We start from the raw sequence: 144,179 nt of genomic DNA, 5'->3' as shown, positions 1-144,179 counted from the left end.
AGTGAGCGCGGTCAGGAGGGTGGTCTTCAATGAGACGGCCTTTAACTCAACTGACTCTAGGGGCTTGAATGGGGCTCTCCGTGGGCCTAAAAGGACCATGGAGAGGTCCCATGAGGGAAAGAGGCGCGGCCTAGGAGGGTTCAACCACCTGGCGCCTCTCAGGAACCTGATGATCAGGTCGTGCTTATCGAGAGACTTACCTTCAGCAGTGTCGTGGTGAGCTGCTATAGCAGCTACATAGACCTTGAGAGTGGAGGGAGACAGCCGCCCGTCCAACTTCTCTTGCAGGAAGGAAAGCACTGACCCGACTGCGCACCTCTGGGGGTCTTTGCTATGGGAAGAACACCACTTAGCGAAGATACGCCATTTCAGGGAATACAGCTGCCTTGTAGGAGTTCTGGCCTGAGTGATCATGTTAACCACTGCGGGCGGTAGACCAGTTAGGTCTTCTGCGTCCCGTCCAGGGACCAGACATGGAGATTCCAGAGGTCTGGGCATGGGTGCCAGAAGCTGCCCCGTCCATGAGAAAGAAGGTCCTTCCTAAGGGGAATTTGCCAGGGAGGTGCTGTCACGAGGGGCGTGAGATCCGAGAACCAGGTCTTGGTGGGCCAATACGGAGCCATGAGAATGACCTGCTCCTCGTCCTCCCTGACCTTGCACAGAACCTGTGCAAGTAGGCTCACTGGGGGGAACGCATATTTGCGCAGCCCCAGGGGCCAGCTGTGTGCCAGTGCGTCTGTACCGAGGGAGCTCCCGTCAGGGCATACCAGAGTGGGCAGTGGGAGGATTCCCGGGAAGCGAACAGGTCTACCTGTGCCTTGGCGAATCGACTCCAAATCAGCTGGACCAACTGGAGGTGGAGTCTCCACTCCTCACTCAGTGCGACCATGAGCACTGGCGGTGTGACCCGAGGAGAGAGGAAACTGCTCTTTATTTTTTTGTCAACGTGGGTACCGGCGAACAGAAAAGAAAAAGGGAACAAAAGATTTTCCTCCCGGTCCTCCACCGGTGGATGGAGTGGTCTGGCTACCAGCTCCGGAGTTCCCGCAGACGTCTCGATCCTCGGGTGTCCCGTCTCAGGGGCGCTTGGGAGCCCTCTTGTGGGTCTTCGCAGCTGGCCGAGAAGCGGGGGGTGTCTCTCTCCTGCGGGGGGCTCTACACCGGGGCCGAGGGCTGGGCTCGGGCTGGGGCGGAGCTGGTTGAGTTTGTGTCGCCGCAGGGGGACGCCCTCGGTGAACAGACGGGTGCGCACTCTTTAACCGCGTCGGGGCAAGATGTGCTGAATGGCCTCCGTCTGTTGCTTCACCGCCAAGAACTGCTGGGCGAAGTCCACGACAGTGTCGCCGAAGAGGCCGACCTGGGAGATGGGTGCGTTAAGGAACCGCGCCTTGTTCGCGTCCCTCATCTCGACCAGGTTCAGCCACAGGTGGCGCTCCTGGACCACAAGCGTGGACATCGTCTGCCCGAGTGCACGCGCTGTGACCTTAGCCACACGGAGGGTGAGATCGGTCGCCGAGCGCAGCTCTTGTAGCACACCGGGATCAGAAATACCCTCGCGTAGCTCCTTCAAAGCCTTGGCCTGATGGACCTGTAAGAGGGCCATGGCGTGCAGGGCGGAGGCAGCCTGACCGGCAGCGATGTAGGCTTGAGTCGCCAGAGACTATGTCGTCCTACAGGCTCGGGAAGGGAGTGCCAGGCGACTCCGCCAGGTGTCAGTGGACACAGGTGTGTGGCTATCGCCTTATCCACCTGGGGTATCGTGACATAAACCTCGGCTGCCCCACTGTCAAGGGTAGTGAGAGCGGACGAACTGAAGGATCGGGTTCAGGCAGCGAAAGGTGCCCTCTGTGTTAAGACACTTAAGTGTTCAGGATGAAAGCCCCGACAGGCCTACAGACTGGGGACTCGATTTGGATGGCGCGGCGGGAGAGGTGATCCAGTGTCAGTTGTCCAACATTTCAGTGATGTTGATGAAGGTTCTTGCTGACTTGGAGGATCTCGCTGTAATACGTCGATCGATTACGGCAATGGAAATAAAATTCTCTGAGCTAGTTACAAGAGTGACTGATGTTGAGAGACGAATCGATTGTCTGGAATCTTCGGAGAGGGAATTAACAGCTAATCTGCCACGACCAAAGTTGATTTGGAACATCTCCTTGAAAAGCTTGAAGATCTTGAGAATAGAAGCCGCAGGAATAACGTTCGAATTGTTGGAATTCCTGAGCATGAGGAAGGCAGAGATATGGTGAAATTCCTATGGTGAAGAGAGTCCGCTCGACATAACAGGCCACAAGCTGGAAATCGAGCGAGCTCGCAGAGTCCCAGCTCACAGATTTGCTGAGGGAGATAGGCCCCGATCGATTCTGGCCAGATTTCTGAGATCATCCGATAAAGATCTTGTGTTGCGCCAGGCGAGGAGAAAAGGGAAACTTTCTTTGAAGAACCATAATATTTTCTTGTTCCCAGACTTTGCGAGTTCGACGAGAGAAACGCGATCGGTTCAAGGAATGTAGGAAACTCTAACATCAGCGAAAGATCACTTTTGCTCTGCGACCGGCCTTCGTTTCTATTCTCAGTTTGGCTGGAAACATCAAAGTATTTACATGTCCCAATCAGGCAATGTCTTTTATTGAATCAATGGTTGAGTAAACCATTGGGTGTTTCTCATGTGAGTGGGTCGATTCGCTGTACTTACTCTGGCTTTTGAGGAAGCTGGGCATCATTTTGGTTTCTTTTTGTGTTGACTCCACCGAGCGGCTGGAGTTTGTTTTGTGAATAACATTCTTCCTTAAAGAAACTTTTGCATTGAAGAAAGATTACTTTTGCACTGAAGTTCCCAGCCAGTTTGAGAGTGGACATTACGGATGACCGCAAAATATCTACATGCTCACACAAAGAATGTCTTTTATAAAGTTGACTTTTACGCGGCCTCCGTGTGAATTGACTCGACCATCCGGGGAACCGGGATGCCGGTTTTGTTTCTTTTTGTATGGGTTCTGCTTAGCGGCTGGAGCTTGTTCTATTGAATAAAACTCCTTTTGGAACAGCTGTGGATTAATCTGTTCGTTCTTCGTGCTTATCCCTCCTTCTGGCTGGAGTTTGTTTTGTTGAATTTTTACGGGACATTGGAATGATTACGTTATCCGCTGAACTCATAACAGCCGGCTCACTGAACATTCGTTTGTCTGTCTGAGGAATCTGAACGGTTTTATATCAGTTGGAATTTGTTTTGTGGAAGATCACACCTTTGAGACAGTTCTGTGTGTTCATTCTTCCTATTGGCTGGGGTTTATTTTACAAAGTATTTTCTGTTATTTAATTTCGCCTCACAAATTTGTGAGGCAAAATTGAGCAGTCCGATGGCAAAGTTGTCGTGGGGGCTTGTGGGCGTTCATGGACCTTTTGAGTTTAGAGGGATTGTCGCCGGTTGGCGCTTTCGTGTGCGGGGTTAATGCGCACGTTTTTCTTTTTTCTGTTTGTTTTGTTCGGGGGAGGTTCGGGGTTTGATTGTTTCACTAATGGGGAATGTGGTCTGTATAATTTTGTTTTTGACTCACAATTTATTTTTTCTACTATATCAAAATGTAAAATGTTAATATGAGTGTACTATCTCTCTCCACATGGAATGTAAATGAGTTGGGGCACCCCATAAAAAGAAGGAAGGTTATTACTTTTCTTAAACGTAAGAAATAATGATATTGTGTTTCTTCAAGAAACACATCTCTCTCCGCAGGAAGCTGAAAAATTTGGGAAGATATGGGGTGGACATGTTTTTTTTTAGTGCTGGCTCAAGTAAGAGCAAGGGAGTCATTATATTGGTAAATAAACATCTACAATTCAAATGTCTCAAACAGACTAAAGATAAACTAGGGAGAGTCATTATTGTTTTAGCTGAAATTCAAGGGCAAAGGTTGATTTTGACTAATATTTACGCACCTAACACTGATGATCAGGGCTTTTTTATAGATCTTGAAGGGATGTTGCAAACCGCTGGCACCCCTCATGATATAATATTGGGAGGAGACTTTAATCTTTAGATGGACTCAGTCCTTGATCACAGTGAAGCAAAAGTGTATAAACCCCCTAGAGCAACATTGACGCTTCACAGGATGTGTAAAAAATCTTGGTCTTACGGATATTTGGAGACTTTTGAACCCATCTGGTAGGGACTATACATTTTTTTTCATCAGTCCATAAGATTTATTCTGGAATAGATTTTTTTTTTTTTTTTTTTATATCCAAATCCCTAATTTCATCTGTTGTTGATTGCTTAATTGGAAATATCTTAATCTCAGATCATGCCCTGGTGAGTTTAGAGGTGTTGCCATATACAGAGAAAAAGAAATCATATAGTTGGCGCCTTAATGCCTTAACGCCTTTTGCAAAATCCTGATTTCCAACAAATGTTAAAGACCGAAATCAATGTTTATATGGAGAGCAACTGGTCCTCAGTATCCTCTGTGGGCGTAGCTTGGGAGGCACTTAAGGTGGTTCTTGGGGGTCGGATCATACAGTATGCCTCATTCATCAAAAAATCCAAAGCACAAGAACTCGTGGAGTTGGAAGAGAATATTAAAAGTGCAGACTCTATCCACAGTCTGGCCATTCTCCGTTGACCTCTCTCATCAACAAGGCGTTTCCCTTCACGGAACTGCCACTCACTGGATGTTTTTTGTTTTTGGTACCATTCTGAGTAAACTAGAGACTGTTGTGCGTGAAAATCCCAGTAGATCAGCAGTTACAAAAATGTTCAAACCAGCCCATCTGTCACCAACAATCATGCCATGGTTGAAATCACTGAGATTACATTTTTTCCCCATTCTGATGGTTGATGTGAACATTAACTGAAGCTCCTGACCAGTATCTGCATGATTTTATGCAATGCACTGCTGCCACATGATTGGCTGATTAGATAATCACATGAATAAGTAAGTGTACAGGTGTTCCTAATAAAGTTCTCAGTGAGTGTATGTACAGCTGATGTTCTCATGGAGATACTATATAGAGAATCATAGAACTATGAAATATCTTGCTTTCTATGTTTATTAACTGCTGTCTTATCCATCTTTCCACTAGATTGCACAGAAGTATGACTCCCAGAAAGAGGACGAATTACGAATTTGGATTGAAGACATTACAGGGCGGTCAATCGGAGATGACTTCCAGAAGGGTTTAAAAAATGGTGTCATACTCTGCGAGTAAGTTTAGTGTTGTGTTTGCATTCATTTATGTTTTTCAGTGCTGGATGATGATTTGTACCTATCATGTCTCTTCAAAGGCAGTTTTACAATAGACGTTATGTCTTTTCTTAAAGGCTCATCAACAAACTTCAGCCAGGGTCTGTGAAAAAAATCAACCAATCATCCCAAAATTGGCATCAGGTAAGCAGACATTTTCCATACCTAAAAACACACAAACAAAAGTACCAAATTGATGTTCTCATTTAGCTGTTGCATTTCTGTTGCAGCTGGAGAACCTGACTAACTTCATCAAAGCAATCACCACATATGGTCTCAAACCTCATGATATTTTTGAGGCCAATGATCTATTTGAGAATGGAAATATGACACAAGTTCAGACCACCCTTCTGGCTCTTGCCAGCATGGTTAGCATTTCCGCTCTGAATTATATAATTTCAAAGAACAATCACCTAAACTTTAATATTTTGCTTTACAACAGTTCCTCTAAAGTCTTGACTTTTCATATGACTCTGAAACTGAAAGATTCTCATGCATGCATTTACCGTGTTTATAGGCTAAAACCAAGGGTAGTCACTCAAGTGTTGACATTGGAGTGAAGTATGCAGAGAAACAGGAGAGGGCATTTGATGAGGAGAAAATGAAAGCTGGGCAATGTGTTATTGGACTACAGGTATGATCTAAATTAAATGGTGGAGTGACTATGTACAACCATGTTTCTCTCATTACTAAAGAAATAAAAAATCTGGAAGCCAGAAAAGAAACATCAACTCTACAAGCTCATTTGTAACTTATGTATGTCTTTCTATAGATGGGAACAAATAAATGTGCTAGTCAAGCTGGAATGAATGCCTATGGCACCAGAAGGCATCTCTATGATCCCAAGGCACACATTCTCCCACCAATGGACCATTCGACCATCAGCCTTCAAATGGGAACAAACAAGGGTGCGAGCCAAGTAAGTACCTCCATGATGTCTGAAATTTCTTATTTTCCCTTAATTATTGGTATCTTATTTTGATCTCTTCCTTTCAGGCTGGCATGACAGCACCTGGGACCCGTCGTGCAATCTACGACCAGAAAAGTGGCACTGACAAGTGTGACAACTCCACCATGTCCCTGCAAATGGGCTACACTCAAGGGGCCAACCAGAGCGGGCAAAATTTCGGGCTAGGCCGCCAAATCTACGATGCCAAATACTGCCCCAAAGGTGTGCCAAGCGCAACTGGAGAAGGGGCTGATGGTGCTGGCTACGTGGATTGCCATGATGAGGGGTACCAGGGTTACCAGGATGATGGTCAAGATTATTGAATTGACCAATCACAGGCTCTAAGGCCAAATAAGAATCTAAAGGGAAGTTAGCACTTCCTTGCAAACAAGACCCAAAACATGCCCTTACACCACAGTAAATGTGGTGTCTGTGGAAAATGGATGCTCTATGAAAGTGCCCAATATAGAACATATCACTTTTGTTTTAAGTATATTGATGTTCTTTTTATAAACAGTTTTTGTCAATTTTGAGCTTGAGCCCTACAAAACATATCACTTAAGTGTTATATCTGTTGATACTAATTGCATTTTATATGGTTTGAATTGCACAACCACTATAATAATATTTAGTATTTGCTTTATTGTCAGTTTTTATTTTTTTTAAATGATAATCTCTACTTGGATGTTAAACACAATAATGAAAGGGGATTACTGTAAAGTTATATTCACAATCTCAAAACGCAGAATTATTTTCTTTGTTCAAGCTGTCATAATCAAGCTGTTGTAAAAAAATTTGATATTAAGTGTGGACAAGTTAGAGTGTCATAGGAGCCTGATTCATTCATTGAATATTAAAGCATGCTCAGGGCTTTAAAATCTCTTTTCAAAATGCTTCTTTGCTCAGTTGAACATTTGAAGGTGAATACTAGCTGTTAAAGGTTTTAAAATGGGGTAGATTTAGTTATAGTGAACTTTTACTGGAGTTATACGGTCCATTGTCTTATTTTAAAAGCCTATTTCCCCAGTTCTATTTAATATTATGTTTTTAGGCTGAAAAGTGTGAACACATTCCTGAGATGCACAAAAAAGGATGTTTTTACCTATCATTTCAGCAGCATTTCTGAGTCATGATTTTGATACTTGTGATTTTGTTCCAAATATTATTTGTTCCAAATATTATACTTCCTCAGTTGATGTGAGGAGATGTGAATGTGGTTTATTTTTTGTAATACACTTATTGTCTTAGACGGTAAAGTATCACATGCAATATGATATTTGTAAAATGTGTCATTTTATCCTCACTTTTATTTGTTTCTTTTAGATGTGACTAAATGAAATATTTCTCTCTTTATAGAGCCTTGTTTTCTTTGGATTATAGTGTTGTGAAAGGAAATTGAAGTAGAACATTGTGAGCCTTGAACATTCCAAATTAGGAACTGGATTCACTACTTTCTCATTCCACAGTATTTGACTATTTTTAATAAATTCCTGAAGTGACACTTCTCATTCCAAAAAAACAGTCAATAAAAGTCAAAAACGTTTTGCTTTTGTATTAGACATGGGAAAGATAACATATATGCAATATCTGTTGTTCTTATTTGGAATATTGTGGCTGTAGTAAAGATGGGGCTTTTAATAAAATATGTGTTATGAATGATCCTGTTAGTCTTTATTCACTCAATATGACAAGGAGACATCCCTTTTCACCACTGACTTTCTGAAGCATCTTGTATTGAAGAAAGATAGTATGTGTTCTGCACAAGGGGAAGACCTAATTTTATAACATCATTGAATTCACTTCTAGCTTTCCCAGTGTAAATCCTGCATCATTTAATCAAACAATTCTGTGTTCTAGGTACTCGTATACTAGAGATTGGAGCATAGCAGCTGTGCAGTTATTGAAAAAGTTACCCAATACTGCCACCTTCTGGGAAACGAAAGCATGGATAATTACACAACAAAATCAAAACCTTTTTTTTTTTTTTTTAAGTAACTAGCACAGAAAACTGTCAGACTAGATTACATTTTGGTTATTAATATCAGTATGTCTTACAGTGTGGTTCATCAGTCAGTCAATCAAAGTGTTCACCTACTAAAAGTAGAATGGTAATATGTTTTTAATGTATTTGTTTGGATATGGCAGCTACTATGGTCATTTATTTTTTGGACATGTACCATAGTAGCACCATGTACATGGGTAGACATGAAATACAATTTATTTGTCATACCACAGGACCATTTAAAAATGAACTAGTGAAGGCAAAAGCGTTAGGTGGTTCTTTGCCTCCATGTTGTGCATTATAATCATTTAAAGGGATAGTTCACCCAAAAAGGAAAATTCTCTCATAATTTAATCACCTTCATGCCATTCCAGATGTGTATGACTTTGTTTCTTCTGCAGAACACAAATGAAGATTTTTAGAAGAATATTTCAGCTTTGTAGGGCCATACAATGCAAGTGAATGGTGACCGGTCATTTGAAGGTTAAAAAAGCACAAAGGCAGCATATAAATGTAATCTATAAGACTCCAGTGGTTATATCCATATCTTTAGAAGTGATATGATAGGTTTGGGTGAGAAATAGATCAATATTTAAGTCCTTTTTTTATACCATTTTTCCTTTTTAAGTCCTATTAATCCCCCTTCCTGTCCAGTAGGTGGCGATGTGCATAAATAATGCAAATCGCCAAAAGCACACAAAAAATAAAGTGAAAGTGGAGATTTATAGCAAAAAGGGCTTAAATATTGATTGTTTCTCCCCCACAGTTATCATATCGCTTCTGAAGATTTTGATTTAACCACTGGAGTTGTGTGGATTACTTAAATGCTGCCTTCATGTGCTTTTCTGGTCACCATTAACTTTTATTGTATGGACCTACAAAGCTGAAATATTCTTCTAAAAATCTTCATTTGTGTTCCGCAGAAGAAACAAAGTCATACACATCTGCAATGGTATGAGGGTGATTAAATTATGAGAGAATTTTCATTTTTGGGTGAACGATCCCTTAAACGCACACCAAGCTGTGGATTATCTCTTACATATTATTACATCTGATTACCATTATAAATTCAATGTTACTTAAGGCTTGAACCTAGACAGATAGTTAAGACCAACATTATAACTTCATATTATACAACATGCTCTTAAAACACTCTGAACTACACATACCTTGTTTGACTGTAAACATCAGCATCACAGGAAACTTCAAGAAGGCTGTAAATGACCCGAGAGACAAGGCACGAAGAGCTTTTTATGCTATAAAGAAAAATATCAAAATTGACAGATGTCCCAATCAGAATTATCTATAAATAACTAAAAATATCATACGAGTGGAATGAAAAACCATAAATAATGCATGCAGAGCAGAATTAGAACTGTACCCAATGATAATTTATTTTAATATAAAAAAATCTTTCAATTCCATGCCAACCTAAAAATAGTGATCCACTATACACTATACCTTCCATCACAAAGCCATAACCTACCAAGAGCTGAACCATTTGGTCTTAGAGCTGACTTTACATCCAAAACATGTCCAGCTAAACCCCAGAACAAAACCCTGGCTAGATCAAATAAAATTATTAAAACACAAAAATAAAAAATATCTAAACCATTGGACAGAAGCAACAGTCCAGCAAGGTAAACTGGAATGCTATCTACCCATAAACATATAACTTGGGAAAATACCTGAGCACACAGCACAGTGACCGATCCTAAACTAAGAAAAATCCTGACCATGTAAAACCATAGAGACAGGCAGACACAGACGGGCCTGGCTACCAGAAGAAGACCCCCTCCCACCCCCCAACACACACACTTCACAACCCATCACAAACTTTCAAACCTACTTGGATAAACCCAAGCAAGCTCAAACCTGGCTGCCAGGTATGTCAAATCCTGCCACTACAAAAGGACAACCAGGAACAGGACCACGACTGGACAATAACTGAAACACTGTGCAATATGCATAAAATGGTAAACATACCTTCCACTTTTTAGTATTACTCTATTTTATTGTATTTTTACATATTTTTCTTTAACAGAGTGTAAATGTGTGTAAATGTATATGTTTGTATATTTAATGTTACCATGCTTTGGCAATGCAAGCTTCTTTTTTTACCATGCAAATAAAGCTATTTGAATCATCTAGTTAGGCTTGAGCTGTTTTTTGTAGATTGCACCAGGTGGCGCTGTTTTACCAGTTCTCAGGTTTATTTTTGCTGCCCGAGGTTGTGATATTAGTTATGTTGTTGGTGGCCAAGGCTTTGTCATCATCACAGGTGCAAATTTGTAATTTTAGGGCTTACTTCTGCCCCTCTCAAACAGGCGTGCAGCGAGCTTGTCAAAATTACTTTCTCAAAACGATAATATCTCTCCATGCAACTCAAATCCTGCATTCCATGTTGACGTGCTGCTTGCTTCTCCCTCATTTCTCGGACTGATTTATCTTCCAGACTCCTGCTGAAGCACGTAGCCTTCAGATCAACATGTGAAACAGATAATAGTGTAACACATATCATCTGTTCAGGGTTCTCTTTAAATAGCTAAACTATCTACACTGTCTGGCCAAAATAAAAATAAAAAATCGCTGTTTGGATTTAAATAAGCAGACACTTAAGAGCCTATGATTGGATCATCATTGCAGTGATTAGTATGTTTCAGCTGGCAACAATTCGTTGAACCCTAACTGATGCAGTGTGTAGATTCTCATTTCTTAATTAACCATGTCAGAAGACATATCCAGTGATGTTAAGATGTTACTGTGTTTCAGAAGGGGCAAATTATTGGCCTGCATCAAGCTCAGAAAACAACTAAGGAGATTGCTGAAATGACTGGAATTGGGTTCAGATTTGTCCAACGCATTAAAACCTGGAATGATAGTGGTGAACTGTCAGCCTCACGGAAGAAATGAGGTCAGAAAAAAATCTTGAATGATCATGATTGGCGATCACTCAAATGCTTGGTGAAGTCACATCGTAAAAAATCGACAGTAGAACTCATGGCTATGTTTAGTAGTGAAAGTGAGCATTTCCACACGCACAATGTGACTAAACAGCTGTGTGACCACAAGAAAGCCAATTGTTAGTGACACACACACACACAAACTACTTCAATTTGCTAGGGAGCCGAAAGATTGGACTGTGGAGCAATGGAAAAAGGTCATGTGGTCTGATGAGTCCAGATTTACCCTATTTCAAAGCGATGGGCGCGTCAGGGTAAGAAGGGAAGCGCATGAAGCGATGCACCCGTCATGCATAGTGCCCACTGTACAAGCCTCTGGAGGCAGTGTTATGATCTGGGGTTGCTTCAGTTGGTCAGGTCTAAGCTTAACAACGTTATGCAGCAATAAAATGAAGTCAGCAGACTACCTGAATGTTCTGAAATGTCAGGTTATCCCATCAATGGATTTTTTTCTTCCCTGATGGCACGGGCATATTCCAGGATGACAATGCCAAGGTTCATCAGGCGTCGAATTGTGAAAGAGTGGTTCAGGGACCATGAGGAATCATTTTCACACATTAATTGGTCACCACAGAGTCCTGACCTTAACCCCATTGAATGTCTTTGGGATGTGCTGTAGAACTCTTTACAGAGGAGTTCGACTCTCCGTCATCAACACAAGATCTCGGCCAAAAATTAATGCAACTCTGGACGGAAATAAATGCTGTGACGTTGCATAAATTTGTCGAAACAATGCCACAACAAATGTGCGCCGCCGTAATCAATGCTAAAGGCGGTCCAAAGAAATATTACAGTATGCAACTTTTTTTGGGGGAGCAGACAGTGTATAATGTCAGAAGTTGTGATCATTATATCAGTGTATATACAATTTTTAATGACCAAAAAGTGGAATCCCTGCAGAAAAAAAAATTAAAAAATAAAAAAAAACTGCTGGTTGGCTGGTTTTTAGCTGGTCACTCAGCCTGATCACAGTAGCTCATGCTGGTCAGGCTGGTTTTAAAGGGGGTTTGGAATTTTTTTTTTTTTTTTTTTTTTTTTTTTTTAGCTGGACAGGCTGGTCTTCGCTTGTCAAGGTGGTCTTAGCTGGTCAGGCAGTCTCCGTATTTTACAAAAAATGTTTTTTTGATTTTTTGAGTAGAAAGTTTTTGCCTTCAGAGATTGAAAGCAAATTGCTGAGTGGCTTTTAGTGAAATGCAAAACAAACATGGAAACCCAATCCAAAAAAAACCAAGGGTGGAACGATTAATGTCTTCGGAGTTGTTATATAACTGCATGAACTGAATGATACTTGTTTGTTCATCGTTGCTTCTGCCCCGGTGGCTCTTTACAGAGTAACAATACATTAATGGTACTAATAGAAAGGATCACTATTGAAGGACGCTTTAAGAAACATAATGGATGTTATGTCACAAAACACAAGTCTTTATGCTTGTGCAATGGCCTGATTTTCTGTTAGTTATTTAATGGTAATCTTAATAACTCCATATAGGCTTGTATACTGTGCATACAGAAACTATATGCAGTGACCTTGCTCCATAACATAGTTCAGCTTTGCTAAATGACATGTGGCGATTTATATGCTTTGGCAGTATAATGTGCATAATCTTTTTGCCTTTAAACCTGTGAAGGTAATTAGCATCTGTATTTTATTATAAAGACGTGTAGACCCTGAACACACCAGAATTATTTTCCGATATATCTGTATAATTGGTGAAATTATACAGATATACAGAATTATTATTATTATTTTTTTTTTAATGCTGTACACTTGTTTCTCTCTTAAACCATGCAAACACTTGCCCGTTAATACACTAAACTCATCTGCAAGTAAGTTACCGAAAGCATATTAGTGACGATTTGGCACATTAAGAAATTCCCTTAGGTGTGAAACATTGAGTGTGACACTCGGAAGCCAATGCATCTTAGTTATTTAAAGTGGAGACAGCAGAATAAGCCGATTTTCGTTAAGTAAGGTTCACGTGTAGTTTGGACCACATTACACTACACCTTTAGGAACATTTAAGGACATGGTCATCGTTATTTCAGTTCAAACAAAAGAGTCAAATAATAATATCTTTCCTGTGATTTTAAAAGTTTGTTTTATGAATGCTTGTTGACTGTCTACAAGATCTCTACCTTCTATATGGGCAATGTAAATAGAGATCCAATGGAGCTTATTTTATATAATATCCACCCTTGCAATTATAAGTAAAGGAAATGTTCTTATATCATTTGGAATCAAACAAACTTTACACTTCCATGGCTTTTTTTCCCCTCACCACTTCATCTCACCATGGTGAGGATGAGTTATGGGTATATTTTTGCAGCCATCTGCTAAATTATTTTTGTTACTGTAATTCTTGGCTCTGGGGCACTGTGCAAGCTTGAGCACTGTCAAGACATTCCTCTGTTACCTGCCATCTTAACAGTGTTTAAAATGCACTTAACCCTTAGGTCTGATTAGAGCTATATACATCTGCTTAATCTTTGTCTTTACACCTGAGACTGAACTGATCGAGCCTATTCTGTTATAATTGGTAGACCATTTTTAAAATGCAAGATGTGAACTTCAATGACAATGACAGGCTTTTTAAATAAAACAAATCTTTATTGGTCACTTTATTAAGACCAAACACTTTTATAAAAACAATAACAAAATGTTTGACTTCTTTGAGAAACATATAAATTATAAGTAAAAGAAAAAGAAATACATAATGATTTGAACAACATTTAAATAATATGAGAATCAGAGCACAACCTTTCGAAGTTGGCAAAAATACAGCTGTAATGCTACTAAGAAAATGTATGTTTCAGTTATTTACAGAGAAGTGACAGCTATAGACAGTCAATGTGACTGAGAAAATTAATCTCCACAGGAACTCCTCTTTTAGATATGATTTCAAGACAGGAAAAGACAGTAGTCTTAGATCATTTAAGCTTTTGAAAGATAGCATGTGTTCCAGAAAATAACTTGCATACTTGTATACTTAAAATGACGGACAGGCAGCAAATCTCTCAATGTTCTGCAGATCTACTAATGCATGTCTTTGTCTGTGGATAATGCCTTAAGATAAACAGTGCCTTTACAATAAGCATTTTCAAAAGTACTGGCTCAAGCTTCTTTAGCTTATTTGGTCCACATTTTAGAGGCAAGAGATTATTTTAGTGAGTTCTGTCTAATTTTTTCTCCAAGCCCTTGTAGCTGTTGGTAGTGCTCACAATGGTGCTAAACCATCAGCTCTTTTTACGCCTCCAAACAGATATGTCTAAACATGTAGCAGATCCTCACAGTGGCCTGCACCATACAATACATGCTGCTTCTTGCAGAGCTCCAGTCATATTTAGTTCACCCCAATCTCATTAGATAACAGTCTGTTTTTTTGCTCAGTCTGGGTTTTGAGTGTCCACCCATCTCACATCTTCATAGACGTTCATAACTCAGACTTCAACTGTCTGTTCTAACAAACAATCTGAAGATTGGAAGGCACTCCTAATTGAGCATTAAACCTTTTCAGCACCAGTCAGTTATTTTGGCAGTTTATGAATGGCAGTTTCCTTCACCCATATCATTGGTTAAGGTCTCTTGCATGATTGGTTCAGAGATTAACCTATGACTTGTTCTCAATCTCAGCTGGTGCAATCATCATGGTGGTAGTTTTCAGTGGGTAGTAACGACCATGCCAAGTTTTCCAGAACACTCCTTGTTTTCTCTGGTGCCTTTGCTTTGGTGCAGGGGTTACAAAATACCTGCCGTTGAGGTTAGCGCGACCGCAGTTGCTAAACCACCAACCACCTGAAAAGCAAAAAGGAAACCTATTATAATGATGAAGACACACATTTTATGGCCCATGGCAATATAAATATTCCTCAACAAAAACCAAACAAACGTCTTACCTGAAAGTTGTTTGGCACAGTTGAGATCGTTCTTCAGGTCGTTGTCTTTGTCGCGGGTGGAAAAGGGAACTCCGGATGCTTCAGTAGACAGAGAGCTCTCCAGGTTTCCAGCAGGCCTCTCCAGAATATGCAAAGAATAGTTCCTCTCCTCACCATTCAGATGGAAAGGATATGTGATGCTTTGACTCTCATCCCTCCAGTCAGAAAACTGAACCTTGAGGATGTAGTTGCCACTTTTGGACACAGAGTGGATCTTCTCCAGACCGAGCCAGAACTCACCTGAAAGTAACAAGGAACATTTTAGAACGGTTATATAAACTCAAACTTGTAGTCTAGGACTAGGACAGGAGATTTAGTCACTCTGTAATTAAACAATTTAAGGGCATTAAGGGTCTGGGATTTGACAGTGTTTTCCTCTCCAATCAGGATTGATCTCATCCTCTATTCTTAATCTGGCTACATCCCTACATAAGTGGGTAAATCACTTCTTAATCAAAGCGTACTGTGCTGAGACGAAGATTCTCTGTGTTACATGCAAAGTTGGGGCAGTTTCTTGTGACCTAAAATTAACACAAATAACACTGGATTCTTACCACTCAGGCTCCCGAAGCCAGTCTGATAGGCCTGCCATAGTTTATCAAAGTCTACAGATCCATCCTGCCGTCTCTGGATGACTGTCCATCCACCCTCTGTAGACAAGAGCACAAAGCAAGAGGATTACAGAGTGTCATATGTTGGGGGGTTGGGGAGGCAATAGGGAATGGCTAGCCCATGCTTTACCAACAAAGAAGCCTTTAGACATAATTGTAAATTATCATGCCTAAGGTCTTCCTTTAATGATCATCTAAGTTGATGAGTGAAATGGTAGTGAAATGTCCCACTTACCAGGTGTCATTTCACAGAAGACCTCAAAAGGCTGCGAATCAGATGGTTGGATGGTGTACAACCCGCTTGAGGTCTCACCCCTCAGGAACAACTCATGGCAGTCACAGGCCATTGCTGAAAGACACAAAAACAACACAAACACGTTCACTCATCTAGAAATCACTTGTATCCAAGCCCGTATTCAAATAGTTGGTATGGACTGAAAGCAACTCTCATGACCAGGATAAGTGTTTATCTCATTGTTTAATAGCAAACAAAATTCTTCTCAAAATCAGAACCTTGAACGTCCATGTACCCAGAAACCAACTTGGAGTTTGTTTTAAATTCCAGGGCAATAGTCCAAATCTTTTGACATGTTGTTCTTAAACAAATACCTCTCCAAAACAAATGATTTATCCCTGCTTGGTCAGACGCTGGTATGTAGCTTACTCAGTTACACAGTGCCATATGGGCGCTATGCTGTTTACCTCTTTCGGCCAAGTTATCCCCTTGTAAACATTTGCCCAACAAAAACAGTTTAATATCTGAGTATTAACCTGGCTGGAACAATTGAGGGTGTAAACATGACCTTTCCCCCAGTTCCCAAACAGAGACTTCCCTCAGAGCAATATATTACACAGAGCTCTGTAAGCATTCCTCGCTCCCTGCCCCCTCTAGTCCAGCCCTCCACACGTCCTTCACGTGCACAGCACCCCTCTGCTGACATCACAATGCATGGACAGCGAGTGATCCAGGAATGCCTAAGCTGCTGCTACTGCTATCTGAGACCCTACTGCATGGCCCTTAAGGGGCTGTATCTGATGCAATGCAGATGCCAAAAAACAAATGTGTTTGGCTCATGTGCTGTTTATCCTGATAAAGTAGGACAACCTACATTCAAGGACAATAATGATCCTCTGCGTATATACGATATCTATGTTCAGATTTATATGTTTATTAATGTCAATTAATGTAGTGAGATAGGCTAGGTTTTATTTGTTTTCCAAAAAATACTAAACTAATTAATGGCACAGATTTAATTCAAACAGGCGCTCAAATCAAACCATATGGCATTAAGTGGTCTTCTCAAGTCTGGCACACTTCTCACATACTACAAAGGGGGTGTCTGTGTGGATGAGTAGAAGAAGGTGGGGCAGAAGGGGGATAGTCTGACTCTGACAGATCTAGGGTAAAGGTTACATGTTTTCTAAGGGAATGACGTGTTTTTGGTAGTGGCCTCCACATGTCAGGGAAAGTCTGTACAAAGTTTACAGTACAAAAATATGCACTCCCTACTTTATGGTTTTCACTGGGCTAGAGCCAAGAAATCTAATCTAAGGTACAGGATATAGTATATCTGAAAAAAAAAAAAAAAAGAAAAAACTCCCCCACCTCTTGGTCAGATTTGCAACAAATCTGCAACAAGCCTTTTTGTGACCCTGAGTTAACACAGTCCGAGACTGATGAACTCTCACACAGTTGGAAGCCGTTCAGGGAAACTGTTTCTTTTAAAGGATTCTTTGGATCCCACTGATGTCAGAACTCACCATGAGAGGCTTTGTGTTCTTTTGGATGACTGCTCTGTTCCCTCATTTAATGTGTTTCAGCCAGGTTCACCTTTCACCTACTTAGAGACAACTGTATTTCTCTAAAACAGGGGAGTTTCTTTTAAATCTAAAATTTTCATCCTTTTAAATCTACACTAAGTGGGTTACATTTTTAAACATTATTTATACTTTCAATCAGGCACTTTATAGATATTTTCTGTGTATTTTGAAGAAACGTTGAGTATGATCTTCCCCCTAATTGTCAATGTTCCACCTTAATTACGTCTCTATAACAGTCATAATAATGTAAAAGGTGCAAAACAAGTGGCACAGGTTCCAGCATGCTTTTGACTCTAATAAAGAAAATCACCTTGCCCTGTATATTTTTGACAGTACAGCTAGAAGGCCAATCATTAATGCATCCCTTATCACTCATATATATATATATATATATATATATATATATATATATATATATATATATATATATATATATATATATAAGCCTGTTTAAGATTTACACATTTCAATTTCATAACAAAATTCCATTAAATTGATTTATGTAATGTTTAACAAAATTAAAGGAATAAAACTTAAAATAGTTACTTTTTTTTTTTTTAAGTTGACAATTTCATTTGATGGAATTTTGCTATGAAATTTAAATGCGTAAATCTAAATAATAATAATAATAATAATAATAATAATAATAATAATAATAATAATAATAGTTTTAGTGCAAGATCATACTTGCATAAATTGTAAAGGTGTCGTGTAATAATAGACAGATTGACTTACCAACAGGTGAGTCTCGCTGTTCAGAGCTCGTGTTCAGTTGGATGTCATCCTCCTTCCGTTTCAGAGAAGATCGTTCATTTTTCATGTGAATCTAGTGCACATAACATAAAATATTATGGATATGCAGCAATAGACTTCATATGAATATCATTAATATATGTATATTCATATTTTTACCTGGTTTTGGAGGGTTCGAATGCGAATATTTTGCTTGTCCAGTTTTTCTTGCTGTTGCTTGATACGTTCGACCAGGTCATCAATGCGCTTATTTTGCGCCTCTAGCATCCACTGAAATATATATAGTTTACAGTTAGTCTTTTAAGTCTTACAAAGTGGCTTTTTTCAAACTCAAATCGTCTGATACGATAAGTCTAGGCTCGGCCATTAAAATAGCGTATTTTCCGGTTTAACGGGTCATGCATCATCTTTTCAATCGACAGGGTCTTCTGTACAGTGTTAGGTAACAGTAGCGTGAACTCGCGAAATTTGAGCAGATTAACAAGAAATAGAAACGTTTTGCATGTATATGAAATGCATTATGGTCAGTTCAGTTTGTTTCATCCTGAATCGTCTCAACAGATTTCAAAACAGACTTTCCATGTGGTCACTACGTGATATTTTTTTTTTGTCTGGACTCTGTACACAAATAGCTGCTACCTTGCACGTACATCACGATTTTGAGTCCAAGCTATAAAGCGGCGCTCACGCCCACACGCGTGTCTGCAGTCTCCTCGTGCCTTGTTCTGTCTTTTAGAACTCTAAGCTTTTTTGAAAATATTTAAATATTCAAATCGTTCATATTTAGTTCATTTTAGAATTTAGAATTGGTATTTAACAAATACACAACTAACAAACATCAGTATGCATACTGAGGTCTAAGTTAGAGCTGTTTGTATGAGTCAAATTAAGATAAACTGATTCTTACCATTGCAGCCTTCCCCTTATTTGTCTATTATCATTGAAATGAGGTTGTGCACATACCTGAATAATCCGGGCATCACTGTTGTTGCCTTTGCCAACTTCCAGACCCTCTCCTTGCATCATGCCATCTACTTTTTCTTCCAGCTTATTCATCCTCTCATGGTCCTTCTGTCTGTCTCTGAGCAGTTCCTCCGTTTTCTCCTGCAGATCCGTGGACTTGTTTAGGACCAGACTCTCACTTTCTTCCAGGTTCTGGGCTTTGGCTTTCAGTGCTTCGCTGTCTTCCTGCAGGCGCTGAGTCAGCTTTCCAAGCTCAGATACAGTGACGTTTAAGACCTTCATCTTGATGGTGATGTCTCTCATCTGGCCTTTGGTCTTGTCCACATGCTCCTTAAGACCCTGACCGAGCTGCAGCAATCCATGTGCAAGCACATTGACATCATCCCATGGTGCATACTGAACTCTCTTCTCTTTACCGGCAGCAGTTCCCCTCCTCTCCATTGGGAAGCTTGTCCCAGAGCTAGCCAAGACGGTGATGCATAGCAGATTTGCCAGTGGTACCTTCATCTTGCTTGTTTTGTGTCTGTGGTTGTCTTGTTGTGGATACCAGTCAGCTGTCGCAGTTTTCTCAAGATCTTAAGCTCATGCTGTTGAAGAACTAACTCAGTTTTATACCCTGGTTGAGCAGTCTAGGGCGTTCTAATTGGCTGGCCATCTGGAGGGAGTGTGTCTGTATCTGCTCAAGTTTCAGCTGCCCCTCCCCTTTTACCATATTTGCTTCTATCGACCATGATGTAAAAATGGACCCAGTTACAACCAGAAAGCCTGTTGATTTCAGATTATTTTCACGATTTAATACGATTGTAGGATTAGCTACCAAACAGCACTAATGAAAATCAAGCAAATTAATTGATCTGTATTTAATTGCCATTTCTGTGCTTAAACAATTTAAGTTTTGATAGTTGATAGCCTGATTGTCCTTAACTAGCAGTTTCACTTTTTGTCATTTAATTAGAGTCAAACAGTCCGACTATTAAGGTGTGGGTGTAAATACTTGCTAAATATCTTACGAATAGGTTTTCATTTCATTTCAGTTTGTTCCATCATTCTCCTTGTATATTTTCAAATAGATGAGATTAAGAGAAAATATGTCTCATCTATAGGAAAATATGTTGTTTATTTGCTCTGAATTAACTTCTGGGTTTTCCCGGAATGAAGTCATTTTGGTGCAGAGGCTTTTGTGTTGAGAGACGAGGAGAACGTGCTGTGGCTGAGAGCACGGTCTAAGGTGGTCTGTTCCACTGTGAGCAAAGAACAGTGTGAGAATTAGGGGAAAGTTCATGCTTACAGAAAGGCAGCATTTAATGGAGGTTTCTGAAGACTAGACTCACACAGGTGATGCCTGAGAATTTGCCTCGCCCTTAGAAAAGCAATACTCCTCGGTTTTTGGTTGTTTTGTCTTCTGATACAAAGTTGTATGTGTTTGTTTCAGTAAATAAAGTGGTGAAATAAAGGTACAGGTGTTACAGAGTTTATAATTCAGCATTCGGAAGCTTTGGTTTTCAGAGAAAGATTTGCATGTTTTTACAGTGAGTGTACTTTGCAGACATGGTCAAAACAGGATTTGAAGGATTATTTGTATATGTGGAACAGGAGCCAAGACTTTATTGTTGGTGAACTTGAAGTCAGTCTCGTATTATATATCTAATCGAACTGACCTCAGACATGTGTGTCTTAACTGACCTATATGTTGACTATTTTACAAACAATCCCTAAATGCACTTAATAACTCAAAACTATGTAGAAAATGTCATTAATCCACACAAAATGAAATAGCTTCGTGCCTGTATAATCTACATACTGGTGAAACACACTTCAAATTTCAGGCCTACAGATGGGTCAAAAATGTTCAAAAACGGCCCTGCAATCACCATACTAATCACATTACCTGTTATTGTTTTAACAACGCTCTTGATATTTTAGCTGGCTGTTTGTTTAGTGCCTGCATATGAACCAAGGATGACAAAGCTTGCTTGCATAATCATGATGGTAGCTCCAGTAAGAAAGGCAGTGAAGGATATCCTAAATCAGTTAGTGATTATTAAATGACCCACATCTCTTCTTAATGAAGGGTCAGATCATTTGGTCATCAGTAATGGATTTTAATGTACGCATCATAGGCAAGGCACAATGTATGCAGTTCTCCTCGCTCAAGTCTTTTGAGATACTGAATAGCCCCAAAGAGAGCCATTAGCATATGAATGTAAAAGATATTCAGTATCTGGCCTTTCTACGAGTTTCCCAGAAACACTGATGACAGCAGTTAGTCATACACCACAATCTTGCTGCCGGAACCACAAGAACAGCTGCATCTTCAGCTCTAAGATGTGTCGATCCCAGCAGCAATATGACCTTTTACCCAAATTCTAAATGCGCAACATCTGCATCACAGAAGAAAACCCAGATTTATGTGAAAGAGGCACTATAGGTGCAAAAGCCATGATGTCTTGAGGAAATGTTAACACAATCATAGTCATGTTGAAATAAATGTAAAATAAAACTGTTTTCAAACTGAATTTCTTTCTCTTGAGGAATTTAGTTCAATCCAGTGGTTTCTAGAAACTTTAATGGACAACACACAAATCCTGCCCTTGTTAGTTGTCACATGAACAGATGAATCCTTTCTCTTCTTTGGATCTTCCTTATTCTGTTAAATATGAGGGTAGTTGACATGAAATACATTTAGGAAGTTAACATGTCCTGTGGTGTTATACTCCATTGCTATACACATGCTATACTCAATCTAAAACTAATTTAGGCAGCATTTTGCAAATGTTTTTCTCATTATTATCAGAATTCCCAAACTTTTGACTAATACATTTCCATGAGTTTTTAAGTTTCAATGTTTAGCCAATAATTTGTTTTAGAGCTGGGCTCTAAACTAGAAAAATATATTCACTATAGGAATGACTATGACTTTTTAAGATTTTATTACTTTCCACTACTTTTCTAGGCCTGGATATCTCAATTTTATTGTGGGAACCCTGTATTATCCATGCAGTTTTGATAACCTCATTAACTGAGAAACCACATGGAATATTTGTACTTTTAAAAAGTAAGTTGACACTGAATCGCCATTCAAAATGAACTAGTAAAGGCAAAAAGGTGATGAAAAATTTTGAATAACAAAAAAATAGTGACCAAGTTATTATTTAAGTTATAGAACTTAAAATCTAAATTTTCCCCTTGTACATTCATATACACTCACTACAATTGTACAGAGTGGTTATCTGAGTTACCATAGCCTTTCTGTCAACTCGAACAAGTCTGACCATTCTCCGTTGACCTCTCTCATCAACAAGGCATTTCCATCCACAGAACTTCAGCTCACTGGACTTTAGCTTGTTTTTTGTTTTTGGCACCATTCTGAGTAAACTCTAGAGACTGATGTGCGTGAAAATCCCAGGAGATCAGCAGTTACAGAAATACTCAAACCAGCCCACCTGTCACCAACAATCATGTCACGGTCGAAATCACTGAGATCAAATTTTTTCCCCATTCTGATGGTTGATGATTTTATGCATTGCACTGCTGCCACACGATTGGCTGATTAGATAATCACATGAATAAGTAGGTGTACAGGTGGAATTATAAAGTACTATAATTAAATCTTGCTGTTGACGAAAGAAAAATATAATTGACATGTAATACATCGACTACCTTTAAATAAGATGTTTGATGCTCCTGAAGGCCAAGTTCATAATCACTTTGATTTACCATGTGTAATACTAAACAGTATATTTGCAGGAAGAAATGTAAATACACTCTTTCTGCATCCGAAATTGCATACTGTCAAAGTATGTACTGTATTTGATGAAGGACACACTTCTCAGCCGATAAAACAGCACATTCTTAAAATATGTATGCAAGTGTAGGGGCCTGGGTAGCTCAGCGAGTATTGATGCTGACTACCACCCCTGGAGTCACGAGTTCGAATCCAGGGTGCTGAGTGACTCCAGCCAGGTCTCCTAAGCAACCAAATTGGCCTGGATGCTAGGGAGGGTAGTCACATGGGGTAATCTCCTTGTGGTCATGATTAGTGGTTCTCGCTCTCAGTGGGGCACGTGGTAAATTGTGCATGGATCGCGGAGAGTAGCATGAGCCTCCCATGCTATGAGTCTCCACGGCGTCATGCACAGTGAGCCACGTGATAAAATGCGCGGATTAACTGTCTCAGAAGTGGAGGCAACTAAGACTTGTCCTCTGCCACCCGGATTGAGGTGAGTAACTGTGCCACCATGAGGACCTACTAAGCAGTGGGAATTGAGCATTCCAAATTGGGAGAAAAGGGGATAAAAAATTATACAAATAAATTATGTATGCGAGTAGCGTGAATAAATTCCAGACATACTTCATCCGGGAACATGAGTATTGACCTGTGACCCGAATATATGACATAATAACAACAACCGTGAAAAAAATCTACTCTGGTTATGTTAAACAAGAAACATTTAAGCACAAGGAACAACTTTCTTGGTATACACTCACCAACCACTTTAAATACACCTGTACACCGACTTATTCAAGTGATTATCTAATCAGCCAATCGTGTGGCAGCAGTAAAGTGCATAAAATCATGCAGATACGGGTCAGGAGCTCCAGTTAATGTTCACATCAACCATCAGAATGGGGTAAATATGTGTTTTGATCGTGGCATGATTGTTGGTGCCAGACGGGCAGGTTTGAGTATTTCTGTAACTGCTGATCTCCTGGGATTTTCACACACAACAGTCTCTAGAGTTTACTCAGAATGGTGCCAAAACAAAAAACAACCAGTGAGTGGCAGTTCTGCGGATAGAAACGCCTTGTTGATGAGAGAGATCAATGGAGAATGGCCAGACTGGTTCGAGCTGACAGAAAGGCTACGGTAACTCAGATAACCACTCTGTACAATTGTAGTGAGCAGAATAGCATCTCAGAATGCACAACATGTCGAACCTTGAGGCGGATGGTCTACAACAGCAGAAGACCACGTCGGGTTCCACTTCTGTCAGCCAAAAACAGAAAGCGGAGGCTGCAGTGGGCACTGTTAAAGACTGGAAAACATAGCCTGGTCTGATGAATCTTGATTTCTGCTGAGGTACACAGATGATAGGCCCAGTGCAGCCTCAGCTTAACTGAAGCTCCTGACCTGTATCTGCATGATTTTATGCATTGCAATGCTGCCACATGACTGGCTGATTAGCTAATCGCATGAATAATTTATCCCATCATCGTGCGCTCCCTGGACCACATTCACAGTTGCACGCTGTCTCCATGTTTATATCTGCATCTCCCTCGGAACGTGTTTAGATGCGCTCTACAATATGGAATATTCTGTGGACCACCCCCTCTACTCCGGGCCCCCCTCAAGCCTGGGACAACAGGTCCAGTTGTACTACCTCATCAGCAGCCCTGTGCACAGGTGTAACTAATAAAGTGGTCGGTGAGTATATCACTTACAGTTGAAAAGAGCCGTCTGATTCACAGTTCACTGCTGCTCTTTTAAATTCAGCATTTTGAACGTGATGTTTCCTCTGCTCCTGTGGGATTATGGGATCCAGTCGATCTCCACTTCAGAATCTCATTCAGGAAATTGAAGGTCATCCGGGTATTTCTTGCTTACTATTTTATTCGGACATACTACTCCATTGGCATATTGTTTTTGGCATACTATATAGTAGGGAAGTATGTATATTCGGAAGCAGTGTCATTCTTTTTTCTTTTGTTTTAAAGTAAACTCTTCAACTAGAGTAGGCGACTTTATCATAACCGTGGCCGTCCATACATACTGTACATATGACTCAGTTTTAATAGGACCTGTCTCTTCCCAGGCTACATAAAACAGGAAATTCTTTTGTTTATTGTTCATAGCACATATCCATACCAAGATGAACAATGGCATATCAGCATGTATGCTGAAACCATGCAGTTGGATATGTGACTGTAAATATACCGAGCATTCAGTCATAAGATTTTCAGCGTCACAGTGTGGTTATCTTCTTCTGCATGTAGGGATTTTGGTATTTCTGTTAACATGATGCCAGAGGCTATGTGCGAAAACACATCCAATTTGAGCAATAGCAGTGTGACTATGACACACTGCTAATACTTAAAGATAAAATGCTATTCAGACTTCTCCAGAAGTTACTTTTTATATAGTTACTACACTTAAGCTTGCTACCAATTCATTATAATGACAGATAAATGTTATTGAGTATGAAAAGTTTTTAGCTCAGAACAGAACTCGACAACTCCAGAACATTTTGTTCTGGCTGTCTTGCACATTTAACTGCATCTGGGCATGTGTTCAGCCATGTACGTTCTTGAAAGGAGAGAGTTTCTGGCCGGGTTGTCCAGAGAGAATGTTCTCCTGCCTCCTTGTGGTTAAATATGAGGGTTATCTTCTCACAGCCCAAAACTTACAGAGACTCATCAATGCCTGGCCTTTATGAAATGCATACTACTCATCTTCAGTGTTCTTACTTCAACAGTTTGACACACATGGTCTTAATATCAAAATGGTTTTGCTGGGACATATTTTTAGCAACCTTATCTCTGCCTGTATGCTGCAACAAAATTAATACCATTAACATGACCAATTAACAACTGCGTTATCAAAGTAAATTCAAAGTAGATTTATTGTAATTTCTCTCCTATGTGATGTGAAAGGAAACAAAATACAGTGACTCATACAACAGAACATGTATCAGCAATAAATGAACATAATAAATATGAAGTTTGGTATGTACACGGTGAGTTCTTTGGGTGGGTTTGAGTAGTGCAGTAGCAAGGTAACAAAATACACTATAGACAACAACATGGTCAATATACACTATGAATGATACACCCAAAATACACAATAGATGGTATACATCATCTAATGTCAGTAAGTTTTACTTGATTTATTACATCTTACATATATAGTTTATTTTGTAAAAGTACTCATTCTTACATGAGTAATCTTGTTTTGATTGTATTGTACATCCTTCAGTGCCAATCCTTGACCACTCTAGGGCCATACATTTATATTTCCCCCACACATGTGTAGCCTTTATTCCCTTTGTAAAAGGATAATGATTTATCTTTTACAACACAACAAATATACAACCATCCAGGAAACATCAGCATGAAAATATGAAAAGAATATGCTGCTTAACATTTTATAAAGCATTTAATTAAATAAACTATGTCAGAAATCCTGATAAATTAGGTTTCACATCGCCATTTTACAGTACATTGAAATTATGAGTCAAATACATAAATTAGGTCCTGTTTTTGTATAACTCTGAAAGCTCTGTTTCCAGTTTACTTTGAGAGAAGTCATAATCATTGTGTGGTATATGAGCAGTCTGTGTTTGTCCATTGATATAAGAGAAGATCAGATTATATTTTATGACAAATTTATGCAGAAATCAAGGTAAATTCAAAGGGTTCACTTTCTTCCAGACTAACAGATTCAGCTATGCAGCTTGCTTACTTCAGTATGAACAAGCAGGCATGCTGAAGACTATTTGATACTGCATTTTCAGTCAGTTGTATTGTACAGTATGTGCACTCAAACACATATTTGCTGAATTATACTATACTGATATATTATATTACTATTTTATAATACATATTATTGATATACTATTTTATAATATAATACAATGAATACACACTCAACATAACACCACACAGAACATAACTGAAAGGGCATTGGAAATATCTGATGCCTGTATGAGTTCAGAACGTGAATAAGCAATGAAACAGCTGTTGCATTATGTACTATTGGAGAGCCACATTGGATGAACTGGATACTGTGCACTGGTGCCATACTTATGTCCTCTGCTGATTAAGCTTTAGTCTTTAGCTGTTGATTGAGACACAACAAGCACAGTCAGTCCAGTAGCACCTAACTGGTGTGAGGGGTCACTCTCAAACAAATGATTTTAGCAGGTTGTTCAGTTTACTTAATTAAAATGGACTAAAGCAACACAATTCTAGAACATTTTGTCACAACTTGATTTCATTGCGTTCTATCCAATTACATTTGTAAAACTGAAGTTTACTTAATCCACATGAGTACTTTTGGTAGCATTGATGAAACTAGGCAGTGGATTCCCATTTGCCAGCATGCTTTGCATGAGACTGGATGGGGTGAACAAATGTTGAAATTAAGTGTTATTTTATGCATTTTTGAGAAAAATGAGAATAGGAGGAAATTTGTTGATGTCACGTTTTCGTGTGTTTTTGTTCGTCTTTTATTTTGTATACTAAGTTCCTTGTTCCTGCCATGTTTTCATGTGTTTTATTCTCATTGGTTCCTTGTTATGTTACTGTCATGTGACCCTCTTGTTCCACTATGTTTATTAGTCCTGTTATCAGTTCTGTTTTATCATTGGTTCTTGTTTCATTGCCTTGTTTTCATGTTCATTAGTTAAGTCTTGTCAATACATGCCATGTTCATGTATTTAAGCCCTCATGTTTGCCATTGTCATTTGTCAAGTATTGTGTTTGTAACGTTATGTCAAGTCAAGTCAAGTCGTTTATGTTTGTTTTGTTTTGGATTCACGTTTTTGGAAATCACTTATGTAAATAAACTGCACTTGGGTTCTCACACTTCATCATCTTCATCTGCTGCTGTGTCTTCAGCCTGCCTACACGTTACAGTTGATGTTTAATGTTCTGTTATATTGGTATTTAAAAAGAGTGTCTATTTAGGCTGGAGTTTTGGGTGTTACCATTGGCACTTGTGCTTAAGTTGATTATGGACTTTCACTTTCAAATTATCTTTGATTCAAGTTCTGCTTAGCTCTATAAACAGTTGCTATCAAATTGACACTGCAACAGTTTCACTGTCCTTACATTTGCTCACCTGGCATATCGTACTAATGATTAATAAAATAAATTCAGTTGGACCAACATAAGAAAATTGATTAAATGAAATTATAGTAAATTTAGTTTGACAAACATAATAAAGTTGAGTTAAACCTACTATAGTACATTGATTTTACCTAATCCAACTAAATTATGCTGGCTGAATGAAACTGACTTAATCTGAAAGATAGAAATTAAATTGCTTGTAAAAACAAATATCAAATTCAATTAATTAGGGTAATGGCTTCATTTTTCTGAGTGTTCAATCAGTGAAACGAGACTGGAGGTGTTGGTCAGAGTCGCCCTGTGTTACTTGTATAAGCATACTATGTTTGTCTATTGTTGTGACGCAATAACGCAATAATTTCACTAAATTTATGGCTCTCATCCACACTGAAAACGCAGACTTTCGAAAACGCTCTCCATAACAACATACTTTTGAAAGCAATGACGTTAAAAAACTGTAAACTGTGTTTTCAAACTTGAACGAATTAGTAAGGATGTGGCCTTATTTAAAAATCTTTTTATGACCAATATGAAATTCAGGTCAATCAAAAAGGTTCACATTCTTTTTTCATGCAACTGTAATGTCTTAACAGTGTAAACTGTATTTCACTGTTGGTGAAAAGCTGATTTTGTTGTTCACTCCTCTTAATTGAACCAGACATATTGAATTTTCAAGATACTTTTTATATGCAAGCTTCACTCCTTTCTTTAAGAATAAACCATATTTTATTTCCTGAGATTCATACAGGATGAGCTGTGCACCAGTCATTTGTAAAGATATGGCTAGTGCATAACATAAACGTCTTCAGAGTAAACGTAAAGACAAGTAAGCATACCAGCACAGAAAAAAGTATACTTTTCAATGCTGTAAAGGGAAGAATTACTTTGTTAAAATTAGTGGGGTTGGAGGACTCTTCTTCTCTCATATTAATTTTTCTAAAACATTCAGAAAGGTTTTGCTTTGAAACTGACAGCTTGTGTTGTCAAAGGCAATCACATAAATGATTTGTTTTTTAGTTGGTAATTAGCTAATGTTTGACAGTGGTGTTCAGTCTGGTAGTTTAATGAATAGATGCTTTGAGTTTCTGTAAACATGCCTTTTCCCCTGATGCTCTGTCAGCTCAAGAAGCAGGTTGCAGCTCATCATCATCACCAACCTTCCCATCAGTGAAGTTTGAAAGTTTTTCAATATGTTTTAAAACATTTGTTTGGACCTGTTTAATTTTTCGAACATCTGCTATACTTAACCCCCAATGACTTTAAAAAAATATATACAACATAAGGGAATTGTTAACCTTTATCCCCTAAAAAGACAAGAGGCAAAACAAATGGAAAGCTGGGACTGTGCAAGCAGTGCATTTTTCTATGATATGCCACATGTCTATACATATTCCAGAGGCACATGTCTAACTTTGTAGGAACTGGAATCTTGGAATTTTTGAGAAGGTAATGACATAGGATGTCCAGAAAATGTTTCTGTTATTTGTTCCTGACATATACAAAATATGGGGTACTTTTCAGATAGCGTTTCAGATAACCTTTTCTAAAATAATCATAGTCAACATACAGCCTACTGTTATGTAAAAATGTAGGTCAAGAACAAGAATGCAAATGAGTCATGCATTCATCATGCAGATCATGCTGTCTGCCTTCCTGTATATGGCCTTCTGCTTCCATTCAGAGGTTCTTTATTCTGTCTAACCTTTTCTGGTAAACACTGCAATATGAGCTCAAGCAAGCTCATGTTTTTTAAGATCTTGTGTTTGACATACAGAAGATATATCTTTATTTATGTGACATGATTATATTCTTATACATGTGCAGACACTTTTAAACAACTGAATTACAACTACACTTAATTAGCATATTTTTACATCCACAGGAAGTGTTGTGCATAAAGTTATGAACTCTCTGTGACCTAAGGCAATAACAGTACAATAAAAGTGATGTTTAGATAACAGATTTATTTGTCACTTGTGCTTTTTCTTTTTTGTAAGGCCACGTGTTGTCTAATCAGGCTTGTTTGTGGCCCGCAATTCAAAACCTTAGCAGGCGCACCATAACATTAGAATTGCCCATGAACCTTGCCTTATTTCCCATGTTCTTGAAAACACACAGAAAAGCTTACTTAAAAACATATTGCTGTTGTCTTCAGACAAAACAAGAACTTCAATTTAAGAGCAGAGTATTATGTTCCTCTGATTGAAACCTGCGCACATATTAATGTAGCTGCCACTTAAAAATAGCTCTTAGGCTGAACTTGATTCACTCGTGGACAGTGGCTCCACATTTTGAAGTGACTTTTCTTAACTTAAAATTAATATGTAATCTTTTATGTAGAAAGAACCTATCTGAATAAGGTAAAGCCAACAAAATTAGACATGTCAAAACTCAAATAAATCTCTTATATTTCTTTATGTATTAACTAGTGATAGTGAATGTTAGCATGCTAACTACATGCTAGTTGGAAACTCATCGTTAGCTCAAGCACCACTCTTCACCGTAATGGCAACCCCAAAACTCCAGCATAACAGAAACTCTTCTAAATCTCAACATAATAAAAAATTGAACACTAACAAGAATCGACCGTTATATTCATCTTTCACAAAAACACATAAAATAACACTTAATTTTAATTTATTCTCCCTATCAAGTCCCCCTGCAAAGCAAGCTGGAAAATGGAAATTCCCCTTGCCCAGTTTCATCAATGCTACATTAACACCACAAAAAGTAGTCATGTAGTCCCAACTCAAATGGATTAAGTAAATTTCCATTTAAAAAATGTAAAAGGATAGAACACAATTAAATCAAACTGTTCTAGAATTGTGTAGCTTTAGTTCATTTTAATTAAGCAAATTGAACAAGAAACATTATTATTATTTTTCTTTTTTTGAGTGCATGAGACTTCAATGATCAAGGTCCAGTAGATATAAAGGTCACGTTATTCACAACCAAACCGATTAATTGTGGAAAATTTTGATACAGCTGGGACCAGAATGCTATGTTTCAGTGACCTTAAAAGGTCCTTTTGGGCACATTACTGAGGTCAAAGGGTGCTCCACACATCCTACAGTAACCTCTGTGCTCTGTAAAAATGATTAAAACTGTCCTTGGGGCCTCCACTGTTAAAAATGAACATCATAAAAAGGGTCAGTCACAGAGCCAGCAGCAGTAAATCACTGTGGTTTCCTGTAGTACTGCACCACTACAATGTGCTCCCTACCAGCACAAAGGAAACAGGGAAGGGTCAGGCCTCTCTGCTCATTGACCCAAGTGAAACTCAATGCTCCAGTGGCACAGTGCTGTTATTCAACGGATGTAGACTTTGAGGCACAGCTGCCCTACTAGACTGCACAAAGGTTGTGGGTCTGTGATGTAACAGGTTGATTCTAACATTGATATTTTAAGTGGTTCTTTTAAAAAGAAGTACTTAAAAAGAAATTAAAACTTGGAGTACAGTTGGGGATTACATTTATATCATGGATGGAAAACCCCACTGCATTTGGCATATATTACATAAGCCTATTTAATAATTCAATGACAGTTTACAGTCAGTCATCTTTATGGTAAAATAAATCCTGATCCTAGATGATCCTAACACAAAACTATGCTGACTATACTATATAAATTCACTGCACACTGCAGAATGCTGACTGACCAATCAGAAGAATCAGTTATTTAGAGAACTGTGTTTTAATAGAAAATATATAACATTCTGCAAAAAATGTCTGTCAATAAAACCGTTCTACATCCATGTTTGTCCCTTTTCTCTTGTATTCATTCGCCACCATGATGTTTACTGCAGATGTCAAACCCTGGTGAGTTTTGCCGACAGTCACCCCTGTTATTTTTCCCTGAGAGGAAGATGAGAGCTCAGCAACATCAAGACAGGGAGGGGGGATTTATATCTGGGCAAACATGCTTTCTATGCCATGCACTTATCTGCTATGAAGAGACATGCCCTCATGCCAAATCACAAATAGGACACAGAATTTCGTGCAAAAAGTTTCTCAACTTTATTCCTTCTTTTCAAATATTGCTGGAGGCAGTTCAACAGGAATTTAAATATGCGTAACACACAATTCAAAGGCACTTTGCTTTACGTAAGAAGAACAGTTTTTAATGTATTATGATCTTGTAAGAGTAACAATTGGGTAAACAGACCTCATTCTTAGATGTGGAATTTAAAATGCAATGGGTCAACAGTTTCAGCAAACACGGCTGTGTGAAAAGAAACTTATGTTTTCTTAACTGAGCAAAGCAATTTGAAATGACCTAGTACTTTGGCCCAGTTCAAACAGCTATTTGCATTTGTGTAAACACACACAAAGGCTTGTATTTGATTTACCCTTAGTTTGTACATGAATAAACCCAATATTTGCGATAGAAAGAAAAGTGCTATCAATTAAAATAATACATTGCACATTCAATGTTCCATTTACAAAATAATATCAATTTTTTAATTGTTTTAACACTTTTGTAATGTGGTTCTAGCTGTAAACGAACATATTTCCCCAATTAATGATAGTACATGAGCTGTTGATATTGACATAAAATGTAAAGTGCAGCCTTCAAAGTAAATGTTAAAGAAATATGTGTTGCTACTCTTGAGAATACATCTGCCTGAAGTGCAGCTCAAAAAAAAAAAAAAAAAAAAAAAAAAAAAAAATATATATATATATATATATATATATATATATATATATATATATATATATATTGTGACAGAACACCAGGAGGGTAGCAAGAAGACTGTAATCAAAAGAAACCATGTGGCTCTGACCTAAACATCTGCAAATCAAAAGAATGTGGTCAGTCCTTAAAGCAAGATCATACATTTCAACAGATGGTTTATACACAGTAACAAACTAGGCCTAAGATTGTCTAGGTCTAGGAGGCTAGGTCTGTCTTCGAATCAATGTCGCCCTCTCGTGCACAGCCTATGAATAATGTCTCAAGCTGGAAAAAATGTGAACATGCCATTTTCCCCCCAACCTATTAGGGGTCTCGAACTACCGACCCGCAAGGTCATACGACCTGTTGCCAACTGTTGTATAAATGTTAATAGTTTATCCTAAAATTAGGGTGACAAACCAACTTTTAATTCATTTTTACAGGCCTAAAACACGAATATAAACGGGCAATTGTAGCTAGCTGACAACAACAAAGCCCGCGTGCTCATATCCTTAAAAAAAAAAAAATGTTTGGTTACATGCGTGCGCCAAATACAACTATTAAACAGAACCCCATATTTTTTCTTCCTTCACTCACGTCTAAAAGACAAGTAAAATTAGGCAGTGATGTTCTTGGCCTTAAAACAAGAAAGTGAGAATGAAATGCTATTTTTAACTTGGGAAAACAAGTGTGATGTCATCTTTACACTTAAATTGTTTTGTTTTTTGAGCCTCTTTACAGCACTACGCCATGTGTATCTAGCCAACATAAACACTACAAGTTTTCTCTCCAAGAGTGCTTACAAGTCAGACATTAGCACAATATTCATTTGGGGTTTACAATTACAGTGCATCCGGAAAGTATTCACAGCGCTTCACTTTTTCCACATTTTGTTATATTACAGCCTTGTTCCAAAATGGATTAAATTCGTTATTTTCCTCAAAATGACAACGTGAAAGACGTTTGTTTTATATCTTTGCAAATTTATAAAATAAATAAATAAATCACATCTACAGAAGTATTCACAGCCTTTACCATGACACTCAAAATTGAGCTCAGGTGCATCCTGTTTCCACTGATCATCCTTGAGACGTTTCTACAACTTGATTGGAGTCCACCTGTGGTAAATTCAGTTGATTGGACATGATTTGGAAAGGCACACACCTGTCTATATAAGGTCCCACAGTTAACAGTGCATGTCAGAGCACAAACCAAGCCATGAAGTCCAAGGAATTGTCTGTAGACCTCCGAGACAGGATTGTATCGAGACACAGATCTGGGGAAGGGTACAGAAAAATTTCTGCAGCATTGAAGGTCCCAATGAGCACAGTGGCATCCATCATCCGTAACTGGAAGAAGTTTGGAACCACCAGGACTCTTCCTAGAGCTGGCTGCCTAGCCAAACTGAACGATCGGGGGAGAAGGGCCTTAGTCAGGAAGGTGACTAAGAACCCGATGGTCACTATGACAGAGCTCCAGCATTTCTCTGTGGAGAGAGCAGAACCTTCCAGAAGAACAACCATCTCTGCAGCACTCCACCAATCAGGCCTGTATGGTAGAGTGGCCAGACAGAAGCCTCTCCTCAGTAAAAGGCACATGACAGCCCACCTGGAGTTTGCCAAAAGGCACCTGAAGGACTCTCAGACCATGAGAAACAAAGATTGAACTCTTTGGCCTGAATGGCAAGTGTCGTGTCTGGAGGAAACCAGGCACCGCTCATCACCTGGCCAATACCATCCCTACAGTGAAGCATGGTGGTGGCAGCATCATACTGTGGGGATGTTGTTCAGCGGCAGGAACCGGGAGACTAGTCAGGATCGAGGGAAAGATGAATGCAGCAATGTACAGAGACATCCTTGATGAAAACCTGCTCCAGAACGCTCTGGACCTCAAACTGGGGTGACGGTTCATCTTCCAACAGGACAACGACCCTAAGCACACAGCCAAGATAACAAAGGAGTGGCTCCGGGACAACTCTGTGAATGTCCTTGAGTGGCCCAGACTTGAACCCGATTGAACATCTCTGGAGAGATCTGAAAATCGCTGTGCACCGATGCTCCCCATCCAACCTGATGGAGCTTGAGAGGTCCTGCAAAGAAGAATGGGAGAAACTGCCCCAAAATAGGTGTGCCAAGCTTGTAGCATCATACTCAAAAAGACTTGAGGCTGTAATTGGTGCCAAAGGTGCTTCAACAAAGTATTGAGCAAAGGCTGTAAATACTTATGTACATGTGTGGGGTTTTTTTTTTTTTTTTTTTTAAATTTGCAAAGATTTCAAACAAACTTCTTTCACGTTGTCATTATGGGGTATTGTTTGTAGAATTGAGGAAAATAATGAATTTAGTCCATTTTGGAATAAGGCTGTAACATAACAAAATGTGGAAAGTGCAGCGCTGAATACTTTCCGGATGCACTGTATAATGTTAAACTTACCACATTTTTAAGTCTACAGGACCTGGAGTAAATTCAGTGTTAAGAATGTAAGTCATTAATTAAAAACCCTTTTGCTGCCTGATAATGTTGACATCCAAATACTGTACCACATAAATCAGACAGTTAAGAGGATAGCTCACCCAAAAATTAAAATCTTATGCTTTACTGACCCTCAATCCATCCCTGATGTGTATGGCTTTCCTTTGTTCAGCAGAACACGAATAAAGATTTTTAGAAGAATATTTCCACTCTGTGGGTCCATGCAATGCAAGTGAATGGTGACCATGCCTTTGAAGCTCCAAAAAGGAGATACAGTCTGCATGACAGTAATCCATATGACTCAAATTGTTTAAACGTCTTCTGAAGCAATCCAGTAGGTTTTGGGCGAGAACAGACCAAAATATATTTTTCACAATACAGCTTGCCATTGCAGACTCTAGGCACCAACCTGATTTCAAGAGCTTGATGCATGCGCAGAGCACTACATGATGCTGTAGAAAGCTTAATCGAGCTTGAAATCAAGATCGCCAGGACAGCTGTAAATATATATAGTGTAAAGAGTTACATTCTGGTCTGTTCTCATCAAAATTGATTAGTTTTAGAAGACGTTGATTTAACCACTGAAATCTTATGTATTACTTTCATGCTGCCTTTGTGCTTTTTGCAGATTCATTGTTTTGGTCACCATTCACTTTCACCGTATGGGTCTACAGAGCTGAAATATTCTTCTTAAAATCTTCATTTGTGTTCAGTAGAAGACAAAGTCATACACATCTGGGATGGCATGAGGGTGAGTATATGAGAATGTACATTTTTGGGTGAACTATCCCTTTAAGATTTTAAGAATAACAAACCTCAATACATGACACTGGGAAAATGTGCAATTAGTTCTCCAGACTTATTCTACATAAAAACCTAGTGAAATATATATATATATATATTAATAATTATTGAATTCAACCAAGAGAGACCAGCTTATTCACAAAGACTTTTATTTCAAACTTTGCACAAATGAAATTGTACTGCCAACTGAAGAGCTGGTGTTGATGTGCTCCATGAAAACTAGTTTGGCCATGGCAGGTCTTCACATTTGCACTGCTGGGGAAAACAGATATATGGTTAGAACTTACATCAAGATGCAAGTGACAATTGTTCAGAAACTGGGACAACAGCGGAAGAGACCAGTTTCCAAATAGTCAGACACATTTCAGTCAGGAACTAAATCAAATAAAACCCATGCATACACATTTTTTTTTTTTTTTACATTCATTTAGAAGTACAGTGGCACATTTGAAATGTAAAAAATTACTGGTAAGATGTTTCCAATATCAAAAAAGTTGCAGACAAACCATATGACACAAGTGTCTATTGCATAATGACTATTAATTGAGTGCCGTTTACTGACCTAGCGAAGCCTCCTGGCTTCTCTTTCAGACTCCAGAAGTGTCAGGACATCGCCCTCTCTTACCGGGCCCTTCACATTTCTGATGATTGATCTGTTGCTGTCATCCATGAACTCAACGCGCACCTGAGGATGCACAAAATCTGCTATATTAACTTGGACTGGTAAAAATATTGATTGTCCGGTGCATCGTGATCTTCATTTGAACTCTCTCGATATCAATTATTTTAGTAAATTATTAAAGTTCAGCACCTCATTAACTTTCACTGCATGATAAGTATAAGAATTTGGTTTGACTCGTTCTGTGTCCAAAGAAGAGATCCACGCAATCCATTTGTTTTTAATACCCTCTGTTCTTTACAGTAAGTTGATCAAAAACCACAACAAAAATAAACACTTAATTCTAATCAGCCATATCATGGATGCTGTCAAGAAGCCATTTGACTCCACTCTGGTTATGTGCACTCTTAAAGAGACAGTACCAGTTTTAGCACAGCATTCCACAAATCAATGTAAACAGTGCAAATTATGAATGTAAACAAGAAACATGTAACTATGTTAATGCATTATAATATATGCAATTTCAAAACACAATATTTATTGATGGAATACATGTTGTTAAATGTTTTAAAAAGCTAAAATGTGACAAATACTGAAAAACTAATGCTAAAATATAATTTGAATAATGAATATTTTCGTAATGTACCAAGTTACAAGGTTCCCTGTATAATTAACATCATTAGCTGAGGGGACTTCTTTCATATGTAATCAAAATGGCCATTATAACTGAAATATATCCATATGAATCGATAACGAATCTAAATTGAATCGACAGCTTGAGAATCTGAATTAATACCCAGCCCTATTATTAACATGTCTGAATTAAAATACAAACGAACTGTTTACCAGTTCAACTGCATTTAAAATTGGACATTCCTAACAGGCAATTCCCATATCATATGGTCCGACTAAAATCTGTAAGATCTCAGGAGGAATTTCTACTCAATTATTTTTCATGGGCAATATTGTGGAGATAGAAATACCTTATTTACATTTTCAACAGTACGTGCCATTGTTTTCTACCACTCAACCAAATATTTAAAAAGCTTTGTAACCCAAATAGTAGCTCTGGATTCCAAATCTAGTGTTTAACCCCTACAAAACAAACACACTCTTTTCATCATATATAAAGCAAAACGTGATGCAATGCCTGAACATCACAGTGAGTGAAAACTTGACATTATTTTATTTAATGTTTATTTAACTGCAAAAAAGTATTTGTGTTCATGTAAAGAAGACCTGTTTATCCGAGTTGCAGCACATGCGAGTGTGAACTCACCTGGGTACACTGTCCCTGGGAGCCGGTTCTTCCCAGCACTTTTGTAACCTATAATAAAGATTTAGGATTAGTACAAGCACAACTGAGATGCACTCGAGTTTATCAATCGTGTTATCAGCTAAAGTACAGTAAAGCTTTTCGCTATAACATTTGGTGCGGAGCAAGATGCTAATGCTAACTCTAACGACGATCACCGCTGGACATTACAGCGTAAGGTGATTAAACATATATTAAAGGCTATTGTTTCCTGAACAAGACTGCACATTACATATTTTCATCATTTTTATTTCAGTTTACAGATCTCAAATACTCAGTAGTTTCGATTTTTCATACTCTGGCGAGCTTGATGGGCTGCACGCGGCTGGCATCCATGATTTCAGCTTCGTTCAGAAAGGAAGTCACGTGGTCTCGACGGCTTTTATATTGCCGCAACAAAATTAACTTTTTTAATTTTTTTGAGCTTTTATTATATGTAATACTTTAATATTACTTTTGAAAATTTAAATGAATTAAAAATAAAACTCTACATTAAAGAAATATATGTTGTTACCGTTTCAAGTCTGTTTCCGGTTCCGGGGTCATGATGGAAAAATATTATAACATTTTTTTTTCTTCTTCAAATTAAACAATTTATAATATAAATATAGAGAGTATAAAGAAAAAAAATGGGAAAAAGTAAAAGACAATACAAATAGTTAGGGGATTCAATACAAAAATAATTGTGTTAAATTATACAAATGAAAGATCTTTACAAATATTCTGGTTTTACTATTTTTACAAGTTTAATCATGTTGTAATATCTTTGTAAGTCTATCAAAAATAGGTTAATATTGGGTTTATTTTCTGACCATTTCAACTTATGTAAAAATAATCTTCCATAAATAATTATAACATTTACAATAAAAGAAATTTAACATCTTAGTTATTGTGATGAAAATAAAGTAAAACATTGTTTTCTTCAATGAAAAAAGTGTAATTCGTTTTTCGGACCAACTGAACATAATTCACATATCCAAAGAGTTCAGGACGCTTTTTTCAAGAATTTACATAACGGGTGTGACGTTTCAAACGCACGTAATGTGCTGCCTCTAGCAAGTTATCCAACCTAGAAAAAAAAAAAAAAACCTTATCCAACCTCAATTCAACACTTATTTCTCAAACAACACACATATTAACACAGCGTAGGTGATAGTAAAGCATTCAACTCACATTTGCAAGGTGCTGTCTTCACTGAAGTTTCGCTGTTGCCTCATTCTCCATTATTTTTTTTTAATTATTTTTGTTATTAATTAATTTCAAAAATACAAAACAATACAACAAGTTTTCAGACACTTGACACAAATAGTACAAATACAAATTAAAACACAACAGAAAATATATAATAATAAAAACATGTTTGTCATGTTTAACCTGTTATCTCCATAATGGTTAAAATATGAATATTGCTAAAAACTGCCAACAAGAATAAAAACATTTGTACAAGTGTACATTATTGTATTTATTTGTATTATTTTACCATCCTGACACTCTCATTCAAACTCGGCAGCATTTCTAAGTGCCTAAGACATGGCATGTGTGCATAGCATCCTCATGCGACTGTAATACAGTACTAAAGTTATTAATAACAACATCCATTGATTATTAGATTAATTCGTACATGTGATAAACGAATATTTGAATAATTTCCACTTTGCGCAGTCTTCTGAGTTAACAATAATATCACCTCAGTGAATTAGTGAAGAAATCACTTAGCATTAATAGCAAAATAAAGAAAATAAGAAAACATATCAAATATATAATCTATATAAATAAATAATAAATTGTTCAAATTATTTGTATGATTTTGGATCGCTATATTTTATTCTGTTATTTTTAATTAAGCTTTAATATGTCAAAAAGTAAAACACTACAACCAGTGTGAATGAAGCTGTAAACTGGCATCTCTCTCGCTCACCCACTTGTGCTCTCTCCCCCTGCTCGTCAGTCCTCCCTGTGTTGGACTGAGGGCAAGATAGCGTTGGCGAGTGTACTAGGGGTGTAACAGTTCGAATTTCTCACGGTTCGGTTTGAATCATAATTCAAGGGTCACGGTTTCGGTAGGGTTGGTATATGCTTTGTTCAGAAAAAAATATTACTGCCAAATCCAAAGAATAATCTATTTGGTAAACACTTCAACAGGTTTGCCCTTAAATAACAGTCATTGTTTTACAACAGTAACCATAGTTTAACCATGGTATTTGTAGTAAAATCATAGTAACCACAATATAAACATGGTTACTGTCATGGTTACAATATATAGTAAAATCATGGTTACTATATAGAAACTACAGTATTACTGTTATAAAACCATGGTTAATTGTATCAAAACCATAATTTCTGCTCAGAAAACCATAGTGACAGCAGTCATGGTTACTACAATATTACTATAGTAAAACCATGGTTAATTTTCGTCAGTGTCCTTAACTAAAAACACATTTTCTCCAATTACTAAATCAACATTTTAACTTAAAGGAATAGTTCACCCAAAAATGAAAATTTTCTGATAATTTACTCACCCTCAGGCCATCCAAGATGTCTCTGAGTCTCTTTCTTCATCAAAACAGAATTTAAGACTTTTAGGATTTCATTTCAGGCCTCCTCCTCTAAACAATGCAAGTGAACATCCTCCATTTTTTGACGGTCCAAAATGTATATTTAGGGGGCATCAAAATCATCCACACGACTCCAGTCAACAAATAAAGTTCTTCTGAACCCAAACAATTGATTATTTTTAGAAACAAAACAATACTTATATACTTTTTAACTACAAATGTTCGCTTCCGTACATCTCTGTGACATGCGGTCATGAGAGGGATGACGTAAGCTCGTTGGAAAGGTCACGTGGAGGACGAGGCAGGAAGCACGTCATTGTTTACAAGAGAAACTTGCACAGAGCACAGACCAAGTGCCGTTCACAAACCAAAACAGTCCAAAACAATTTCAAAACAATATAAAATAAAATAAAAAATCATTTCCAAATAATAATAATAATAATAAAAAAAAAACAATTTAAAGAATGACACGCTTCCTGTAAAATGGAGTACATTCACTTGCATTGTTTAGAGGAGGAGGACTGAAATGAAATCCTAAAAGTCTTAAATTCTGTTTTGATGAAGAAAGAAACTCCGATACATCTTGGATGGCCTGAGGATGAGTAAATTATCAGAAAATCTTCATTTTTGTGCGAACTATTCCTTTAATACCTGCACTAATACGCTACATGCATCAATATAAAGTGCACTTCAAACTCATCTCAACATATATTCAACATTCGGAAGCTGTACATCACTATAAGAATAACTTTGCTATTAAAATGCATACGAGAAGGGATGTTGTGATAATGCTGCTTTAAAATGTCAGGATAAATAAAACTCTGAAGTGCCTGAGATAATCTGACTCAAGTGTTTAAAAAACGTGATGGAAAAAATCACTAGTTTATACTGTGAAAAGTGAAAAAGTTAATATTTTTAAGTGGCCATGTTTCTATTTTTATCATTAAAAACTCTTTCCTTCTCAAAGACAGTTCTTGAACATTTGATATGTGGAAAAGTCAAGCAGTAAATAAAATAAAATTATAGAATCATATATGATCATGCAAATTTTCTATCTATCTATCTATCTATCTATCTATCTAATAATTTGTATGTGTGAATGGAACAGATTTATTTACAAATGTTTCGTCTGATGATCACATAACATACATGAGAGGATGTGAAAGTAGAATGTAGAATAAGATAAGGAAATTATAGGATTAAAGGATTTTCACGTTGGATTTTGTAAATTGTGTTTTAAATATCAGATTAACACAAGATTGGATACATATGTTCTATAAAAGCAACATAAATTGAAATTTCCAGTGAGCATTTAATGATCTTATAGCATCCCTTCAACTACTATTTTTCCTCTGTCATTCCTTAAAAAGGGCTCAATCCTTAAATCACAACATTAATCCTCATGACTGTATTTTTAACTCTGCTGAGGACAGTAAGAACAGCACTGGGATTACGGCATCAGTAAGGGTGGGGCAAAATCCCCAACTCTTGATCTTCTGTTGAGCCGAAACAAATACAGTTGCTTTTTCTCTCTGTCTATATTGCAAACTATAAAAAGCTTGAAGCAGTGGAAGATGTTTTCTCAATCTGTCTGGAAATTTACTTGAAGCTGCAAACCTAAGCATATTTTCAAGGATGAGTACACTTTAAATGTAATAGTTTTTAGTTTTCAGTGACAAGACAGTAAATCTTCCTGTCATTTACATTTAAGTTTTCTACCCTTTTTGCTTTTCTTTTTTAATAACTGTTATAATGGATAAAACTAGAAGACATCTTACAAAACTGAAAAAGAGACGATCAAGTCTTTTTGCAAGTGTCAAACTTAATGACAGTTTTTCACAGAGCATAGAGGAGGAAGAGAGTGCCTTTCCTTTTTCACAGGACAGCTCTGTGAAACCATGGACGTCGATGGACAACCTCGATACACCATCACCTAAATCAAGAGACACAAGAGATCAAGTAAAGTGGAAAGGCAGCGAGAATGAAGCACTCAAGGTTCCACACCGGCATTCAACAGTGATCAACGTTAATGTAGGTGGTAAACTCTTCACCATTCCCAAGCACCTGGCTATCAGATACCCCCGAACCCGAATAGGCACCTTAGCCCTGTGCAAAGATCCCGTCAAGCAGCTAACACTCTGCGATGACTACTGTGTGCTTACTAATGAGTTCTTTTTTGACCGAGATCCTACTTTCTTCCACTACATCTTCCACTTCTACTGTAGCAATGTGCTATGGGTAATGGAGAGCCTGTGTCCCATCAATTTTGAGGAGGAGATGAAGTTTTGGGGTCTACACTTGAGGGACACTCCCCGCTGTTGCCGCATTCTCTACGAGGAGAAAGTAGATGAGATAAGAGACCAGCTAAAAGTGAACAGGGAACTTATGGCTGAAATAGAGCCTGTGCACAATGAGGATGGTTTCAAGACAATGTTTTTAGGTGGTGTTCGAAAGACATTATGGGACCTGATGGAGAACCCGTACTCCTCGATGGCCGCTAAGTCCTTTGCTGTGTTCTCCAGCCTCTTTGTCCTCATTTCCATTGTAGCAATGACTCTAAATACTGTGAATGAATTGAAAGATTATAAGGTCTATGGAAGAACCTATATGGAGTGTGTTGAGATCACTTCAATTCTCTTCTTTACCTTTGAGTATTTCCTTCGCCTACTGACTACGTGCGATGTCATGCATTTTTTGAAGAGTGCACTTAATTTTGTAGACTTAGTGGCTGTCATGCCTTACTTTATCCAGCTGTTATTTGAGGCTTTTGCTGACCAAGAAGATCTTAGTGTCCAAGATGACTTGAAGACAATGGCGAGAGTTAGCAAAGTCAGCAAAGTGCTTAAAGTTGTCAAACTCATGCGAATCTTTCGGATTCTGAAACTGGCAAGGCATTCAACAGGCATGCGGGCATTTGGCTTCACTCTTCGTCAGTGTTTTGAACAGGTCTGCTGCCTGTTTCTGTTCATTATCATGGGCATCTTCACATTCTCTGCCCTAATGTACTCAGTGGAGCAGGATGTTGCTGGAAGCCCCTTCAGCAGTATTCCAGATGCCTGGTGGTGGGCAGCGGTGAGTAAGCCTCATTGACAATAAACATTCACCATAATTATAGAATTACAATATCATTCACATATCTCAAAATGTACAACAGATACTTACTAGCATCATCTTGATTACTCAAACAACTGTTTAATTTTTAAGATTTAGTTTTTTTTTGACGTTCAAAACAACTGTGTGTGCATACTTAGCTATAGTTTGGGGACAGATGTGTCCCATTAGCTAAATATGATAAATTCTCCACTTTGGGAACATTTTGGGACGTCCTTATTTGGAAAATGACCCATGCAAAAAAAAAAAAAAAAAAAAATATCTATAGGAGTTACAATCAGCTTTATATATATATATTAACAATAGAAGTATGTCCCCATTTACATAAGTAAACGTGAGTGGTGTGTGTTTTATTGTTTATTCATCATTTGCTGTCGCTGACTTTTTTATCCTCTCTTTTTTACAATATTAGTCTTTATCCTCTAGCAGCTGTGCTTAATCTCTTATAATACCTTGTAATGCTGCCCAATTGGAAGTATACATGATGACTAGAAAAGTTAGATTAGTTTGAAACTTCCTGGAGACTTACTAAGTCTTACCAAGGTGACACACATGCAAAATGCTTGACTTTAATCAAAGAGCTGATTAACTCACTTTGACTTTTTTCGCACAAAAAGCTGGTTGACTGACTCAGATCTACTTTATTTGTCATTTATTCTCAGTCCTCTGACCCTCATTAGCAAATTAAAAATGGACAGTTGTAATAAAGTCTTTTTTATACTGTTACAGGTGAGCATCTCCACTGTGGGCTATGGAGATGTGGTGCCCATCTCTTACTCTGGTCGAGTGGTGGCCTTTGGGTGCATATCTTTTGGCATTATTCTGAATGGAATGCCAATCTCCATCCTGTTTAACAAATTTTCTGACTATTATGCCAAGCTGAAGGCCCAGGAGTGCACTAACACTACAGTCCGACAGGCTGTGCACTTCAAGAAAAGATTGCGAAGGAAATTTGAAAATTGCTTTGAGCCACCAGCTGAGGATTCTGATGAGGACAACAGACATCACGTCAGCCTGTGTCAGCACTGAACGTCCTTGTCACTTTCCTGCCTTCATTGTCCTTGTTCTCAGCCTGCCTTGAATTAAATAGGGATTTAAGAGATGGTAGAACGGCAGGTTAAAGGAAGTGAAGCGATAAGCTTTAAGATGGCTTACAAATGGCATGTCATAGAGGGTCTTTTGTGAAACAACTTATGCTGATTTTAAAACACAGTGTCTTTAATGTCATTTGTTGATTTATAAGTTAATTTCAGAGCTAACAAATGGATTCAAATAAATTGTCATTGCAACCTAGGATTTAGATATTTTTATCACTTGCCTTCCTCAATTTAAACATACAAGTAAGTGATTTCTGAGGGTAAAGTGATCCTTATTTGGCCTTCAGACAACTTTGGTGTACAGTATATGTGAGTGTTGCTTTTAACTAGGTTCATGGGTCAGAAAAATGGGTCTCAAAGTAAGAAATTTGATATATTTTGAAATATTCCTTTAGGCCTATCTAATTATGGGTTCAGTGCCAACACAGACAACATGACCTGTAGCTGTCAGATGTATTCAGTAGGTTGTTAAATGTATAGGTAATATGATGTGGGTTTTCATGTTAAAATACTACAACCAACTCTTAAAACACTGAATGTGAAGGAAATACTTCAAACAACTCCAAACCTTGACTATATTTAAAACTTCTGTGATGGTAGACAGGGAAGAGCTGCATAATCTAACTTAGAGACTGGCCAGTTGTAAAAATATATTCTAGCAGAGCACTGTAATCGTATTATTTACAGCTACTTTTGTATTTGTATTTGATATTGATTTGATTTTATAGGTAACAGCCATAATTTAGACCTTAGTTTAGACTGAGATTGTTTTTTTAGTTGATCGGTTAAATTGAACTATTAGCTATAATAGGATGACACTTTATGCCCTCATAAAGGTAAAAAATGCCCCTGAAAATCAGTTCCAGGGAGTAAATATTGCCCTTTAATAAAAATAAAAGTTAATTTCTGAACCTTGCTAGGCTCCCTTCTTTGTGCAATTGGAGACCATGATTTTCAAAGGCTATTGTTAAAACAGCTGAGAAAATAAATTGTATCTTCTTTTCTTTGCTCACCTCATCATATACAACAGACAAAAGAGGGTTAATGTTGATCGTAGTACTACAACAAATAGCATTTTTTGCTTGATTCATTTGAACATTAGATTTTAATAATCTTACGTTAAGGACTTTATCACCTTTTCAGATTAATTTACATTTAGACTATTTTTTAAATTATGTACAAAGATAACACAAGATCTGGAGGGTGATTTCCACTATCATTTTGTTATCTGTAATTGTTGTTTATTTATAATTGTTGTTTATAAGAATTACATAAAGAGCCACTCAGTTACAAGAATCCTATTAATTTCTGTTCCCTAAAACTTTTCTTAAGTATAATCCTATATAACTATATTATATTACTATGTGAAACTCATTCTATTCTATTCTATTTTGTGAATCTTTTTAAAAGATATATAGATCCCCATTGTTCTGTATTACATAACAGCATATTTCTTATTCCTACAACCGGCATATAGTGGAAAAGCAATAAAAAAATCCATGGATATGAAAATTGTTTCTTTAAGATCATAAGAGAGAACTAGTTGACTGTATGTATGTCACTTTATAAATAATTAAATATAAACATTAATGGAGAGCCTTAGGCTCCATGACACTACATGTAAATGAAACCAGTAACATTTTATGTATTTAGCCCATGCAAAATGTGAATCTCAGAGGAGTCCCTTTCCTGAGGCTCAGTCTAAAGTCTTTGTTTATATTGCTCTTAATGTTTTCCCATGAACGTCTTCAATTTTCATCTCCTCAGAAAACAATCTAAGCACTGAGCAAGCACGTAAGCTACTGTCAGTGAGAAGTCAAGTGATCGGACTTAATGTCTAATAGGATTTAAGGATCAATAGGACCTGTGATGCCAGTGTTTTGAGTGAAATGTTCAACACCAATTAAAGGAATGTAAAGACAAGACACCTGTCAGTTGTGTGTTAGTTAGTGGCTTTTGTTGTAAGATAGTTAGTGGCTTTTGTTGTAAGGTAAAGGTCATCCTCTGCCACTGACAGCAGGGAATTACTGCAAAACAGTATGGGATGATCTGGTGAATTCAGACAACACTGGAATAACTAATGTTCTTATTTGGGGGACCAAAAGTCTGAAACCAACAGTGAAAAAGCTTATATTTAAATTTTTAAAAAGTAATTGTTCACACAAAAATAAAAATTCTGTAATAATTTACTCATTCATGTTGTTCCAAACCCATCTTAGTTTATTTCTTTTGTGGAATACAAAAGGAGATGTTAGGCAGAATGTTAGACTCATTTACAGATGACCTGCATTGTATCTTTTTTCTATACAATGTAAGTGAATAGCGACTGAGGCTAACATTCTGCCTAACATATGTGTATCTGTGTATTTGATTTTGAATCCCAGATTTTCAGTGTGGTCTCAGACATCTAGACACTGCTGTGTGTATGTGTGTGTGTGTGTGTGTGTGTGTGTGTGTGTGTGTGTATATATATATATATATATATATATATATATATATATATATACACACACACACACACACACACACACACACACACACACACACACACATGCAGCGCCATCTTTGATTTTTGATGGGAATGACAACGAGGCTGTGAGGGATAGACGTCTCTTCAATGGGTTGTATGGTTGTTTAAAGTGTTTTTGGATCGTTGCCCTGACAAAACATTGAAATAAAAAAAATATTTTGAAGAAATTTCAGAAGACAAAAAACTCCAGACAACATGAGTTGTGGAAAATTAGATGTGATCTAGGAACTTTTTGATAGCATTATAGACCATTCCCATTGTTTATAAACATTGCAGCGCATGCGCAGTAAGTGGTTGCAGAAAGCTGGCAAACTGTTGTGTTAGATTTGACAGAATAGAAATATCCTCTAAATATCGCTAAAAGATAATATAGAATAAAATTGACCTTCAGGTTCAAAGCTAGCTAGGCTTGAATTGCTAGCAACATAGATAGATATAATGATCGGTTAAACAAGTATGACACAAAGCCATCATAAATACAGAAATATTCTTAGCTATACTATTATTGTAATGATATGAGTTAATAACATATCTAATCAAATATTCACTGAAAAGCTGTGAGTTGGAAATTATCTCCTCAATCCAGTCAGTTCTGTTGACGGAATCTGATAAATATGAAGCCCTCTGTTTTTGCCATTGTGATTTTGACAGCAAACAGCACAGCATAACATTTAATTTAAAGGTTACAGCCAACTTTTTGAGGACTGTTAGGTCAGCTAACAACAGGATTGGTTTACTGTTTGCGCCAGTCTTTTTTCCATCACTTCCGTCGTAGGCGGTGACATTGCCAAAGTATTGGTCTATTCAGTGCATGCCATTGGAGAGGGTAAGTCTATCCCTCACAGCCTGTTTTTCCTTCCAGTCAAAAAATCAAAGATGGCGCTACTGTGAAGAATGTCTATTGTCGTTTGGACAGTGTTAAAAAGTGTGCAACAGTGCTTAACCCACTCCAGCAGTTAAAACATCATATTTTTATTAGAAATAATGAAATTAAATATGTAATTGATTAGTATGTGAAATTAAAGTTGTAAATTGTTGTAAAGTTGTAGTATTGCGTAAGACGAAACTGCGATCTTTCATTGACGAATTTCTGCAAATTCTTCTCATAACAGCTGTGTTTTGACTGGCCATCACAGTTTTCCTTGGCCTCAGGCAATTCCACATATCATAGCTGACATGTTTTATCTGAAATAAGTTCCAGGCTTGAAGGCCTCAAAGATCAGAACGTGATTTTCTGCAATCAAGGCCAAATGGATTCTACTAGAACCATGCCAAATGCCTGACTGGCATTCAAACCCCACAGATTGGTGTTGGCAGGTACCCTGTAGTACTTGAACACACTTGTAAATTGTATATTTCAACAAACAAATTTACCAATTTTATCATCCCAAGAAACACCATGAACATGAAGTGGTTTGCCTCTTTATCTTTTTTAATCCTTCTTGAGAGTTCCAAAACTGACAGTCAAGATGTACGGGTAAAGCTTTGCGGTCGTGAGTTCATTCGGATGGTGGTCACATCATGTGGGAGTTCTCGACTTAAACGACACATGCCTGATTTCGACCATCCCTTTGCAAACCCCCACTGTAGGTTTGCCTTTTTTCAATTCATTGACCACTTATGTAATATATATGTTTTCTTTTCATTATGTGTGTAACTGCATTTTGCTGTCTTCTCATCTCATTTGTCTGTCGTTTTTCAGGGAGTCTACAAAATTGGCTCAACAGAGATCTCTTTGTGTACCAGAACGAGACCCCGACTGGTGAAGACAAGCAGTCAAGAGAGCATGACTCCCCTGACAGCGTGACAGAACAGCCAGCCTCCCACCAGCACATGAGCCCACCAGCAGAGCTCTTGGAACACTCCACCACTATGCAGGATATCAGCTTCTCATCCAGGACCCGCCGCGATGATGGACCAGCGGGCATTTGCTGTACTTCGGGATGTACTATGAGTGAACTTATTCAGTACTGCTAAACTTACACCAGCTCCGAGTTCCTTCTTGCTCAGATGTCCTTTGCCCCAAAGAATGTCATCTTCTGACAGAGGCTGTGGTACATTCAATTATGCTTCACTAAAAATTGCATCTGTAAAGTTACGGGATAACTATAAAAATAAATTTTCGTACCCTTATGTTCTTCCGTATGGCTTCCTTTTTTTATGTGGAACACAAGAGGAGACATGTTAGAGAATGTTGACGCTGTTCTGTTTTTCCATACAATTAAAGTGAATGGGGACTTAAGCAATCAACTTTCTTCATAGCATTTTCTTTTGTGCTCCACAGAATAAAGAAAGTCATACAGGTTTGGAACAACACAAAAGTGAGTAAATGACAGAAGTTTCATTTTTGGTGAACTATCCTCTTTAAGTGCATGCCACCATTGCACATAGCCATCATGAGTGTCAATACAGGGTGTACGTATGAAATTGTGATTATTCATTAGAAGGGTGTTGTGTAATATAGCTACTTAATGCTTTGGTGATGGTAATCTTCCTGTAAATTTTAACAATTTAAAGCACAGTGATGCTCAGTTGTTAAATATATTTAAACAGATTTTAGGTTTTGTGGCTCATGTATTTTCTTGATTTATAGACTAGTTGTATTTGACTGGTCCAGGATTTCAGGATGACAGGTTACAATGAGAGAGACCACTGTGCAATGAATCCAAAGACACAGACAAAGCTAATGTTCTGTCCAATCTTTGGAGAATTAGTGAGAGGATAAATGACTTAACTACAGGTTGTATATTTGGTCTATACAGTAGTGAATAAATGCAGAATTCAGAATAAAATGGCAAATAGTTTCCCCCATATTTTCAACATAAGAGCAGGTGCCTATGAAAACTGTAGAGATAATTTGATTATTGTAAAATACAAATAAACTTTGTGCCTCAAGTTTTGTCCTTGTGCCATTGTATGTGTTCCAGTTTGTCCAATATGCACAAAACATGCTTTATTACAAACAACCACTAGAGGGTGTACCACTAGTAGTAAAACCACTAGATTACAAGTAAATCAAAATAAATACATCAACAGAATGTTTGAACACATCTTCATACCTTTAGATCAGAATGATTTGCTAGAAAGGGCACAGAAAACTGCATATCTGCACAATGAAAAAACTGGGCTACTATGTGGTGTATGTGCAAGAGTTGTGCTGTGTTAATCCTGATTGAAGTGGGCAAACAAACTTGTGCTTCTGAGACACATATACTCACTCACAAGCAGTAACTATCTACTAGCACCTGAGATGGGTAAATGTGTATTCAGGCCACATACACATTTTAGGACCAGCTGGGGCCGGTACTATTCATTAAATGTATTTACTACTTTAAATTAATAGTAACATTAATACATTTAATAATGGCCAAAAAAATAAAATATAACAGAAAATAAAAACAGAAAAGATCAGATGCCATTGAAAAAAATGATACTACACTTCACACTTTTCTGTTCTCCTGCTGTGCCCAGATGTACTTCTCTAAAGATCACATTTTTATTACAAACTCTCTTTGGCTGAAGTTTTGTGCTTGTCACATAAGATTTTGTATGGATAGTATGTGAATAGAGACGCAAGGCTTGTTTCTCCCCTCATATGGCCTGACCTATGTTCTTGTTCATTGTACTGTATTTTCGGACTTTTTTGCCATTAACATGCAAGTGCCAGATTTACAAGTCACATACAGAGGTTGCACTACAAATATCTGACGGACTGAGTCTATTTTTATCAGTCATATTAGTTTACATTTCCCTGATATGTAGTATATTTGATGTTGTAGATATAGTCAATATACACATACAGCAGTGAGCGAGAGTGAGAGAGTGTAAGAAAAGTACTTTGAAAGAGAGCGTGTTTTTCTGCTCTCAGCCAGAATAAACACATAAGGACATGTAAACATGTGAAAACCGAGGCACAGTAGCACATAAACAGAATGCAGAATAGTCCAAACTGTAGAGAGCACGTCAATATGAAGACAAAGCCAAATCCCAGACATTTTTATCTGAAGGGCAGGGTTCACCCCTGTTTCTTTGACCTATATTGATGAGTTGAATACATTTACTAGCATTTGTTATAATCAAAAGGTAATCAAAGTCTTCTTACAATGTGCAATTATTCAGGTTATGTGTATAATTATGCATGTTATAGGTCATTTGTGTATCTAAAGGGGTGACTGACAGTCTGAACCATGTCAGGAATGCATTAACTGTGCTTGCTTATTTAGCCCAAGCTCCCAGACAATGAATATGCATGCATGTGAGTGAGTTGTAGTTAATTCATCAATCATATTATGATTAAAGTAATATAAGAGTTTTAGTGTGTTTAAGTTTGAGGTCACTAATGTAACACATGTATTTACTGACACAAATGCATTCTAAGTATTTGTAATATCTCAGCCCAGCTTTGCTCTGTTACGTCTGGATGTATTGTTCTATCGTCATATTTGTTTCAGCTAGATAAGGCCTGTCTTCCAGTGAAGTCTCCCTTCACCTTGAGGCAAAGATACCCCTCTGTTTTGTTCTTTCTAATGATGTCATTGCAGGGATTGTTTTGAAAGTCATGTGACTAAGCCAGAGACACTGAGCTTCTCATGTATCTAAAAGGTGAAGAGCCTCTTGATTCATGACTCACCTCTGACCCTTATCGGCTGACCAACTTGACTTTTTAAAAAAAAAATATAATCTTTGAATGACTGCATTCACGTAGTTGAACAGAACACCATGTTTAGGCATTTCTAGAATTATCTGTTCTGTTCACTTATCAGAAAAATTATGTCAATTCCATATGTCTATAATTACTGTTGTTTCAGTAGTCTTAAGTTAAGACTTTTGAAAATGCTCTCTAGTACCAAATTCTTTGGAAAATGATTACCTGTTTTCAATGGGAAACAGCATTTTCACCCAAAAATATGTTAGTCTAGATGTGGCCTGAGGTTATCATTATGTCTAAGTTCTCCTTTTGTGTTCCATGAAAGAAAGTATGTCATAAGGGCTTTTCACACTGCGCTTAACCCCAGGTTAATGTCTTTTAAAACCCCCGCTTTTAACTCCGGGTAAGCAACATTTCACACTTTTAATTTTCGAGAGCAGGGTTAGCAACGCATTTTTGGGGATAACCCCACATTGCGGTGCCAAAGTATATAGAGTGTGAAACAATGTGGTGTTAGAATATTTCAGAATGTTGTTTAGCGACACACAACCAATCATATAATGCCTCAGTGCTTACCACATTTAATAGTCATGCACTTGGTACAGTCCCTGAAACTTTCCCCAACTTTCATGCGACGGAAGACAAACAGAGCAGATTTGCTTGGTGACATTTCCACACATGAGCAGCTCCATTGATAAGCAGTTATGGGCAATTGTGTGTCTGTCGCAAGCTGTGTTTGTCCAATCATTGTAACTGACACAGCAAATATACAAATAAGAACGTTAACTTCGGGTTTACGAATGTACAGTGTGAAACATCAGAACATGAATACTCAGGATTAATTATTAACCTAAGTAAAGTACGAACAGTGTGAAACATGAAACAGGATAAACCAGGATTTAGTTTATCCGGAGTTTAGAATGACCAGAGGTTAACAGTTTCAAACGTGAAAAGACCTATAGAGGTTTGGAACAACATGAGGATGACAGATTTTTCATTTTTGGGTCCTTTAGTGCTAAACTATCAATCCTTGAGCCTCACTCATCAAAGGGAGAAGACTACAATGTATTTGAAAGAGCTTATCAGCACTGGTCTCTGTTTTGCCAAGTCCTACATCCCCTCGGCAGCGCAATCAGACTTCACCCACTCCCACTCTCAACTCCTCTTATCTGCTTTCCTGCCCCTGCACTTCTCCTGTGAGTGAGTGGGAGTTCTCACTACAGCTGCCATGCATAATTAAGGCTGCAGTGGTGGTGTACTGCAGTGGTGCTGAGCTGCAATGCCATTATGGGCCCCTGCAACGCTTGCTGCCTAAGTGACCATGTTAAACACCAAATCCCTTATTGAAGATCCCAGTTTCACACATGTGTTTCATTTTCAATCTCAGCTTCCACACAACACATGCAAGTAGAATAGCTGCTCACAAAACACGCAGGACACTAGATTAACTGTGTTGAGCACAGTTTAGATTCCTCCCTGCTAAAAAGACCAGCTTAACTAGCTGGTTTATGATGGTTTGGTGCTCGTCTAGCTGGCAGTATTATGTTGTTTCTGCTGATTAACCAAGGCAGTCTTGCTGGTTAAGCTAGCCAAAAAGTCTTGTTGGAACACCAGCATAATGTGTTGTGTACCATATGTTGGTGACCAATAATGGTGTTTTTTTTCTCAGCAGGGCTTCTTTATTATATAGCAGTGAATTCAGCAAAGGTTTTGTCATTATACACAAACTGGCTCTCTATCCTGACAATAACTACTCACAGTTATATAGTGAACACACTGTGAGGGACGAACACACTGTGAGGGACGACCTCACAGGAGATCTCTTAATAAGCCCTGCCTCTCTACTGAGACTTGATCACCATGTGTGGTCCCTCTCAGCAATCAAGAGAACACAATTAATATTAATTGGATGCTGTCTTGCATGCATATGTTATATTAGTGCAGTAAGTTGCTGCAGTACAGTACTGAATCTTTAAATGACTGCCCACACTGCTGTCAGGTTTAAACATTTTTTCTGCAATAACCTAGAAAAATAAACTTGATGCAACTACTGTTTATCACAGGATTCTGAGTAAAATGTAAAGAATTTTTAAAGTGACATGCTTCTTTGTTTTCATTATTATATAACAAAATCCTATGCTCTTAAAACATTACATTTTTAGCTTTGCTATTAGAAAAATTACTACAGGTAAACTTCTATAGGGTATAGGGTAGCAAATATTATTTTTGTGTTCCCATTTGCTCTAACAGAAAAAGAAAAAGAAAAATCCACTATTACGCTTCCATGACTTTTTAAAAGAGGTTCAAAAATGGAGAGAGATGGATTATGGCAGTCAGAAGAAAGAAAGATCGAAACCCACGTCACAGCAGTGTTGAGAATTTTTACAATTATTGCCAGGGTAATACTAGACAAAATTTAGTGTTATAAATGTACATTAAGCTGGGGCCTTTGTACAGGTGCATCTCAATAAATTAGAATGTCGTGGAAAAGTTCATTTATTTCAGTAATTCAACTCAAATTGTGAAACTTGTGTATTAAATAAATTCAATGCACACAGACTGAAGTAGTTTAAGTCTTTGATTCTTTTAATTGTGATGATTTTGGCTCACATTTAACAAAAACCCACCAATTCACTATCTCAAAAAATTAGAATACATCATAAGACCAATAAAAAAAACATTTTTAGTGAATTGTTGGTCTTCTGGAAAGTATGTTCGTTTACTGTATATGTACTCAATACTTGGTAGGGGCTCCTTTTGCTTTAATTACTGCCTCAATTCGGCGTGGCATGGAGGTGATCAGTTTGTGGCACTGCTGAGGTGGTATGGAAGCCCAGGTTTCTTTGACAGTGGCCTTCAGCTCATCTGCATTTTTTGGTCTCTTGTTTCTCATTTTCCTCTTGACAATACCCCATAGATTCTCTATGGGGTTCAGGTCTGGCGAGTTTGCTGGCCAGTCAAGCACACCAACACCATGGTCATTTAACCAACTTTTGGTGCTTTTGGCAGTGTGGGCAGGTGCCAAATCCTGCTGGAAAATGAAATCAGCATCTTTAAAAAGCTGGTCAGCAGAAGGAAGCATGAAGTGCTCCAAAATGTCTTGGTAAACAGGTGCAGTGACTTTGGTTTTCAAAAAACACAATGGACCAACACCAGCAGATGACATTGCACCCCAAATCATCACAGACTGTGGAAACTTAACACTGGACTTCAAGCAACTTGGGCTATGAGCTTCTCCACCCTTCCTCCAGACTCTAGGACCTTGGTTTCCAAATGAAATACAAAACTTGCTCTCATCTGAAAAGAGGACTTTGGAACACTGGGCAACAGTCCAGTTCTTCTTCTCCTTAGCCCAGGTAAGACGCCTCTGACGTTGTCTGTGGTTCAGGAGTGGCTTAACAAGAGGAATACGACAACTGTAGCCAAATTCCTTGACATGTCTGTGTGTGGTAGCTCTTGATGCCTTGACCCCAGCCTCAGTCCATTCCTTGTGAAGTTCACCCAAATTCTTGAATCGATTTTGCTTGACAATCATAAGGCTGCGGTTCTCTCGGTTGGTTGTGCATCTTTTTCTTCCACACTTTTTCCTTCCACTCAACTTTCTGTTAACATGCTTGGATACAGCACTCTGTGAACAGCCAGTTTCTTTGGCAATGAATGTTTGTGGCTTACCCTCCTTGTGAAGGGTGTCAATGATTGTCTTCTGGACAACTGTCAGATCAGCAGTCTTCCCCATGATTGTGTAGCCTAGTGAACCAAACTGAGAGACCATTTTGAAGGCTCAGGAAAACTTTGCAGGTGTTTTGAGTTGATTAGCTGATTGGCATGTCACCATATTCTAATTTTTTGAGATAGTGAATTGGTGGGTTTTTGTTAAATGTGAACCAAAATCATCACAATTAAAAGAACAAAAGACTTAAACTACTTCAGTCTGTGTGCATTGAATTTATTTAATACAAGAGTTTCACAATTTGAGCTGAATTACTGAAATAAATGAACTTTTCCACGACATTCTAATTTATTGAGATGCACCTGTACATAACAAATTTCATAATTAAAGGAATGGTTCACCCAAAAAGGATAATTCTCTCATCATTTACTCACCCTCTTGCCATTTCAGACTCACATAAACAACGATATTTTGACAGATACATGATGTGTTTTTTCCATACAGTACATTTTTGGCTCACAAGTCACTGTGGCTAGTAGTTTCCAAGGTCACTAGCCACTCAACATTTTCACTAGCGAAAATCCCCCACCTCGCAAAACTTGATAAAGGTAACCAGAGACTGTAACTGCATGCATTTGTTTGCATATTATTTGAACAAGAATTACAACTTTTACAGTTGTAATAAAAATAAAGTCTAATAGATTCACTCTAATAGATTAAATCTTAATGTATATAAATTATCAGTTAAACAAGAAAAAAAAAAATTGTCTAAAACATTATCAAATACCAAAATTTTTTAGTTAGGATGATGTGTAATTCCGATGAGAATCTACCTTGCGAACGTGGCGCTCGGCTCCCATTGGAATGAATTAAAAACGCTCGCTTCACTTCGCTCGATAGTGGACACCCAGCATAATGTGCGCTGCGGCAATTCGCACGAAAGCACACTTCATTCATCCTGCACACGTGTAAGTTATGAATACCATTAAATTTGCCTTGCTAGCACTACGAGATCGTTTTTGGTGAGAAACAGACCAAAATGTAACTCCTTAATCATTATAAATCTTGCTATCTTTAGTCTCCTTGGCGCATTCATGAGAGAAGCTTGTTTACACTTCCTTGCAAAGAGTGCGTGTACATTTTGGTCTGTTTCTCACCCAAAACTATTTGTATCGCTTCAGAAGACATGGATTAAACCACTCGAGGTGTATGGATTACCTTTATGCTGCCCTTCTTTCCTTTTTGGAGCTTCAAAGTTTTGGACACCATTGCCTTGAAATGTATGTTCAAAAACACATCGTATATGCTTCAGAATATCTTTGTTTGTGTTCTCCAGAAGAAAGAAAGTCATACAAGTTTGAGACAGCATAAGGGTGAGTAAATGATGAGAGAATTATTGTTTTTAGGTGAACTATTCTTTTAATGAGAAAGACACATTCCTGCTAATTTGTGCCTATCAGATCTGTACGTGAATGCATTTCACTCCAGTGAGGTGAATTTTAAGTTGCCTGATTCTCTCATTCTCCTTCAGGTGTGCTGTGAGTGTCATGGTGTAGGCTTAATTATGACATCATAAACTCCTGCAGAGTACATTCACCTAATCTTGTGTGAAAGCAGAATTCACTCCAAATGTGAGGATATTAAAGGAGACTGACACCGAGTCTGTATGTGAGGAGAATGAGTGTATAACTCTACACGTGAAAAGAGCACCACTCATGAAAGGTACCAATCCAGCTTTTGCAAAAATCCTGCATAAAGCAACTCCCCAAAGTTTTGTCTCACCATGCATTCGCTTTGGGTACATGGATGCAAAAGCATCAAGGTTAGACATAGCTTAATGTAAGCCATTTATATCCTTAAAAAGTCTTCCTATAGATTGGAATTGCAGGAAGATGGGATCTGAAGGATTTTATTCAAGCATTGTTGTCAAATAAAAATCAGAACAGTCTGTTCACTCTCTCTCTTGCTCGCCCCTACCAATAATCTTCTGATGCAATCCCAGACGGTGCCTCCCCACTGTTTTTCCTTCACAATGTTTGCCTCATTTTTAGTAATAAAAATCACTTTGATGCTGATTAACACAAACACTGGGATCCCTTTAAATTCTGTTTAAAGTCACAGGCTGCTCATATGTCAAATAATGCCCCCTGGGCAAACCTCATGCACAAAGGTTACTAATCCTCTTATAGATAATTGAAAAGAATGTTGCGTTTTGAAACTGATGCACCTTGCGCCACTGTATACATCTGTATTCTTCATAATACTATGGTACTTTATGCTGATTTTTTTTAAAGGCATTCATCGAAAGCAAAGAAACACAATCAAGAGATAACTGGAAAAAGCAGTTATGATGTTACAGCAGCAGTGCTTTACTTTGAAGACTGGGCGTTGTCTTCTCATTTTGTAGGCAACCTATGTGTATTGTCAAATCTCCAGGGAAATGGTTAATATGCCATTGAGCTGTCGCATATCATTGTTAGTTGTCTCCAAGTTAAAACGTATTACTGTCAGGTTGTTAACGATTGTAAAACATCCTTCCTCTCTGAGACCTCAAGCCTAAGACACTTATGCACACTTGCACTGCGTACATTGGACACAATACAAAAGAAATGACACTCAGAAGCAGTGTGCACGACTGCAGAAGTAGATGAAACTTCAGTAGCAGTTCTAGCTTGTATGGCGCCCTGGGCGAAACCCGCTTCAACAACCCCCCTGTGAACCTTAATAGCTTGTACAAAGCTTATAAAGCACATATTCATATTATACTGACTGACTCCAAATGCTATTAAAAAATGTAGCAGGACCAATCCTTAGAATCCAGAATGTCTATGCATCTATCTTCAGCATGATGTCCCATGGTAAAATACCCAATATCTTTGCTCTAAGATATATTTGCTCTGATTAACTGAAACATATTTGACCACGTGCAAATTAAATGTGGGCTATTTGTTATATAATAGGCTTAATACATTTATAAAGACCATGAGGGTGTAAAAACAGCAATAGTCCCAATAAGAGATAAGCAAAATAGAAGCACTACAACATGGTATCTCCATCATTGGTGCTTCAATATGTAAGAATGCTTCAGTGATCCACCCAGTCGTCTTATTTTTCCCCGAATATAATGGCTGCACGAGCATCATTCTAAGATCAGTTTTGCTGCAGTTGGTGCTTGCACGGGAACCCCCAAGCCCCCTCCCGTTTCATCCACCCCCGCTAGTCTCTCAACAACCAAGATCTAAAAATAGAACAGGGATCCCCCCCATCAATTTACAACACGTCACAAGGTCATATTACCCTCCTCTCACGATCCTCAATCGATATTACGGCGTGACAGTCCGGTGTGGATCATGTAGTCAGAATTCTACTGCTGCACGTGAAACACATGTTCGATTTTTGCGTTTTCCCAATTAATCACTGTGCGTGTAGACTTAATTAATAGCGGTACAGGTGCTGTGTTATTTAAAGATACCTTTCAAAAGCGATCAGTCAACATCTGGTGATGAAAGTGAAGGGGAGACACGGAGTGTGCTCAAGCCATCGGTCGCATGTTTCTTCACGCGCTGGAGGGCATTCCCGCCACTAGACCAAGAATCTCACGAAGAACGAGGAATTGTGACCGTTTTATTACAGTAAACGGACAAACTACTTTCGTTTCTTATTTTGAAATTGTTTATAGTTTTTTTTTTATTATTATATATATATATATATATATATATATATATATATATATATATATATATATATATATATATATATATATTTCTCATTGCTAGTGGCGTTCAAAGGATCAGTATGAAGATGTGTAAAGAGTAAGGTAAGAAAGTAGAGACTCTGTAACTTACTGTTCATTTTAGTTTTAATACTTGGTATTTCACATGGTTCCCTCTGTTAGTATTAGCCTTAAAATGGCAGACTAAAGGTGATGAAAGAAGGTTTCTCGAGGCCTTTGAAGCATATCTTTGTGATGATTTATTCTGACCTATCTACATGTTGCCCTTTCATTTATACAGACAACCTTTGTCAGGGGATATAAAAATATGTGACAATCCCCCTCCCTCCATAAAACCAGGCATCTCTTGCTACATGTACATGTACACATTTTTTAATATTTTTTTTTATTTTTTACTTTTTGTTTAGAAGATTTAGTTTTGTTTGTTTTTTCCCTTATCCCATTCCATTAGGCATAGTGTATAGAAATTATATGATATTATTTTGTGATTTGTGACTATTTTACTTAGTTTTATACGTTAAAATAAATCTGTAAATGCATTAAATAAAAACCCTTTCTTAAAAAGTCTTCTGGTGTGAGTGATAGATCTAGGTTGGTTTCTGTGTATCTAAAAGGGTCCTGAATGATAAAGGTGGTCTATTTTAAGCCAACAAATTTACTAATCCGATTTCTTGTTTTTTATACTGGCAAAAAATATACTGGCTGTGTAAAATGTTCGAGGAAATTCATTGCAATTTCTTTTTTAAAAAAGCAACATGCCTGTTCCTCATCATCTGTGTAGGCATTAATAATAATCTTTGTGAATCACGACTCTTGTCTGCTCCGTTCAGGTGCTTAATTTCCCATCAAAATACTTGTATGTGAAAGAGCTGATTTGTTATATCATTTTCATTACATTCTTTAGATTGTACTGCCCTGCCGTGCAGGTTTTAGAGGTAGTATCTCGCAGTCCATCAGATATGAGGGACTGTATCCTGCATACTGAATTGTGCATACTGTCCACTGCAGCTCTGACAGCAATGTCTGCCTGATTCTTATTTAAATCAGAAGCATTTGAAGCATTAGATATGTGTTTGTGTGTGTGATTCAGGTCACATTTTCTTGCAAGCGGGCTGTGCCCTAATTCATTTTGGGATGAACTGCAGTGAATCTGCATTTGTTGCAAGATCTGTTGTTGGCCATTGACCCTCCCTGGCAAATTCATCCTCACCCATTAAAAAGCTAAATGTTTAAGTAAAATACAATACAAAATTAAATGGATGTAAGTTTTCTGACATTTTTTTTTGAGAACAATATGTAGAACACTGCACATTATAGTGCTACTCTCTTAACAATTTTAAAGCAATAGCACAAGAGAACATTAAGCAAAAAACATTGATATGGATTGCAAAATCTCTTGACACTCACTGAGCCATTTGACACACATTGTGACTAAAACCTGAATACTATGAATCTAATGGGATTCGGAATGTGACAAGTTTTGTTTTTACTCAAAGGCTTCAAAGATAAAAAAAAAAAAAGGACAGCTTACACAATGTATCAAGATATTTCCACGGTCATAATTTCTTATTTGATACATTGCCAATTATTTTTATTTAGCCTTCTAAGCAGAATGTAAGGCTGCTGTTTGTTACAGTATTTTATGAATAAGCCTGGACACGTTTTTATTGACTTCATCTTGCCAAGAGCCCACTTAGTTCACGGGAACAAATTATATCAACAATATCAGCTCAAAATATCAAATTTCCTTTTGATTTGTACAAGGTGGCCAAGTTCCAGTATTATATAAATGAGTTGCTGAAAGGCTATGAAAATGCTCATCTGTCAATCATTCAGCCATCAGTTTATTCACTTACTCATTTAACTTGAATTCTCAGGGTTTCCTTGGCAAAGGCATATGTCTGTATTATCCATGTGGGAAAAAAACCACACACACACACTCACTATATAATTGAGGACATCGCAATGGTTTGTAAAAGGAGGTAATGATATAATGATATTTTTATTTTCTAAACCTAACCCTCACACAAACCTTTTAATATCAGTATACATAAAGCAAAACTGTTAGTGAGGACCGCTGAAAAGGTCCTCACAAGTCGTTTTTTTTTACATGCTTTAGTATATTACTATAGTAAGGACATTTTCAAAAATTTGGACCTCACAATTATAGCCAAATTTGATCACACACCTCAACCCACCCCCCCCCCCCCCCCCACACACACACACACATGCTCTATTTTATGCTGCTTTATGCCATTTTAAATCTTGTAACTGGACCATCACAGTTGTGATCTATTTCAGGTCCAAAGATAGTGTCTTTTTGCCAATTCTTTCCAACACTCATCTCCATCCTCATTATCATCCAACACAATAGGATGGCCTCAGTTAACTTTCATTGATATTAATGAGGAAAGTTAATTATACCTGTGCATTCACATATGCTTGACATCTTTTATTTATAATATATAAAACTTACTAAGCATCCCTTTTTTTTAATCACACAGTAACTGGATGATGAAAGGGCATGCAGTGACAGAGCAAACATTATTGAAGTACTATTTTGGTAAAAATAGTGAAAAAGTGCTGTAAATTATAAAGAGACCCCTTATGCAAAAGCTATAATTTATAGAAGTGGAGAATTAATTCAAAGAGTCATCACAGTTGTTTTTCATTGTTCCTGTAACTCTCGTCTGCACTGAACTTTCACATGAACATAATGCTGACTGAAGACATCACCAGTGAAATACTGCATCTGCGAATCAGCTAACAACCTATACATAATATGTATACCTATCTCCTCGACACACATGCCTGTGTTTTTTTGGGGGTTGAAATACACATTACCCCATGCTTTTATGCACAATTTACTGATTGAAAACAGACTCAGCATATTTTGTTTAGCCTATTCTATCATGAACCAATTAACTGCTTCTGACAGGCGTGTGCAACATCGTGTGTCAATCAAGGACCTGTAAGTAACACCGTAAAAAGCGGCAAGCTTCAACTGAGCTAGTTTAACCCTTAAATTAGGTTTACTGGTGTTACCTAATGTATTCAGGTTGATTCAGTGATGTCATAACATGTTTATTATTTGAATCAAACCAGTTAATTTAGATGTCACCACAAGAAGCACATTTTTATTTTTAAAAGAATAGTTCACCTAAAAACGAAAATTCTTTCGACCAAAATATACCTCCTTTTTCATTGTACATCTTGCCATTGCAGTCTCTTGGTACGACCATATTTCAAGCTCAATTACACTTCCTAGTGCTTTACGCATGCGCAGATCGCTAGATGGCCCTGGGAACTATAATCAAGCTTGAAATTATTATCGCTAAAGAGACTGCTGATGTCAAGATGTACTGTGAAAAAAGAGTTATATTTTGGTTTGCTCTCACCCAAAACCGAATAGATCACTTCAGAAGACATGAATTAAAACACTGGAGTCTTATGGATTACTTTTATGCTGCCTTTATGTGCTTTTTGGAGCTTCAAAGTTTTGGTCTCCATTCACTTGCATTATATGGACCTACAGAGCTGAAATATTCTTGTAAAAGTCTTCGTTTGTGTTCTGCAGAAAATGAAGGTGAGTAAAAGAGAATTTTCATTTTTGGGTGAACTAAACATTTTTTTTTTCAATGCAGAGCACCATGTGTTTATAGGGAAAACCGTAAACAATGTAATCTTTTTCAAAATATATTGGACAAAACCATTCTTTATTAGTTGTCTCTGTGTGAGTTGTTCCTCAATTTTGTTCCCCTCGATTACCATTTTATAGATGCGCACAATTTTTGGACATTAGGGTAAAACAGGGCACACCTTAAGGAATATATGCTTTTTTTCTAGTCACAAAGTTTATCAAGATTGAAAAAATTAATTTCTTTTTAATTTGTGTGAAAATAAATAATAACGGAAGGTTGTTTTGATTAAAAAATAAAAAGATAAAGGTGGCGAGGGAGCCCCACACTTGTGGTAAAAGGCCCAAGTGTTTTACCCCAAGTGTGGGGTAAAGGGCTCCCTTGCCACCTTTATTTTTTATAGTGATATAAAGTGATATAGTGTAAATATAGGGACAATAGTTATAGGGCAAAATTTGTCAACTTAGGCAAAATAACCAAATTTTTTGTTATTTTCAGTCACATTTGGCATTTCATGACATCTGAAGTATTCTATAAACAAATTAATCTCTATAGTGATTGGATCAGTCATTGTGAGCCCATTTTGAAAATTTGTCACATAAAATCTGTTCACCCCACTTAAGAAAAACAATGTGTTTTATAGGGGCCTTTAGCAACAGGAGGGCTTTTTACCCCAAATACTATCCGTTCACTTATTGGACAGTTATATACAGCTTAAACAAATCTGAAAATGACAAATAAGTGTTTTGTCTGAAAATAAATGTGATAATTTTCAGGAATATTTAGCAGTGTATAGTGGCAGGTGTTAAGGAAAGTACTGTGGTGGTTTTGTTGCCGTTTAAGAAAATAAAATCAAAAGTGCCTTTTATCCCCGCGGGGCCTTTAGCCCTGTTGTCCTTACGTATGGCTTACTTTATGCCATAACAACATAATGTAATTTATAAATGTGGTGGTCCTGATTCAACTGTTGAGAAACGGCTGACGCTCGTAATTTTTAACATTTGCATGCAATCGGACGTGCTTGTAAAATTCATTCCCGCCCGAGACATCAAACTTCCGCCGTGTCCGTGACCTTGACATACTGGCCAATTCACATCTCAGGTTTAATCTTGTAAACTGTAAACGTAGATAAAGCAACATTCGCACGAGGGCGGTGTTCATCTTGGTGATGACGTTATATGAGGCAGGTCTTGATCGAACCCACCAATGAGCCAGCTCGGTTCTTTGGGGGCACATCGCAATGAATGGGTGTCGGTGCTGCTTCACACGGCAAAGGAGCGACCACAACAAGACGCGGATATTGAGGGGATGCGGCATCGATACGCGGGAGCTGTCCAGCAGCACCACACCAACGACACGGACGCCCGAGACATTTCAGCGCGCGTTCAGAAAGAAGGATCTCATCCAGTAGCCCCGCTCTTTAGTCTGCCGCCCCCACCACCATCGATAAAGGAGCGCTCCACCTCCTCACATCAGAGCCGACATGTACTGTCTTGTCCGGACCGCACCACCAGAAAAGGTGTCCATGACTGTAAACCGCAGCACGGCGAGTCCCTGCCTTTGACTAACCACAGCATCCTCCTCACACAGGGAGCGCACAGTGACCGTCAGCCTTACCATAACCAACCACTTCAGTCGGAGTTTCCAGGGGCCTCATCGGGCTCTCAGTGTCATTCTGAGCCATTCTGCAGCCATTCTCCTCAGCACAAATTTTCCGTTTCCCCGCAGCCCTCCCCATCTGAACTGCTGCTGCTGCCGCCTCATCTGCCTTTGCACATTTCTAACACCTGGGATACTCGCCAGAAGTCTGCTAATTATTACAAACAAGAAAACGCACAACGATGCGTCGGGGAGGGGGGGCGTCGAGACCAAAACCCGTTGCTGCAGCAACCTTGTTATAATCAAACAGGCGATCATCAACAAAGCGACCCCTCCTTGGAGCTACTCTTACCAAACTCTGGTCAAGGACAGATAAATGCATGCGAGGAAATCGAAAAGGATAGACTATTAGGTGAGCCTCAGGCTCAATTACCACAGTTGCATGCTCAACGGCAGTTACTGTTGGGTAGCAGCTTGCCTATCAACTACTGCATCAGCGGATCTGAGGAAGTGTGCAGAAATAACCAAGCGCTGTTGCAGCAACAGCATCATCAACAGCAGGCAGACGCGCAGAAACACAGCCTCCAGTGGCAGCAGAGTGACCGAGACAGCAGGTGCCAGGAGAGAAAAATCGCACTCTGTCAAGCAGAGCAGCAGTGTCATGAAGCTCAATGTGAACGCGCGGCAGTGAGAAACTCGTCGGTCTCCAGTAGTGAAAACAGCAGTCCCCCGTACGGCTCCAGCAGTCAACTGTGGCCAGTGCCCAACGAAAAGGAGCAAAGGAAAAACCCAACAGGCAAACACAAGGTAGGCTTAACTATGTACAAATGCCTCTAATGAAGAAGCTACTGCATTACACCTACGTGACCACGCCTGTCTTATGTTTTTGTTCTTTTGCTACCCTTTAATTATTTCTCGTGATCGTGATGTTAAGCTTTGGACTCAGTTGATTTGATTTGCAAAAACATGTATTAGAAAGCAGCCTATCAACATGATGACATCAAGCACACTGCATCTCATGCATACACAGTCACGCACATAAAAACCCTCTGTCTTATGCATCACTCTCTCTCTCTCTCTCTCTCTCTCTCTCCCACACACACAGACGTTTGTGTATGTGGCAGAGAATTTAACATCCTTACTGAAATACTTAAAATAGTTTTTATCCCTGATCTTGTGTAAAATCATAACACATTCTGTAAGGTCTTGTTGCAATGCACATATGTTAAAATATGGTTAACGGTGACAATTATAGGAAAATGAAGAAAAAATAATGGTGTCTCCAAAACTTGTGTAATTAAGTTCACTTAACTTGGTGACCATATAAAATTATCTTAACTATTTAAGTTAAGGTAACTTGATTCAAGTAAACTTAAAGAAATAGTCTGGGTTCAATACAAGTTAAGCTCAATCGATGGCATTTGTAGCATAATGTTGATTACCACACAAAATTATTTCGACTTGTCTGTCCTTTTCTTTAAAAAAAAAGGAAAGAAGCAAAAATCGAATCGGCCACTTTTTGGAGGGTTTAAAGGCTGAAATGTGTACCTCGATTTTATATAAGCACTTTATCTCTTCTCTTAAAACTCATGTATTATTTGAGCTGTAAATACTTTGTTTTTAGGGTTTTAGGCTTTGTTGACATTACATTGTCATGGAAATGAAGTTTTAAAATTGGTTATAACTTTACACAGAAATTTTATCACACTAAAATCATGTCTTGTGGCTATACTTTTGAAATAGTGAGTATTTTAACGTTTACGGATTGGCCCCATTCACTTTCATTCTAAATGCCACACTGGAATGCTTTTTATAAGAAAAAGAGGGGGAAGTCAAAATAATTTTTTGTGATATTCAATATTATGCCAAAAATGCTGTCAATTGAGCTTAACTTGTATTGAACCTTGAATATTTCTTTAACTCAGATTTGCTGTTTAAATGTTGCTGTTTCTACTATTTTAATTGATTAGATTTAAATTTAGGTCATACAATAACACATCTTAAAGAAGATTATAACTGATTTTAGGTATTTAGGTATTATTAAACGTATGTTTCCACAGAAATGCATAGACACCTGTACTTCATTTGTACATGCACAAGGAGAGCTGCGATAGTGCTAACAAGGTCCAACTTGACCAAAGGGGACACAGATCAACCTATTGACACAACACAGAACCAATATTTGCAACAAAACAACATAAATAATACTACAAAATAGGTAAAACCTCTGAATCCTTAATAACAACTATTTAAATGCCCCCATATGTTCCCTTTGACCAAGCAAACATAATTAAATACTTAAAACGCAAGGCAATTATGGGTATTGCCCATGGCCTCAGTTTTGTACTCAATAGTTTGAGTTATTAACACATAAAATTTAAAATCTGTGGATTTTTAAGAAAAATAAGTTCAAGGAACATAGATATTTAAGTTATAAGCCCAAAACTTGACATTTCAAGTAATGTTTAATTAAGACAACTTGATTTTTCCAGGAATGACAACATTAGGGTTAGCAGTGTGGAAAGATTGAACACAGCACATTTCAAAATCAAACAAATTAAAGTTAGTTTTAAATTATATTTTAGCTGGACTAATTTAAACCATGCACACATTTTATTACAAATGCAAAGTAAAATAGTGTATGAATCTGTGCCACATTAACAGTATGCACCGACTTTGCCCTCATTATTTGCTTTATTCATCTGCAGATCATTCAAAAGACTGAACTCCCAAACAGCTTCTGCAGGGCTCCATTTTACTGACCCTGTTATCTGATGCACTCACTGAGACTCTATTCATGTCTCCATTCTCCTTCATGTTTTCTCCCAGATCTTGAAAAACCTTTTATTAGGCCAATCACAGTGGCTTACTTCCTTGGATTGTTATAGCCAAGTCTCTTATTTTTTTTGTACGTTAATGAACGTTAGAAGAATCAGAAGAAGAATCAGAATCAGCTTTATTGCCAAGTATTCTTACACATACAAGGAATTTGTCTTGGTGACAGGAGCTTCCAGTGTACAACAATACAAAAACAGCAGCAAGACATAGATAATAATACAAAATAAAAAGTAGTTATACACATACATACATACACACACATACATACATACACACATACATACATACACATATATACATACGTAGTGCAATACATTGTATACATTTGTTACATTTGAATAGTGCTTTTCTGACACTACACTCAAAGCGCTTTACACAGTGAACAGGGGACTCTCTTCAAGTGTACCACCACCAGTGTACAGCATCCACCTGGATGATGCGACGGCAGCCATAGTACGCCAGTACACTCACCACACACCAGCTATTGGTGATAGAGCCAATTCATGTATGGGGATTATCAGGAGGCCATGATTGATATGGGCCAGTGGCAGTGGCGGGCCGTGCATTTAAAGTCTAGGCATTCAGTGCGATTCATGCCATTAAGAAAACACAGTTTCACAATGAATAAGACACCCTATGCCTTTGGGCATCATACATTAAGTTGCAGCTAACTAGTAATACAAATTGACACTTTAAAACACGTCCACGCATGAAAGCCAGAACTTGAAACGACACTTAATGCTCAAGCAAGCCTAATTTTAACTGCAGCATGAATGTTTTGTGAAATGAACGTCTCCCAAACAGACATTCAAAAATCATAATTTTTCATATGTATCTACCAAGGAGGTCTATAATACCTGGAAAAATTGATCTAATAATATTTGCAATTTAAATGTTGCTTGCAATAAATTTAATTTCGTCAGGGTACACAGTTATGCTGTGTTCCATTCAAGCTGGATGTGGGATATTCCTACTTGATATCTCCAACCATAAATGCATTCCATTCCCCGATATTCGGAACTGCAACACTCCCGTTAGCTTAGCAGGGGTTTGACTCTCATTAGAGATGTCTCCTAGCAACCCAACTGATAAACAATGCTGCAGCGCTAGCATTTGTGCTTCAGGTGTACGATTATCAAAAGAGATTATAATTTACCATGTTTTATACACCTGTTTCTGCAGGTGTTTGTTAAACAAGCTTTAATATCATGTAATGTGGAAACGAACTCATTTATCGATATTACTTAATAAAGTGAATGTTTATCACTTACTTTGTATACCTCCCTGAGAAATCGGAGTTTAGAATTTCTGCACGAGCCTATAAGTTGTAATTCTGACTTCAAGATGCATTCCATTGCACTTATCCTAGTAGGAAGTTGTAAAATCCGACTTTCCGAGTTGAATTGAACGCAGCACTACTTTTCAAAACTTGATCCGACACTGACTGCTCCAGCAGCCTAATTTACACTTAGAAAACTCCTGATGTTGCTATAACAATGCAAAAAGTACTTACCAATTTACTTGAAGTGAAAATCAATACTCCTTTCCTGTTTAATAAATTAAGCAATCACACGGTCATGCAGAAGATCTCAGGTTTTTAAATCCATAAGGATCTCTTTCTCAATGGTGATGTGGCAGTGACAGCCAACTTGTCAGACAGATCTCGCGCTCTTCGCTTTCAAATTACGTACATCACTTAAAGCGTGATTGCGTCACTCAAGGCAAGCTAGAATGCCTCGACTGGTACAAATCCTAAAGACTTCACCCACCAAGAACAAATAAATCAATCTGACTGGCTGATGAATCTGACAATCTGACATTAGATGCGCATTCATTTGCACTGTTGAGGGATTCTGTGGAAATTCTGAAGGCCTGATGGGGTGGAGCTCAAACTCACACGCTGCTTCAGGCATGTGATTTGTGAAACATCTGTCATGCTTCGCTTGTAAGCATCAAGAAATAAATTCTAATTGGATAAACTTTTCATTTTTCTCTATTTGTTTGTAGATTAAATAAGAGAGGAAAGTGATTAAAAATACATAGGCAAAAAGGTGATTGAGAATGAAAGGATGAAAAATATGTATTTATTTGGTATGTTAGGCCAGCAGAGAAGGCTTTGCTGGCCCTGAGAATTTGCCATTGGCCAATGGGGGGAATTTGGCCAGGACACTGGAGTTACACCCCTACTCTTTTCGAGAAGTGTCCTGGGATTTTTAATGACCACAGAGAGTCAGGACCTCGGTTTAACGTCTCATCCGAAGTTTTTCTTCTGCCAAGTCCACCAAAAGGCGTCAATAATATCTCTTTGCTTGCCACATGCAGTATATGTGATTTGAGATATTTTACAGTAAAGGTGTATAGAGAGTAAAGAGATCAATACAGATGTACAGACTGTATTGAAAGTATTGTGTGTATTAATACAGGAATTAGATCAAAAGCAGCACAAATCCATTTCATCAAGAAGCATAAGGCATCTTCAAAAAGCACACCATATGAAGGTACTCTTAATGCAAATTACCACCTTTCCTACTTGGAAAAAAAAATCTTAAATACTTCTTACACTACACTATAATGTAGATAATAATTGACATTAACAAATTATACTCAAATGTTGTGGTTCTGCAGCTGTACCAATCAGCTGTTTTTAGCTTTAAAGGCTGAATTTAAACCCAATAGCTGTTGTGGCAGGAAGAAAGCTAAAAAATACAAATAAAATGACCTTTTCAAACAGAAAAGCCCAACTCTTGATATCTAATGCAAGATAGTTGAAGGGAGGGATACTAATGAGGGCATATAGTCAAAGGAAATTAATTTAGGCTGTAAGTCTTATCAGTTAGCAGAATAGAGCCGGCAGGGTGGAGTCAGAGACCTTTAGTGCTTCTGAATACTTTTGTCTATTGTGTATCTATCACCTATTTTCCTTGAAGAACTGCAACAAATAACCTAACTTTCAGTAGCTGTCCCACAGCTGTTTATTTATACCATGCATTATTTGATTGTATCATTAAATTAAGATTTGATCCTTAGATTATTAATCCTTGACTCAGTTGTACTTTGCAGCTTTCCCAACAGACAAATTATGGTAGTCTTCATTAAAACTTAATTTTTATGAAATCAGGCCAGTTAAACTTAAATTGATAAAATTTATTTTTGTGCTTGTTCCAAAAGTAAATTGCGTAGAAATACATTATTTTTCTCATAAATCATTTTAAATTAAACATAAACACCAGTGTGAAACTTTGAGAAATGTTACCAGGTATGTGTTACACAAGATGTTGCTTAATGTGGTAATGTGATAGAAGCAGTTTTTTTTTAATTTTACATTAAAGCAGAACATTGAGAGAACATTGCACTTCAGCGTCCATCAGCCAGTTGATTTATTTGTTGTTAATTTGTAAATTTGCATGAATTCATAAGTGTTTCCTTGAATTTTTTATTTCTTGAATATCTTGAAATAGCTAAGTAAAGTGCATCTAAACAAATAAACTGTAATTAAAAAGTTATAGGAGAAAGAATTGATTTGTTATCTATAAACCTATGTAAATTCTAGAATAAAAATAAAATTAGTGCTATCAGGTGATAAAATTGGACTCTAAATATACTTCTTTTCCTGTCAAAATGCATTTATTTCCTTGTTATGAAAGAAAACAAAACAATATGTAACAATATAATGCTTAATTAATATTTTCCAAACAAAGCCTTCCACAGTATAAAGATAGAAATGCACTGAAATGGCACAAATTCAAGTTACATTAAATGTTTCCCAAAGTCTAAGTGGTGGTTTGACTAATTGAAAGAACTAGTCCACACATAGGTTGTATATTCATTGCAATGGCCATTAAATCTCTTAAACTCTTAAACTCTCATCCTCCACAATATTAATCATCCAGAAGACTGTGTCTATCCGCTTTGTTACAGCAATCATGAAGCCTTGTTCATGATTCGCGTTAGGGCATTGGTGCCAGCATCAAGCGGCGCTTTGAACTCCACACGAAAAGCGCTTGGAGACAAAAACTTATCATTCTGTGTTTTGTTGATAGTAAAGATTTGGTGTGCTTCTGTGGTAATTAAAATGTGCCTTACTTAGTCAGAAAAATACTTGATTTCTGTCACAAGTTCCATCTAGGCTTGTTTTGTACAACAAATAGTGTTAAGAGGTCCTTTCTCCATTATTTTATTACTGACACGGAATCACTGCTGTGTGTGTTTGTGATGTGTGCATCAGTGCAAAGGGCTCCACTCTTCCAAACAGTGTTTATGCTGGTTTATGCTTTATTAACGGTAAAATGCGCTAATCCCGATTAAGAAAAATTAACACGTTAAACTTTTTAAATTAATTGCATGCGTTAGCGCGTTAATCTTGACAGCTCTAATTAAAATGCATCAAGACTGTAAATTTGTGTTCCCCAATCATTTTCACATTGGAGCTCTGTTGTTTTTATAATAAAAACATTCAATTGTGACCTTGCCAGGTCAGTTGCAGTTGCTTTAGGAGAAATATTGCAAGGTCGCATAACACATGTAGGAATGGAAAACGGTGCAAATTTGTATAATGTACTGCAAGTACCCTCTTCTGGTCATCCTGTACAAAATGTATCCTTTTGAAGAATGATTTCTGTTTCAGACATACAGTATATACATGTCTACTAATGTTATGTTTTGCATTATAACTCCCGTATAAAGGTAGATGATTCTGTTGGCAAATTCTCTCACCACTAATACCGCAGCAGCTGGTTGCAGTGATTTTAATGCCATCAATACAAAGTGGCCTCTTCTATGTTCAGAGCTACCTATTAATAGTACTGACATTAAAAATCTGACACACTCAAACTTACACTAGCTGATGGGCTCTTTGGAATATGGTGCTGCATTAAAGGGATAGTTCACCCAAGAAAATTCCTATTCTTTCATTATTCACTTACCCTCATTTTGTTCTTAACTGGCATGACTTACTTTCTTCAGTGGAACAAAAAAAGAGAAGAATGTAGGCAGGATGTTAGCCTCAGTCACCATTCACTTTCATTTTACCTTTTTTTTCTCTCCATATAATGAAAGTGAATTGTGACAGACTTAGTTTTCATTTTGGGATGTGCACAAAATGGCACAGAGAAGGAGTGAGATGATGCAGTTTTATTTAAGTCTTATATACTATAAAGGCCATGTTGTTAGACTCATAAACCACTGTGACTGACTTGTGTACAGGATGTGCCTATGATGTCTGGAGGAGATTTAAGACTCCCCAACAGTCTCTCTGGTAATCAGTTGTAATCAGAGTATCAGGAAGGGGCACACTTATCCATTCCATTTAAGACATTTTATCAAAATTCCATTCAAAAGCATTTTAAACAGAAAGAAAATGGCCACAAATGAATAGAAGCTATTCATGGACATAGATTGGTTTGTGATTACGCAATGCAGACGTGAGTAACAGCTAACAGACGTTCAACATAATGTCAACATTAGTGATTTGTGGTCAAATTTCTGCTAAAGAAAATCTGCCTGATTGTAGTATTTTCCTCTCTTTTATTAAAGAATGCAAAGAGCACATGAAGATCCAGATCCAAAACAAATCAGTTCCCTCTTCATTAATAGCTGGCTAAGACTCAGAGCTCAGTATCAGATATATTCCAATACAGACCATTGTTAGGCCTGCATTATTATTAGATTATTTAATGCAATGAAAGGATTAGAATACTACAGTCTGTTATAATCCCTAATCATCAGTCTCATATTGTCAGATAAAAGCTTCATAGAATTTTTCACAATGTAGGTTTCCATATAATCGAGGACAAAGAACAGCACAGATCATTTGATGTCAGTCTTACATCATGAGACCTCTCTATATTAGGATCTTTAGCTGCTAACCATCACGATTGCTGCACATCACAGAGCTTTATTTAAGTGGATTTTTTCTTTCCTTGTTCCTTGAGGCAGATTTATTCTGTGTGGGTAATTTCTGCAATGGCATTCCTACAGTGGGCTAAACTGAAAAAGAAAACTGTCTTACTGTTTTGATTTTTTTTTTTTTTTTTCATTGGCAGAGTAAAAGACAGAGTTAGACCATGCCCATAAGATAGAAAAACTTTCAAATGAGATCTCTATAATATCTGCTATTATTACTTTTAGACAACAATGACATCAAATGGACAACATTTTTGCTTTTGTCTCCTTCTTCTCAGATTTGTTTTCTGAGAAATCTCACATTTGTCTCCTCTAGAGTTTCAGAAGAATTCTGAAAAACTGTGCTCAGATTTGCCAAGATACCTTATGCAATTAAAAGTCAGAGATTTCCAGATTAACACTAAAATTTGTCATAAAATCTCCTAAAACCAATTTATCTGAGCAATGCTCTATACATTACTTTTATATCTCCGTTTTCTTACTGTATGTCAACAATTGTCCCATTGCTTTCTCTTTATATTTGTCTTAAGGAATTTTAGGAGAAACATCTGACTCCATTAAGTCTCCTAAACTATGAAAGAGCCACCTCAGGAAATGATTCTCTGAGATGCACCCCGAAATGAAAACATGAATGTACACTCACTGAGCACTTTATTAGGAACACTATGGTCCTATTAAAGTGTCCGACATGCTGTTGTAGCCCATCCGCCTCAAGGTTTGACGTGTTGTGCACTCTGAGATGCTATTCTGCTCTCTACAATTGTACAGAGTAGTTATCTGAGTTACCGTAGCCTTTCTGTCAGCTCAAACCAGTCCGGCTATTATCCGTTGACCTCTCTCACCAACAATGTGTTTCTGGCCGCAGAACTGCTGCTCACTGGATGTTTTATTTTTTTTTTTGGCACCATTCTGAGTAAATTCTAGAGACTGTTGTGTGTGAAAATCCCAGGAGATCAGCAGTTACAGAAATACTGAAACCAGCCCGTCTGGCACCAACAATCATTCCCTGGTCTAAATCACTGACATTTTTTCCCCGTTTTGATGGTTGATGTGAACATTAATTTAAGCTCCTGACCCATATATACATGATATTATGCATTGCACTGCTGCCACACGATTGGCTGATTAGATAATCACATGAATATGTTAGTGTACACGTGTTCCTAATAAAGTGCTCAGTGAGTTTATATGAATTAATATCTAAGGCATCAAAGAATTATTTACAGAATAATTAACATTTAGTCATTATGATACATAGTGATGTGAAGATGCTACACTAGGCCATCTGAAGTAGTATCGGAAACTCTGGTCATGGATCAGGGCCAGCAGCATAGATTAATAGCGGTTTCAGTTTTCATGCTGCTGACACTGATTTGTCTGTATTTGAATTTTTGCTGACAGGCATATGCTGAGCGAACAAAGCTGAGCCATGCTGGATCCAAGCCCTCCCTCTCCGAGAACAGTCACTCACTCCCTCAGATAGCCATGAACAGCTGCAAGTACAATGGAGGAGTGGTAAGACCACTGGGCAGCCTGGCGGCGTCACGACGCAACTTAGCAGAGCATGACTCTGAGACCCAGCCGCTACAGACACTGCACAGCTCTGGCCTGGAAGTGGTTGTCTCCAAGGGAGGTGGCGAGGACACTAGCAAGGCGTCCAATGAGAGCCTGGTCAGAGAGAGTGGCAATGCACCACAGAAAAAAAATAAAGATATTGGCTACAAGTTGGGCCACAGGAGGGCACTTTTTGAGAAGCGCAAGCGGCTTAGTGACTATGCCCTGATATTTGGTATGTTTGGGATCGTTGTCATGGTAACAGAGACTGAACTCTCCTGGGGGGTTTACACTAAGGTAGGTGGTTCCTTTTTATTTTTATTTCCTTCAACCATACAAATATTCAAAATATGCATATTAAGTCATAATATCATGATAACATTGGGGTCCAAAAGTGTGACCACATTAAAAAAAATCTGGGATTCAAACTCTAATTTAAAGGTGCACTCAATGGCTGAATTCTAAATGGCATACCAGAACCCTTCTACATAGTGGAGCTTACAAGCTTAGCATAAAATAGCATAACACGGCAGTCCCATAGACATTCAATGAGCGTTAATCTGGTGAGGAGGCAAGATGCTGTTTTTTAATGGATGTCTATGGAGGAGTTGCTTCAGTGTGCTGAATAAACTGCTTTTGTGAGGAAACAGCTCATCACTTAATGAATTGTCCACTAATCTTTAACATGTTTTACACTAAACAATCCTTTGGAGTGAACTATGTGTGGAGTTTAGTACGATAACATTTCTGTTTTATAAGAGAAGTCACAGACAATTTTGCGACAGGTAGGTGTCAGTTTACAGATCTCCCCATTCGTTTGTATGGTATCCGCAAATGATGACTTACTGTCAGAACGCACTAGTTGACCGTTACGCTCTATCCTATGGTAAAAGTGCAGAGGTTGTTATCTCAGTAAATACTGGAATCTCTGGGCATACTACCATACTACTCTTACTATTTCTGCCAGATAGATATGACAGAAGTAGTAAGAGCTGTATGGGTTGTATGTCGTTCCGAACTCAGCCAATAATTTATTTGTTTATGTCGTTTTGGACTAACACTGACACCTAGGGGCATGGATGCAGCATCATTTACTGATGCCTTTAAATACATTTACTTTTCACAGTCAGCCATGATTAATTTAACCCATGATTAAAAGTGTCATAGTATTCGAATAGTAGAGTGAATAGTTTTCAACTGGTCATGTGATTCTAATATGGCAGACCCATGAGGAGACCAAAGAAACATTATGATGTGAAATGAAAAGAAGTATTCAGGATTTCGCACTGTTTTTATCAGGATTTTGCACTATTTCTAAGTCACTAAGCGAGCACAAAAGGTCAGATTTCCTTGCTTCCATTGTAATGCACATAATGCACTTTGGCAGATTCTCAGATCATGCTGGGATAACATGGGTTATCCAGTTTTGCTCGAACTGAGTAAGTGCATGCTGTCGGACAAAAGGGGGACATACTTAATACTAAGAAATTAAACTTTTCATTCAAATTGTGACGCTAATGATATAATTTGAAATAACAAAATTTGTAGTAAATAGAAGCATTTTCACTAGTGGTCTCAGACTTTTGGACCCCATTGTTCTTCTTAGTCAGGCCTCATAACTTTATAATGCTTGGCATATATAATCTACACTTCATAGTAAAAAATCACATTAATATTTGTCCTTTCGACCTCGCTGATCTACCTTGTCACATAGAATATGGACTAGCTGTAGCTCTTCCCATCTGCTTACTGTATTTTCTTTTATTTCAAAAGCAGCACTGGTGGTCTTTGAGAGATTTACTGCTTTTTACTTTGAGGTTGGCCTGTGTAACAGACAACTCCCAAAGCAATTCTTAATGCAAGGTCCACAAAATGAGGTGTTTGGTACTGTGACCTCTTAGCTCCCTTGAGATGTGGATTTTGTAATGGTTGTGCTATTTCTATCCCTGTGGAAGAGAACTGCTACACTGCTACTGTCACATGCAGCTTAAATAACAAAATTACCACTTGGCTTTATCTGGCATAGAAAATAGAAAAAGAAAAGTTAAAAACAATGGCATGTGAATGTCAGTGTTAAACAAAGGCATTCTAGATATGTTTAAGAAACTGACCTTCAGAAAAAACATTCAACAGGTGCATTAATTAGTTTACGATGTAATTTGTCACAGAAAATTTATAACAATTCCAGACCTAGTTTTTTCTCAGAGAGACTATGGGGACCTGGGGTTAAATTAGAAGGGGAAAGAGAGAAGGGAGTCTAATTTCATTGTTAAATTAAATCTTTAATTGCTTTTCTGTGGTCATATAAATTATGCACACTTTCCAGAGTTTCTCATACTGGCAGAAATTTTGGAATCTTTACATATAACTCATGCCTTTCAAAATTAATTAAAATTAATACATTTAGTACATTTAGAATATTATGGTGTTAAAATTATATTTTTATTGTGTATTTTAGAATAAAGCCTGTTTGTACCCAAAAAAGCAAAGTCTATGGCTATACATGACTTGTGTAATAACATAAAACATATTTTGAGAGTTATTGTCTTACACTTAACATTTTATTCTTTTTTTCCCTTCTGTCGGCTACGCTATATTTTAGCGTAGCCTATAGTACAATAAGGCCTTTCAAGCACTGAAGGCTATTTACCTTGCCGTCATTAAAGGTATAGTTCACCCACAAATGAAAAATATGCCATCATTGACATAATTTTATCCTCATGCTGTTTCAAACCTGTATGACATTCTTTCTTCGATAAGACAAGAGAAAAAAACTTTAAAGAATGTTGATGCTCCTTTTTATTTCTTCATACAATACAACAGTGAATGGGGTCTGAGGCTGTCAGTGTCTAACTTTCTGCCTAACATCTCCTTGTGTGTTTCATGGAAGAAAGCAAGAAAGTCCAGGTTTGGAACAACACGAGAGTCAGTAAATGATTGATAAACAATTTACATTTTAGTTGAACTATCATTTAAGTTGAACTATCCCTTTAATTCTGCTTCCATTTTATTTTCATTGACTTCTCACACCAGTCTACATGAGACATGTTGATCTGTAACCGTCATTCTGAAACACATATCAACTAACACCAACACATTTAAACTGAGATGACAGGACAGTGCCTAAAAACATGCTAAAGTATGCACGAAGCCCACCCATATGCATTGTGTGTGCATATATGTGATAGGGAGTTTATGAAGAGAGCAAACCTAATCAGATGTTTTGATGTTCTTGCTTGGTTCCCCAAATGCACCGAATTCATTTGTTGCCATGGGGAATATTACTGAAAGTGAATTTTTTCCCCCCTGACACAGTGGGGATCTTAAACTCCTCCAGGGCGAAGCACTATAGAGTATTGTGACGCAGATGGTATAGACAGCATCTATTCATCCAAAAAATTTTCATTTAGAAAACATGGTATTGTAACTTTAGCATTGGCAAGCATTATGACTTGTGTGGTATTGTGTGGTATTTATACTCTTTGGCATGGACAACAGATATTTCATTGGATTTGGAATACTAATGGTGTGTTTTTTTTTTTTTTTCTTATGCTGCAGGAATCTTCATATTCATTTGCACTGAAATGCCTTATCAGCCTTTCCACTGTTATTTTGCTTGGTCTTATAATAATGTACCATGCTCGGGAAATACAGGTAAGTCTAACTAAATAAGCCCGAGACTGGATATTCATGTTGATTGTCTTTTAATTGATTATTTATTAATTCTGATTTAAAGGTGAAGTGTGTAATTTCGGCACGACTAGCATCACCAAGCGGAATTATAAAACACGGTGCTGAAAAAACAGTGTTAACCTACCTAGGTGGTTTGCTTGTAATTAATGGTTTAAGCTGGTTAAGCTGGTCTTCCAACCTGGCCAAGCTGGTGTTTAGCTGGTTGACCAGCTGGTCTCCGAGAAAAATTACACACTTAACCTCCTAAGACCCGAGCGTGACTGCTGTGTGCATTTTCCATTTCCCTTTTTTATTTGTAACAAGTAGCACCTAATAAACATGCAAAACAAAAAAAACTTTTCTTTTCTAAAGTTTCCAAAACTTTGTCAACATATGTGGACAGCGGGACTAAGTTGTGAAATTTTAAATAATACCAAGCTATAGAAAGTCAGATGATTTTTTTTGCCAAATTGTTTATTATGTTTCCAGGAGTGTTGGTTATTCATGTTTTTGAGATGTTACAGGCATCAGACATTTGCATAATTAATTCTGATTTAAAGTAATGGCCTGCATCATCCAATCACTGCTAACCATGTTAACATAAAATTATACATTATAAATTCTGAATCTATGTACTGATTACCAGTGTGCCATGCCTCCCAAACATGTTGAGTGGTCCAAACATCATCTGCAGTCTGAATGAATGCACTTAGCTGCTTAGGAAATCTATAAGATGCTACCTTTTTTGCCTTGCTTCCAATTTAGTGAATGACTTATCCTCCAGTGTGCTGTCTGTCTGCACTGGTCTCAGAACAGTTCGAAATGCACCTTATTTCAATCCTAACACCATATAAAGCCTCTGAAAGCAATTTTTTTTTCTCAGTGTGAAAATGCATGGTCATTGTGTTTAACAGCGTGCCGTTTCGCGAACAATCGCTCAAATTTAAAAAATGGCATATCAGATGAAACTAGAGACTCTAATCTTTTTAGCTTCCAATTTAGTGAATGACTTATCCTCCAGTGTGCTGTCTGTCTGCACTGGTCTCAGAACAGTTCGAAATGCACCTTATTTCAATCCTAACACCATATAAAGCCTCTGAAAGCAATTTTTTTTTTCTCAGTGTGAAAATGCATGGTCATTGTGTTTAACAGCGTGCCGTTTCGCGAACAATCGCTCAAATTTAAAAAATTGCATATCAGATGAAACTAGAGACTCTAATCTTTTGACTCAAACAGGTTTCAATGTAAAAATTTTGAAACCTACTGTGATCGGCGCCATGTTGTTTTTATCATGTCTCCGTACGTCGAAAGTTTAACCCTTTACTGACAGCCCAGAGTTTTCTGAACTGAGATCAGTCAGTTTAAATTAATTTTAAAATATGCGTTGCGTATGGTGAAGACAACACAATGTCTGTGCAGAAGGATGTGGGGTCATATGAGGTTAACCTTTAAGGCATTACTTGGCATGACTTCCACTAATACATGTTTTTCAGAGGAACTCTGAGTTCCCGTTTGCTCATTAACTAAATACACCCTGTTCTTCACATTCTCTGCAGCTTTTCATGGTGGACAATGGGGCGGATGACTGGAGGATAGCCATGACATATGAGCGTATCTTCTTCATTGTACTGGAGCTGCTGGTGTGTGCCATTCACCCAATCCCGGGCCAATATGTCTTCACATGGACGGCTCGGCTGGCCTTCACGTACGTGCCCTCTGTGGCCGATGCCGACGTAGACATCATCCTTTCCATCCCCATGTTCCTCCGCCTCTACCTGATCGGCCGAGTCATGCTCCTTCATAGCAAGCTTTTCACAGACGCATCCTCGCGCAGTATAGGTGCCCTCAACAAGATCAACTTCAACACACGCTTCGTCATGAAGACCCTCATGACTATCTGCCCCGGAACTGTACTGCTGGTCTTCAGTATCTCCTCCTGGATCATCGCGGCCTGGACCGTACGGGTCTGTGAGAGGTATGGCACCACAGCACAGCTACACCTACCCCTTTCTACGGCTCTCTTTCTCTCTCTCGCTCTGTTTCTCTGTCTTTTGCTCTCCTTCTATCTGCATCTCCCACTCACTCATTCCCTCCAGGAGCATCTCCAACAGCCTCACGCTGCCTGAATGAAGAGCTTCTTCTCCCATCAGCTCTGCGATTGCACCACAAATCCTAGTCCATGTTTTGTATGCCGTATTAGTGATTGTTAAATAATTCATGACTGCCTAATTGTTTGTTTGCGGAATCGTTTGTTTTGGTAATCTTAAGGGGCCCTGAGGATATCCACTTCAAAAACTGCATCATCATGATCTCATCCCATGAGGCAGTGTAGATTTCGGCATATTAAAACACACGAGGAAATGGACATACACTGTTTTCTACATACACAGCCTTGTTGGGCTCAAGCAGCACGGTGCTGAATGGGTTAGATTCACAATTAAGAGTCAATGATCATTAACTGTCTGAACTGTTTGTGTTCAGTCTGTGTCTTTGCCATTCCTGCCTGCATTACCTGCTTCTCCTCACCTTTACTTCTCCAGCTCTTCCCTTAGACATGCTTTATAGCGACCACAAATAGCCAGAAATAATCTTGCTTTTCAAAAGACCCATGCTTGACAAACATATCTGCATAATTAGATCTGTACCATACTGAAGCTTCCTTACAAATCTAGTATGCATGTATAAGTGTTGTCTCTTTCCACGTAAGGCAAAGAAAAGCAATGATTTGCAAAAGAAAAGAGATGACAAGGCGAGGTGTCAGTCACTCTGATCTCTGTGACAGAAAGATAATTCAGCCTTAAAGGTCTGTTCATAAAACAATGCTGTAAGCCAAGTTGGCTCTACTGGCTATTTACATAGGGTAAAGAATTCACAAATCAGATCTCTTTAATATCTCAGTTCTTTCTTCAAGACAGCAATTAGATAAATGGAGCGAATTGAGACTTTTTCTTAAAGGGATAGTTCACCCGAAAATGATAATTTACTCGCCCTCATGCCGTCTCAAACGTTTATGACTTTTTTTCTTCTGCAAAACACAAACGAAGATATTTTGAAAGATAGTATGTGAGCCAATGAGGTCCAAAACTTTTTCAAAGTGGATTAAACCAGTCAAGTTAAATGGATTACTTTTATGCTGCCTTTATGTCCTTTCTGGTTATTAAAAGTTTTGGACCCCATTGGCTTACTTTGTATGGACAAAAACACTTCATACATCCTTCAAAAAATCTTTGTTTGTTTTCTGCAGAAGAAAGAAATTCATATGAGTTCGATACAGCATGAGGGTGAGTAAACGATGAGAGAATTATCATTTTGGATGAAATTTGCCATTAAGTCTCCGGCTTCTCACTTTGTATACTATAGAGTTTCAGAAGAAATCATTACAATGTCTCAAACTGTGCTCAGATTTGCCAAGATATCAAAGTCTGTAATCAAAAGTCTGAGATTTCAGTATGAGCTCAAACATTTTCCATCAAATTCTTCCAAAACCAAATGATCTGAGCTATACTATCTACATTAATTTTATAGCTTTATACACTGTCAAAAATTATTCCTAGCTATGGTAGGATTTAAAAAATAGTTTAAATGAGATTTATGTAAATATGCTTAATTTTTCTAAGTATAAAATTATTTAAATTAATGCCAGAGCAAATGTAATTCCTGTGCCATTTACCGAACTGTATTGTTTAAAACATATGAATTTTGTTAATTACATTTTTAAACTTCGTACTCCTCATTAAATATAATTATTTGCTTCACATTTAGTTTAAATTCATAATATGTACATTATTTAAAGATTACTCCATTCAGTTTGATGGAACTTTGTCATACAATTGAAATGCGTTAATCTTCAACAAAAGAAAGAAAAAATATAAAAATAATTTATTTTTTTTGTGAATTGTAAAAAAAATTTCTATTTTTATTTCTCCTAAGGACTATTAGGAGAAACATCTGAGACAAAGTTGATGCTTAAATGAGGCATAACTGAGAACTCAATTCAGTCCTTTAAAAAAGCAAATTCTGAGCAATAAAAAATGTCCTCTGGCTATAGTCACTGGCTGTATATGTTCTCTTGATGCATTTATAGACTGAATAGGCAATAACGAAGAGTTTGGAGTGGTAAACGAGGTTGGGGTTGATGTTATACCATACCACAACCCAGCACTCTGCACCCCAGTCTCATCAGCCGCAATGCACGACATGATGCTCCCCACACTCTGGTTTTTCTTGCGTGAGTAATTTGCATTGCGTGTGCGTGCTTGTATGAATGTATGGAGGTTTTGTGTGTGTGTGTGACTATAATTCACTGTTGTACTTTCTATTTCCCCTCTATGCTGCTCCATAGGGATGCCATGTGAGTCCTCGTTCTCTAGCCGTGGAAAATCTGTCATTGTTCACTGAGCTGGTGCCACTGCTGCTCTAAGAGGGGGGAGGGGGTGGGATTCGGCAGCTCTGACCAAAAAATAACAACTCGTAGATTAATTTATTTACTAAAAAGGAAAAACCTCGTGTGAATGTGGCACCATCCGCAAAAAGAGAAAGTGATAGAATATGCACTAATGGTTTCGAAAGCTATTGAAAGCTATGATTTGCGCAGCACTGTGAATCAAGCGTCTCTTTCTAAAGTGCTCAGGAGTATGAGGGTGGAGGAGGAGTTTGTGTTAAAATGGAGCAGCTCCTTCAAATCACCTTTACAAACAGGCCTGAGGGCAACTCTTTTTTTCTCTCTTTTATTCCTTCAGCAGCTTCAGTAGCTGTTATTGAAATGTAATACGCCCCAGCACAAAAGATCCACACTTCAAAAACACCTGTGAAACAATTGTCTTTGTATTTAAACACGACAGATGTCTTTTCCTTCGGATCCATATAGTATTAAAATGTAGGTTGTTGTAATGGTCAGGTTGAACCTTTTTTCTCACATATTTAGCTTTTACGTGAAAGATTGCCACACAGAAAATGTTTGCAATCCCTAACTACTCAGCTTAACAGTATTGGGCCTCTTATAGATGAGCACAAAAAAGGTGAGAATATTGCTGTCCATTCTAGCACATTCTCTTTATAGGGGAGAGAAAACAAGATTGTAGGCTAGACTGGGTGCCCACTTCTGGTAAACTATGAAACAGCATGGTAGTCTTCATGTTTACTGCTCTGTTGTCATACAAAAGAGGCGCTTGTTTCTGAAAAATGCTGCTAAATTGGACATTTTCCTGAAGCATTTTGTCTGTAAGCACACTGGCCAGCCCAAAGGGCAGAACGGTGTGAGACTGGACGAGCACGGAGTCCGTCTGGAATGGGAGGGATGGGAAAATGGAAAAGGAAGGGCTGGGACATTGGACAAACATTGTTGCTATTTGCAAATGTTGGCTTATCATTCACACTTGAGTTCATTTACCTCCTGTTCATTGCTTCACAGTCTCATTTCTTGGCCCTTATTTTCGGCCCCTACCTGCCCACTTGTCCCTGAATATTTTGCATGACTCATGCAGTTTCCATTTTGTAGGCTATTTTCCCAAATGTATATACAATTCCATACATCATTCCATCTTTATCTCACTCTCAAAAAAAAAAAAAACAAACAAAAAAAAAAATAACAGAAAACAGAACCGAACAGCAAGATATACTATCTAAGTAACAGGCCACTGTAAGGTGCAGTATAGTCAATGTACAATATAGTCCATGACTGTTTTGTCAAGATACAGTTTCTCAATGTATATACCATCTTTGGTGCACACAGTTACTGGAGATTGCATGCCAAGCTGTTTTTTAAGCAAATAAATCAGAATATGAAGTATAACATGAATAAACACCAGCTTGCAAGGTGTTTCGTCCATAGAGTTTTGGAGAGAAGAGAAAACTCACAAGATATTCTCAATTGCAGACCTGCTAGAAGGATTGTTTCTACAAAACCTGCACTGATTACTGTGTATTACCTTTCTCAGGAGAGCTTGAGTATCTTTATGATCTAAGGGATTACCATGTCTGAACCTTGTCTCTTTTATACTGTAACACTGAGGCCTCTAAAGCCGGTGTCACACTAGCCAACCCCAAACAACTTGATTTTGGGAGATCTCGCTTTCTTCAATCGGTGGTATGATCTCGCTTTCTTCAATTGGAGGTATGACACACTTGCCGATACAGAATGGTCACGTGGAGCAAGCCGAAATAACAACAGGAGTACCGCGTGAACATAAACAATTGTAATAGAGTGATATAGGATGCGATTCATAGGGTAACTTGTGTATTTATCCCCTCGGGGCTTGTCATAGAAAACGTATGTCCATATGCAGCTTTTTACCTTCAGTAAAAACAGACTGTTATGCCTTCGTTTTCTGATTTTAATGTAGGTGAACCCCAGGAAATATGCTTGGTGACCGAATCACTATGGATTAGAATCTGCATTTGTAATACGACTGAATGCGATCACTGATAAAAACGTTCAGTTTAGCATGACGTCTTGTCAGTTTTTCAGTAACAGAAGAAGCTCATTGGTCACTTGACGAGAACACAAGAACCAGCCCTGGTGACCGAAAAAAAATTCTGTCATGTTTGATGTGCTTTTCCAGTTGCTGGAACCATTAATTCAGCAGGAAATCCTGTCAGTAAAGGTATTAACAATCTCACGCTGGCAGATGCGCTAAAGTCCAAAGTATACTTTGATTTTGACGCGAACGCTTAGCGTCTGCATACAGTCGAACGCGAGCCTTTCACAGTATACTTCATTTGACCTTAGCATGAGCTACGACTGATATGAGATACTAGATTACTTCTCCTCAGGTGTTTAGAGACATAAAGATCTTTATTGTCCTTCAGAATTGAGTTATACAAATGCAGGTATCTCCTGACCTCCTCACACACACGCTTTTGACCTTCACATGTCTTTACCTTCATCTGTTGTTTACTGCCGATTACATCTTCTAGCGCTTCATCGTGATAGCACCGGCTCAGATGTGAGTGTTGCCACCTTGTGGACTCACTAATTAGTGCAAATAACTCCAGGCATATGCGCATTGTGCGCGTCTAGAAAAATCAGGCTACGGACGTTCAGTGCTTGAGCCCTCTGCTGTGTGATGCCAAAATTGGCGTCACAAGTCTGAGCAAAGTCTACTTTGGGCTTAATGTGTGCTCCGTCTCAGACCTACTAGCCGGTGATTATGTAAATACAGCTTACACCTGAAAATTGCTGGAAATTCTCCTAGTGTGATGCCGGCTTAACATGCAGTGTGAGGAAAATTAAACTCTATGTTGGAATGTATTTTATGTTCACCCCAAAATAAAACTTTTGTCATCCTTTCCTCTCTCTCATGTTGTTCCAAAACTGTATGACTTTTTTTCTTCAATGGAACACAACATGAGAAATGTTTTTAATAATAATGTACTGGTCTCTCTTTTCAACGCAGTTTCAATTAATTACTTACATTTCGTTTTTCTCCTCACCAAAGTTATGATATGGCATCAGAAGACACGCGCAGGTTGTATGGACCACTTTTATGATACTTTTATGGTGCTTTTGCATCCTTTTTGAAGAGTGAAAGATTCAGTTCCCATTAATTGTAACTGAATGGAAAAGAGTGACCAGTACATTATTTAAAGTTCTCCTTTTGCATTCTATCCGAAGAAAGAAAGTCATATAAGTTTGAAAACAACAGTGAGGGTTAATGATGACAGAATATTCATTTTTGGGTGAACTATTCCTTTAAACTATGATTATATGTGGTGGGCATTGCCTTGTGATAGCCCATTGTGTAGGGCTGGGTAAAAATATCGATTTTCTGATGCATCGCGATCTTCGTTTGAACGATTTTGGTATTGATTCATAAATCCCAAGATCGATCTTTAACTCTATGTGGCAACCCTCTATAATGCAAGTAAATCACTCGCATGTGCAACCAAATCTCACGCTGTGAGACTAAAAATGTCTATGATTAGCCACTGGCTAGTAAATGTTCAGATTTCACTCACAAGTGATTGAGTAGTATAGTGGAGAAGTTATTAGCACAGAGGTCCTTTCACTGCATGTTGAGAGTTCTGTGTGTCCAAAGACGAGATCCACGTAAATGTTATTGAATAATGTTGTTTTTTTACAGTCAGTTGTTGATTAAAAACAACAACAACAAAAAGAAACATTTAATTCTAATCACACATGGATGCGCTAAAGAAATTATGCACGTCTTCTCTCGTTATATGCGCTTGTCTTAAAGAGACAGTACAGATTAAGCATGTGTTCTACATATCAATGTAAATACTTGTAAATAGTATAAATTATGCAAGTAAATAATAAACATGTAACTAAAATCAATCGATTGAGAGCTTGTGAATTGGAATCGAATCGGGAAATCTGTATCAATACACAGCCCTACCACTGTGTGACACTTAGTTACCATAGGTGAACAATTTATCTGTATTTGCTCCATCACTGCATCCTCTAACCATGCTGTCAGGGTTTGACTAATAACAGGTATGGGACTGTCTTCTCGTTGCTGGGGTTTTTGAAACATAGTTGCTGAATATTGGCACTAAACAACCATCTGAATTGGTTGTATGGGGAAAATTGAGGTTTGAATGGGGTATTTCGGGAACACTTTCTTCAGACAGATTTCTTGATCTAAGTTGAAGGTGGTGCCAGCTCTTCTCCATTTTATGCCAGTATTTCATACAGTATATTGAGAGCTTTAGAAGGCCATGTATGTAGCATTCTTGGGTTCTGATATCTTCAGCATTGAGGGAAATGTTAATGTTAATGCAAAGGTAAGCTAATGATGACGACAGTGTGCATAGTCATGCTCAAACCTTTACTGCATCATGTTCATGTGTGCAAACACACAGACCTCTTCCCAAAGTTGTACTATGACAATTCTTAAGTCTAATGGGCATCTAGGAAATAGCTTTGGTTGAGATAATTCTAGAATGAAAGTGTGGTGTAAAAGAGGGTATTTACCAGAGCTCTTCTAGAGTAAAACCTGGTACGTTCAGTGATTAGCATAACGAGGACTCATTGTACCTCTGAGATCTGACACCAGCTTCAAAAAGATCATTTTAAAATGACTGAACCTATATGACAATGTTTTGCGCCAGCACTGTGGGTTGTTTCACAGTGGTGATCTAGCACATGGGCAAATCTCATAATTTATGAGAATACACCCTCGCTGTCTAGCCACTAGAACAAATTTTCAATAATGCACATAAAGTATACTTAAATTAATAAGGCTGATATCTTTTTGTCCTTATTTAATGTGGTGGTCAGTTTTACAAGAGGGTTTGTCTCTCTGCTCTCAATATACTGGCTTATATCTCAGCATGCAGGATGTGGATTTCTTCTTTAAAATGCCTGCATGGTAACAATGCTTTTCGCATGTGAAAATGGTGGCTCTCCTACAACACAAATAAAATTTTCCTGCTCCTGGAGCATGACTGCAGAGTTTAATTTTGCTATAGACAGGTACATTTTATAGTGGCATGACCTCTCTAGTGTTTTTGAGTATGCTGCCTTTGAGGGGACAATTAAGAACATTTAATTGCTCAGATTAATATCTTTGTTTTTCTTATGCAAACAATGTGTTTTGGTGCTTGAGGTACAATTTCACACTTGATTAGATACAATTAGGTGTTGAATCTGAATTAATATTATGGGTCATCTGTGTTCAGTCTGGCTACCCGCTATGATTGTTGATTAGCCTGGGCCTCGTATACATTGATGTTCCTCTTCAGAAATCTTCCCCTTATTGTATTAAATGCAGAAAGATGTCCTCTGACCTGTGGTTAGCTCTACTTTGACAGACTGCTTAAAAGGTCGACCCCCTGCAGATATGTGGATGAGCTGATTTAACTTTATAATAAGTGTATTTTTATATAAGAAAGTAATAGGCAATTTGTATTTTTCTCATCCTATCTGGATTATTGAAAATTTCTTCAGCAGATTGCATCATTCTTTTAACAGATTTTTGGACTGTCAAGCATTTCACAGTCAAGCATTTTTTATATATTAAAAATAACAAAGAGGCTTTATTTGGCCACTTGTGGCTGTTGCTTCTTTTGATTGCAAATGAGAATTCTACAGGATATCGATAGCTGTCATTTTTAAATGAATGTTTTAATTGCTTTGAATTCAATTTTTCATTAGTTTTTTCCATGTTTTTGTATAAATGATATGGTCAGAACTCATTATTAGCATATACATAAGGGATTTAATACTGTCTAGTTTTGGTAAATTTCACTTTGTTATTTTTTATTTTTTTCTTATTTGTCTTCACACCTCTTTTGGGGAAAATAATCAAGAACAAGTTTCTCTCCTCAGGGCCTAATGTTGAGTAATTTATGAAATTATTTTGCCAATTGGGCCAAAGGTTCCTCTTTAATGTATTCATAGTTAAATTGTTAGGTGTGTTCCTCATAGCCTGATCATTGTTATCTGCCTTTTCTGTTCTTACTATTTTAGGTATCATGACAAACAGGAAGTCACTAGCAACTTTCTTGGAGCTATGTGGCTCATTTCCATAACTTTCCTATCAATTGGCTATGGAGATATGGTCCCTCATACATACTGTGGTAAAGGGGTCTGTCTTCTCACTGGAATCATGGTATGTTTTCTTTAAAAATGCTGTCTACAAAAATGCAATTATAATTAAATGTAGTGTTTTAAAATAATTTAGTTCACACAAATTATAAACATGACATTGTGATGAATGTGAAATATTTATTTTTATACTTTTATGTTAATATTTCTTTTCAAATGTGATAATATTTAACATCTGTTCTTGTAGGGAGCTGGCTGCACTGCACTTGTTGTCGCAGTGGTAGCCAGAAAGTTAGAACTGACAAAAGCTGAGAAACATGTCCACAATTTTATGATGGACACTCAACTTTGTAAACGAGTAAGTGACTGATCTAAATCTATCAAAGTTAGGCAACAACTAACCATTTTTGTTAGGTAAAGTATTTATTTGAAAAAGACTTTGTGTAGTTTGTTAATCAATCATGAAATTTATTTCATAACTAAAATCCACTAAAATGTTGTTTTTTTCCCTTGAAAAAAGTATAATACAGTTGAAGTCAGATGTTTACATACACTTAGGCTGAAGTCATTAAAACTCATTTTTTAACCACTCCACAGATTTCATATCAGCAAACTATAGTTTTGGCAAGTCATTTAGGACATCTACTTTGTGCATGACACAAGTCATTTTTCCAATAATTGTTTACAGACAGACTGTTTAACTTTTAATTGACTATATCACAATTCCAGTGGGTCAGAAGTTCACATACACTAAGTTAACTGTGCCTTTAAGCAGCTTGGAAAATACCAGAAAATGATGTCAAGCATTTAAACAATTAGCCAATTATCTTCTGATAGGAGGTGTACTGAATTGGAGGTGTACCTGTAGATGTTTTTTAAGGCCTACCTTCAAACTCAGTGCCTCTTTGCTTGACATCATGGGAAAATCAAAAGAAATCAGCCAAGACCTCAGAAAATAATTGTGGACCTCCACAAGACTGGTTCATCCTTGGAAGCGATTTCCAAATGCCCGAAGGTACCATGTTCATCTGTACAAACAATAGTACGCAAGTATAAACACCATGGGACCACGCAGCCATCATACCGCTCAAGAAGATGCATTCTGTCTCCTAGAGATGAACGTAGTTTGGTGCGAAAAATCTAAATCAATCCCAGAACAACAGCAAAGGACCATGTGAAGATGCTGGAGGAAACAGGTAGACAAGTATCTATATTCACAGTAAAATGAGTCCTATATCGACATAACCTGAAAAGCTGCTCAGCAAGGAAGAAGCCGCTGCTCCAAAACCACCATAAAAAAAAGCCAGACTACAATTTGCAAGTGCACATGTGGACAAATATCATACTTTTTGGAGAAATGTCCTCTGGTCTTGTGAAACAAAAATCAAACTGTTTGGCCATAATGACCATCGTTATGTTTGGAGGAAAAAGGGTGAGGCTTGCAAGCCAAAGTACACCATCCCAACCGTGAAGCATGGGGGTAGCAGCATCATGTTGTGGGGGTGCTTTGCTGCAGGAGGGACTGGTGCACTTCACAAAATAGATGGCATCATGAGGAAGGAAAATTATGTGGATATACTGAAGCAACATATCAAGACATCAGCCATGAAGTTGAAGTTCGGTTGCAAATGGGTCTTCCAAATGGACAGTGACCCCAAGCATACCTCCAAAGTTGTGGCAAAATGGCTTAAGATCAACAAAGTCAAGGTATTGAAGTGATAATCACAAAGCCCTGACCTCAATCCGCTAGAAAATTTGTGGGCAGAACTGAAAAAATGTGTGCTAGCAAGGAGGCCTACAGACCTGACTCAGTTACACCAGTTCTGTCAGGAGGAATGGACCAAAATTCCAGCAAATTATTGTGAGAAGCTTGTAGAAGCTTCCCAAAACTTTTAAACAATTTAAAGGCAATGCTACCAAATACTAACAAATTGTATGTAAACTTCTGACCCACTGGGAATGTGATAAAAGAAATAAAAGCTGAAATAAATCATTCTCTACTCTACTAGTCATTTCACATTCTTAAAATAAAGTAGTGATCCTAAATGACCTAAGACAGGGAATGTTTTCTACGATTAAATGTCAGGAATTGTGAAAAACTGAGTTTAAATTATTTGGCTAAGGTGTATGTAAACTTCTGACTTCAACTGTATGATCAAAGTTACCTGAAACAATGAATAATGCATACATATTATTTACAGTATGCATTACATAATACTGAAAAAAACCTATTCTGTTTAACATATTATATTCCCTTTGATTTGTTTTTAAAAATAGTAATGTTTCCTTATCTTGGGAATCAAAAATAGTAACCACATTTAAAGGGATAGTTCTCCCAAAAATGAAAATTCTCTCATCATTTACTCACTCTCATGCCATCCTAAATGTGTATGACTTTCTTTTCTCCGCAGAACACAAACAAAGATTTTTAGAAGCATATATCAGCTCTTTTGCTCCTTTTAATGCAAGTGAATGTGACCAGAAATATGAAGGTCCAAAAAGCATATAAAAGCAGCATAAAAGTAATCCATAAGACTCCAGTTGTTAAATCCATATTTTCAAAAGCGATATGATAGGTGTGGGTGAGAAACAGATCAAAGTCCTTTTTTACTATAAATCTCCACTTTCACTTTCAGATGTGAATGTGAAACTAAACAGGTGCTACATGTGACTTTCAGATGTGCAGTGAAAGTGGAGGTTATTAATTACTTTTATGCTACTTTTATCTGCTTTTTGGACCTTCAGATTTCTGGTCACCATTCACTTTTATTGTATGGACCTACAGAGCTGAGATATTCTTCTAAAAATCTTCATTTGTGTTCTGCAGAAGAAAGAAAGTCATACACATCTGGGATGGCATGAGGGTGAGTAAATGATGAGAGAATTTTCATTTTTGGGTGAACTATCCATTTAATGTAAATGCAAAGTAATTCTTTTTCGGAATTCTCTATCAGTGTTTGACTGTTGTTATCTGTAAGTAATGTTAAATTTTCATGCATTAATCCCAGGTAAAGAACACAGCTGCCAATGTACTCAGGGAAACATGGCTCATCTACAAACACACAAAATTAGTGAAGAAAATAGATCATGCCAAAGTGCGCAAACATCAGCGCAAGTTCTTGCAGGCCATTCACCAGTAAGCAAACATTTTCCACACTTCAGCATTTTTGCATGCTATTTATTCATGCTAATAAACTGCATAAACTGGTTTTGTCTCTTTCTTAAAGGAACTGTTGTACATTTTAAGTCATGTTGAATTAGAAGGGGCAGGTATTTGACATTGACAAAATTACTGATTCTTAGATAAATGTTTTGTCAATTAAATGTTAAAATAGATTAGGAATAAGTGCAGTCGTTCTAAACAAGTAGTAAAGAAATCAGCATGTTCTTTGTAATGTGATGATTGTCCTTCTCCCCTTTCCTTCCCCAAACCCTTACCTTGTGGTTATAGTGCAGTGTAATGGTTCACATGTTGTGTATATGTTGTGGTTTCTAAACTTGAACTGTGTTTTGTCTTCGTTCTGCTCTATCACTGCAGAGCTCAGAAGTAAGTTTTGTCCTTTGTGTTTTTCTCCCCACATCCTCCCTGTCTCTGTTTCATATGCATGGAGTCGGACGCTGAATGCTGATTTTGGTTACCTATAGTGCTTCTCTCCATTCTAAGTCTAGAATGAAAAAGATGCAACATTACTTAATGCTGTATGGTTTTCTGTAACCTTTTGAAGGAGAAGCATCTTTGGAACTGTTGATTTGTTCATTTGCACCGATTTCATTATTCCAAAGCGTAAATCTCTGTATTAACTTGCATTGATAGCCCCACCTTGCGTGTTTAGATGATTTTGCAAACTTTTGCAGAAAAAAAATAAGCTCGGTACAATGTTCTTATGGTGGGACAGGATTTTCAGGACATTTTTAAACAGCACCTTTAAAACTTGACTTTCATTATACAGTATACTCTTGCAATTAACTGCTATAGACTATGTCTATAGATAAAGCATGTATTTGGTTGATGCAATGTTACCTTCCACCACAGGCACTAACTTCATGACTTCCTCAAAGCAAAGACATTTATGGTCATCCAGGGCTTTGATGCAAGATGATATGGAGTTTTTGCATTAGAAAGAATGCTGACCATGTCCTGCATCTCCATATTTCTATTTTTGGATGCTCAAAAGCCATTAAGCTTGCAAGTCTTGGCATTTAGTTAATTCTCCACAAATTGAAACGGCTGACATTATAGAAATTATGACACTTAACAGGCAGGATATTAAGGCAGCCTTTCTTACAATGTCTCCTCATGGTTAGAGTCATCCCTTTACTCTTTCATAGTTGCTATGGCACAAATAATAATTAAAAAAAACATTAACACATTCTTTTAAAATTTTGTTCAGAACCAAGCCCACAGCAAGCAATGCCATTCTCACAAGCATTTTCAACGGTGTCACATGTACCTCTACCTCAGCTGTTTGCCACTTCCTTTGACCTCATCCACAAACGAGGCTCTCGGATGGCTTTTTTTGTGAATGGTTGACGCGTGCCTGCAGGGGCAAAAGGAGATGTGTCATGTTTGAACATTAAGTTAAGAGTTTTCTCTTTTTTACATTTCATAGATTGGGTTTGCATGACTGGTATGGCAAACAGGACTGTGAATGCGTGCATGCAGGCCACTCTCTCTCTCTCTCTACCTCATCCTTATCAAGTCTTCCTGACAGGAATCTGTTACTCTTCCCTAACATCCCCCTCCTCCCAACCCCCCCACCCCTCCACCCCTCCACCCCTCCATAACCCTGCCTCCTCCCAGGCTCCGCAGTGTGAAAATGGAGCAGAGGAAACTCAATGACCAGGCCAACACACTGGTGGACTTGGCAAAGGTAGATTGAAGGCTGAAATGTTTTGTTCCTACCTTTTTACTGTGCATATAGCCATCTACATCTTCAGCAGAATCATTTAAACTTCAGTAGCTTTGTGCCAATGGAAAAAACTTACAGTGGCATGCAAAAGTTTGGGCACCCCTGGTCAAAATTTCTGTTGCTGTGAATAGTTAAGTGAGTAGAAGATGAACTGATTTCCAAAAGGCATAAAGTTCAAGATAAAACATTCTTTTCAAAATTTTAAGCAATATTAGTTTATTATTCTTTATTTTGTACAATTTTAGAGTGAAAAAAAGGAAAGGAGCACCATGCAAAAGTTTGGGCACCCCAAGAGATTTGAGCTCTCAGATAACTTTTTACCAAGGTCTCAGACCTTAATTAGCTTGTTAGGGCTATGGTTTGTTCACAATCATCATTTGGAAAGGCCAGGTGATGCAAATTTCAAAGCTTTATACGTACTCTGACTCCTCAAATCTTGTCCCAACAATCAGCAGCCATGGGCTCCTCTAAACAGCTGCCTAGCACTCTGAAAATTTAAATAATTGATGCCCACAAAGTGTTTTCAGGTAGCCGTTTCCTCAGTTCATAATGTAATTAAGAAATGGCAGTTAACAGAAAAAGTGGAGTTCAAGTTGAGGTTTGGAAGACCAAGAAAACTTTCAGAGAGAACTCCTCATAGGATTGCTAGAAAGGCAAATCAAAACCCCTGTTTGACTGCAAAAGACCTTAAGGAAGATTTAGCAGACTCTGGAGTAGTGGTGCACTGTTCTACTGTGCAGCAACACCTGCACAAATATGACCTTCATGGAAGAGTCATGAGAAGAAAACCTTTCCTGCATCCTCACAACAAATTTCAGCATCAGAAGTTTGCAAATGAACATCTAAACAAGCCTGATGCATTTTGGAAACAAGTCCTGCAGACTAATGAAGTTAAAATATAACTTTTTGGCCGCAATGAGCAAAGGTATGTTTGGAGAAAAGAATTTCATGAAAAGAACACCTCTCCAACTGTTAAGCATGGGGGTGGATCGATCATGCTTTGGGCTTGTGTTGATGCCAGTGGCACAGGGGAACATTTCACTGGTAGAGGAAAGAATGGATTAAATTAAATACCAGCACATTCTGGAAGAAAACATCACACCATCTGTAAAAAAGCTGAAGATGAAAAGAGGATTGCTTCTACAACAGGATAATGATCTTAAACACACCTCAAAATCCACATTGGACGACCTCAAGAGGCGCAAGCTGAAGGTTTTTCCCATGGCCCTCACAGTCCCCTGACCTAAACATCATTGAAAATCTGTGGATAGACCTCAAAAGAGCAGTGCATGCAAGGCAGCCCAAGAATCTCACAGAACTAGAAGCCTTTTGCAAGGAAGAATGGGCGAAAATCCCCCAAACAAAAATTGAAAGACACTTAGGTGGCTACAAAAAGCTTTTACAAGCTGTGATACTTGCCAGGTGGTGTTACTAAGTACTGACCAAGCAGGGTTCCCAAACTTTTGCTTTGGGCCCTTTTCCTTTTTTGTTATTTTGAAACTGTAAAAGATGAATATAAAAAAGTAAAATTGCTTAAAATATTAAAGAAATGTGTCATCTTTAACTTTAAGCCTTTTGGAAATCGGGCCATCTTTTGCTCGCTTAGCTATTCACAGCAACAGAAATTTTGATCAGGGGTGCCCAAACTTTTGCATACCACTGTATGGTGTGTTAGTACAAAATGTGATAAATTAAAATTTTGGATTTGATAGATTTGATAATCAGATAGCACATACTTACAGCTGGATGGATGAATGGATGGATAGATGGAAACCACGGCAAGAAAGTGGAATGTGCATTTATGTATAAATTTGTCTTAAAATCTGTTTTGATCTTCATCTAAGTTACAATAATGAACAAACACAATCTGTTTTAACTAATAACACACACATTTTTTTTTTTATTGTATTTTTCTTGTACATATTGAATACATTATTCAAACATTCACAGTGTAGGTTGGAAAAAGTCTGTGAACCCCGAGGCTAATGACGTCAACAAAAGCTAATTAGAGTCTTACTTGTAAATAGCAAACTCAAAATGTTTGAGTGCTTTTTATAAGAAGCATCTGCTGACGTGGACCATGCCTCGCAAAAAAGAGATCTCAGCTGGAAAGGGTTACAAAGGTATCTCGAAGAGCTTAGATATTCATCTGTCCAAAGTTAGACAAATTGTCTATAAATGGAGACACCTGAACACCTGAAGTTTGCCAGAGATCACCTTGACACTCCACAACGCTACTGGGATAATGTTTTGTGGACGGATGAAACTAAGGTTGAATTGTTTGGGAAGAACGCGTAGCACTACGTATGGCGTAAAATGGGCACTGCATACCAACATAAAAACATCATCCCGACTGTGAAGTACGGTGGAGGAAGCATCATGATTTGGGGCTACTTTGCTGCTTCAGGGCCTGGAGTGCTTGTCATTATTGAGGGAAGAATGAATTCCCAAGTTTATTAAGACATCCTACAATATAATGTGCTTTTTACCCAGCACTGTGTATGTTTAATGGGATGTGTTCATTGAGACATAAAATGTTACATTTGTTTGTGTGTTGTTAGCTTACATGTGTTTGTCTATACTTTTGACTTTGATGAAGATGAGATCACATTTTATGACAAATTAATGCAGAAAACCAGCTAATTCCAAAGGGTTCACATATTTTTTTTTGCCACTGTAGATAGATTGACAGATAGATGGATAGATGGACGGATGGACGGATGGATGGATGGATAGATAGAAAGAAGTGTTCATCTACTGTTGTGCCTTGAGTTGAAAATCAGATCATTTTCATGACTAGATTATGTAGAAATCAATGGTCAATCCAAGGAGGTGGTTCTCACAAAACTTATTTTACTATTTTACTCCAAAATCAAATGAAACAAATAAGATTATATTTTGTCCGATTTTGTTTTACATTGTGACATATTCATGACAGTTGTGTGCATTTTAAACCCCAATTTCTTTTCACCGCAATGCTAAAAAAGATGCTCATAATGATATTCTCATTACTGCAACGTGAAGAAAATTATGTATTATTTAAACTGTAAAGTATTTATACAACATAATAGTACTTCTTGGCTCTGCCTTTCATTTTTGCTGATTTTAATAACAAAAATCATCTTTTTTACTGTAATACAGTGAAAATATGACTGTTACGATAATGAGAATCATCAGTCATTTTTTTGTATTGATTTGAGGTTAAATATGACTAGGACATTTTCTTGACACATACTTTTTCCTGCAACTGTACATTATATTTGTTTATTCGTTGGGAATGTGCTTTCATTTAATCTCACTCTCCATCTCCTGTAGACACAGAATGTAATGTATGACCTGGTGTCAGAGCTGCAGGAGCGCAGTGAGGAGCTGGACAAGCGCATAGGCACGCTGGAGGACAAGCTGGACGCTGTCACCGGCAGCCTGCAGGCCCTGCCCTGTCTGATCTCCCAAGCCATAACTCAGCAGCAGCAGGACCTCCTGGACAGCTTCGTGAACCGTTTTCGCCCTGCCTCGCTAGGCTCGGAGCGCTCCTGGACCCCCTCCAGACGCCGGCGCTCCCCCTCCACTGCCCCGCACACTTCCTCCGACAGTGGCTAACACTGGCCTGGACCTGCTTACCGCTTCCAAAGGTCTCAGACTTATTCATGTAAGCTGATCAAACTTTTGTTGAGGACTTGAGGTTGAGGACTCATATGAATAAGTAGAGAAGAATTATCAAAAACAGTAGATATATGGTTTATGTTTAGCCATTGTATGGCTGTTCAAGTTAGCTTTTTTGTAAAGCCTTCATATATTTACAAGACTGAAGCTGGAGTGAGTCCAACTGGTCCTTAAAACTGGAGATCACGGGGTCCACAGGGAAGTGGGCCCAAGCAATGCCTGCCAGAGTCAACCAATGTAGAACACAGAGGAGAGACACAACCAAATAGAAGAAATGAATTGGTTCTGCAAGACATCTGTGGTGGTGTTTTCCCAATGCCAGTATGAGCACTGAGAGCGCCAACAGGTGCTCTATGATCACTCAGTATTCAGCTGGAGAGTGGGAGCTCATGACCTTACTACTGAGAAGAATATTGCCAGAATGACAACTTTAAGGATTCAGTTCCCTTGCTCTTTTAAGGGAAATTGGGTGCAACTAACCTTTTTTAGTTACATATTGGCATGTTATTTTTTTCAGTGCCTGAATGTATAGATTGCGGTGGGTTGTTCATTTACAAATTTTGGAGCGAGTTTTTGTACAATGTTACTGTAACACAAGCATTGCATTCCTTTTTCAGATACATTCCTCTTTAAGACATTTTGACTAATTTGTCTTAGCAATTACCATTAACTCTAGCAGTCCTCTCTTATTTTTCAGCCTTTCAATACTTCCACCGGTCACTACAGAAAGAAAGTAAGAAAGAAAAAAGAAAGAAAGAAAGAAAGTTTAAAGGGATAGTTCTCCCAAAAATTTAATTCTCTCATCATTTACTCACTATCATGCCATTTAATATGTTTATGACTTTCTTTCTTCTGCTGAACACAAACAAAGGTTTTTAGAAGAATATTTAAGCTCGGTAAGTCCATACAAAGCTCAAAAAAGGAGAATAAATATGTCTTCTGAAGCGATCCAGTTGGTTTTGGTTGAGAACAGACCAAAATGTAACTCCTTTTTCCCTGTACATCTTGTCACTGCAGTCTCTAACCCTAGTGCTTGACGCATGCGCAGAGTGCTAGATGGCACTACAGGAAGTGTAATCAAGCCTGAAATCATGATTGCCAAGGATACTGCTGTCCAGATGTACAGCCAAAAAAGAGTAACATTTTGGTCTGTTCTCACCCAAAACCAACTGTATCATTGATTAAACCACTGGATCCTACTACTTTCATTCTGCCTTTATGTGATTTTTGGAGCTTCAAAGTTCTGGCCACCATTCACTTGCATTGTATGGACCTACAGAGCTGAAATATTCTTCTAAAAATCTTTGTTTGTGCTCAGCAGAAGAAAGAAAGTCATACACATTTGGGATGGCATGAGGGTGAGTAAATGATGAGAGAATTTTCATTTTTGGGTGAACTAACCCCTTCAGGACATTTTAAGGAACAGTTAGTACTCAAGTTGGTAAAGTAACACTTTCATTGAACCAAATCTGAGCTTCCAGAAATCTTCACATTAAAGAGAGGCTGTATTTTTTAATTTGAAATGACAGCACAGAGTGCTAAATGCTGTGGTAGGCACAAATGTATGACAGAACTGAGATTTAAACCTTTGCATGTTTCAGTGCAATTGTGACGAATGGATTATGGATGGTTTTTCAAATGTATGTGTGTGTTCTTTGTTTAATTTCATTTATTTTTTACACAGAGATTCCTTTTTAAAATGTTGGATAGTATTTTTAGAGTTGAAAAAATAGAGGTGCAGTAATGTGGTAATGTTTAATGCATTCCTTGTTCTACCTATAAATGAAATCTACCAAGAGATTGTAGAGTCAATGAAAAGTAGGATAAAAACCAAAAGAATAGTTGTATAATCCTGAAAAATACTTGGAGACCTTCTCTGAGAGAATATGTCTAAGAGAGCTGGAGGAGATGCTTATGGAAGACATTATTGTGGCTCACATTTGCACTTTTCAGAATATACCGTTAAGGCAGCTTAGAGCAAATATCTGTCTCTCCTGTTAACTTGTATTTTACTGACATCTCAATGGTATATGGTCTTGAATAATCTCATTACCTTAGAGCAACTGACAATGTTATGTGTTCGATAATGTAATTGTCACAAATTAGAATTTATGGTAACTGACTACAAACATCAACCTATCATATCATTGCAAATTTGACAAAGAATCAGTTACATGTTTCCAGCTTTGTTCTCTTAAACCTGTTGATGTGCATGCCCCCCCCCCCAGAACTGATGTTGCTTAAATTAGTTCACATATACTATATAGTCTAGTCAAAAAGTGTTAATAATGCTGACATATTATAAAGATGTATAATTTGTCAACATTATGAACAATTTTGAACAGCACACTATATGGTATATGTGAACTAATTTAAGCAAAGTAAAGTCAAACCCATGGGTGGGGTCAATGAGCATCAACAGGACATCTGAGACATAATTTTAGCAATTCAAATCTGGCAACATTTTATTTTTTAAATAAGACCAGGCAAAAAAGGGTCATGGATCTCGTAAGCACACCCTTGTGCAGTGATTTAATATGTATGGATGATTTGTAATATATATTTTTTTAGCCTTTTATTTACAGAGTACTGGATTCCTAACCAAAGCGTAAGCTTTATTTAAATGGATATGTTTTATACTTCATAACATCTCAAGTAAATTGTAAGTTAGTGACAATTACACACTCACTTAAAGACTCACGTACACACACAAACACACAACAAATTTTATATATTTTTTTGGCTGATTTGCTGGTTAATCGTTTTATAAATTATTTCCATGATTTATTATTCAAAGGTTTCTCCACAATCAAAAAGACTCCTATTCCAACCTGTTTCAGTATTGTTAATACTGTGTGTTTAGGTCTTATTTATTTCTAGTCTTCTGTTCATCTGTACAAAAATGCCTACAATTAGCAACCCTGCTGAACAATAATAACTACTTTAATGTCTATTGTATAACAAAAATGGAGAGGAAAAAATTGGATGTAGAATTCTCACAACCTACATCATTGAAATATAGCTGACACTTCCTGCACATTTGGATCAAACAGAAACCGAAGAATCTGGTCAAAACATTAAATACCTATGGTAGACCAAAATAGAGGAACAGACCTTTTTTAAGCTGTTGTCGATGACCAAAATCCTAAAAAGTGCAATTTAGATCTTTTTTTAAAACAAAAGTATGACTTTTGTCAAACATAATTTAATGTATTATTGCATAGTTTGGTTGCAAGTAATATGACCACGACCCCGGTTGATCTTTTTCTCACTCTTTCACTGTCAACACAGTCTAATGTTGTAATTTGCCAGTTAAACGTGTGCCATCTGACGTCAAACTGCATACATCAGTAAATGGGACACCAAATCACTAGAAAGTATTTTACTGGACTACAGGATTTTATTTTATTTCTCTCTCTTTTTTTTTTATTGCCTTTCTTGTAATTAAACAGAGAGATGAATTTGCATTTTGTATCCTCCTAGGTTGACTGTACATAAAGGCATGGGTTATCATGGTCTCAAATGCTGAGATCTTCTTATTTTGTTTACATAGAGATAGCCCAATAAGCTACAGTGTGGACAAAATCTGCCCATGTTTCAGAAAATAAATATCAAATTCTTGAGAATATAGCACTTTGATGATGGATGAACTGGGATGACCTGTGGCATGTTAGTGATTCCACATAACTATTTCACTGCTACAACTGCAAGCACTGCAGTGAGTATAGGAGCCTTCTTCTGAGAATATTAATATAAACAACTTCTGGTACAGTAGTTTTGAAATAACTGAGACAATATGTGTAAGTCTTGTCCAAGCAATTAAGTCAATATGTAACTCACCATTCCTTGTGCAAAATCATCAGTGTATTCTTATTATGAAGTGTTGAAGTGCTATTGAAGGAGGCAGACATAGATCCTGAAGTGTGAGAATGTTGCAGTGCTCAATAAAGAGGGATATCTTTGAGGCAATCCCAAAGGAGTAAAGAAAATGGGCCACGTCAAGTTGGTAATGACAGCATGCATACCCATTATGAGACACAGTGGAGCGGACCTCATAAACATTTAATTGAAGAGGAATGAAGATAAACCATGGGCAGCTATCTTGGGACAAAAACACCCTTAGGCCATCTTCCAAGGTGAATTTAGACACATATCGTTGAACGAACACAGGCACGTGACGACAACTCCAGTTTATCACAGATTTGTGCAACAAGATCCAATTTAAAGAAATATTTTGGGATCAATACAAGTTAAGCCCAATCAACAGCATTTGTGGCATAATGCTGATTACCACAAAATGAATTTCGACTCGTCCCTCCTTATCTTTAAAATAAAAAATAAATTAAAAAAATCAAGGTTACAGTGAGGCACTTACAATGAAATTGAATGGGCCCAGGTTTTGGAGGGTTTAAAGGCAGAAATCTGAAGCTTATAACTGTATAAAAGCACTTTCATTAATTCTTCTGTTTAAGCTCATGTATTAGTTGAGCTGTAAAGTTGAAACAAACTCATTTTTACAGTCATTTTAGGGCTTTAGGGGTTCATATCTTCATAGCAACGAAGTTGCAAAATTGGATATAACTTTACACAGAAAAGGTTAGTGAGTGATAATATCACACTAAAATCATGTTAACACGCATATTGTTTATGTCTTGTGGCTATCCTTTTGAAATAGTGAGTATTTTAACGTTTACAGATTGGCCCCATTCAGTGTAGTAGTGACCCCCATCTGTGTAGTAAGAAATGCATAGAAACATTCACAGGAAATTGATTGGATTTAACTAACCATGCAATAGTATTTCCTGTATTTAGTTTTGGTTTGTTCGACTATTGTATCGAGTATTGTTGACTGGCATAGAGACCGAGCTAAAACTGCATATCCATGAGGGACGAAACTAAACTTATTTTATACATGAGCAACAAAATGCAATCATATGGCTCTGTTGACAATATTTATTGTGGAATTAGTGTAATGCATCACTGCTCCTCTACTGCCCTCTAGTGATTAGGCCATAAATAACAAGACAGTTAAAACTGTGTCACACGACAAAGTTTAAATTACTTTCTGTTGGCGGATTCCAAAGGAGTTATATCTAAATTTCAACTAAAAACCCAGCACTCTTGCATAATGACCTTTGAGGGTTTCAGAAATGAGGAGAGTCATGTTAACAAGCCCAGTGTCTGTGTATAAACATCATAAGCTGCACTCTGCAGGTAGTGGTTTATGCCAGCCTGTTCCCGTCACCAGAGGCAGCTGACTCTGGGTTCTGCAGGTTTAATGTTTAATCTCTGCTCCAGTTTCCTGCCATAACGCCTCTGAGTCAGTCCTCTTATCTGCATGCCTTTACTTTCTGAAGCCATTTTGACACAGCCATCCTTAATAACAACAAACTGCTCTACAAGGTGAGGATTTTTAAGTGTCATTTTACCACTCTTTTATTCTGGGGTGATGTTTCTTATGTTTTACTGGACAAATGCTTAGGAGATAAAAGTTAAACTTTTTTTCACGTGATAATCCGAACCTGTTGTATATACATACATCATGAGAGTTTATGCCATTACTTGATGCACTTTGAAAGCTAAAACAAAAATGACTTTTGACCATATCAACTTTAACTTTAAATTCGGATACATGTTATATTATTCAGAAATCATATGAATGGTGAATACTTTGAAAACGATTACTTTTAAAGGTAAATGTGTAATTTCTATGACACTACTATCACTGTTTTCAGGTTTCCTGAGCAGATATTCCCACCCCAAACTCATGCTATTGGTTGAGTCAATGGTGCTGTTTCAGGCTGGTTGGGATGCTCAAACAGAGCAATGTTTTTATTGGGCCACAGTGTTTAGGCGTTTGTGGGGAATCAACCTACAAATGGCTTACTTATAGTTGCCACTGCATATTAAGCTAGGGTAAGAGAAAGTATGTAAAGCTGAGTTGTGTCATTTCTGCACCACCGAACGGAACTGCAAAAATAAACATTGTCATTAAGACATCTTTCCAAATACCAAATATTTTCCAGAAAATGTGAAAAAGTGCATACATAAATGCACAAGTTCACGGAACCTTTTCAGTGTGCCTGATATCAACATAAAGTCACACAGATGAGAAGCACACACATCTGAAGGTACCCCACTAAAATAACTGAGAATTCTACTCCAAACGTCATGTTTGCACTTAGATCAAATGTAAATATAATTGGCAGAAATGATACGCCACTTTTTTGCGCTTTCTATTGTTCTTATACTTGTAACAATGTTCAAGCCAAATCTATGCCCTTGCATGCAGTCATGAAATCAGAGACCCTCTCCTCGAAATCCAAACACAACTGGTCAAAAGATACAGTATTTTTGTTTTTATCTGTCAAAATGACAGACAACATTTGGAATTATCCATCAATGTTTCTAAAAATAACAGACCAAATCTATCTCCTTTTTCACTATAAATCCTGCCATTTGCGATCTCCTAGGCGTGATCTCTGTATATTATTACATCTTATTTCCATCAAAAAATCTTTGTTTGTGTTCTGCAGAAAAAAGAGAGCCATGCGAGTCTGAGACAACATAATGTTGAGTAAATGATGATAGAATTATTATTTTTGGGTGAACTATTCCTTTAAGCTGGGATACGAATAAGTATTTTAACAACAAAAAAGTTGTACACTTCAGCTTTAATATTAAAAACATGACATACTCACCTTAAAATTCACCAACATGATGTGAGATTAAAATAAAAAGATCTTTGTATTTTTTTATGTATTAGATTGGGGGATATCCTTCCCTAAGATGACTGTAAACAGCTGCTCTACCTTGATATCTTCACCAGATAAAGCAAAATGAGGGACCTGAGCAGACCGGAGCAATTAAGTTTGGATGATATCTCATTCTCACAAAGTGAAGATCTCAGCAGAGCACATGCCGAGGAAGATCCTTTAGAAATTCAAGCCGATGACAACTCTGAAGACTTAAGCTACTCCCCTAATATACCGAGTGGTTCATCAACCAAGCAGGATGGCAAAAAGGAAACTGAGAAGATGAAAAAAAGTGTCTTGCTGAAATCTTGGACTGGTCTGTTTAAGAACTGGAGAAAGACTGATTCTGAATCAGATTCTCCATCTTCAGGCGGAATACAAATTCTGCCCAATGGGACAAGGTGTAGTCCTCCTGTCACCCCATTGCAGGACAGAAAACATTGGGAAAATAAGGAGACAAATTCTGGTGATCTTAAGCCAAACTTCCCTCCTTCAATGGGGTACATGTATGACACTCTTGCTGAATCAGAACTGACCAGTATCCACCCAGCAGAGTACTATGCTGAGAAAGTGGAGGTGTACAAGTTAAAGTATTCCTATCTGAAGTCGTGGCCTGGTCTCTTAAGACTGCTTGCTGGCCTTGAACTTCTTTTTGGGGGAATGGTTTTTGCCTGTGTATGCGCCTATGTTCAGAGAGACAGTGAATGGTCTAATTTTTACAGGCCAAATTATGGACTTGGTGATATGCAAGGATACCGTTATAATGGACCCATGACAGCCTTTGTGTTAGTAATTGTTGGACTTGCGTGGATACTGACCATTGTCCTTTTGGTTTTAGGGCTAACAATGTATTACCGAACTATCTTGCTGGATTCCAAATGGTGGCCACTTACAGAGGCCGTAATGAATCTAGTCATTTCTCTGCTGTACATGTCAGCTGGTATTGTCTATGTGAATGATCTGCATCGTGGTGGGCTTTGCTTCATGACTATCGGCATCAACCCCATCCTGTCTAATCTCTGTCGCGTGGAGGGGGGTCAAATAGCTGGGACAGCGTTTATATTCATCAACATGATTATGTACTTGGTAAGCTTCCTGGTGTGTCTTAGAATGTGGAGGCATGAAGCTGCTCGCTTAGAGAGGGAGGCCATGACAAGCCAGTTAAATGGCCAGGTAAGTGTCCTATTAATAGTTTTTAAATTATTAAATGAATTAGAATGTGCATGTGTTTTATAATTTATAAAGAATTTTACAGATTACAGGATATTTGCTTTACATTTAACGCAGAAGCAAAATTGTACATGTATGTTAACACTAGTTAAATGTGCACTCAGTAACTTTTGTGTTTGTGTCATGTTGGACTTACACTGACAACTAGTGGTTTCGTTAAGTTTATAGTCAATAGTTTTCAGTTTCAGATGCCACTGTAGAAATTTTGTATTCACATTCAGCCATGATTACTTTAACCCATGAATAAAATTAACAGGACGGTTACTGAGATTAAGTGAGTAGTATTCGGCTGGTCATGTGATTCTAACATGGCAGCCCCCATGTACGGATCCTCTCCATTTAGAATAAAACAGCTTTTATAAGGTTACTGATGTGACTGGAGTCTTCATTTTAATATAAGTGGTCATGATTTTATACATATATTGCAAAATTACAATTCATTACTTTAGGAGTTAAACTTTTTTAATGAAGAAAAAATAACTGAAAGTACCTTTAATGCATAAAGTATCATGTTAATTGGCTCAACAACCTTAAAGTAAGGAAATAAATACCTTTTAATCAGAAATGTACATATAATATTGTTTGCTTAATTTGCATTAATGTGTACAATACAAAATATGAATTACAGTTGTGACAAAATATTGGCACCCTTGTTAAATATGAGCAGAGAAGGCTGTGAAAAATGTCTTTTATTGTTTCACCTTTTGAACTTTCATTCAAAATATTCACAAAAAACTATCCTCGAACGGATGTCAAACAATTGCAAACACAACACAAGTTTTATCAACTAACTATTTTTTCCCTCAAATATATGTGTGGCACAATTATTGGCACCCTTGTATTCAGTACTTTGTGCAGCCTCCCTTTGCCAAGATAACAGCTCTGAGTCTTCTCTTATAATGCCTAATGAGGTTGGAGAAATCATGGCAAGGGATCTGAGACCATTCCTCCATACAGAATCTCTCCAGATCCTTCAAATTCAGAGGTCCACGCTGATGGACTCTCCTCTTCAGTTCACCTCACAGGTTTTCTATGGGGTTCAGGTCAAGGGACTGGGATGGCCATAGCAGAATCTTGATGTTGTGGTCAGTGAACCATTTTTGTGTTGATTTTGATGTTTGTTTTGGATCATTGTGCTGCTGGAATATCCAACCACAGCCCATTTTAAGCTTTCTAGCAGAGGCAGTCAGGTTGTGATTTTTTTTATCTGTTGGTATTTGATAGAGTCCATGATGCCATGTATCCGAACAAGATGTCCAGGACCTCTGGCATAAAAACAGCACCACAATGTTAAAGAACCACCACCATATTTAACTGTGTGCATGAGGTACTTTTCCATATCCCATCTCTGGTGTTTGCTGCCAAAAAGCTCTATTTTTGTTTCATCTGACCATAGAACCTGGTCCCATTTGAAGTTCCAGTAGTGTCTAACAAACTGAAGATGCTTGAGTTTGTTTTTGGATGAGAGCAGAGGCTTTTTCTTGAAACCCTCCCTCCAAACAACTTGTTGTGATGTAGGTGACGTGTAGTTTTGGAGACTTTCTGACCCCAAATAATTTCTGCAGTTCTCCAGCTATAATCCTTGGAGAATTTTTGGCCACTCAAACCATCCTCCTAATTGTGCGTAGAGACAATATAGACACATGTCCTCTTCCAGGCCGTTACTTAACATTTCTAGTTGATTTGAACTTCTTAATTATTGCCCTGATGGTGGAAATGAGTATTTTCAATGCTTTAGCAATTTTCTTTTAGTCACTTCCCCTTTTGTGAAGCTCAGCAACCTTTTGCCTCACATCAGAACTTTATTCTTTGGTCTTACCCATTATGATGGATGACTAAGGGAATTTGGCTTCTGTGATACCCCTGAAAATATGAATTTAATATACTTCAGATATATTTGAATCATAAGAATTTCTAGGGGTGCCAATAATTGCGGCAGACATGTTTTGGAGAAAAATATGTATTTAATTATGAGACCCCCCCCCAACCTTCTTTGCTCATATTTACCAAGGGTGCCATTATTTTTGGCCACAAATATATAAGGTGAACATTGTGTGATACATAAAGTGAAAGAATAAATTCATTAAATTTCTTTGGCTTAAAAGTCTGTAAGAGATTTTAGCTCTTTTTAGTATTACTGATGTTGTTTTACTATAATTAGTGGTTTTGTGTAGTGTTCCCTTTGGTAAAGTTGGATCCAGTTCAATGTATGAAATTATTCTTTACGCATGTGAATGTGCAGCTGAAGTGCAGCTTTATCTGCACTTTTTTTTTACCTTTTTAAAATGATTTTCTTTTGAGCCAATTAAATTAGGTAGAAACAATAATATTAAAATTTATTTGAAACAATGTGCTATTAGCTGTTAAATCTTATTCGTGTGAAATACCTTTTTAAGTTTAATGAACTGATTCATTTGTGTATATCTAACAAAGGTTTTCTAGTTAAGCTGACATAAAATAACCATAAGTTGAATTTACTTAAAATGCGTAATGCAAAAATGCTATATATATATATATATATATATATATAAGTAAATCTAACATATCATTTTTTTCAGTGTTGGTTAATGTTTATTTATAAGTATACTATACTGTAGTTAATGTTTGTTTATAATGCATTAACTTTTAATGTTACAATGTGTTACAATTGTAGTATATGTACAAATTAAAATCGGCCAAAATTAATAAATGCTGTGCAATCATTGTTCATTGTTATTTCATGTTAAATACCCGATTTCCCTTTTCAACTGAACCACTGTTTCATTGTTATCAAATTGTAGCTACTACTGTACCATGATGACTTATACACAGAAATAAATGTTTTGTTTCAGTTGCAGCACCAGACCCTGGAATTCACATCCAATACGGGAAGTTCTTCCACTAGATCCAAGAAAATTTCATTTAAAGATGAAATGGATGAAAGCTCTGTGAAGGAGGGCAAGCTTGTCCATGTCTCAGAAATGGCTGAAACACAAGAAATTTTAACTGGAGCTATTCCAATAGGACACATCCCTAAACCCAGAATCATCGCTGATTATATCATGTCAGTATTTATCATAATGTTTTTATGGTTTAAAAAAGCTGAACAAAATATTAAACAAATGTAACTTTTTACAATAGTTGTTTGTATTCAAATGGAATTCAATGTAAAGCTTCAGATGTGGCTGGAAAATAAAGGTTATAAGTAGAATATAAATCGAATATATACAGTAGGTGAAAGAAAAAGAAAAACAATATTAAACTGTGAAATTGTATATTTTATTATTGTTATGGATTTTACAGAAAGTATCCTGAAATTCATACAGTGGAGGACAGAGAGCAATACAAGGCAGTTTTCAATGACCAATATCAGGAGTACAAAGAACTGCACAGAGAGATTACAGCCACCCTAATGAAGTTTCAGTCATTAGACAACATGATGACCCAACTCCTCAAAAACAGGAGCAACCTTGAGGTGAGACATGACATTCATTCTGATGACCTCCCTATTACCTATTTCATTAGACCATTCAAACAACTTTTAAATGAACTTTTAACTTGCAAGTGCAGCTTTTCCCTAAATTTTATCAAAACTATTTTGTGAATGTTTATCCTTCATTAGGAACGTAAGAGAATCAATGGCTTGCTGAAAACATATGAGCAAAAAAAGAATGTAAGTTACCTCTTAAATTAATTTTGTTATAAAATCTATGTGAGACACAAGTAATGAACAGAAGTGATTTACTGTCCTTTATTGTCTTCCTCAAGGATCCCTGCTTTCTGGAGAAGAAGGAACGCTGTGAATATTTGAAAGCAAAACTAAGCCACATTAAGATGAGGATCCACAATTTTGACCAACATTTTACTACAAAGGACAGAACTTACTAAAAACACAACTGATTTGTTTTTTTGTTTTGTTTTTTATTTTTATTAAATTACAAATGTCAAATGACTGGAAATTTAAAAAAAAAACATGGGATAAATCTATTGGCTCAAACTAATATAACGTTGATAATATGTACAGTATATATTTTATATTTTCAGTATTTTAGTAGTTATTCCTATGCCTAAAATTGTAAATATGTAGAGTCAGAGAGAGATAACAATGTTCATATCAAATTTAACAGATGACAAAAATTGCCTACTTTATCTTCCACAAAAACAATACAAAAAGACTGAAGCAAAACAAACTACTTGAAGTACTAATTCAACATACAGACTTGTGGGAAGTACTACAAGTGTTGTAGCTTCAAAGTGCTTTAAACATTAACAGTCATTAACCCAACTTATTTTTCACCTAAACTTTGACCCACGATGAGCCAATAAGACAGAAGTGTCAGTGGCAACGAGTTGGTTTGGTATATAGTTACAGGCCCAGTTCTTCTCGAGTCATCACGGGCAGCTGTCACAGGTTTTCACATTGTCAAAGGATACCTCAAACATTAAACATTACTTGACTGGAAACTATCGAGCTTAGCAAAGCTGGATCAAGAAAAACAAGGACAAGATCAGTGGCTATTATGTTATGGTAAGCTACATCATGTTTTTATGTAACATAATTAAAAATTAAAGGCATTTTAGAATTAAATGGCATCATTGCAAAAGTGTAAACACCGAAAGCCTGCAGTAACTTTGTACGACAACTCATGCCTATATTTAATATTTGTGTGTTTGTTCCAACAGCTGATATCGCAACAATCTTATATAAGCTTTTTCTTATCAGGGAGAAAAGTTGTAAAATTACAGTGATAATTTTTTTTTTTTTTAATCAAATTAAAGAGATCCTGTTTTTTGTATTATGATTCTTAAATAGCTGTCCCTTTGACATGCACACATGAGGCTGTGCTAATCTTACTAGGTTGATCTTCAGCTCTTACATTTTTTATGTAATCTTTTCAAGCTACCACAGCTCACCCTCTTTGGTCCAAAGCCTAATTAACAGAGTACAGTAAGAAAAATATCCCTGTTTGCAGTGTGTCTCCTAACCGCTTTTATTCAGATATGAAGACTGTAAATTCCATGTGGAGGAGGCAACAGAAATTCAAGGAAAAGAGCTTAGAGGAAGTCATGACTGCATCTGCTCATGTTTCTCTGAATAATTCAAAACCAGCTCGTCTGAATTGCAGTAGACTGATAAAGGGAATGATGTTTTGAGCTGTAGAACTCAGTGAGAATGTCTGTGCTATAAAGAGGAATTTAGGTAGAGTGTGTTCCATCTTAATTATACAGCTGGGTCAGACCACTGAGATTGCTCGGGAACAGAAGGCTAAATATCGAGGCTGAAGCATTATCAGATGGATCATTAGAAGTCAAAGGGATAGTTCTCCCAAAAATGATTCATTTACTCACCCTCATGCCATCCCAGATGTGTAAGAATTTCTTTCTTCTGCTGAACACAAAGATTTTTTGAAGAATATTCAGCTCTGTAGGTCTATACAACACAAGTGAATGGTGGCCAGAAATTTGAAAGTCCAAAAAGCATATAAAGGCAGCATAAAAGTAATCTGGAAGACTCCAGTGGTTAAATCTATATCTTCAGAAGCGAAATGGTACATTTGGGTGAGAAACAGATCCTTTTTACTATAAATTTTCCTCCCTGCACAGTAGGTGGTGATATGCACAAAGAATGTGAATTACCAGAAACGAAAGAAGAAGAATGTAGAAGTGAAAGTGTAGATTTATAGTAAAAAAGGACTTAAATATGGATCTGTTTCTCACCCACACCTATCATATCGCTTCTGAAGATATGGATTAAACCACTGGAGTCATATGGATTACTTTAATGCTGCCTTTATGTGCTTCTTGGACCTTCAAAGTTTTGGTCACCATCCACTTGCATTGTACGGACCTACAGAGCTGAGATATTCTTCTAAAAACCTTCGCTTGTGTTCAGCAGAAGAAAGTTTGACATACACTCTCTCTTTATGGGCTCATAAACCTCTTCTCTCATGCACAGACCATTCTTGAGAAAATATTTTTACAAGAGAATGATGTTTGTTTTGACAGCCTCCACAAAGGACAAGCAGGTCTTTGTTGGACAAAGAGGTGTTACGTTTCTGATGAAAAGACCAGCATAGCTAGTCACCAGCTAAAGTAGTGCTTTTGATGCTGGTGTCCCCAAGCCCACTAATCTTCTTAACTATCATAAAAACGTATTAATTTTTTTAATCCAAAATGACTTGCATTGCATTCAATTTATAAATTTCATCAGTATGTCTATTCCCTGGAAATCAAACCCATTGCCTTGGCTTTGTCGGTGCCATGCTGCACCAGTTGAGCCGTTACAATTAGATGGTTAAAATGAACTTAGACTCGTGGCAAATTTCATCTATAATTTAATCTTTTTTTTTCAGAGTCTCAGATGAATCATGTATGAAACACATCAGTATGACAGCCCACCTCAGTACAGTCCTCACTACATCGCCCCATCAAACATCTACACGTCCAGAACTTTCTACACTCCGAGGAGCGAGTATGGCTTATCCTCAGCAGTGCCTGATACTCCTCAAATGCAGGGAAGCCCTCAGCATTTCCACAGATGGTTCTCACCTCCTGGCATCATGAAAACTATGGAGGGATTGACTGCACTGCTGTGTTTTGTTATTTTCGCCTGTGTTGCTTCTACTCTAGTTTGGGATATGCATGGCTACGAGGCCAGCATCGGGGCTTACGTAGGTGGCTCTGGGGGCTTTGGCATTGGCGCGGGCATTGGGTCAGGATACTATGGGGGAACTTACGGCTATCAAGGCTCATACATGACACCATACTCTGCAAAGTCAGCCATGATCTCAATGGCAGCCATTAATTTTGTTGTGTCTTTGGCCATCCTAGTGGTTAGTTTCTCTAAGATAAGGTGCGTGCGTGGAAAAACATTTTACTTGACAGTTTTAGTGGTGGATGTGGTTCTAGCTATTCTTCAGTGTATTATAGACATCATATTTGTGATTGGGGTGAATCCCACAGCCCAGAGTTCACAAAGCATTCTGTACAATCCGATCTTGATGATGTGTCAGACCTCATTTGGGACATCAAGCATCAGTGCTGGAGCAGGCACAGGGTTCCCTGGTGCATATCCTTTGTTTAATCAATATCTGTATCACTACTGCTTTATGGATCCTGAAGAGGTCAGTGTCTAAAGAATTTAGTATCTGAAAGAATCTAATTAGGCAGCACTTTATAATACAGTAAGGTTCTATATGTTAATGTTTTGTAATGGATTAGGTATCAATGAATAATTATTAGTAACAGCTTTTATTAATCTTTGTTAATGTTAATGTGTATATATAATATACTATAGGCTTGGGATCTATGCCTTTTTCATGCATAGATAATCTGAAGATTTCACGATGATTATAGATATATATTGGGATTTTTTTCAGATATAAATAGTGCTGCTCATTGCACAATAGTCTTTTTTTAATTAATTTTTTTAATTGGAATGCCCAGTTCCCAATGTGCTCTAAGTCCTCATGGTGGAGGACGAATCTCAGTTGCCTCCGCATCTGAGACTGTCAGCCCGTGCATCTTATCACGTGGCTTGTTGACCGTGTTACCACAGAGACATAGCGCGTGTGGAGGCTTCACGCTATTCTCCGCGGTATCCACGCACAACTCGCCACGCGCCCCACCGAGAGCGAACCACATTATAGTGACCACGAGGAGGTTACCCCATGTGACTCTACCCTCCCTAGCAACCAGGCCAATTTGGTTGCTTAGGAGACCTGGCTGAAGTCACTCAGCACGCCCTGGATTCGAACTCACGAACTCCAGGGGTGGTAGTCAGCTACTCAGGCCCCCTTTGCACAACATTCTTTGTCTTTTCAAACATATTTCAACACAACTTTGGTAAAGTGTGAGCGGCAGGGTAAATTAAAGGGGGTCGCACACTGGACGCATTTAGCGGACAACAAAATCAACACAATTATTTTCTATGAAAGTACGCACAAACCTCCAACGCTCAAAATCTAATTCTGCAGTGCCAGGGAGCGTAACTCGCATAGTTTTCCATTAAATTCGACCCAAATCATTGTCAAAGGACAAAGATTATTTACTACTTCACTGGATGATATATTGTGTATATGCACCTTTCATATAGCCTAAACAATGTGTTTTCAGTTACAAGTATGTCTTTTTGTGGTTTGACAGCTTGAATGAAAGACCTATTCAAGGCTACATACAGCGAAATTGCATAATAAATGTAACCGTTCAGTTTGCGCAGTTACACCAGTTTCATACACTAACCTGCAAACTCATCAATGCCACTTTGTTCATTCTTCAAGTACAAAAACCTTTGGAACTTTGGACTGGCATCTGCTGATCCATTTCAGCTCATCCTGTGTGTGTGTGTGTGTGTGTGTGTGTGTGTGATACCTGTATCTTTACTACCCACGGCTGGCTTCAGTAAATGTTAAAACACCCTCTTGTGGTCTCCCAATGCTATTATGCCAGACAGCTAAACAGAAGGCCAACTGAGTGAGTTGGAAAGCATGCAAATTAGGCTTCTAATTTAAATGTCAGCTAATTTTAATATAACGATGCCTTAAAAATATATCGATAAAATAACGTGCCGATCAATATTCTGTATATCGATATTTTATTAAATCCCTAATAATATACTATTGTTCATTGTTAATGTTAGTTCATAATACATTAACTGATGTTAATGTCTACAACTTTTATTGTTAAAGATGTATCAGTATATATAAATTAACATTAAAAAAGTTTGATAAATGCTGTAAAAGTATTGTTCATTGTTAGTTCACGTTATCTATTGTGCTAAAATAACCATATTGTAACCTTTTACGAACAATTCTAAATTTTTACTTGTCACTGTTCTGTACCTGTAGCTTCACTGGAACATAAATCTTCTTTATAACTGTTTTGTTTTTTTTGTTTTTTCCTCTACTTTTAGGCTGTGGCACTGGTTTGTGGGCTGTTTGTCATGATTGCTCTGGTTGTTGCAGCCTATTTTGCCTATAAGACTCGAAGCAAAATATGGCGTCATGGTAAACCTAATATCTACTGGGAGGAACCACCTGTTCTCAGAACAGATAGAAGCCAGAATTCACAAGACTGGGTGAGTTCATACATGAATCATTTAGATCTTTGGTATGAACATCCAGTTTTTCTGATATGTTTTTCATGCAGCATTTTACATTTAAATATTTATAGCTGATAAAATATGTAGAACACCACAAGTCCTTTAATTAGAATGATTAGTATAATAGAAATAAGAATTGGGTCAAGGCTGGTCCAGAGGATTTTGGATTCTAAAGTGTTTTATTTGTAGGATAGCAAACCACAATCTGATACAAACTATTCTAACCTAACTCAAACATGTAATAGGAAATTAATCTAAGGTATATAATGCATCTGGAATGCTTTGTTTTTAAACATTCTGTGAAGGATTGTATTTTCAATTTCCTATATATACTAGCCTATATCAGCATACTTTATTGTTAAATGTGGTGTGCTTTACAGTGCTAATATGATAATATAGGAAACTTCTATATTTGTGATATTTTTTCCTCCTGTGGTAATATGATTTGAAGAGATGTAATGCATGTTCTTCAGCACACCCAGTTTCACTCTGATTATTCATTAACTAGTAAAGTAGTTGCAAGTGTCTAAAGGTACAAGGTTGAAACTTTCAAGTGGGCAGACAACACATGGGCAGGTTTTGATAAACTTTTACCAAATGAATGCTCAATGAATTTGAACTGCGGGCCTCATTTAAATTTTAGTGCTCTAATAATAGTGTAAAATCTAGTGTAGCCTACTCATGCGATAAGCAAACACCAGTGCAGTACAATGAAATCAGTGATATGATTTGAATCGGTTTTGTGTCAGTTAATGAGTAGGCTACTTAATAAAGGTGAGTAAGAAATCAGACAGTCCTGCTTGACAGTCACATTAAACTGAATACCAATCACAATATAGTTGATACATGCCATTCATTCCCTCTTGTTTTTTAACATATAGGTGACAGCTTGGATAGTAAGTGGCTGAAATTTTAACTTCTTTCTAATAGGCTTCTACATGTTACAAGGAGTAAGCAATAGCATCTGGTGTAATTATCAGATATAAATACATAGTTGCATCCTAATCATTGGACCCACTTTACATTAGGTGTCTTTAACTACTATGTTCTTAAGCATTTGATACAATGTACTTATTATGTACATACGTGTTGTTGCATTGTCCTTACATTACAAGTACCTGCATTTAATTGCATCTGTAGTAACACTGTTAACCCTTAACAGTGTTACCCCTAATCCTAAACCTAACTCTACTCTAACCTCAGTAGCAGCAAATGTGAATCTTGTGTGCATTTTGCAGAACAACATATATTATAGTTACACAATAAGTAAATCGTATTGTATTAAAATGAATGTTAGTACATAGTAGTTAAAGATACCTAATATAAAGTGGGACCAATCATTTTCATACAGAGACACAACACATCAATTAAAAAACCCAGATTTATTTATTTAGGCTAAAAGACACTATCCTAGAGATTGCCTACACACCATCTACTCATAATCAGTGAAGCTCATATTATTCGGTTCATGGTGAGGTTAGATTACTCTCCAAACTGGGTCATTTCAGAGTTCTTGGAAATTAACATGTTGTTTGTCAGCAGCACATTGTTGTCTAGACAATACACTCTGGTATTTTTGAACAGGCAGTGTCATGTGCAGCTCTTATCAAGTGTGTTTCCTGAAAGCTGAAATAATTACGCTTTGTAAGAGGAAATTGTGCATGTGCAGGGTGGGATAATTGTGGTGTGATGGATTTACAATGTCTTGGTTAATTGTGTGATGCAAAGCTAAGTGGTCTCTTAAGGTTTTAAGATACAGTATTGTTTAGAGATTTTTGTGATGGTATCTCTGATTGTTCTCTGGACTTGTTTCCCACCAGTAAGCGAGGTGTTTCTTTAGATAGCAAAAAAATCTTGTCTTGTTTTCTTGTATAAATATCTAAACATCTTTAAAAAAAAAAAAAAAAAGATGAAGCAAAATGATGAGATATTAAGTTTTGCTTTCATAGAAATATAAAAAATGACAATGGAGTAAGAAAACAAATTCTTGCCCTCGTTGGCAAAACATTTTTTTTTTCTCCACTAAATTTTATTAGATTTTGCTGAAAATATCTTATGCTCATTTTGCTTCTCAAGTGAAAGTATCTATTTATGGAAAAAAGCTAAATAAGAATATAAATTTTTGCAGTGTTGTCGCTTGGGTCATTTAAAAGTAGTCTTAGTACCTGATCCAAATAAATTTAATACCTGTTGTTCTGTGGTTCTTTGGCTCTGTTAACACATGTGCATGGTCTGTTCCAGAGAAGCACTCAATACACCCCCACGGTGGTTTTATCAGAGAAGGCTCCCCCTAATCTTAAAGCAGATAACAGCTTCACCTCCTACACTGAGGGAACAGTGAGCATCTACAGCGAAGTAGCGTACAAAGACAATGTGTGAGTGCTGTGTCCTTTCTGACAATGTCCGGGACAAGAAATTCAAATGCTCACTCTTCTTTTTATGGGATTTTGTTTTTAAGATATTCTGAGAATGTGAACAGTTGCTCACTGAAACCATTGTACTGCAATCAATGGATGAGCTCTAGCCCTGTGGAGGAAATTGAAGTGCAGAGCATCTCGGTACAGGAAAAGCTGGACATCTGTGAGGTTGAGGATGTTCTCTGTGAGACAGGGTACACCACTGGTGGAAAATCAGACAATGAATTAGACAGGCATCAAATGGAGGAGTACGTTTCCAATGTATTCTTCTTTAAATAAAATTCTTTAAGATGCACCCTGTTGTGCTGGTCAGAAAGAGCTAATTCTGTTGAGACTTCTTGAGTTTACACTATATGGCCAAAAGTATGAGGACACCCAAACCCAACACCCATATGTGCTTGATGAACATTTAAAAAAACATATATATTAATAGGAAGCTGTTCCTAAATTTGCTGCATTAACAGCTTCCACTCTTCTTTGAAGTTTCCACTAAATGTTGGAACATAGTTGTTGAGATTTGCTCCCATTCAGACACAAGAACATAACTGAGGTCAGGCACGAATGTTGGCGATAGGGTCAGGCTCACAGTTGGCATTCCAGTTCATCCCAAAAGTATTCAATAGGATTAAGATCAGGGCTTTGTGCAGGCCAGTCAAGTTCTTTCACACTAAACCATTTCTATTTGGACATCACTTTGTGTCTACATCCTTTTAGCCAAGTAGTGTATTTGTCTGACTGTCTAATACACTGGCAAGAAAAAGTATGTGAACCCTTTTAAATTAGCTGGTTTTCTGCAAACATTTTTTATAAAATGTGATCTCATCTTCACCAAAGTCACAAGTATAGACACACATAATGTGCTTAAGCTAACAACACACAAATAATTATAATCTTTCATGTATTTATTGAACACTTCCCATTAAACATTCACAGTGCTGTGGAAAAGGAAGGTGAACCCTTGGATATAATAACTGGTCGATCCTCTGGCAGCAGCAACCTCAACCAAGCGTTTCTGGTAGATGTGGATTAGACCTGCACACCATTCAAAAGGAATTTTTGACCATTCTTCCTTACAGAACTGCTTCAGCTCAGCCATATTCTTAGGATGACTGGTGTGAACGGCTCTCGAGGTTATTCTAATGCATCTCTATTGGGATAAGGTCTGGACTCTGACTGGGCCACTCCAAAAGGTGGATTTTCTTTTTTTGAAGCCATTCTGTCATGGATTTACTTCGATGTTTTGGGTCATTCTCCTGCTGCATCACCCAACTTCTACTGAGCTTCAGCTGGCACACACCCACCCTGATATTATCCTGTAGGATATCTTGATAAACTTGGGAATTAATTTTTCCTTCGATGATTGCTAGTGGTCCAGCAAAGCAGCCCCAAATCATTATGTTTTCATGTTGGTAAAATGGTAATGCCCTTTTTATGCCATACGTAGTGCTGCGTGCTCTTCCCAGACAATTGAACCTTAGTTTCATCTGTCCATAAAACATTTTCCCTGTAGCACTGTGGAGTGTCAAGGTGGTCTTTGGCAAACTTCAGGTGCGTAGCAATGTTTTTGTTGGAAAGCAGCGGCTTCCTTCATTTACCATGTAATAGACTCATGAACAGAGATGTTGACCAGTTCCAATCATTCCTTCAAGTCTTTAGCTGTCACTCTTCTTTTTTACCTCATTGATCATTCTGCGGTGTGCCCTTTGAGTCATCTTTGCTGTACGGACAGTTCTAGGGAGAGTAGCCACAGTTCTAAATCGTCTCCATTTATAGACAGTTTGTCTAACTGTGGACAGATGAATATCTATGCTCTTCGAGATAACTTTGTAACCCTTTCCAGCTTTATGCAAAGCAACAATTCTTGATCTTAGGTCTCCAGACATCTCTTTTGCGAGGCATGGTCCACGTCAGCAGATGTTTCTTGTGAATAGCAAACTCAAAATATCTGAGTGCTTTTTTTATAAGTCAGATTAGCTCTAACCCACACCTTCAATCTCATTTCATTAATTGGATACCAGGTTTGCCGACTCCTGCCTAATTACCTTTTGTTGACATCATTAGCCTAGGGGTGCACATACTTTTTCCAGCCTACACTGTTAATGTTTGAATGTTGTATTCAGTATGTTCAAGAACAATACAAAACTTTGTGTTATTAGTTAAAACAGATTGTTTTTGTTCATTATTGTAACTTAGATGATCAACCCAGATTTTAAGACACATTTATCCAGTACATAAATGCAGATAATTCCAAAGGGTTCACATATTTTTCTTGTCACTGTAACTACAGTTGAAGTCAGAAGTTTACATACACTTAGGTTGAAGTCATTAAAACTCATTTTTTAACCACTCCACAGATTTAATATTAGCAAACTATAGTTTTGGCAAGTCGTTTAGGACATCTACTTTGTGCATGGCATGAGTAATTTTTCCAACAATTGTTTACAGACAGATTGTTTCACTTTTTATTGACTATATCACAATTCCAGTGGGTCAGAAGTTTACATACACTAAGTTAACTGTGCCTTTAAGCAGCTTGGAAAATTCCAGAAAATGATGTCAAGCCTTTAGGCAATTATCCAATTAGCTTCTGATAGGCTATTTGGAGTCAATTGGAGGTGTGCCTGTGGATGTATTTTAAGGCCTACCTTCAAACTCAGTGCCTCTTTGCTTGACATTATGGGAAAATCAAAAGAAGTCAGCCAAGATCTCAGAAAAAAAATTGAGGACCTCCACAAGTCTGGTTCATCCTTGGGAGCAATTTCCAAATGCCTGAAGGTACCACGTTCATCTGTACAAACAATAGTACGCAAGTATAAACACCATGGGACCACGCAGCCATCATACCGCTCAGTCTCCTAGAGATGAACGTAGTTTGGTGCGAAAAGTGCAAATCAATCCTAGAACAACAGCAAGGGGCCTTGTGAAGAAGCGGGAGAAAACAGGTGACAAGTATCTATATCCACAGTAAAATGAGTCCTATATCGACATAACCTGAAAGGCTGCTTGGGAAGGAAGAAGCCTCTGCTCCAAAACCACCATAAAAAGACTACAGTTTGCAAGTGCACATGGGGACAAAGATCTTACTTTTTGGAGTAATGTCCTCTGGTCTGTTTAAACAAAAATTTTACTGTTTGGCCATAATGACCATCAATATATTTGGAGGAAAAAGGGTGAGGCTTGCAAGCTGAACACCATCCCAACCGTGAAGCATGGGGGTAGCAGCAACATGTTGTTGGTGTGCTTTGCTGCAGGAGGGACTGGGGCACTTCACAAAATAGATGGCATAATGAGGAAGGAAAATTATGTGGATATATTAAAGCAACATCTCAAGACATCAGCCAGGAAGTTAAAGCTCGATCACAAATGGGTCTTCCAAATGGACAATGACCCCAAACATACCTCCAAAGTTGTGGCAAAATGGCTTAAGGCATCAAAGTCAAGGTATTGGAGTGGCCATCACAAAGCCCTGACTTCAGTCTGATAGGAAATTTGTGGGCAGAACTGTAAAAGCATGTGTGAGCAAGGAGGCCTAGAATCCTGACTCATTTTCACCAGTTCTGTCTGGAGGAATGGGCCAAAATTCCAGCAACTTATTGTGAGAAACTTGTGGAAGGCTACCCAAAACGTTTGACCCAAGTTAAACAATTTGAAGGCAATGCTACCAAATACTAACAAAGTGTATGTAAACTTCTGACCCATTGGGAATGTGATGAAAGAAATAAAAGCTGAAATAAAACATTCTCTCTATTATTATTCTGACATTTTACATTCTTAAAATAAAGTAGTGATCCTAACTGACCTAAGACAGGGAATATTTTCTACGATTAAATGTGAGGAATTGTGAAAAACTGAGTTTAAATGTATTTGGCTAAGGTGTATGTAAACTCGACTTCAACTGCAAATACTAGAAGCCATTTTTTGCAAGATACTTAGTGATTTTTTTTCTGCCATAGCTCTTATTCAGAAATTAAAACAGATGAACAACGCAGTCAGTACAAGAAACAATTTGATGTTACTCTTGCTGTATACAAGAATGTCTGTGCAGAAATGGATGATATCTGTGACCAAATAAATGAACTGAGTCGAGAGCTGGACACCCTGCATGAGGAGTCCCCTAAGTTCCAGGTAGGCAGCAAGATCCTGGCATAGAGTAGATTAAGAAGTCTATATGACAGTATTTCATATGAAATCTCAACACGGCCCATTAATACATATTCTCTGTATTACAGGCTGTAGCTGAGGAATATAATCGACTCAAAGATCTGAAACGGGTAAGTAAATATAATTTCCATTACAGATGGATTTTTGTCTATCAGAATTGTGAGCTAGTGGTCAATTTTTGTCACTTTCAATGTGTCATTTAATAATTTTTGTTTTTGGATCACTAATGTGCTCATTTCCCTGCTCTAGTCTCCCGAATACAAGACCAAGAAGCACCAATGTAAGAAAATGAGGCAAGAACTGTTTCATATCAAGCAGTTGGTCAAAATTTATGACAAAGGCCTCACAAGGAGAGAGAATGCTTATGCTGCTGATCATCAGGATTTCTTTGTCTAAAACTTATACTTCACTGTTTCAGAAGACAATAGACACTAATATGTTCAAAGTAATGGTACAGATGACTTCTTAAATGACTCCTCTTTCTATAATAGTGCTTAATAAGTTGTGTCTGTAAAGTTGCCACAGGTTTTGTAAATATTGTAATCATCCTATGAAATGGAAACTGGTTGTCCTTGCAATTTAAAGACTCTTAAAACAAACAAATGCATTTTTTCCCCTTTGTAAATTGATAGGGACTGGACAAAAATGCTCTCACAAAGTTCAGTCAATGTATGATAATTTTGTTTAATCAAGCTGTCATACACAAGTATTTAAAAACACAAAGATATTCAGATGAAAACTGTCCATGGTGCAGTTTAATGTGTTTGTATATCAGACCACCTGATATGTTTCAAGGCCTAAATGAGGTAATATTAGTCATTCAGAAGATGTATAATAAGGCTAGAAAAATTACATCTCACAACAAGTACCAATACCACATGCTGTCACCTGTGAAACATACACACCAGAGCCCTGCTCCAGAAGACAGAACAGGCGGTGACAATTTCTAGCCAAAATCGGCCTTCGTAACAAATGTAACAGATATATCCAATCACTCCTCTTTAGTGTAAAGTGAGCAGCTCAGGTGTGTTGACAATTTCAAACTGATGCATTTCAATCAAACACCATTTGATCATCTATTTATGTCCCAGACAATAAAGGTATTTTTTTTTGGTCACCATAATGTGACTTCATTACCAGTTTATCATTAACTGGTAAAAGCCTGAAAAACAAAAAGCAGTAGAAACCATGTTATGATCAATTACAACAAGACACAGTCTTCTGTATGAGGATGAACTACCATGTAAAAAAAAAAAATTCACTGGTTTTATACCTGAAAAATACATGACTACTTCATTTGTCATCCATTTGACTTCTCAAATGCAGAATGTGTGTTGGATTAAAATAAACATACCTGAAGAGGTAAGTCTTGGGTTAAAGCATTTAAACAACAAATACAGTTTGCAATTATTGTGTCAAAAAGTTGTTACAACTTTTGTCAATTTCAATCTCAGTTCAAAGAAATTGATTATAACTGATAGGGTTAAAGAGCTAAATATATGCCCCATCACTGTGGCAAAACAGGTTGACTTGATTTCCGGGGGCCTCCAACAGTAGTCCAAAGTGACTGATATAATTTGGGTGTGAACATGAAATATACCCTAATGATCTTATTTGATCTAAACTTATTCTAAAAATGGCTAGCTGCAATAAAACACATTCTGGCCTTGTTTTATTCTTCAACCATTTTCCACTAAATAACTCGCTATAAAACTGTACCTAACATCTTACCTTTGGCTGGGAGATTACAAACTGTCCTCAAATATTATTTTTTTTGTCCTCAAATATTTCATCTTTTTTTAATCAAACTTTAAAGAATGCTTTTTCAAACAGTTCACAGAGCATAGATCAAACCATCAGCAACATATTAGTGAATTGATAATTCCCATAGTATGGCCCAGTTGCATTTGGCAATATCAGATGTGAATGCATGAATGCAAAAAAATTAAATTAGGCATCCAGAGATCCCCAGTAGTTTGCCAAAGTAGTCTGGTGGCTGACTGGCTCTGTGGTCACATCTGACAATGACTACTGTCAAGGAACATAGGGCCAACTGATGGAGCTGCCAGAGAGCTGCATGTCACGGATGAGTGTCTCGATGGGTGTCTTCCCTACGAGCCGCATGAAGAAGAGCTGAGAGATGAGGTTGGCGGGCACCGCCCTTAGAGCGGGCAGTCGCAGAAGTAGGCGCCCAAAACGCTGGGGCTGCCCAGGGTACTGCATGCGTTCGTATTCAGTCAGGGCCACCTGAGCTTTTTCCTGAAGGCTTTCGACATGAGCTGGGTCTGTAAGCCCACATGCATCTGAGAGCAAACATACAAAAGAGACTAGATTTTAATAACAGGGCACAATAAAATCAAGTGATTTTACAAGATATGCTGTTAAAGGGATAGTTCTCCCAAAAATGAGTCCTGCAATAATTGACTCACCCTCATGTTATTCCAAACCTGTATGATTTTCTTTCATGGAACACAAAACAAGTGGTTAGGCAGAATGTTAAGGACTAACAGCATCAGTCCCCTTTCACTTTGATTGTACGGTAAAAAAATTAGCAGTATCAATATTTTTCTAAATTTATCCTCATGTTCCATGAAAGAAATTAAGTCAAGGCAGGTCTGCAATGACATGAGGGTGAGTAAATGATGACAAAATTTTCATTTTACTTTAAAAGGACTGACAGCCTTAGTCACCATTAACTTTCATTGTATGGAAAAAAGATTCAATGTAAGTGAATGGTCACTGAGGCTAACATTCTGCCTAAAATCTCCTTTGTGTTCCACAGAAGAGAGAAAGTTATAAGGGTTTGAAATGACATGAGGGTGAGAAATTTCCATTTTTGAATGAACCATCCCTTTAAGGAATTTTTATATTTTTATAAACTTATAATGTGGTGATAAGAATTTGTTTTAGCCCTTACACCAAATTGACTTTTTTTTTTTTTTTTAAGGGTTTCACAATGCATTTAGGAAACAAAGTGGAAATCAGATTGCTCATGTATTATCCAGTAGAGGGTGCTAGTATTACATTAGAAACTAAACTGCCATCAGAATACTCATTATCATTCTCAAACATTATGTATATAATACAAATGTTTCTGTGAATCAAATATGATTGTGTCAATGGAGTTAAATCTGAGTAGTTTGGTTGATTCACCTGGTGAGAAGAGAGCTAAGGCCTTGAGACAGCTGTACTCTGCTGAATCCACTTGCAGGCGGGACAGCTTCTCCACTTGGTCCTGTAAGACACGCACCTGGTCCATGAAGGACACCACCCTTTCAGCAGACATAGGAGAGGAGTGAAAGCCTGCGGCAGCGAGCAGTGGGGCCATGTGCAGGGGCAGAGCAGATTGTGCTGCATTTAGAATAAACAGTTCGCTCCAGCTGAGCCGCAGCAGGGCCACCTGCTCAGACACAGGCAGCTCAGGGAAATAAGGAATGTTTCGGGCCCACTCGATGGTGCTGAACAGGAGTCTGGCGGCAAGCTCACAGATGCTGTCGATTCCCATGGTGGATCCACCACCCCCCTGCATCTGCTGGCTGTACTGGTGGCTGAAGCGACTGTTGGGATACGGCTCGGCCCGTAGGAGCTGGGCGATGAGCTCTGACACTGGCTGCCCGTTGTAGAACTCATTCACACCACTAACAGTGTTACCGCCCACTGGAGTTGTGGATGGGCTGAGACTAGAATGCGAAGGTGGGATACGACCACGCTGAACTGCTAAAGGAAGAGAGGGAAGAGAGAGAGGCAGAGTTGTGATGGAAATGAAACATTTAATAGATGAGTCAAAAGTTCCTGTCCTTTGCTAACACACAGCATGGGACATCTGGCAGAGAGTCAGAGGACGGCCGAAAGGATTATAAACATTTAATTCCTGATTATTCAAGGAAAGAAGAGCTCAAAAAATTTCCTTGGGGGAATAAGGAAACTGGAAACACCACCTCCTAGACCAGGGGCTTTCAAACTGGGGACCGGGGAAATAATTACAGAGAGAGAAAAAAAGCGGGAGAGTCTGTTAAGTTTTTTCAAACTGATAACTTGTGTTATATGAGTGTTGACCGATTCAATAGAAGAATTGTCTTATAAGAGTCATTCTTTCTTGACTCACACTCATCTCTCAATACATTTGTGCAGCCAGCTAAGACAATGTAATAGAGCTGTTCAGGTTGTAGTTCAAAAACCCCGGAAGAGAATTTGCATTTTCGAGCCATAGGTTCCCTCTGGATATTCCTATGGCAGTTTTGGATTTATGAGTAAAATAAGGTCCGCGGTAAAAATTACTTTAGGATACTTGGACATTTTGTCAAAGTCTTTCTAGCAAGTCAGTCCACTGGCGGCCATCTTTGGAATGCTACCGGGAAGCATTCCAAATTTTTTATGTTTCTAAAAGGTGATTGGCTCTTTTACCTGGAAGACGGGACTTCCTCGGTTGACCGTTCCAATTTCTCCCATTTATTTTAATAGAAGTGGCCCATCTCTGCTTATTAGTCTCTGGTTTTGTTCTACAACATAACAGACACACAGTCATACCCCAAATGTGAATTTTGAAGCTGCCATGCTTTTTTTAAAAAAAAAAATATATATATATATATATATATATATATATGTGTGTGTGTGTTTCAAAACAACTTATGTTGTAGAACAAAACCAGAGACTAATAAGCAGAGATGGGCCACTTCTATAAAAATAAATGGGAGAAATTGGAACGGTCAACGGATTGCTGTAGAACAAAATGTCCAAGTATGTTTAAGTAATACACTGAAAAACAACATTATAAAAACCCATAGGAAATTCCAGAGGGAACCGCATGGCGAATTAGTCTTCCGGGTTCGCCTATAAAATTGATGTCACAGCTGAACAGCTCTATGGAAAAACGTTTTATCTATTTGTTTTATTTGTATTACCGCTGCTGTACTGCCACTAAATATGGATCCAGGAAACACTGCTAAAAAGAATTTATGCTTATGAAAATGTTGTACATAAAAGGACTCCTAAATTTGCTTGAACCAGTTATTATAATCACAACAGTCAAAATCAGTAAATAAGATATACACCCCTCTTTGTTTACAGTACACTCTATATCATGTTGTCAAAACAACTGATCAGGTGACCCAGTCAGTGCATACTTGAGTTTAACCAGTAACTGCCAGCTGTGCCTTAAACAATGATGACTTGTTCAATCATAACCAATGTAGGAGTGGAAATAACAATGACTGAGAGCCATAATGGCTTGTTTTGTGATGCGGGATAGATATTTACCTTCTTTACGCATTCCCACTCGGAAACACTTCTTTAGACGGCAGTATTGACACTGGTTGCGATGATGTTGGTCAATCTGGCAGTCCCGATTTGATCTGTGAAAAGCACCAAAAAAGCTTCATGTTTCACACTGAAATTAACATCATTCTGTTAATCTGTTCAACCACCAATATGTATGGTATACACGTTCACTGGAAATGAAAATAGTTAACACTTACAACTAGCACATAAATAAATATTCAGTAGTTTAAATTCTCTGTTACCTGCAGGTATAGTTAAGGTTTCGTCGGACGCTCCTTTTGAAAAAGCTCTTGCAGCCCTCACAGGTAAACACACCATAGTGTTTTCCACTGGACTTGTCACCGCAGACCACACAGTCCACCACGCACCCCTTATCATCCTCCCCGGCCTCCATGTCACTGCCGCCTCCTTGCAGTGACCCGTCGTCCTCATCTCCCCTCAGGTAAGCCTTGTCACCAAGTCCATTAGTATCCCCATTGGGATCTCCCCATCCTCCTCTCACCATGGCCATTGCTTAGTTCTGAGCCCGAACCGAGGAGGAAAACGTGCCGTTTCGGCTGACACCTTTTTTGATAGCTGTGTGTTCTAAAAAGAAAAGCTACGAAGGCTTCTGAATCTGGAAATTGTCCGCTGTCTCATCTGACACATTGAGGCTCAGACACACATCCTGAGTCAGTAGTCAACTTTGTTCTTGGGGCAGTAGGCTGTGAATGCTGTTTTGCGTTCTTGCCTTATCATATTTACTTTTTATTGGGCCTTCTTTACCTCAGAAACCGTACAATGTGTACATTATTTCTATAATTAAGTTTCCAATTCAATCAAGAACCTGTGAAAGAAAACATGTTACTCAGGGCATCATTCTTAAAACATGTCAAGCAATAGTCACAGCTTAACCAGTCTCTTCAGACCTTGCTGTATATAATCATTTCTATATTTGATTTTTTTTTTATATATATATTATTTAAATGAACATTACTTGCCAAAACAGGTTACCAAAGAATTTCCTCAAATGTCTAAACCTTTCAAAATAGCTTGCCAGCCCAAGTAATGAAGATCAAGCTACAAGCACACACAACTGATATTACATATAGTAAATGTCTTAAAAGCATACCAAAACAAAAAATAAACTTACACTTCTCAAAATATATAGGTATAAAACAACGCCAAGTTAAAATACACTATTTGCTCAAGGAAGTGCTCACTGTGCTTGTTTAATGTGAAATAGGGACAGACTTTTGGAGTCCCTCTAACAGTTAGGGTACCGCTCATCAGAAACGAGTGAATCAAAAACGACACGGGTTAACCCCTAACGATATTTCGTGCTTACGGTTTCGACGTGTTCACGAGCTAAACGTCCGTTTCTAGGTTATGAGAGCAAGCAAAATACATGCGGCCTAAACTCCAGCGCTCTTCCCCGTGTAACGAGCAGGGGGATGGGTGGAGCTATAGCTTTAGCGACATACCTCACTCGAGACTTCGGCAATCACTGTATTTTTGCTTACTTTTTATGGACTTACGCGTAAGCTAGCGAACAATTCATAGCAGCGAAACGCCGGAATGTTTCAATATTCCTACCTGCGTGGAGAAGTGCTAAAGTCGCTTGGGCTGGAGAACGACAGAAGACAGCGCGAGCCAGTGTCCAGTAAAGTGCGCGCGCCGCCGCGTGCCTGCACGTGTGCGCGTACGTAGTGTGTGTGTGTGTGTGTGTGTGTGTGTGTGTGTGTGTGTGTGTGAGAGAGAGAGAGAGAGAGAGAGAGAGAGAGAGAGAGAGAGAGAGAGAGAGAGAGAGAGAGAGAGTTGCCATGGTATCGACTGCCTTATATCGACTGCCTTATATGGCCAAAGAAGTCAAAGAGCAGGGGGCTGCTCTGCTAGGCATACAAAAAAGAATGTGGTGTTTTGCTCCTCAGAGATCAGTGACCTCAGGCATGCTTCAAAGAACTGCAAATATGCCTTCAGGACGCCAAACCCAGTAAATGGCATTCAGATAAGTCGTGCACAGGCTAAATAGTTTCTCTCTCTAATCTTAAAGATTTTAAGGCATTTATTTATTTAATTTACAGATCTACAAAATGCCCAGATAGTGTCAAATTTTCTAAATACTTACAAGATAGTTCGAAAATAATAGAATAAAATATATTTTGAGGTTTTATTTTTCAGATATCAGAGATAATGCAACAAATCAAGACAAATCTAGAACAGGTTTCATAAATTTCATGAGGCAACTGGCTGTCAAACACATATTGAGCTACACATAACACAAACCTACACATAAGTACAGTGAAGTCCTGGTTGTCCCGATGGTCGCCTCTGGTTTAATTTGTTTTACTTGCTATCCACAATATTCCTGAGTCCCATGATGCTTTGCGGACGATGTGGGTGGAACTTCCAGTTAAGCCTAAACAATTTTATGTTATGTACTTGGTATTAACGCAGCATTAAAAATGACAGAAACTTGAGAACAACTGATCACAGAATTATAGCAAGTATTCCTCTCCTATCTGTTAATGACTGTGGGTATGAGGATGATGGATAAATATCACAAATAGAAGCATTTTAGTTATTTTGTTGATAATAACTAAAATAAAAATAACTTTATCCATCAATGGAAGATCCTGAGCAGATTAACCTGAAAAGCTATATAGCCTATTAGCACCTTCAGAGCTGTAAAGTTGGACATGTTTTGAGAACTGTAGATAATTATGTGTATTTTAAAGCATATATTGAGTCTAGTCAGAAGAGTTTGTTGTACTGAGATTATAGACTTACTACAGATACAGGCGGTCCAGACAGCAGGATGCTCGTGTATTGCAGGACTCAGGCGATGATACTGTCATGCTGCTGTTTTTCAGATAAAATACAATTATTTTGTGAGAGATGAATGTGTTGTAAGCTCAATCTAGCTTTATAATTGTTAGTTTACACACATAATCTCTGTATCTAAATGCTATAACCTACATGAAATGTTTTAGTGTTGACTGAACATCTGATCCTGTTGATAGATTAAATGTATTGTTCTTGTGTAGGAAATAACGATATATTAGCAGCCACACAATAAACTGTACCATACAAAAAGAATTACATGCAATACAAATAAACATTTATTTGGACATACATTAGAAGCATTGTACACAAAAGTTCAATGTTCTCTATAAAGCAACTATAAAACAGTATGTATTATTAAGAGCACTAGCTGTACAAATAAATGTATTTGATACTGAATTAATGTCCACACTGTTTTCCAAATCACCTTTTCCCCTTAAGGGAAGACATGCACATTCTGCAAAGACACTCAAAAGAAAGTGAATTGCAGGCAGGAAAAATGCAGAAAAGAGGAATATCAGAATACAGTTAATTTCAAACGTGATAAAACATCTCACTGCTGTACATGTCTCATCTAATAATTATGGTCTTCCACTGTAGAATTTATCCATTTAGCATCACAGCATAAAAACAGTTGAAAACATCATCACTACTCAAACAGTTCAGGAAAACCACTGTTCCTTTTTATACTCAGTAATAATGGCATTTCAAAACACGTGAAGCATTCACAAAGGCATGAAATGAACAAACTCTAAAAATGTCTAATAAACTTTCAGCACATGTACACACACCTGTTAGCACAATAATGCTAACATGCAATTCATTGCGCTTCCTTTCTGGACATCTATTGTAGTCAGATAATATAATATAAATATAAGATAATGGATAATATAAATAATCCCCACTGTTGACTTCTTGCCAATAAAGTGAAAAGAGCACTGTGACGAGGAGGAGGGTGGGGCCGTGAGGACACACATCTGGCCCTGATTCGGGCTAATCAGCCGGGAGGGGGATAAAGATGAGCCAGAGGCGCCAGTTTGAGAGAGAGACGTACGTGGCTGCATTACATGTGTGTCTGCATTTGTTTTATGTTGAGTTTTATCATTAAACTTTACATTGACTGTTTAGCAGGTTCCTGCCTCCTTGCCCATCCCTTACCCCATTACAAGCACACAAACAAATTATTCCAGAGCTTTTCAAACAGATGTTCCTAAGTCAATCCTTCTGTAGGCAGCCAATGGAAGAAGCAGCATCTGGAACTGGAGCGCTTTGCTTTGTGAGTGGTTTCTGATCATAACATTGCTGTTTTAGATAAAAACTTTAGTTTCGCTTTATTACTGGGATACCATTAACTTGTCCGGGAAATTAAGACATCTTACAACATTTAAAAAGCAAGAATCGAACCGCATTACACGCAAGCAAGCAGAGACCTGTTACACACAAAATGGCATCCAATCGCATTTCCGCTTGCCAACCGGAAATTTCGCCCACTTTGCGAAATACAATGGACTCGCTGAGAGTATTGTGGATAGTTTACAGCCATGTTGCTTCTTCAAATAACAATGCTAATCAAGTCAATCACTGAAACAACAGCGCCACCTTGAGTAATAGATAGCATGTATATTATACGTATGTGTACACGCATATGGGATACTAATAATTCACCATTGTTACACAGAAAATCAACGTGACATAGTATTTATTTGTATGAATATAGTACTCGTTTCTCTTGTAATAAAAAAGAAATATATATCCTGTGATAGTAAACTTGTATATGAAATAATCATAAAAATATAATTTATGGAATTGCAAAAAAAAAAAAAAAAAGAAAAAAACAACACTTTTACAAACCAGGTCTTTAATGACCCTATACACTTCTGATACTCAAGCCATTATATATAAAAAATGTTTTGTTGCAATTGTATTATTTTTATTTTTTTTATTTTTTGTGTTACACTATTATAAGAGAGAGATTGAGGAATACTAAAGAGGTGTGGGCACAACTCCAAAATATTTATAAGGTACAGGGGTGTGGAATGAGGTCCTGGGTCACTAAAACCCGAGGAATGCGTTTGAGGGTTAAACAAAACATGTTAATGGCAGTAACCAGGAGAAGTTACTGCAAAAACATAAGATCCAAAATGAACATTTAAAAAAAAAAAATTATATAATTATATGCATATTCTTTATAAAACTATTGTTTTGTCAATGAATGTGTGTGTGTGTGTGTGTACCTAATCTCAGGTTGCTCCAGGGGGACTGTCACTGTAAGTTACTGTAAATTGCTTTGGATAAAAGTATCTGCTAAATGGCAGCTTCCTATTTACTTCATTACTAAATATATATCTGAATTAAATTTGTCAATGCTTAGCCTATATGTACTGACATATGTCAATTTTTTTTACCAAAATGGGAAGCTCTTGGTATTAATTCAAATTCAATTCTAATATAAAGAGAGCAAAACTGTGAAAATGTGAAAACAATTAGTTGACATGATCAAAGACACCTTAATTGAGGAATTCCCGGAATGTCAGATGAAAAGAACACTTCATGTGAAAACAAAGCAAAAAAAAAATAAAAAAATGGATGCCTGAATGCATTGTAGGGTTAAAGATAAGCTAACTCGAATAGAATCCCAATTTATGTAGCATGAGGTCAGAGGGTAGTAAATACCTTATTTTATTTAAAATAAAATAACAAATAACTTTATGATTTGTGACATATTGCAATTGTCAAACAATGCTGACAAGGTTACAGGTTCATCGCTGTTTCCTGTATAAAGAGGAATTAACATTATTTTTAAACACTGAGAAAGCCATCCATACTGTACATATTGTTGTTGATGAATGAGACCGCTGTCTCTTGTTTTGAGATTTAGATCTTGGCCCCCAGTGCACATAATTATTCAAGAGGCTACTTTCAAGAGAAAAACATTTCATGTGCTCACCTCACTCATGGAGGTAGAGTTTCTAATCAAACTGTCCAATAAATAAATAAATTAAATAGCCAGTGCTTAAGTTAGGACACAAAAGCAGCATCAAGATGATTTTGTTTCTTTAAGTCATATAAACTTTTTATTTAGGGTTTGGCCATTTTGAGTCCCCTGTTAGTATGCAGCTGAATTGTTTTGCTACATGCAGCATTAAAGCACAGTCATGCTTTTGTACAAGTACAGTGTATGTGTGTGTGTGTGTGAGTGAGAGAGAGTGCACACAAGACAAGAGGTGTGTGTGACTGAGAGCTCATGCTTGTGTTTTGTGCATTGTAGAAGTTGGCCGCTTTTTTGGCCTTTGACCCCAGGGTTCAGGAATGCGGTTGATCTCTATTAGGATATGTGAGGTTGTGTTGCAAATCTTGCCTGCCAAGGACTACTTACACGGTCTTTACAGAGCCATTAAAGCATGTTGGAACACATATAGGTTTCAAAGGAGTTTCATAAAATGTTTTCATGAAAATGCACATCATTCCCCACACAGTGTTATATTTTTAGGAAGCAGGAGACAGAAGAATAAGGTGTCAGGACTAAGTATGCCTAAAGTAATTTTTGCAAGGAAGAATGATGTAACTATTCAATACAAAGCACAAGGTAATCTTGCTGAATGGGGTGACAGTAGTGGATAAGACTGACGAGAAGAGTTATCATTGTGTCTCAAAACAAAGTACATAATCCCAAAACCTTTTGTAAGTGTGCTGTACTTATATATATTTTATTATATAAAGTGAGCTGTAAATTGCTTTGGATGTAATGTGTCTGCTAAATGGTGAAAATCTGGAACATTCCCAGTTGATGCAACTGTGTTTTTCTCCTAATGGTGTGCTAGAAATATCCCCATCTAGTGGCGAGATCCATAGGCTGTTTACAGGACATTAATCCCATCATTTAAGTACGATTGATCAAAATAATTTTTGTTTGCATGGAAAGACTGGGATTAAATAACAGCCCAGGACCTATACTTGCCCATCATAATCTACAGCGAATAACCTCCACTTAAGCATCACACATATAATATAAAGTACTGACTGCTACACTACTGTATATCCTTGATTTTCATTGTAATGACTTTTAAATTCAATATGGGTGACAACAACCTACTCCAGATTTACCAGGCCAGTTTATCTAAATTCGCATGTGAATGTATACTCTAGAGTCCTAATGTAGACCACAGTACTAGATTCAGAAAATAATTATATCTACCCGTGTTCGCATGGGTTTCCCCCCGGGTGCTCCGGTTTCCTCCACAAGTCCAAAAACATGCAGGTTAAGTGAATTGGAGACTATAATTGCCCCGTAGGTGTGAGTGAGAGTCCCCCAGTCACTGGGGGTTGCGTCAGGAAGGGCATCCGGTGTAAAACCTGTGCCAAGTCAAATATGCGGCTCACGTTGTGTTCTGAAAGAAGCAGTAGTAGTAGAAGAAGTATATTTTCAGATAATAATTTGGCTAATGTAATTTAGTTTAGGTGCTAGCTGTTAAAATAAAAAAACATGGCCATTTGCTCACCACTTCTACAGTTTTGCTCCTGACGGCATCCAAATAAAATTCTTACAGGGATAGTTCACCCAAAAATGAAAATTCTCTCATCATTTACTCTGTAGGTCTTCACAATGCAAGTGAATGGTGACCAAAATTTACCAAAAGCTCCAAAAGCACATAAAGGCAGCATTAAGGTAATTAATAAGACTCCAGTGGTTAAATCAATATCTTCAGAAGTGATATGATTGGTGTGGCTGAGAAACAGATCAATATTTAAGTCCTTTTGTATTATCAATCTCCACTCTTACTTTCCTCTTCTTTTGCTTTTGTTGATTTGCATTCTTCGTACATATCACCATCTACTGGGCAGGGAGGAGAATATATAGTACAGAATGACTTAAATATTGACCTGTTTCTCACCCACACCTATAATATTGCTTTTGAATATATAGATTTAACTACTGAAGTCTTATAGATGACTTTTATGTTGTCTTTATATTCTTTTTGAACCTTTAAAGTTCTGGCCACCATTCACTTGCATTGTATTGACCTACAGAGCTGAAATATTGTTCTAAAAACCTTTGTTTGTCTTCAGCGGAAGAAAGAAAGTCATACACATCTGGGATGGCATGAGAATGGGTAAATGATAAGAGAGTTTTCATTTTAAATGAAGCCATATAAATTTGGTTTCAACCATTTTATCGATCAGCAAACCACAAAAAGTCGGACAGGTTTGTAAGTGGTCCATATTGTGGAAAAGACAACCTCCCTGAAATGACCCATAGAGTACATGTATGTCAAATGTCATAATATGTCAAAAGCCAATTTGCTGACTGTTTGATTTCAATACACTCTCTACATTTTTGCTTTAACTGAATTATCTTCTACAATAGAAATTAAAATTGCAATCTTATTGTTACTCTACTCACTTGAAATTCCCTCAATATTTCCACTTCTGATCCACCATCAGATGCCTGTTTGAGCAACTAATAAACTAACTCTTGTCAGTGCAATTGCGTAATATAAGCACAAAAATTGTTATGTTAATGAGGTAATGTGTGCTTTGGCAAGCTTACTAGGATTTGGAAAGGTTTGAAACAGTAGTGTGTGAACAGTCTTGTTAGATGATGATAATTTTAAAGTCAGGCGTATTTTAGAAACAGATAAACAGGACGATTTGTTCTCGATAATGTCAGCAAATGTGTATACATCTGTATTTATTGGTGATTTCCTTCATTTGTTCAGTAGTTTACTTAAGAAGTGTCCCGACAGTACCTTCTGCGTTTGTCACTCTAAGACAGCTATGAATTACTGCTTCCTCTTGGAATCGAGTTTGAACATCAACAATTCCTGGCACGGAAGCCTCACGCTTAATATTCTTACTCATTGCAAGTAAAAAAAAAAATCAGATATCAGAAATAGTAACCATGCATTACACTTTTTTGCAGAACACAAACTAATTTTTTTAGAAGAATATTTAAGCTCTGTAGGTCCATACAATGCAAGTGAATGGTGAACAGTCACCATTCACTTGCATTGTATGGACCTACAGAGCTGAAAAATTCTTCTAAAATTTTTCATTTGTGTTCTGCAGAAGAAAGAAAGTCTTACACATCTGGGATGGCATGAGGATGAGTAAATGTTGAGAGATTCTTCCATTTTGGGTGAACTATCTCTTTAATAAGGGCAGTCGTACAGAAGTGCATTCAAGGAATTCAGTAGGTGTATTTCCTGCAGAAATGCTTTAACATAGATAGGTTAAAATCTTTTCTGAATAATGTTCAAAACAGCACATAGTCAAACCATAAACCATGTGCTTTGTCACATATGCCAACATGCTGTCAAACAAAAGGATCTTCCTTGGCAGGACATAAATGTTAGAACAATATACAGTTTGGGTTTGGGCCACCCTCTCAGTGGTGCATGATGTTGTTCTAACCTCCGGAATCATGACCACTGGGTGGACCAGGGAAGCGTCACGTATTGGGAGGTGCAGGAAGACAGTATAAGCTGGCACCGTTAATGTATTTCACTTCTTATTTTGGCTTTGATGTTTGCAGAGAACAATTTTGCAAAAGTCAGGTTTAGAACCAACTAGGGCTTAATTTATTAGGCCGCCTTTGAGCAGTGATGTACAACAGTGGTTATTCGCAGGCCAATTTTGGCCTGGCTGCCAAGAAGATACACAAATCAAAGGGCAAGAGCTGTGGTTACTACATGAAAATAGTTTTCTTTTTCTCCTCACTAATCCAGTCTCTGATCATTGTAAGTCTAGTGCTCTTTCTGGTGTATGGACAGCCTGAGCAGACCATGGAAGAGAAGAGATTGCAAGAGTTGGACAAAAGTGTCAGCGATCTGACTATGCAAAATCATGTTCTCCGTGAGAATGGAAAGAACCTCACAAAACAATTGAATGTCACTCTTACTGCGAAGCTGAGCAATGACAAAATTCTTGGTGAACTACGCAAACTGGCAAATACCTCATCTGCAACAATAAGGATGATGCAAAGTAGAATGGTAAGTTCAAATTTATTAAATTAGATATTAAGTTTTATACAAAATGACAAGCTTTGGTGTTTAAAGAATCATCATCAACTCCTATATGAAATATATAAGGGAAAATTGCTGTAAGGCAAAGAGAGAGTTAATGAGAAAACTGTAAATTAGGTTCTCTTGATAGCTGGTGTAATTTTCATGTCCTGCATTGTCAATAGTAAATGTACATTGAATAATTATATATGTGGTCCTCTGTTAATTTTTTATGTATAAATTTGGAGCATTATAAAAAAATAAAAATTAAAAAAAGCTCACAGCAGTCCCATTGAACAGGTTTTCTTTGTCCTCTGCATTTACAGTCTCAGTGTGAGATTGAAAGAAGAATGCCTGCAGCACCTCGTGCATGTCCTCCTGCATTCTGTCCAGATCCAAATGGTAAGATAGTTCTTTAGAAAAAAAATCTTGCATTGAATATATTGTTTTCTCATCTTAAGGTAGATCATTTAAAAAAAAAATGTTTTTAAACTCCTGTATAATATATGTTATATGAGTTCATGCATTCTCAATTACTAAATGTTGAATTTTTGAGTTCAGTAAATAAATATAGACCTACAGATACATTTTTACTATTTCAACAATTTTCTTTTCAAGAAAACAACAGACGTTTGCAAGCTATGCTCCAGCAGTCAGAGGAAATGCTAAAGCTGGTCAAAGCGAACTTTACTCAGACGATGGAAATTATGAAAACTGAGTTAGAAAACTCTAACAAAGACAAGGACAGGTATCACTTGGAAGCGATTGGACTGAGGCGAGACAAGGCTTTCCTTCAAGATGAGCTCAACTTGTATGAAAAGAAATGCAAAGAGGATTTTGTTGCTTCTTTACAAGGAATCCCCAGTGTCACCAAAGAATTTCTCAAACGGATTGATGACCTTTTTTCAAAACACATTTCTTTCCAGTTATCGTGTGAAAAACAAAAAAGTCAACTTGAAGACATCCGTGAAAACTGTAGTAGTCTTTCAAGAGACGTTGAGAACAAGCTTCAGTCTTATCTGAACATTGTAGGGAACCAGTTCACAAAAATAAATGGTGAAAACTCCAAATATGTGACAGAGAATAGACGCCTGAGAGAGGACGCTGATTGGTGCAGTCAGAATCGCAGTACCATGATTCGGGAGAATCGCAAGATTCTTGAGCAGATTCAGCTAAAGAATGACCAAGACACTGAGCGATGTCTGCTGGAAAATAGAAAACTACAAGGAGAGAACAAGCTGAAAGAAGACCTACTTTCTGTGAAAGAAAAAGAAATTAAAATGCTCACTTACAATGTTGAGACTCTCAATACCTCACTTGCCAGCTGTAAGGTGGGGTTAATATACAGTTCTGTCTTTAAACTTAACTATAAACAAAGTTTCAAAAACTGTAAACAAGCTGTTTCATTTCAATATATTTTTGTAATTAATATTTTCATAATTCAATGCTTTATATCTTTACAATATTTTTCAATAATAGAAATAATTTTATTTGCAATGGACCCTTTTAACATTTCTGAGTTTGGAACGTGCAGTAAACTATAGTGGGGTAAACTTCTATAGTGGTGAATGGGAGACCACAGCAAATATTATTTTTGTGCTCCCAAGCCTCCTAAATGCTCCAACAGCAAAAGTAAAAATCCACTATTACGTTTACACGAGAGAGCGGTGAATTACAGCAGTCATCACAGCAATTTTGACTATTTTTTAAAATGTTTTATGCCAGGGTAATATAACACAAATAATGTTATAAATGTACACTAAATAATAAAAAAAAGTTGAAAAGATAAAAAAGTTAGATTTTATGCTGCTCAGTAGGACAGAAACGTGTCATCAGGCTGTGAAAAGGGTCCATTACCGTTTAAGCGTGTATGTTTGTAATGAAAACATTTTTTCCCTTCTGATACTGACTTTTCAGCTCATGCGAAATCCATTTGTGCCAAACCCTGTTGGCTTACCAAACATGCCAAATGCAGGAGGACCTGGTCTGAGTTCAACAGGATCGGGCAAACCAAACATGGGCTGGCCAGGGACTGGCTCCACTGGGGCAGGATTTCCCAATCTTAGTGGTGCAGGATCAAGCACAAGATGGGGCAGTGTAGGATCAAGTGTGACAGGACCATTTAGTACATCTCTAGGGGGGACAGGGACTCTCACGACTGGACTGGGCAACACAGGATTAAGTGGGGCAGGATCAAGTAGAACAGGTATAGCCCAGACAGGAACAAGTGGTGTGGGTGGGTTAGGATTAGGATTAACAGGATTTGGCAGTGCTGGATCTAGTGTAAGCAGAACTGGAAATATGGGAACAAGTGGAACAGGGTCAATAGCATTTAGCAGTGCAGGATCAAATGGAGTAGGGACTGGCAAACCAGCGATAGGAGTTGCGGGTTTTGGCCCTGTGGGGTCTAACACACCTGTTTTTGTCGGGAATCTTGGAGGAGGAAGAACTACAGCCGGTGGGACTGACAATCAAATGTTAAACCAAGGTAAACATAGAGAAGTTGGTGTGAGGATGCACTTTCAGAAATAATAGATTCAGTCTTTGTGGTGACTTTCAATAATGCATAACCTTTTGTTTTCTTTTTACAGCACAGATAAATCTCCATTTGAAGGAGCTTCATCGTTATTCACTTCCAAATTGAGGGAGTGAACAAAGTCCTGGGAAAATACCAGTAAAAGACAGGAATATCTATATAAAGACTGATTTATTAACTGTTTGAAAATAGAACATCTAAATGTACTGAGCCTGCAAGTCTGGAATGTCATTACTAATTATTATCATGAACATTAATATTAATTATAACTTGTGGGATGGAGTGGATAATATCTTTTGTACATTAAAATCATGTATGCTTGTATACAGTTGTGCTCAAAAGTTTGCATACCCTTGCAGAAATTGTGAAATTTTGGCATTGATTTTGAAAATATGACTGATCATGCAAAAAAAAAAACTTTTATTTAAGGATAGAGATCATTTGAAGCCATTTATTATCACATAGTTGTTAGGCTCCTTTTTAAATCATAATGGTAACATAAATCACCCAAATGGCCCTGATCAAAAGTTTACATACCATTGAATGTTTGGCCTTGTTACAGACACACAAGGTGACACACACAGGTTTAAATGGCAATTAAAGGTTAATTTCCCACACCTGTGGCTTTTTAAATTGCAATTAGTGTCTTTGTATAAATAGTCAATGAGTTTGTTAGCTCTCACGTGGATGCACTGAGCAGGCTAGATACTGAGCTATGGGGAGCAGAAAAGAACTGTCAAAAGACTTGCGTAACAAGGTAATGGAACTTTATAAAGATGGAAAAGGATCTAAAAAGGTATCCAAAGCCTTGAAAATGCCAGCCAGTACTGTTCAATCACTTATTAAGAAGTGGAAAATTCGGGGATCTCTTGATACCAAGCCAAGTTTTCAAGAAAAACCTACAGATAACCTCAGGAGAAATACAGGCTGCTCTTGAAAAAGATGGTGTGGTTGTTTCAAGGAGCACAATATGACGATACCTGAACAAAAATGAGCTGCATGGTCGAGTTGCCAGAAAGAAGCCAATGCCACAAAAAACCCGGTTACAATATGCCCGACAACACCTTGACACGCCTCACAGCTTCTGGCATACTGTAATTTGGAGTGATGAGACCAAAATAGAGCTTTATGGTCACAACCATAAGCGCTATGATTGGAGAGGGGTCAACAAGTATTGTGCTCCTTGAAACAACCACACTGTCTTTTTCCAGAGCAGCCTGTATTTCTCCTGAGGTTACCTGTGGGTTTTTCTTTGTATCCCGAACAATTCTTCTGGCAGTTGTGGCTGAAATCTTTCTTGGTCTACCTGACCTTGGCTTGGTATCAAGAGATCCCCGAATTTTCCACTTCTTAATAAGTGATTGAACAGTACTGACTGGCATTTTCAAGGCTAACAAACTCATTGACTATTTATTCACAGACACTAATTGCAATTTAAAAAGCCACAGGTGTGGGAAATTAACCTTTAATTGCCATTTAAACCTGTGTGTGTCTGTAACAAGGCCAAACATTCAAGGGTATGTAAACATTTGATCAGGGCCTTTTCGGTGATTTCTGTTACCATTATGATTTAAAAAGGAGCCAAACAACTATGTGATAATAAATGGCTTCATATGATCACTATCCTTAAACAAAGACAGTTTTTTTGCATGATAAGTCATATTTTCAAAATCAGTGCCAACATTTCACAATTTCTGCAGGGGAATACAAACTTTTGAGCACAACTGTATGCTTGTATATACGTATCTTCATAATGATATGAAGCTAATGATGAAATGACAACTGAAATTTAGAGCATTAAGGATGTTTTCTTAAAAAAATTGGCTTTTGTATTTTAGTGTCCAAGTAAGTATTTTATTTGTCCATCATAATACTTGAATAATAAAAAATAAATGAAAGTGGAATAAGCAAAAAAAGTTTTCTCTTAATTTTTGTAAATTAAATCAGAAATAAATTGCTGAAATAATTGTAATGCTGTCAGCCAACACTTTGAAATTATTACATATATGGCCTGGATATAGAATTAATATAATTTTGCATTAACGGTCTTAAAATGCAATACAATTTAAAAGTATATTCCTTACTAAAATAACACCTCAACCCTGGACCTGATAGAAGAACAAAGATCAAAAATATCTTTACATTCTTTCCACCTCCTAACAGGCTGGATCCGAATAGAACATAGTTAGCTGAAATGTGTTTACAAAAGACAGCAATGACTCTAGGCCACAGATATATGATACTTAAGTACTGTAGTAAAAAATAATAAACATAAAAGAAGGTAGAGGTCTCATATCTATCAATGAAATTTTCAATAGGTCCACCTCACACAGGCCTAAAATAGCTCTGGCTAACCAGCAAGCTATTGTCATTGTTTTGCGTCAGTAGGAAGCACTATTTAAAACAAAACCGCTCTCCAACCAAAGCAAATCCATATAAGTGTCATACCGAGCTATCACACTCATTGGGCAGGAAGGTTAGACTCAGTAAGATGCTCACATTGGTGGATTCTGACAATAAATATGTTAATATCTTTAAATGTCATTTGAATCTGCAAGTATTGTTAATTAAAGAGAAATTAGAAATGTATCTCATCTGCGCAGTGTAGTACTGGCAACCCGCACATGTCAGCATAATGTAAAGCAATTAAAATGGTTTCCCATGTCAAAAAGTACTCACTAAGAATGCCAAAAAAATGGATCAGAAAAGCAAAGAAACAGGGCGCCAATTAATATATAGAGGCGTCACAGAAGGAGCCTGCTCTCCAGCTTAAAGGATATCCTTTGTTTGACAAGTGATTTTCCACTTAAGACATTCAGACATTCCTGTTCTCAAAGAGGGCAGACTAAGGGCTTGGTGTCTCTGACGTCTAGAACCCCACAAGGTCTTTGAAAGATCTAATTAAAGATACATAGCCATCAACAGAAGACAATGCAAATGTTGTTTTCCGGAGATGTGGAATTTGAGGCTTTGGAGTGTCTGAACTTTAAACAAACTACCTGAAGTTACCTTTCCTGATAAAAAAAAAAAAAAGACTAGATTAAAAGGCTCACCTGTTCTTTTAATTTTCAGCATGCCTCAGTTTAACAGCACTGACCAATAATGAGTTGTCTTGGGGTCTTTAAAAAAGAAGAACGGACAACATTTTTGGATAAATATTCCCTCTCCACTCTCCATTAGGAAACGCATTGGTGCTTATTATTATTACCTCCTTCCTACCTAGGTCACAGAACACATCACCTTTTGTCTCTAGAAGCTAACATTCTTGCCCCCCCCCCACCAAGCACTAATTGCATTTCCTATTTGCTTGGCCCTTTTATGCCCACCATTCTGGTAAAGATATTAGAGGCCAAAAGCTTTCTCTTGTTGACCTCTACACAGTCTTTGGGCGGTCTATATTATGTAAGTTTTCAAAGTCATGAAAACTAAAATGACAAACATGAGACATTGTTAAAATTGGTCACCAAAAAGAGACATTTAAATGGAAAGGAGTAAAAGAAAAACAGACCAATCATGTGTTTGTAACATAAAAGCAACTCTGTTTTGAAGGAGCCTGATAGGACACTTTTGTAACTAGTTCAAAGTGTTATATTGTGTTAGAATTTTTTAAATCCCAGCAACCACTAGATGGTGGCCCTCAGCATCATGCAACTTGATCACACAGGAAATCGGCATGTTGTTTTCGAGAGTGCCAGTACCCAAGGATCGGCCACATTATGCTGACTCACTGACAAGCACCATTACCTATCAGACATTTTTGCATCAGCTTCAACATGTTTACCTTCCCTTGTGATACAACAGGAAGCGTGTTGCACCAGAAGAGCGAGAGACCTGTTGACATCCTGCGTTGAAACCAGGAAGTAATTGCTTTTACATAATCAGTGAATATTGCGATTCAGAGGTTGCATTTTTCCATCTAATGACTCTTTTACTCCACTGATTGTTAAGTTTAGGTTTGGGGTTCATTTTCTAAAATATGCATTCCTCTTCAGTGTATTACAACCGGCACAGCTGAAAACAACTCGCATTTGGCACCCCTCCATGGAAATTACACCCGCAAAATGGAGTTCACATATGCCCATATGCCCATAGGCCCATCAACCAGTGGTGTAGCTAGACCCTGGCTAATGGGGCTGATGCCCGGATCTAATAGCCCCGAATGTTTTTTTGTGATGAAAAAAAAAGTAAGGCCTAATGTTCATTACATCAGGGTTCATTACAATTCTGGCTTCAAATGTAAATCAATTCCGATCAGTGAGCCCAACTTGCATTAACTGACAGTTCGCACTTTGACTTTTACCTGCTGTTCATGCTCAAGTTCATCAGACATAACAAACGCCTCGTGGGAGCTTTCTATTTTCTCTCACGGGGTGCAGCTTTTCTGTATCAGAGGCAATGAGTTTTTTTTTTTTTTTTTTAACGCAAGCCGTAGTTCTAAATTTATAATCCATAAGCCTCATTTCTAATCTTCATTTTTTTTTTACAATCCACACACCAAGTAGATTTTAATGCATGCACCAGTCAACTCGGTTATTCTTTAGTCTGTGCGCAGGAATAAAGAATGTTTATTGCAATGGAATTTCCTCAAACACAACTAAAAATAGCAGAACAGTGAGCTATAAGACAATACAAAGTTTTTAAAATAATAAATCTCACATTAAAGTCAAACAAAAATGATCAAACTGTCACTGCCTGTATATGCGCTCTGTCCGTGCTGGTTCACATTTCCATGTCATATGCATGGAGTTACATTGCTGCGTTTAAATAGCCTCTTTGGGGTGCCTTGATTTTTAAATGGTTTAAAATCAAATGACATTGAACTTGTCTGTTTATTGTACCTATGTCTGCACACCAGAGCAAAAAGGAAAAAAGCACTGTCTTACCGTTTATCAAGCATTGAAACTTTGCTTTGTTAAAAACAACCTGGAATCAAGAAACCCAACGCAGGTGTTTCGAGATGCGTTTAAAAAAAATACAGTTATTTTAACTTTACTCTTTGATCCCACAATTCCGTTTTATTGCCACGTTAAAAAAAAAGAAAGAAAGAAAAAGAAAGAAAAAAAATTGATAGTAAAGTCATAATATTTTGCAAATAAAATAAAAATTACGAGAATGAAGTTGAAGCATTATGAGATTAAAGTCATAATAGTTTGAGAATAAAACTGTAGCATTATGATATTAAATTTCATATGAGAATAAAATAAAAATTATTAGTATAAAGTCATTGCATTGTGAGAATAAAGTAGTATATTAGAGGAAAAAAATCTCAATATTAGGCTAAACAGAGCATCATTATCACAGCCATAGAACG

The 144,179-nt window shown here is 37.6% G+C and overlaps 9 protein-coding genes across 14 annotated transcripts in view; 6 read left to right on the top strand and 3 right to left on the bottom strand.

Moving 5' to 3' along the window:
- The window catches only part of LOC127442600 (calponin-2-like), a 17,005-nt gene extending 9,160 nt beyond the window's left edge, over window positions 1-7,845 (top strand). The window contains exons 2-7 of the mRNA XM_051700754.1: window positions 5,077-5,198; window positions 5,315-5,381; window positions 5,468-5,605; window positions 5,755-5,871; window positions 6,010-6,156; window positions 6,234-7,845. Coding sequence (XP_051556714.1) covers window positions 5,077-5,198; window positions 5,315-5,381; window positions 5,468-5,605; window positions 5,755-5,871; window positions 6,010-6,156; window positions 6,234-6,509 — 867 coding nt within the window. The 3' untranslated portion in view covers window positions 6,510-7,845. The remainder of the gene's footprint in view (window positions 1-5,076; window positions 5,199-5,314; window positions 5,382-5,467; window positions 5,606-5,754; window positions 5,872-6,009; window positions 6,157-6,233) is intronic.
- Window positions 7,846-13,738: 5,893 nt separating this feature from the next.
- Window positions 13,739-19,829, bottom strand: LOC127442593 (angiopoietin-related protein 4-like). Its single transcript, XM_051700748.1, has 7 exons — window positions 19,233-19,829; window positions 18,429-18,539; window positions 18,252-18,342; window positions 15,931-16,044; window positions 15,639-15,734; window positions 15,046-15,324; window positions 13,739-14,944 (listed from the first exon to the last, which is right to left on the bottom strand). The coding sequence occupies exons 1-7, from the start codon at window positions 19,737-19,739 to the stop codon at window positions 14,760-14,762; spliced, it is 1,383 nt and encodes a 460-aa protein (XP_051556708.1). The 5' UTR covers window positions 19,740-19,829; the 3' UTR covers window positions 13,739-14,759.
- A 16,332-nt stretch (window positions 19,830-36,161) lies between these two features.
- Window positions 36,162-38,341, bottom strand: LOC127442605 (40S ribosomal protein S28). 2 transcript variants are annotated; one of them, XM_051700759.1, is made up of 4 exons: window positions 38,261-38,341; window positions 37,928-37,975; window positions 36,592-36,714; window positions 36,162-36,281 (listed from the first exon to the last, which is right to left on the bottom strand). In XM_051700759.1, exons 1-3 carry the CDS (start codon window positions 38,297-38,299, stop codon window positions 36,592-36,594), a joined length of 210 nt encoding a protein of 69 aa, XP_051556719.1. In that variant the 5' UTR covers window positions 38,300-38,341; the 3' UTR covers window positions 36,162-36,281. The 2 variants fall into 2 exon arrangements, with proteins under 2 accessions (XP_051556719.1, XP_051556720.1); XM_051700760.1 differs by having other exon boundaries at window positions 36,162-36,284; window positions 38,261-38,318.
- A 3,828-nt stretch (window positions 38,342-42,169) lies between these two features.
- Window positions 42,170-46,639, top strand: LOC127442592 (potassium voltage-gated channel subfamily V member 2-like). Its single transcript, XM_051700747.1, has 2 exons — window positions 42,170-43,590; window positions 44,359-46,639. Exons 1-2 carry the CDS (start codon window positions 42,271-42,273, stop codon window positions 44,656-44,658), a joined length of 1,620 nt encoding a protein of 539 aa, XP_051556707.1. The 5' UTR covers window positions 42,170-42,270; the 3' UTR covers window positions 44,659-46,639.
- A 2,016-nt stretch (window positions 46,640-48,655) lies between these two features.
- Window positions 48,656-49,233, top strand: LOC127442604 (insulin-like peptide INSL5). The gene is made up of 2 exons (XM_051700757.1): window positions 48,656-48,842; window positions 48,959-49,233. The coding sequence occupies exons 1-2, from the start codon at window positions 48,656-48,658 to the stop codon at window positions 49,231-49,233; spliced, it is 462 nt and encodes a 153-aa protein (XP_051556717.1).
- A 10,125-nt stretch (window positions 49,234-59,358) lies between these two features.
- Window positions 59,359-98,441, top strand: LOC127442848 (small conductance calcium-activated potassium channel protein 2-like). Of its 3 annotated transcripts, none has more exons than XM_051701086.1 (10): window positions 59,359-59,391; window positions 74,685-75,134; window positions 78,396-78,491; window positions 80,066-80,484; window positions 88,939-89,080; window positions 89,264-89,374; window positions 92,025-92,152; window positions 92,555-92,563; window positions 93,818-93,887; window positions 97,242-98,441. In XM_051701086.1, the coding sequence occupies exons 2-10, from the start codon at window positions 74,769-74,771 to the stop codon at window positions 97,524-97,526; spliced, it is 1,626 nt and encodes a 541-aa protein (XP_051557046.1). In that variant the 5' UTR covers window positions 59,359-59,391; window positions 74,685-74,768; the 3' UTR covers window positions 97,527-98,441. The 3 variants fall into 3 exon arrangements, with proteins under 3 accessions (XP_051557046.1, XP_051557044.1, XP_051557045.1); XM_051701084.1 differs by lacking the exon at window positions 59,359-59,391 and adding an exon at window positions 64,197-65,351; XM_051701085.1 differs by lacking the exons at window positions 59,359-59,391; window positions 92,555-92,563 and adding an exon at window positions 64,197-65,351.
- Window positions 98,442-102,962: 4,521 nt separating this feature from the next.
- LOC127442261 (uncharacterized) lies at window positions 102,963-121,834 on the top strand. The gene is given in 13 exon segments (XM_051700142.1): window positions 102,963-102,992; window positions 104,356-105,517; window positions 108,406-108,617; window positions 108,857-109,028; window positions 109,176-109,226; window positions 109,322-109,456; window positions 111,940-112,677; window positions 114,465-114,629; window positions 116,895-117,028; window positions 117,112-117,318; window positions 121,024-121,195; window positions 121,300-121,341; window positions 121,481-121,834. Coding segments are annotated over 12 exon segments (3,264 nt in total). The 5' UTR covers window positions 102,963-102,992; window positions 104,356-104,428; the 3' UTR covers window positions 121,628-121,834.
- A 61-nt stretch (window positions 121,835-121,895) lies between these two features.
- On the bottom strand, window positions 121,896-128,210 carry LOC127442260 (nuclear receptor subfamily 2 group F member 6-like). Of its 3 annotated transcripts, none has more exons than XM_051700139.1 (5): window positions 128,084-128,210; window positions 126,751-127,334; window positions 126,488-126,582; window positions 124,385-124,948; window positions 121,896-123,534 (listed from the first exon to the last, which is right to left on the bottom strand). In XM_051700139.1, exons 2-5 carry the CDS (start codon window positions 127,017-127,019, stop codon window positions 123,266-123,268), a joined length of 1,197 nt encoding a protein of 398 aa, XP_051556099.1. In that variant the 5' UTR covers window positions 127,020-127,334; window positions 128,084-128,210; the 3' UTR covers window positions 121,896-123,265. The 3 variants fall into 3 exon arrangements, with proteins under 3 accessions (XP_051556099.1, XP_051556101.1, XP_051556100.1); XM_051700141.1 differs by having other exon boundaries at window positions 124,385-124,945; XM_051700140.1 differs by lacking the exon at window positions 128,084-128,210 and adding an exon at window positions 127,641-128,068.
- A 7,650-nt stretch (window positions 128,211-135,860) lies between these two features.
- On the top strand, window positions 135,861-139,291 carry LOC127442389 (keratin, type I cytoskeletal 9-like). The gene is made up of 5 exons (XM_051700376.1): window positions 135,861-136,320; window positions 136,659-136,734; window positions 136,951-137,663; window positions 138,250-138,820; window positions 138,924-139,291. Exons 1-5 carry the CDS (start codon window positions 135,934-135,936, stop codon window positions 138,974-138,976), a joined length of 1,800 nt encoding a protein of 599 aa, XP_051556336.1. The 5' UTR covers window positions 135,861-135,933; the 3' UTR covers window positions 138,977-139,291.
- The last annotated feature ends 4,888 nt before the right edge of the window (window positions 139,292-144,179 follow it).

Source organism: Myxocyprinus asiaticus, chromosome 6, assembly GCF_019703515.2.
Source record: "Myxocyprinus asiaticus isolate MX2 ecotype Aquarium Trade chromosome 6, UBuf_Myxa_2, whole genome shotgun sequence".
NCBI classification, from domain to species: domain Eukaryota; kingdom Metazoa; phylum Chordata; class Actinopteri; order Cypriniformes; family Catostomidae; genus Myxocyprinus; species Myxocyprinus asiaticus.
Note: the sequence above shows the minus strand (reverse complement) of the source record. Positions and strands in the feature narration are given on the sequence as shown.

Bases quoted from the DNA above. Each gene is read 5' to 3' on its own strand.
- LOC127442593 (XM_051700748.1), bottom strand. From the start codon at position 19,739: ATGAAGGTACCACTGGCAAATCTGCTATGCATCACCGTCTTGGCTAGC. The intron at 18,540-19,232 runs GTATGTGCACAA...TATATATTTCAG, and splicing joins GTGATGCCCGGATTATTCAG to TGGATGCTAGAGGCGCAAAA. The intron at 14,945-15,045 runs GTAAGACGTTTG...TTTGCTTTTCAG, and splicing joins CTGTGCCAAACAACTTTCAG to GTGGTTGGTGGTTTAGCAAC.
- LOC127442605 (XM_051700759.1), bottom strand. From the start codon at position 38,299: ATGGATGCCAGCCGCGTGCAGCCCATCAAGCTCGCCAGA. The intron at 37,976-38,260 runs GTATGAAAAATC...TCTTTATTATAG, and splicing joins AGCCCATCAAGCTCGCCAGA to GTTACAAAAGTGCTGGGAAG. The intron at 36,715-37,927 runs GTGAGTTCACAC...GTGCATCCTCAG, and splicing joins CCCAGGGACAGTGTACCCAG to GTGCGCGTTGAGTTCATGGA.
- LOC127442592 (XM_051700747.1), top strand. From the start codon at position 42,271: ATGGATAAAACTAGAAGACATCTTACAAAACTGAAAAAGAGACGATCA. The intron at 43,591-44,358 runs GTGAGTAAGCCT...ATACTGTTACAG, and splicing joins ATGCCTGGTGGTGGGCAGCG to GTGAGCATCTCCACTGTGGG.
- LOC127442604 (XM_051700757.1), top strand. From the start codon at position 48,656: ATGAACATGAAGTGGTTTGCCTCTTTATCTTTTTTAATCCTTCTTGAG. The intron at 48,843-48,958 runs GTAGGTTTGCCT...GTCGTTTTTCAG, and splicing joins TCCCTTTGCAAACCCCCACT to GGAGTCTACAAAATTGGCTC.
- LOC127442848 (XM_051701084.1), top strand. From the start codon at position 64,254: ATGCGGCATCGATACGCGGGAGCTGTCCAGCAGCACCACACCAACGAC. The intron at 75,135-78,395 runs GTAGGTGGTTCC...CTTATGCTGCAG, and splicing joins CCTGGGGGGTTTACACTAAG to GAATCTTCATATTCATTTGC. The intron at 78,492-80,065 runs GTAAGTCTAACT...CATTCTCTGCAG, and splicing joins ACCATGCTCGGGAAATACAG to CTTTTCATGGTGGACAATGG.
- LOC127442260 (XM_051700139.1), bottom strand. From the start codon at position 127,019: ATGGCCATGGTGAGAGGAGGATGGGGAGATCCCAATGGGGATACTAAT. The intron at 124,949-126,487 runs GTAAATATCTAT...CTCTTCCTTTAG, and splicing joins AGTGGGAATGCGTAAAGAAG to CAGTTCAGCGTGGTCGTATC. The intron at 123,535-124,384 runs GTGAATCAACCA...GTTTGCTCTCAG, and splicing joins CTTAGCTCTCTTCTCACCAG to ATGCATGTGGGCTTACAGAC.
- LOC127442389 (XM_051700376.1), top strand. From the start codon at position 135,934: ATGTACAACAGTGGTTATTCGCAGGCCAATTTTGGCCTGGCTGCCAAG. The intron at 136,735-136,950 runs GTAAGATAGTTC...TTTCTTTTCAAG, and splicing joins ATTCTGTCCAGATCCAAATG to AAAACAACAGACGTTTGCAA. The intron at 137,664-138,249 runs GTGGGGTTAATA...CTGACTTTTCAG, and splicing joins CCTCACTTGCCAGCTGTAAG to CTCATGCGAAATCCATTTGT.